This window comes from Lissotriton helveticus, chromosome 7 (assembly GCF_964261635.1).
Source record: "Lissotriton helveticus chromosome 7, aLisHel1.1, whole genome shotgun sequence".
Lineage (NCBI taxonomy): Eukaryota > Metazoa > Chordata > Amphibia > Caudata > Salamandridae > Lissotriton > Lissotriton helveticus.
The window spans coordinates 1802261626-1802405804 of NC_136068.1; the positions used below are offsets into that span (position 1 = coordinate 1802261626).

Consider the following 144179-nt stretch of genomic DNA (forward strand, 5'->3'; position numbering starts at 1 on the left):
CAGGGACAAGCTGTCTGTAGGTGGAGCGCCGGGACACCAGTAGGTATTTTGAATCAAGTTCACAGTAACAGGGGGTGTGGTCAAAAAACGGAGTGAAGCCCCTAAGGAATGCTGGGATCTGTAGTTATGAGAACACTGAAGACTAGCATGTCGGCTGATATTGTACATGGAAGCCTGCCAAAAGCCTCGCAATTTCATAATTCTACAGGCGTGCAGTTTGTAGATGGGGCGCCTGGACACCAGTAGGTAATTTGGATCCGGTTCACAGTAACAGTGATGCCCCTGAGGAATGCTGGGATCTGTAGTTTTGAGGAAACTGAAGACTAGCATTTCGGCTGATATTATGCTTGGAGGCCTGCCAGAAGCATCGCCATTTTGTAATTCAACTGCTTGCTCAACTGATTTACATGACATTCCTCCCCGCACGTGGGCATATTTACAAGGTCAATACAATGAGCCACATTTACACAATAGCACTCTATTTCATCATATCCCTTGTTTTCCCCAACGTGATGCATATACATATACTCATCCAAACGCGACATTCCTCCCCGCGCATGGGCATATTTACAAGGCCACTCTAAAAAAGACATTTTCATCAGTCTAAATGAGCAATATTTACACAATATCACTACACATCCTCATACACGTTGTTTTCACTACAGTAGTACATGCCAATATACCCGTCTAGCACATAAAAATTCTGAATTCATTGTACAGTTCAGAGTTCTGAACAGCAATAATTGCATTGCAACCATAGACACCGCCATGACTCAAAATACAAGGTGGCTCAATACTAGACCTTATGCGACTCAATGGATATTGTTAAAAAAGTGAGTAAGAAATAGAAAATAAGTACACAGCGAAAGTTATGGTAGTGCAGCACAGCCAAACTGGACAACATCAGAGGCGGATTCATAAATTGACAGTTTCAGACATCTCGTTCAATCCAGAATTGGATGTATCGAACTTCAGGATGAGATACGCCTCTTTTTGGGAAAGGCGAAGGTCAGGATCTCCACTGCCACCCCTGATCACCGCCAGGACAGTCCATCTTATATCCTGGCTGGAATGTTTCTGTTGCAAGAAATGAGAGACAAGAGGAGCAGTCAAGATCTTGTTATTGATCCGTGAGCGGTGTTGAATAATTCTTTGGCGGACCTCCTGCGTGGTTTTACCAATGTACAGTTTTTTACACGGACACTGGATGGCATACACAGTGTATTTTGTCTTACAGTTCGTGTGTTCATTGTGTCGCCAGAACTTTTTGCCATCTGTAAACAGGGAACCTTCTATTGTTAGGTTACAGACCGAGCATGTCCCGCACTTCCGATGGCCCAAAACTGGATTGGCTCCAAAAATCGTACCTTGTGAATCCTTTTTTGGAGGAGGGCGGGTCGATGTAATCATTTGGCCAATACTCCTGTTCTTTTTTAAGGCAAAGAGTGGTGTGCCTATATCAGGCATTATTTCCTGCACCAAATGCCAGCTTTTTCTGATTATTTTTTGGAGCTGATTGGTATGGGGACCAAAAGTAGACACACAGACCATCCTTTCCGTCGTCGGTCTCAGTCTCTTCTCAAGAAGATGTTCCCTTGGTGTCCATCTCGCTCTCTTCATAGAGTGTTTTAGGAGCTTGCGAGGGTATCCACGTTCCTGTAATTTCGCAGTCAGTCCTTGTCCATGTAACTCGAACTGTTGAATGGTGGAACAGTTCCGTCTCACCCGGAGATACTGTCCATAGGGGAGATTGTCTCTTAAACTCTTAAACTCCGCGGGTGATGTGAGACTGGCGTGGGAGGTCTCACGAGGACGAGTCTGCCTGCAGTGTTCAGTCTGCAGTCCCTTCGTGATTTGCTTGGTGATTCCTGCATTGTGGGAGTTCCCATAGTCCAGTCTGCTGGTGATGAGGGCTTGGGTGAATATCTTTCTGGTGTTGTCTGGTAGCCATTGGTAGATCGTTCTTAGCATCACAAGAGTGTGGAAGCAGGATGCGGTTAAGGTGCTGACCTGGGCGGCATGTCCAACTTTTTGTCCATGATGATCCTGAGGTTTCTTCCTTCTGGGCTGTGGGTGGGTCAGAGATCTATCAGCCACCAGGTGGAGTCCTAAGGTGAGGCATCCTTTCTGAAGATCATCACTTCTGTCTTGTCACTATTCGGCTTAAGACGGTTGGACTTCATCCATGTGGCCACTTAGGTCATGCATGTGGTGAAATTGTTACGTGTGCTAAGTGATGTGTGTGGTAGGGACAGTATCAATCAATCAATCAATCAATCAATATCAATTGCATGTCATCAATGTATGCATGTCATCAAAGTAGAAGAGGATGTTGATGTGTGCATAGAGGACGTTGGCCATTGGGATCCATGTAGGTGTTATACAGGATGAGGCTGAGAGAGAATCCTTGAGATACACTGCAGATGAGTTCCCGGGCAACTGAGGACTAAGACGTCATGATGACTATTTGTTTTCTTCCGTTTAAGAATGTGCAAAACCCATGGGGAGCTGGTCCTTGATTACCAGTCTTGTGTAATCATTTGATCAGAATGGAGTGGAAGGCCGCTGAGAGTTCCACTAGGTTGAGGGCCATGGTTTCTGCCCTGTCTAGGATAATCTGGATGTCCTGTGTTTCTGCAATGAGGACTGTCTTTGTGCTGTGGTTGAGTTTGAATCCTGATTGTGTGGTGTCAAGGAGTTGGTGGTTGGGAAAGTGGTCCACTGGGCATCTATGATGGCTTTTTCTGGGAATCTGGGAGAGGGATGTTGGTCGCTAGTTCAAAAACTGGGACAGGCCTAATGAAGGTTTTGCCAGAAGGGTGTTGATGGCTGCATGCTTCCAAGCTTGAGGGGAATATGACACAGTTTTTTATTCATTTAGTGATACATGAGAATGTGAATTTACAGCAGCCGGGCTGAGAAGGGGTAAGACTACCCTATATATGGCACCTGCTGAAAAGAACCAGTACTGACACTTCTAAGTGCAGCTGCTCCAGGTATCACTCTAATGAAATTGGGCAAACTGCTGAGACAAGCAAGTGCCGCAACTACTAGCAGCTCCTAGTTGTACCCTTAGTAAATATGGCAACCTGCTGAGAAGGGCTAGTACAGCCACAACTCAGTACAGCAGCTCCATATATGTCCCACTTAATTAAACCAGTCACCTGAGAAGTGCCAGAAATACACTATGTCAGATCAGAAGCCCAAACTGTGCCGTTTTTTTTTTTTCAAAACAGATTTTATTGATTGATCAGGTCAAGGCATAGCACAGCTCTCCACAGTCAGGAGATCACTGCCAAAAAGCAACACATGGTTCAGCATCTTGTAAACCCAATCAAGAAAAAGAGAGACCCCCTCCCAACTTCCCCCCCCACCCACAACCACCCAACGACCCATCTACCCACCCCTTATCCCTCCCTAACCCAGTGCACGTGATCACAATAAGCCTCCAGTAACTGTTGATATCATGCCAAGCGCCATGCGCCTCCCCAGGCCTGTTATTCATTGTCCAAGTCCGGACCATCGTCAGGTACTGCTGGAGGCTCTAAAACCAAATCCCTATAGTCGGCCCACCTTTTCCAAATTTTGTAGTGTTTGCAGGGGCATCCCCTGGCTTCAAACACTGGGCGCTCTAACCCCATGAAATAGTCCAGTCCAGCCTTCCATGCACACAGTGGGGGAGCTCGCTCATCCTTCCATGCACGTGCCAAGTCCCGCTTGGCCACAACCAGGCCCAGCAACAAAAGGTGACGTTTGTAGATATTCCCGCCCACACCCTCCAGCACATGGAGAAGGCCCAGGCGATGGGTGCGGGGGAGATCCCATCCCAGCACCTCCGACAGGCAGTTCCATACACCATTCCAGAACCTCGGTAGGCCAGCGCAAGACCATACTGTATGCAACAGGGTACCCCTCTCAACTCCACACTGCAGGCACTCCGGGGACGCAATCAGACCCGCATTTCACAGCCGCTCCCGTGTATAGTAAGCCCTATGCAAATATTTAAATTGTATCAATCGGAGTCGCACCACGATAGCCGTCCCACGCGGGGTCTCCAAGGCCTCCAGTCATCTTTATCTAGAGGTCCGACATCCTTTTCCCAGGCTTCCCTCAACGGGAGCAGGGAGGAGGAACAATGAGTGACCAGTGTTTGGTAGATGCGGTAGACCTTCTTATCTCCGAGGTCGCCCATGAAAACTTTCGCTTCCACCGGGCTGAATTCCGGCAGCGACTCCAAACCAACCAGACTAGGCGTGAGCACGTGGCGAACCTGCAAGTACCTGAAAAATTGGGTCTTGGGCATATGGAATTCGTCCCTAAGCTCCTGGAACGACTTGAGAGTCACTCCGGACATAACATCTCCAAGCGAAGAGATCCCGATAGAATCCCAGCCGCCAAACCCCACTAGGGATTTTAATTTACAACAAGGGGTGGTGATGGACAGAGTCTCTGAATTAAGCAGAGTACTCTCACCCAGTCAAGAGATCAGGGCTAGATCCAACACCGTTTTTTAGCTCATTGCACCATCCCAGTTTCAGAACCTGGCTGTATGCAAATTAGTCTGTCCCTGGCCCAGTGCATCATGGGAACAGGGCAGACCAGACTACAAAAGCCAATTCTTACACTGGGAAGGAAACAAGCTTCCGGGGACCGGTTTCTGGCATTACAGCCGTCTTCGGCCCGGCTTGCTTGAATCCTGATGGTGCAATGAGCAAGGGACTCACATCTGAGCATACCCTTCCACGCTTAGGGTGGACAAAATAATTTACAACAAGGGGTGGTGATGGACAGAGTCTCTGAATTAAGCAGAGTACTCTCACCCAGTCAAGAGATCAGGGCTAGATCCAACACCGTTTTTTAGCTCATTGCACCATCCCAGTTTCAGAACCTGGCTGTATGCAAATTAGTCTGTCCCTGGCCCAGTGCATCATGGGAACAGGGCAGACCAGACTACAAAAGCCAATTCTTACACTGGGAAGGAAACAAGCTTCCGGGGACCGGTTTCTGGCATTACAGCCGTCTTCGGCTCGGCTTGCTTGAATCCTGATGGTGCAATGAGCAAGGGACTCACATCTGAGCATACCCTTCCACGCTTAGGGTGGACAAAATAATTTACAACAAGGGGTGGTGATGGACAGAGTCTCTGAATTAAGCAGAGTACTCTCACCCAGTCAAGAGATCAGGGCTAGATCCAACACCGTTTTTTAGCTCATTGCACCATCCCAGTTTCAGAACCTGGCTGTATGCAAATTAATCTGTCCCTGGCCCAGTGCATCATGGGAACAGGGCAGACCAGACTACAAAAGCCAATTCTTACACTGGGAAGGAAACAAGCTTCCGGGGACCGGTTTCTGGCATTACAGCCGTCTTCGGCCCGGCTTGCTTGAATCCTGATGGTGCAATGAGCAAGGGACTCACATCTGAGCATACCCTTCCACGCTTAAGGTGGACTAAATAATTTACAACAAGGGGTGGTGATGGACAGAGTCTCTGAATTAAGCAGAGTACTCTCACCCAGTCAAGAGATCAGGGCTAGATCCAACACCGTTTTTTAGCTCATTGCACCATCCCAGTTTCAGAACCTGGCTGTATGCAAATTAGTCTGTCCCTGGCCCAGTGCATCATGGGAACAGGGCAGACCAGACTACAAAAGCCAATTCTTACACTGGGAAGGAAACAAGCTTCCGGGGACCGGTTTCTGGCATTACAGCCGTCTTCGGCCCGGCTTGCTTGAATCCTGATGGTGCAATGAGCAAGGGACTCACATCTGAGCATACCCTTCCACGCTTAGGGTGGACAAAATAATTTACAACAAGGGGTGGTGATGGACAGAGTCTCTGAATTAAGCAGAGTACTCTCACCCAGTCAAGAGATCAGGGCTAGATCCAACACCGTTTTTTAGCTCATTGCACCATCCCAGTTTCAGAACCTGGCTGTATGCAAATTAGTCTGTCCCTGGCCCAGTGCATCATGGGAACAGGGCAGACCAGACTACAAAAGCCAATTCTTACACTGGGAAGGAAACAAGCTTCCGGGGACCGGTTTCTGGCATTACAGCCGTCTTCGGCCCGGCTTGCTTGAATCCTGATGGTGCAATGAGCAAGGGACTCACATCTGAGCATACCCTTCCACGCTTAGGGTGGACAAAATAATTTACAACAAGGGGTGGTGATGGACAGAGTCTCTGAATTAAGCAGAATACTCTCACCCAGTCAAGAGATCAGGGCTAGATCCAACACCGTTTTTTAGCTCATTGCACCATCCCATTTTCAGAACCTGGCTGTATGCAAATTAGTCTGTCCCTGGCCCAGTGCATCATGGGAACAGGGCAGACCAGACTACAAAAGCCAATTCTTACATTGGGAAGGAAACAAGCTTCCGGGGACCGGTTTCTGGCATTACAGCCGTCTTCGGCCCGGCTTGCTTGAATCCTGATGGTGCAATGAGCAAGGGACTCACATCTGAGCATACCCTTCCACGCTTAGGGTGGACAAAATAATTTACAACAAGGGGTGGTGATGGACAGAGTCTCTGAATTAACGCGATCGGGTGCGAATGAGTCTGCAGCTGATATAGAAGGCGCGGAAGTGCGACCATTTTAAATATCGCGGACCTACCATATATGGTAAGAGGCATCCGGGACCATGTTTTAATATCCGTCTGTACCTTCTCCCAAACCGGCATCACGTTGCGCTCCCATGAGATCATCTCTGACTCGGACAGGAACACTCCAAGATACATCAAGCCCCCGGCCGCCACCTGTAAGGCCGACGCCCAAGAGCCTGCAGCTGCCCCGTTACCCAGCACCCAGAGGGTGGACTTACGCGGGTTAAGACAGAGGCCCGACACTTCGCCAAAAATGCGCATGATTTCCAACACTCGGGCCCCCGATCTATTTAAATCAGTGAGGAAGAAGAGGACATCGTCTGCGTAGAGCGCGATCCTGTCGGTGAGTCCTCCATCCCATTCGAAGCCCCGTATCTGCGCGTCAATGCGTACCCAAGAGGCCATGGGCTCCATGGCTAATGCAAATAAATACGGGGACAGCGGGCACCCCTGACGGGTTCCCCGACCGATTGGAAACCTCTCCGACACCGCTCCGGAAACACGCACGGACGCCGTGATATAAGTATATAGCATTTTGATGTACGAGACAAACACCGGGCCGAGATTAAGATGATGCAGGAGCGCAAATAAATAGGTCCAACTCACAGAATCAAAAGCCCTATCTATATCCGCCAACAGCAAGGCCGCCCGCTCCCCGGTGGCCCCCATTGCATCCACAGCCGTCTGCGCCCATCTAATATTGTGCCGCGTTGCTCTACGCGGCATAAAGCCAGCCTGATCCGGGTGGACCAGAGCAGCCACATATGAGAGAAGATGGTTCGCCAACGCCTTGGCCAGCAGTTTAGCTTTGATATTGAGCAGAGAGATAGGGCGGTACGCGTCGTGCCGGTCAGGGGGCCTGCCCGTTTTCTGAAACACCACCACCTCAGCATGGCGCCAGTCAGCTGGCAGTCGACCCAGGTCCCGTGCCGCCTCTTGTGCAGCCCTGTAATGGGACCCCAGTTGGAGTTGGAATTTCTTATAGAATTCACACGGGAAACTGCTCGGTCCGGGTGCCTTCCCGGTGTTGAGCTGCCCCAGCGCATCCCCCAGTTCCTCGGCCGTGAGAGGGAGGTCCAGCGCCGCTCTTGTCTCAGCGGAAACTGCCCTTGGGGGCAGGTCGGCAATAAATTTCAAACTGTGCCATTTTTAATTGCTGTAGTATGCTGAGAGTAGCCATAACTGCCCCATTTAAGCAGAGGAGCTTTGCCAAGAAGATATTTGTACCTATAGCACTGATCGTAATGCATGGTAAAGGAAACAAGAGCTTCTCCAAGACATTGTATATAACATAGGCAGTAAATAAACAATATATATTGAGCCTGGAATCAGACTAGTATTTTTTTTATAGTTTATTCATCTCATACAAAAATATATATATTTTTTTAAATAAATGTATAGTGCAAAGAACCTTTTTTCTTTAAAAGAACTGTATATATATATATATATATATATATATATATATATTCGTTTTTGTATATAAACCAGAACAAAGGTACAAACAATAATGTAGTTGAGAGCACCCACAAGTACGGTTGATCAATACATATTAGAAATAGAATACTGCACAAACAAAGAATTAAAACACACATAATACATCACAAAACACTAATAACAACAATTACAATAATCAGAAAAACAATATGAAACACTGGACAAACAATATTTACATTACAAACAATAGGACACATCACAATTCAAAGAAGTAAATGCTCAATGTGTAGATGTTGATGACATAATGGAATGTTAACCCAAACTAATAGAAAGACGCTGACGTGCGTTTCGGTAGTTGGCCGTAGATGTAAGCAACCTTCATCAGGGCGCTGTCTGTGGAAATAACTCCTGTGACAGACGGCCATCCGAATTGCTTAGGATCATACAATAGTCGAGCACTAAAAAAAGGGGGCATTTGATCACAGAAGCCCCTCTGAGAAGCACCTGTGCTACCCGACAGCAGACTGCTGAGAAGTGCGAGTACAGCAGCCCTTCTAAGGGGTGTTATTTCGGCCATAACAGCACTGTCCTGTTTAAATAGGGTGGTTTTGGACCTGGCCTTTTTTCAGTGTTGCCCTAGACTTGTTTGCCTTCCCTCCGCTAATTTTACTGAATTCCTTTTTGTTGGCATCAGGACTTTAGCCATAACCAGTGGTAAAGTGCTTGTGCTCTTCCTCTTAAACATGGTACAACTGGTATACACCTGGTTGGTACAATTAATGTACTTGTAAGTCCCTAGCATATGGTAATGCGTGTACCCTGGGCATGTAAATCCAGAGGGCTGTAGCACTCATTATGCCATCCACTAAAATAGCCTTGTAAAACATGTCTCAGGTCTCTCATTGCAGCCGGTAATGCAGATTTAAATTGCCATTTTGACCTGACAAAGTAATCCTTTTTCTAGACCTATTCCTTTTCAGTGCTTACAAGTCACCCCTAAGATAGGCCCTAACAGCTCATAGGGCAGGGTGCGTATTATTTAAAATGTGGGACATGTGTACTTATGTTTTACATGTCCTAACAGTGAAAAACTTCTCAAGATGTTTTTCCCTGTAGCAAGGCTATCTGTGAAGTGGTGGTGTGTCCATTAGGGCGCTGATGCGTTGACCCACAATTCCGCGCCCGCATCTACCTCGGCGGCTGTCTGAACTGACAATGCATGTCAGTCAGCATGACGACAGACCGCCCATCCCTTTCAGAGTCTGAAGGGGGAGGGTGTCATGCTGGCTGGCATGCATTGTCAGGCCAAGGGGTGGCGCAGAGCGCACAGCAGGCAGCAGCACAAGTGCGCATGCTGGGTTTAGGTCAGAGAATTTTTCCGACCAGCTCAGTCATGCGCACTAGTGTTTGCGCTCGCTGGCGGCTGCGCATTAGTAGAGCGAGGGTTGATCAACACCGCAACCCTCGGTCTCCTAATGGGCGGGCGGGCGGCGAGTATCCCTGCTAAGCCCATCCTGGCGCTGCTGGAGTAGTGTCAGTATTGGCTGAGAGGCGTTGACCCTCCAGTGACGTGGCTGTTCCCGTTGAGAAGACGTTGAAGGTGCCAACAGCGACCCCAGCCCAGGAGCAGAGGTGGTGCGGACCCGGTCAGGTAAGTTAAGTTTTCTTTTTTTTTAATTGTAATTTTAAACTCCCCAGGCCCCCTTGCGACCCCCACTCCCCCGCGAGTATTGCGAGCCGCGACTGTATCTGTGTCATAGACTAACACTGGGTTACCTTATTACGCATGGTGCAGCAAAGTCATCATTACTAGCTAGATACACACTGGAAGCCATTTGCTTTCAGCACGTCGGGAGGAGGGACCTTTCTGGTAAGTCCTCTCACTTACGAGGTGGAAGGAAGGGATCAGGCGAGAGAGAGACACGGGGGGAAAGAATCTCTCTTCAGTGCATTCCTGCGTGCAATCATGGCCTGAGGTCTCCCTGCAATGGAGCAGCACCACCTGGACCTCCCTGTTGCTGGCCTCTGATGGAGTGCGTCCAATCTCCAAGAGGTACTCCCTAGCTCTTATACCCTTGGCTGGCATCAGAGTGTACCCACCACGCCTCAAATCGACAGAGATCACTCTCCCTGAAAATCCAGTAGTTTGGGGCTCTTCGCAACTATGAGTAGGATTCTTGCGCCAGCATCCGTCACCGAGTCTCCTGTCAACATGAAGTTCTGACACAACCTGCTCTGCGAGCCAAAGAGCGACTACCTGCATAAACTACCAACGTGAAGTTCCAGCGAAGAGCACTCCTCGCGCCAACATTAACCTCCTTGCGGCGCCCACCAAAGTGAAGCTCCAGCTTCGGCTCCTCATTTAGACCTTGAGGAGGGGTCAAACATGGTCCCCACATCCAACCCGTGCTCCATCGCAGTCAGTGTGAACGTGTGAGTTTGACCAAGCCCTCCGTAATGAAATAATTGTGAGCGGCGATTTGTGCTACTTGGTGCTATTTTTTTCTGAAAGGTTAAAAATTCATAAATCTGGTTGTACTGATTGGATTTTTATCATTTTGGTGTCATTTCTTTTGTTACATCGTAGGCTATTATTCTAAAATGATTTAGGATTTTTCTTGTGTTGTGTTTTAACTTTATTTCTGTTTGAGTGCAGCAAAAATACTTTACACAGTGCCTCTAAGAGTTGAGCCTGACAGTTTATGTACCAGACTACCAGAGGGTTATGCACAGGTTTATGTAGTGACTTTTGTGGTTCCGCCTGACAAGGATTGTGTTTATTGATTGAGTGGGGTTATCTCACCCTTAGCTAATACTCCAGTATCTTACAGGCTGCCTTGCCAGTATTGCCGGATTTACGTACAGGTCGCTGCTGTGAAGCGTCACTAATAGTAGCCCTTGGAGTCCAATGGGGGTTGCGCGCCTGTGCCTTATTGTAGTGCTGTGGAGAAATGCCTCTCAGCTAAGAAGCACAGTATTTTTTTTTATTGCAGCCCAGTAAGAAGAGTCACTACTGCTCTCTGGCACTGCTACTTAGCAGTGGCAGTACTGGCCAACATCAGTCTTGCTGAGAAGTGCTTGTACTACTCTACAGCAGTGCTGCTTTTAAGTGTCAGTACTGTCTTGTTGCAGTGATGTGGGGAAATGCCAGTACTGCTCATATATTCCCTGCTGAGAGGGACTGATGCGGCTTTATAGCAGGGCTGCTGTTGGAAAGGACATGTCATGCTCTAAAGTAACGCTGCTGAGAAATCCCGTACTGCCCTATTGCAGTGCTGCTGAGAAGTGTCAGTTGTGTATTGTTGCAGCAGTCCTAGTACTGCACTTTAGCAGCGCTGTAAAGACATTCCAGGGCTGCTCTATACTATCAGTGTAGAGAAGTGCCAGTGCTGCTCTATGCACTGTGGAAGTGCCGGTGCTGCTCTATAGCTGCACTCTAGAAGGGTGCTCTATATAGCTGCACTCTAGTAGTGCCGGTGCTGCTCTATATAGCTGCACTGTAGAAGTGCCAGTGCGCTCTATAGCTGCACTCTAGAAGGGTGCTCTATATAGCTGCACTCTAGTAGTGCCGGTGCTGCTCTATATAGCTGCACTGTAGAAGTGCCAGTGCGCTCTATAGCTGCACTCTATAAGTGCCAGTGCTGCTCTATATAACTGCACTATAGAAGTGCAGGTGCTGCTCTATAGCTGCACTGTAGAAGTGCCGGTGTGCTCCATAGCTGCACTGTAGAAGTGCCAGTGCGCTCTAGAGTTAGAGTGACCAGAATTTTAAAGCCAAAAACTGGGACATTTCACAAAAATAGAAGGAGGACTGCAATTTTACTTCAAGCGATCAGAGCGCTCCTCGGCAGAGAATTACAGAAAAGGCAGAAAGAACATACATAAAATGCAATTTTTAAACCAAGTAGCTTGCCCTTAATTAAATTGCTTTCTTGAAACAACTGCTAACTAACCCTGCTTTGTAAAACATAAAAAAAACACCTCCCACCGTTTTCAGTAGACCCTCTTTAAAAACAGGGACATGAGCCACATTTCTTAAAATTTGCTGGGTCAGCTTGTTAAAAACGGGGACCGTCCTGGCAAAACGGGGACGCCTGCACCCTATCTTGAGTAGATTTGCTGAGAGGGTGCCAGCGCTTCCCCCCAGTGAAATAAAAGAAGTGCATTTTCTCCCCTGTGAACTGGGGGCACGCCCACAGCAAGTGCAGAGGGAAGGGCTGCCCCGCGCGTAAAGGCGGAAGCCCCGCCACGACAAGAGCACGTGACAGGTCGCGAGGGAGGACCGTTAAAGACAACTATGCAAACTCTGTGTTGCAATAGGCGCCGCTGAGCCCAGATCGATTCCTAGAAGGAGGAGGCGCGGGGCGGGAGGGGCAGCGCGGCCGCACCCCTCCAGGCCACCCCTCCACTGGAAACACTGCACCCTCGCCCAGGCAGCGTACACGCCCCTTGAAGCATAAATACACGAGGTGGGAGCCACCGGCACACGGTGCACCTCTGGAAGCCATGCTGCTGCAGGGCACAGTGAGGGCTGCGCCTCTGCTCACCTGGATCCTGGCGGCCATCCTTGTGGAAGGTAAGGACCCTTACCCCCCTGCACCCCACGCCCCGCGAGGCGCGTTATCTCTGATGCCTGAAGGGAGGTTCCCTCTCTCTCTAGAGCCTGTGTCGCCTGGGCCCTACAGGCTTAAGGTGAGGTTCTCTCTCTCTGCAGCCTGTATCCCCCTACACACCTGCTACCTCTAGCATCTATCCGCGCTGCTCTACAGGCCGAGGGCTCTACAGGCTGGAGGTGAGGTTTTCTGTCTCTCTGCAGCCTTTATTCTCTGTTCCTTAGGATGAAAATGCCGCTCCCTAGACTAGTGCCACTTACTCTCTGTCCCCTGTATCCTGTCAGCTTGCCTGGCTGCAGATGAGGTTATCTGTGCTCTAAAAGTTGAAGGGGGGTGGGGTTCGGGTACCCTCTCTGTAGAGCCTGTAATCTCTCTCTTGTCCCCTGGTTGAAAGTGTCCCCCGGCTATTGCCTGTATGCTCGCTGCTCTCCATTCAGAAGGCGAGGTGCTCTCGCTCAGTGTCCTCTCTGCTCCCCCCTCACCCCGTCCCCGGATGAAAGCGACCCCCTAATAACCTGTATATTCTCTGCTCTCCTGGTTTAAGGGTCCCTCTCGCTGTAGCCTGTATCCTCTCTGCTCATAAGGCGGAAGATTAGGTCTCATCATTGTCCACCCTGTATCCTCTGTACTTCCCTGGCTGATGGATGCGTTTCCTCTCTCTGATTCTTGTTGAAGTTGGTGTTCCCATTCCACAGCCTGTATCTTGTCTGCTCTCTTGACTGATGGTGAATCCATCCGCCCCACCTCTCTCCACACAGCTGTCAAGTAGTACCATGCGGGGTGTGACACACCATGTTTTTTTTGTTTTTTCTTCTAGTTATTAACATTGCATGTGCTGGGATTTTTTTAGCCCATTCTTACAATGTTAAAAAAAGCAAAATTACAATGTGATGTTGACTAAAAAGCAAAGGCCGGAATAAGGGAGCCCACATGAAATAGGCTCACAAGACAGTTATGATGGGGGCATTTTGGAGCTCCTGGTGAGGTGCTTTTTTGTAGCCCCCTGCCACTTTTTTTTTTTTTTTTTTTTTTTTGAATCGGCATGAAGAGGTCATCACTCTATCTCATAGCATGGCTTGTAATGTGTAGATCAAAAGCTAGTTAATTCTGTGAATTAATATCTTGGTTTTATGTTGATGAACATTTGATACAACCTTTTAAATCTGATACAGTACATGCACAGGTGATGTGGGCAAGAGTGAGGAAACTCAGGTCGTGGTGGGCACTGTATGAGTAATAATCAGTTTTAGTGCTCAATAATAATTATTATTATGAATATGAAGACTGAGCCTGCAGACATACCTAGACATCCTACTTGCATGTGCCCATAAATCTAACTTTTCACCTCTTTGAAAAGTCTTGGCATGTGACCATCAGTGTACGCCTCACTCAAGGTTATCTGTCCAAATTTCCTAAACACAGGCCAGGCCTTCTTCATTCTGAAAAAGCCTAAGCCAGTCCTGGTCCTGGCTGCCTGATATCCGTGCAGACTGTAGGGCCGCCCTATTGGGGGCTCCATAGAAAACTCTACCTGGCCTTTGTCTTTCGTCAGATTGGTAATATGGAAAGTTGTGTAAGGCCAACACCGCAGGAACGTTCTAAGCCTATGGTCGCTGTAGCACAGACCTTGGCAACTCATTGCCATGTGAAGAATGACATGAAGGTGCCCCTTCTGGCTGTTTTCCAAATTAAACTGAACGGACTGTATGGTCAAGCAGATTCGTGTATCAAGAGAGAGAGAGAGGACCAGAAAGCTAGTCCATATCCCCGGTTTATATGTAGTTAATCAAAAAGAGACTAGCTCGAAATAGGTAAAGATAACAAAAAATTAATTTAATTTTTATCGTTCAAGGACTCAAGTATGTTTTGTCACGGATTAGTGGCACCTGGTAGGTGTGCTCATGAAGCCCTCACCCACCAACCTAGTTGGTGGCATGCTTCATCATCGGGCCCACCCAGTGACACCTAGCGTGTCCCGGGTGTGCTTCGACGCCTGATTACAGCGGAGCAGGTATGTCGCTGTGTGTGCGGTGAAGAATGTTATGGAGAGTGAGTTTAAAACGGCTTGGCGGGGATCCCAGTGTCCGGAGACAAATTACACTTTAATAGCTGGGTCACCGTCAGCGGTTAAAAATAAGGCAGTTGGATGTTAGAGGCGGGTTACGACCTCCCACATCCTGGGGTATGTCAACATGTTTCAGCCAGTGCCTTATGACTAAGCTGGCTTTCTTCAGGACGGATAAAATACGTGGGTGTGATTAAAACTAGTGGGTGTATATTTCAGACTATGTGTATACACGCCCTAAAGTGTTTTTCTATGTGTGAGTGGGGGATTCCCATCTCAAAAACACCTGTACATATAACATATAAAGACAAGGACAAAACATACAAGGAAAAAGTAGAGTCACTTGACTGTATAGCATTGTATACATCTGGTTGCCGACTTTATAGCGTTGTTGGTGCTGGCTATAAGCGGCTATAGTGTAATGGTATTGGTGATACCATTATGGTGGGGTTCGCACTGGGTTTCGAAAGTGGAGTGGCTAAAACACGGTATGTACATAAATAGTGCATAGTGGTAGATAAAGAAAACACAAGAGTTCTGTCTTACGCTAGTTTTAGAAATGTGCTACTTCAAGGTTGAGAAGTGGCAAGGGTTGACCCTGTGGGGTAAAAAACAAGGGTTTTGCCACTTAGTTTAAAAGGAGACCTGTGGGAGAGAAAAGCGCTTACCAGTGATGATGGTCGATCATGATACTCACAGAATTGTTGGTCAGAGCCTGCTTTGGACCTGTAGTGCCTCCTTCGCAGGACCGGTGAGTAATGGCCATGGTGGTGGAGGTTTTAGACTGTTGTTGATTGCATGATTGTAATCACCTACATAGTAGGGGAAAGGGTAGAGAGACTCGATCTGCCGAGTCATCGCGCTCGCGAGCGCTCAGGTGTGCGAGGAGCAGTGGAAGGGCTTCGCGCATGAGTGGTACAATGCGCTAGCAGTGCGCATGCGCGGAAAGTGTTATCTCCGCGCATGTGCGCCTCAAGGAGCGTGCGTGCGCTGTACATTCGCGCATGCGCGATCGCAGTTATCGAATAAGTGCCGCTATTGCGCATATGTTGAGAGGTCTAAGCGTCTAATTGCATATCAAACATTGGTGGCATAGAGTCAGGGCCATGCACTGGCGGTGGTGGCATAGAGTCAGGGCCATAAGTTGAGCTGGGATATTGACAACAGTTATTATAGAGGTATGAGGTTCTCTATTCAGAGGAGCCAAACACGAGGTTTCTAGTGGGGTCAGGAAGTTGGGAACATGGTCTGAAGATCACGTATATGCCAGGGAGTTCCAGGGGATGGCATCGTTAAGGCCATTGGTGGCTGTTGAAAGGCGATATATCCATCGCTGCTCTTTGCCCAGGAGTTTCTTGTCATTCTCAATGGTACTTTCGGGGATTTGCTCAATCACTGTCCAGTTTAAGTCATTGGGTGTGTGGCAGTGGGTGATGAAGTGGTTAGTTAGCTTGCTCACGTTTTTCTTGCATCTTATGGTACTTTGATGCTCAGTGATTCTGGTTTTGATTTTACGTGTGGTCATCCCCACATAACGGAGGCCACACGTGCAGGTCAGAAGGTATATTACATTGCGTGAGTTGCAATTGGTGTGGTTGAGCTGGGTCCAGATTTTATTGGGCTCAAGGTTCAGGGTTTTAGTGTGTGTAGTCAGATGACATACACTGCAGTCATTGCAGGGGTAGTGTCCGATGACTTTGGGCAGTCCCCATGCATTCAAAACGGTGTTCATAGGTTGTTTGGGCGGTGGTCTGGGTCTTGTGCTCACCAGTTGGTCCTTGAGGTTCTTGTTCCTCTTGTAGGCAAATCTTGGTGTGTCCCATTTCCTTTGGCCAGAGTTGATTATCCTCCAATGTTTTTTAATGATTTTTGCTACTTCGTTTGACGCCGTATTGTAGGTGGTAACACAAGTGATTGGTAGTTCCTGATCCTCCTTCACGTGGGTCTCGAGAAGGGCATCACGGTTCTGATTCCTCGCCCTTTTCTGGGTTTTACGGACAATGGTTTTGGGATAGCCACGGTTTTCTAGTTTGGTGGCCAGATCGGCTGATTGTGATTTGTAGTCACTCACGTTGGTGCAGTTTCTCCGGATTCGTAGGAACTGGCCAAACGGTAAGTTTTCCTTCAGAGGACGGGGGTGGAAGCTTGTAAAATGAAGCAAAGCGTTCCTTGCGGTTGGTTTGTAGTATGTCGTCGTGGTTAGAGTCCCATCTTTTGCTCTGATGTCCAAATCCAGGAAGGGCAGTAGTTCATTGCTAGCTGTGCTTGTAAAGTTCAGATATTGATCCCTGGTGTTGAGCCAGATCATGAATCTGTCAAGGTCAGTCTGTGAACCCTGCCAAATAACCAGGATATCATCAATGTATCTGTGCCATTTCAGGATGTGATGGTTGAACGGGTTAGTGGCCGCAGCGATGTTGGTGCTTTCAAAATGGTGTACATACAATCCTGCCACGCTGGGGGCAAAAACGCTGCCCATGGACGGACGTTCCATTTGTTTGCAAATAGAAGTTGCCTTCATATTCGAAATAGTTTCGTTTAAGGGCCAAGGTGGCACAGGCTAGTATGAAATCCCTAGGGGTGTGGTAGGGCCAGGGGGATGCCATTAGGACGTCGTGAAGAACTTTCAGAGTTGCGTCCTGGGGTAGACTGGTGTATAGGCTCTCCAGAATCTAACCCCACCAGGAGTTGTGTGTCAGGATTGAAGTCCATTTTGTCTATGACGTGTAACAGATGTTTAGTGTCCTTTATGTACGTGGGTGTTTTTTGCACCAAGGGGTTTAGGAAAAAGTCACAGTATCGTGACAATGGTTCCAAAAGGGAGTTTATGCCCGACACGATGGGTCTGCCAGGAGGGGGAAGTTTGCCCTTATGTACCTTAGGTACTGTGTAGAAATACGGGGTCCTCGTGTGTTCAGGACACAGGTATTCGGCTTCTTGTTTGGAAATGTGTTCTGCATCCGCTGCCCTCTTGACAAGTTCATGGATAGTTGTCCGTAGTTCTTCGGATGGGTCCTGTTCCAATCTGCGATAGTTCCTATTGTCGCTTAAGAGTCTGCGACACTCGGTGTCATAATCTTTCTTGTCCTGTAGGACAATGCCTCCCCCCTTGTCTGCAGGTTTAATGACAAGTGTGGGGTTGTTTTGTAGGCGCTGTATTGTTTGTCTGTCTTCCCAGGACAGGTTGTTGAAATGGTTGGTTGGGTTCAGATTCTCAATGTCATGGTACACAGCTTGTTCGAACGTTGTGATCTCAGGGGGGATGGTGGAGGGAGGAGGGACAAATGTAGATTTGGTTCTAAGGCCGGTGACGTTGGGGTTTTCGTGAGGTTGTTCGTTTTCTGGGGTTGGTTTTACAAAGAAAGACTTCAATTTGAGCTTTCTGAAAAACTGTGCCAATTCAACATGTAATTGAAATTTGTCGAGTCTAGTGGTCGCCACAAACAACAGTCCTTTCTCTAGGACTGACTGTTCTCTTTGGGACAGTGGGGTGCTGGATAGGTTGAATACCAGCGATGGTTGGTTGGTATGGTTTACGATTTGCTCGGCCCTGGGGTTGCTTCCTTCGCCTTCTGGCGTGTGTTCGAGCTCACTGGGTTCTCTTCCCCGGCCCACTGGACCTGTGTGTGTTGTTGGTTTGGTCTTCGTCGGCCCGAGCTCTTCGGCCCTGTCCTAAAAAAGGAATGTGTGGGCCCTGGTTGCTAGCAAATAGAGGCATTGGTCCCGGGGGGTACATGGGAGGGAAGCCATAGTAGGGATTCGGCATTTGACCCAGGTTTGGTGGGAAGCCATAGAAATTACCCTGTTGTCCTCCTTGCCAATTGTTTGGCCAGTGTTGTCCTCTTCTTCCTCTACCTCCTCCTCCTCGTTTTTGTGAGCCGTTGCTTGAATTGCTGGAAACTGAGCTGTCATCACCAGAAGAGTTTGACATCTTGGTGTTGTTTGTTTGTGGTGTGTAGTCCTCTTCTGAGGAAGGGTACACTTTGGCGTAATTAAATTTTTTCAAATCTTTATCAAATGTTTTGATTTTCGCTTGAGTTAGGTACTCTTTGTACTCATTAATATCCCTGTTTTGGTCATCCAATTTTTTCTTAAACGCAGTGATGGTGGCTTTGAAGTGGCTTTCTGTGGTCTGGATTTTGATCATGATGGCATCAGATAATCGTTTTGAGGTTTTTATGATTAGTATCATCCAGTCCCTGGTGCAATGCCAGGCGATCTGGGCCCAGTCCTTCCTGAAAGTTGGATCATCAAGGAAGATTCTGGGTGCGTGGTTACTAGAAGTCCCCTTGGAGCCGTGTTGGTTCTAAGGTACTGGGCCAGGATTGGCCAGATTTGAAAAAATTTAATTACGTCAAAGTGTACCCTTACTCAGAAGAGGACTACACACCACAAACAAACAACACCAAGATGTCTTCCCACCAAACCTGGGTCAAATGCCGAATCCCTACTATGGCTTCCTTCCCATGTACCCCCAGGGACCAATGCCTCTATTTGCTAGCAACCAGGGCCCACACATTCCTTTTTTAGGACAGGGCCGAAGAGCTCGGGGCCGACGAAGACCAAACCAACAACACACACAGGTCCAGTGGGCCGGGGAAGAGAACCCAGTGAGTTCGAACACACGCCTGAAGGCGAAGGAAGCAACCCCTGGGCCGAGCAAATCGTAAACCATACCAACCAACCATCGCTGGTATTCAACCTATCCAGCACCCCACTGTCCCAAAGAGAACAGTCAGTCCTAGAGAAAGGACTGTCGTTTGTGCCGACCACTAGACTCGACAAATTTCAATTACATGTTGAATTGGCACAGTTTTTCAGAAAGCTCAAATTGAAGTCTTTCTTTGAAAAACCAACCCCAGAAAACGAACAACCTCACGAAAACCCCAACGTCACCGGCCTTAAAACCAAATCTACATTTGTCCCTCCTCCCTCCACCATCCCCCCTGAGATCACAACGTTCGAACAAGCTGTGTACCATGACATTGAGAATCTGAACCCAACCAACCATTTCAACAACCTGTCCTGGGAAGACAGACAAACAATACAGCGCCTACAAAACAACCCCACACTTGTCATTAAACCTGCAGACAAGGGGGGAGGCATTGTCCTACAGGACAAGAAAGATTATGACACCGAGTGTCGCAGACTCTTAAGCGACAATAGGAACTATCGCAGATTGGAACAGGACCCATCCGAAGAACTACGGACAACTATCCATGAACTTGTCAAGAGGGCAGCGGATGCAGAACACATTTCCAAACAAGAAGCCGAATACCTGTGTCCTGAACACACGAGGACCCCGTATTTCTACACAGTACCTAAGGTACATAAGGGCAAACTTCCCCCTCCTGGCAGACCCATTGTGTGGGGCATAAACTCCCTTTTGGAACCATTGTCACGATACTGTGACATTTTCCTAAACCCCTTGGTGCAAAAAACACCCACGTACATAAAGGACACTAAACATCTGTTACACGTCATAGACAAAATGGACTTCAATCCTGACACACAACTCCTGGTGGGGTTAGATGTGGAGAGCCTATACACCAGTCTACCCCAGGACGCAACTCTGAAAGTTCTTCACGACGTCCTAATGGCATCCCCCTGGCCCTACCACACCCCTAGGGATTTCATACTAGCGTGTGCCACCTTGGCCCTTAAACAAAACTATTTCAAATATGAAGGCAACTTCTATTTGCAAACAAATGGAACGTCCATGGGCAGCGTTTTTGCCCCCAGCGTGGCAGGATTGTATGTACACCATTTTGAAAGCACCAACATCGCTGCGGCCACTAACCCGTTCAACCATCACATCCTGAAATGGCACAGATACATTGATGATATCCTGGTTATTTGGCAGGGTTCACAGACTGACCTTGACAAATTCATGATCTGGCTCAACACCAGGGATCAATATCTGAACTTTACAAGCACAGCTAGCAATGAACTACTGCCCTTCCTGGATTTGGACATCAGAGCAAAAGACGGGACTCTAACCACGACGACATACTACAAACCAACCGCAAGGAACGCTTTGCTTCATTTTACAAGCTTCCACCCCCGTCCTCTGAAGGAAAACTTACCGTTTGGCCAGTTCCTACGAATCCGGAGAAACTGCACCAACGTGAGTGACTACAAATCACAATCAGCCGATCTGGCCACCAAACTAGAAAACCGTGGCTATCCCAAAACCATCGTCCGTAAAACCCAGAAAAGGGCGAGGAATCAGAACCGTGATGCCCTTCTCGAGACCCACGTGAAGGAGGATCAGGAACAACCAATCACTTGTGTTACCACCTACAATACGGCGTCAAACGAAGTAGCAAAAATCATTAAAAAACATTGGAGGATAATCAACTCTGGCCAAAGGAAATGGGACACACCAAGATTTGCCTACAAGAGGAACAAGAACCTCAAGGACCAACTGGTGAGCACCAGACCCAGACCACCGCCCAAACAACCTATGAACACCGTTTTGAATGCATGGGGACTGCCCAAAGTCATCGGACACTACCCCTGCAATGACTGCAGTGTATGTCATCTGACTACACACACTAAAACCCTGAACCTTGAGCCCAATAAAATCTGGACCCAGCTCAACCACACCAATTGCAACTCACGCAATGTAATATACCTTCTGACCTGCACGTGTGGCCTCCGTTATGTGGGGATGACGACACGTAAAATCAAAACCAGAATCACTGAGCATCGAAGTACCATAAGATGCAAGAAAAATGTGAGCAAGCTAACTAACCACTTCATCACCCACTGCCACACATCCAATGACTTAAACTGGACAGTGATTGAGCAAATCCCCGAAAGTACCATTGAGAATGACAAGAAACTCCTGGGCAAAGAGCAGCGATGGATATATCGCCTTTCAACAGCCACCAATGGCCTTAACGATGCCATCCCCTGGAACTCCCTGGCATATACGTGATCTTCAGACCATGTTCCCAACTTCCTGACCCCACTAGAAACCTCGTGTTTGGCTCCTCTGAATAGAGAACCTCATACCTCTATAATAACTGTTGTCAATATCCCAGCTCAACTTATGGCCCTGACTCTATGCCACCACCGCCAGTGCATGGCCCTGACTCTATGCCACCAATGTTTGATATGCAATTAGACGCTTAGACCTCTCAACATATGCGCAATAGCGGCACTTATTCGATAACTGCGATCGCGCATGCGCGAATGTACAGCGCACGCACGCTCCTTGAGGCGCACATGCGCGGAGATAACACTTTCCGCGCATGCGCACTGCTAGCGCATTGTACCACTCATGCGCGAAGCCCTTCCACTGCTCCTCGCACACCTGAGCGCTCGCGAGCGCGAAGATTCGGCAGATCGAGTCTCTCTACCCTTTCCCCTACTATGTAGGTGATTACAATCATGCAATCAACAACAGTATAAAACCTCCACCACCATGGCCATTACTCACCGGTCCTGCGAAGGAGGCACTACAGGTCCAAAGCAGGCTCTGACCAACAATTCTGTGAGTATCATGATCGACCATCATCACTGGTAAGCGCTTTTCTCTCCCACAGGTCTCCTTTTAAACTAAGTGGCAAAACCCTTGTTTTTTACCCCACAGGGTCAACCCTTGCCACTTCTCAACCTTGAAGTAGCACATTTCTAAAACTAGCGTAAGACAGAACTCTTGTGTTTTCTTTATCTACCACTATGCACTATTTATGTACATACCGTGTTTTAGCCACTCCACTTTCGAAACCCAGTGCGAACCCCACCATAATGGTATCACCAATACCATTACACTATAGCCGCTTATAGCCAGCACCAACAACGCTATAAAGTCGGCAACCAGATGTATACAATGCTATACAGTCAAGTGACTCTACTTTTTCTTTGTATGTTTTGTCCTTGTCTTTATATGTTATATGTACAGGTGTTTTTGAGATGGGAATCCCCCACTCACACATAGAAAAACACTTTAGGGCGTGTATACACATAGTCTGAAATATACACCCACTAGTTTTAATCACACCCACGTATTTTATCCGTCCTGAAGAAATCCAGCTTAGTCATAAGGCACTGGCTGAAACATGTTGACATACCCCAGGATGTGGGAGGTCGTAACCCGCCTCTAACATCCAACTGCCTTATTTTTAACCGCTGACGGTGACCCAGCTATTAAAGTGTAATTTGTCTCCGGACACTGGGATCCCCGCCAAGCCGTTTTAAACTCACTCTCCATAACATTCTTCACCGCACACACAGCAACATACCTGCTCCGCTGTAATCAGGCGTCGAAGCACACCCGGGACACGCTAGGTGTCACTGGGTGGGCCCGATGATGAAGCATGCCACCAACTAGGTTGGTGGGTGAGGGCTTCATGAGCACACCTACCAGGTGCCACTAATCCGTGACAAAACATACTTGAGTCCTTGAACGATAAAAATTAAATTAATTTTTTGTTATCTTTACCTATTTCGAGCTAGTCTCTTTTTGATTAACTACATATAAACCGGGGGATATGGACTAGCTTTCTGGTCCTCTCTCTCTCTCTCTCTTGATACACGAATATATTGGCAGCGCGCAGCTGTGAGAGTATATATTCAACCATGGCCGAAAACCATGGCCTAACCTTTTCTGAAAGTGACGTGACGGATATACTATCTGACCCGTCCTTCCAAGCGGACTTTAGCATCGCTAACACCATCGCACAGACCACTGACTGGGAGACCTTAACAGAGAGAAAACGCAACAGAATACGGACCATCCTGCATGGGACAATCCTGGCCCAGTACCTTAGAACCAACACCGCTCCAAGGGGACTTCTAGTAACCAACGCACCCAGAATCTTCCTTGATGATCCAACTTTCAGGAAGGACTGGGCCCAGATCGCCTGGCATTGCACCAGGGACTGGATGATACTAATCATAAAAACCTCAAAACGATTATCTGATGCCATCATGATCGAAATCCAGACCACAGAAAGCCACTTCAAAGCCACCATCACTGCGTTTAAGAAAAAATTGGATGACCAAAACAGGGATATTAATGAGTACAAAGAGTACCTAACTCAAGCGAAAATCAAAAAATTTGATAAAGATTTGAAAAAATTTAATTACGCCAAAGTGTACCCTTACTCAGAAGAGGACTACACACCACAAACAAACAACACCAAGATGTCAAACTCTTCTGGTGATGACAGCTCAGTTTCCAGCAATTCAAGCAACGGCTCACAAAAACGAGGAGGAGGAGGTAGAGGAAGAAGAGGACAACACTGGCCAAACAATTGGCAAGGAGGACAACAGGGTAATTTCTATGGCTTCCCACCAAACCTGGGTCAAATGCCGAATCCCTACTATGGCTTCCCTCCCATGTACCCCCCGGGACCAATGCCTCTATTTGCTAGCAACCAGGGCCCACACATTCCTTTTTTAGGACAGGGCCGAAGAGCTCGGGCCGACGAAGACCAAACCAACAACACACACAGGTCCAGTGGGCCGGGGAAGAGAACCCAGTGAGCTCGAACACACGCCAGAAGGCGAAGGAAGCAACCCCAGGGCCGAGCAAATCGTAAACCATACCAACCAACCATCGCTGGTATTCAACCTATCCAGCACCCCACTGTCCCAAAGAGAACAGTCAGTCCTAGAGAAAGGACTGTCGTTTGTGCCGACCACTAGACTCGACAAATTTCAATTACATGTTGAATTGGCACAGTTTTTCAGAAAGCTCAAATTGAAGTCTTTCTTTGAAAAACCAACCCCAGAAAACGAACAACCTCACGAAAACCCCAACGTCACCGGCCTTAGAACCAAATCTACATTTGTCCCTCCTCCCTCCACCATCCCCCCTGAGATCACAACGTTCGAACAAGCTGTGTACCATGACATTGAGAATCTGAACCCAACCAACCATTTCAACAACCTGTCCTGGGAAGACAGACAAACAATACAGCGCCTACAAAACAACCCCACACTTGTCATTAAACCTGCAGACAAGGGGGGAGGCATTGTCCTACAGGACAAGAAAGATTATGACACCGAGTGTCGCAGACTCTTAAGCGACAATAGGAACTATCGCAGATTGGAACAGGACCCATCCGAAGAACTACGGACAACTATCCATGAACTTGTCAAGAGGGCAGCGGATGCAGAACACATTTCCAAACAAGAAGCCGAATACCTGTGTCCTGAACACACGAGGACCCCGTATTTCTACACAGTACATAAGGGCAAACTTCCCCCTCCTGGCAGACCCATCGTATCGGGCATAAACTCCCTTTTGGAACCATTGTCACGATACTGTGACTTTTTCCTAAACCCCTTGGTGCAAAAAACACCCACGTACATAAAGGACACTAAACATCTGTTACACGTCATAGACAAAATGGACTTCAATCCTGACACACAACTCCTGGTGGGGTTAGATGTGGAGAGCCTATACACCAGTCTACCCCAGGACGCAACTCTGAAAGTTCTTCACGACGTCCTAATGGCATCCCCCTGGCCCTACCACACCTCTAGGGATTTCATACTAGCGTGTGCCACCTTGGCCCTTAAACGAAACTATTTCGAATATGAAGGCAACTTCTATTTGCAAACAAATGGAACGTCCATGGGCAGCGTTTTTGCCCCCAGCGTGGCAGGATTGTATGTACACCATTTTGAAAGCACCAACATTGCTGCGGCCACTAACCCGTTCAACCATCACATCCTGAAACGGCACAGATACATTGATGATATCCTGGTTATTTGGCAGGGTTCACAGACTGACCTTGACAGATTCATGATCTGGCTCAACACCAGGGATCAATATCTGAACTTTACAAGCACAGCTAGCAATGAACTACTGCCCTTCCTGGATTTGCACATCAGAGCAAAAGATGGGACTCTAACCACGACGACATACTACAAACCAACCGCAAGGAACGCTTTGCTTCATTTTACAAGCTTCTACCCCCGTCCTCTGAAGGAAAACTTACCGTTTGGCCAGTTCCTACGAATCCGGAGAAACTGCACCAACGTGAGTGACTACAAATCACAATCAGCCGATCTGGCCACCAAACTAGAAAACCGTGGCTATCCCAAAACCATCGTCCGTAAAACCCAGAAAAGGGCGAGGAATCAGAACCGTGATGCCCTTCTCGAGACCCACGTGAAGGAGGATCAGGAACAACCAATCACTTGTGTTACCACCTACAATACGGCGTCAAACGAAGTAGCAAAAATCATTAAAAAACATTGGAGGATAATCAACTCTGGCCAAAGGAAATGGGACACACCAAGATTTGCCTACAAGAGGAACAAGAACCTCAAGGACCAACTGGTGAGCACCAGACCCAGACCACCGCCCAAACAACCTATGAACACCGTTTTGAATGCATGGGGACTGCCCAAAGTCATCGGACACTACCCCTGCAATGACTGCAGTGTATGTCATCTGACTACACACACTAAAACCCTGAACCTTGAGCCCAATAAAATCTGGACCCAGCTCAACCACACCAATTGCAACTCACGCAATGTAATATACCTTCTGACCTGCACGTGTGGCCTCCGTTATGTGGGGATGACCACACGTAAAATCAAAACCAGAATCACTGAGCATCGAAGTACCATAAGATGCAAGAAAAACGTGAGCAAGCTAACTAACCACTTCATCACCCACTGCCACACACCCAATGACTTAAACTGGACAGTGATTGAGCAAATCCCCGAAAGTACCAATGAGAATGACAAGAAACTCCTGGGCAAAGAGCAGCGATGGATATATCGCCTTTCAACAGCCACCAATGGCCTTAACGATGCCATCCCCTGGAACTCCCTGGCATATACGTGATCTTCAGACCATGTTCCCAACTTCCTGACCCCACTAGAAACCTCGTGTTTGGCTCCTCTGAATAGAGAACCTCATACCTCTATAATAACTGTTGTCAATATCCCAGCTCAACTTATGGCCCTGGCTCTATGCCACCACCGCCAGTGCATGGCCCTGACTCTATGCCACCAATGTTTGATATGCAATTAGACGCTTAGACCTCTCAACATATGCGCAATAGCGGCACTTATTCGATAACTGCGATCGCGAATGTACAGCGCACGCACGCTCCTTGAGGCGCACATGCGCGGAGATAACACTTTCCGCGCATGCGCACTGCTAGCGCATTGTACCACTCATGCGCGAAGCCCTTCCACTGCTTCTTGCACACCTGAGCGCTCGCGAGCGCGATGACTCGGCAGATCGAGTCTCTCTACCCTTTCCCCTACTATGTAGGTGATAACAATCATGCAATCAACAACAGTATAAAACCTCCACCACCATGGCCATTACTCACCGGTCCTGCGAAGGAGGCACTACAGGTCCAAAGCAGGCTCTGACCAACAATTCTGTGAGTATCATGATCGACCATCATCACTGGTAAGCGCTTTTCTCTTCCACAGGTCTCCTTTTAAACTAAGTGGCAAAACCCTACTTTTTCCTTGTATGTTTTGTCCTTGTCTTTATATGTTATATGTACAGGTGTTTTTGAGATGGGAATCCCCCACTCACACATAGAAAACACTTTAGGGCGTGTATACACATAGTCTGAAATATACACCCACTAGTTTTAATCACACCCACGTATTTTATCCGTCCTGAAGAAAGCCAGCTTAGTCATAAGGCACTGGCTGAAACATGTTGACATACCCCAGGATGTGGGAGGTCGTAACCCGCCTCTAACATCCAACTGCCTTATTTTTAACCGCTGACGGTGACCCAGCTATTAAAGTGTAATTTGTCTCCGGACACTGGGATCCCCGCCAAGCCGTTTTAAACTCACTCTCCATAACATACTTCACCGCACACACAGCGACATACCTGCTCCGCTGTAATCAGGCGTCGAAGCACACCCGGGACACGCTAGGTGTCACTGGGTGGGCCCGATGATGAAGCATGCCATAAACTAGGTTGGTGGGTGAGGGCTTCATGAGCACACCTACCAGGTGCCACTAATCCGTGACAAAACATACTTGAGTCCTTGAACGATAAAAATTAAATTAATTTTTTGTTATCTTTACCTATTTCGAGCTAGTCTCTTTTTGATTAACTACATATGGTCAAGCAGAACCAGCAGGGGGCGATGGTCCCGCCTCTCCATCCGTGAGCGCGTGCCCTCTGTCTCAGAGCACAGGTCCTTCCCACCCTCTGGCTGCAGCCTGTGTGTGGTCTGCTCACCTTGTGCTTACCTGGAGAGCTTAATCGTCTTCCACGATGGGCTTTCTCGCATGCCAGGCTCTGGCTGTTTCACTGCACCTGCCAGGCTAAATTGCTCTCCATATGCCTCAGCATTTGGCGCGTTTCAGCCTCCAAAGCTGCATAAATGCAATTCATATGAGAGAAAACTAGCAAACAGCGGATTAATCTTAAAGTGAAAATCTAGAAAAACACAAATACTATAAAACGGGAGCCCTCATTAAGACGACAGATGCGTTTTTGCTGCTTTTCTTTTATGTATCTAATGAATATATTTTTATTTTTTCTCAACGGTGTATGTGAGACTTTATATATGGTGAGTGTAATTTATATTTAAAACGTGTTATATGTGAATCTATTTCATTTCTCCTTTTATCTGCCTTTCTCTTTTTCCTTTCTTCTATTACTTTTTTTCCACAGCCTTTTTTTTTCTATTCATGTTATATACTTTTTATACTGATATTTCAATTCTTTTTTTAGAATATTTTGTGAATCTTTTCTGATATAAATATTTAATCTTCATTAATATGTAAATACCGGGTCTGATGAGCTTTTCTCAGGTTGTTATTATTGCGGTCTAATACTTATATGGACTTCTTTCAAGCTGCAGCTTTTGCGAATCGGGCCTTTAACTTTGAATACATTTGTGTTTGCAATCAATTATTTTACTCATAAAAGTGGAGACACGGAGATTATAATGTCTATGAGATTAACACAAAGTTTCTCCATTGTATCTTCCAGGCGAGGCCCTCTCCTGTGTGGAATGTACGAGCAACATAGACTGCACGACCCCTAGCGTTACCTGCCCCAGCCCCTCTGATATTTGTTATACTAAATACACCGAAACTACCTCTGGTAAGTAGGAAGTTTCTAATAACTGGGGTCCCAGGCAGTAGGTACACAATGGCTACTAAAATGTACTATTAAGTCCATATGTTTCAGCTTCAGACTTTTGTAATCTAGTCATTTTTAGGACTAAAACAGATTTTCAAACATTTACAGATTGTCAACTCATTTATCCATCTGGCTAAAGGGATTTATATTTCAGCGAACAGGATATCCATTACCATTGTTACGGAGTAACCAGTCTGCCAAGATCTACATCACGGCCTTTGTAACGTGTAAATCTAGAAACTGACTCATTATAGAAGAGGACTCATATAGGAGCCGTGGCAAATGTTTTAACTTCTTACTTAAGCAGAAAATGCACAAGGATGAGCCTATAAACCTAGTGCATTTCTTGAGATTCACATGGAATTGCATTTTTAAATTATAAACTGTAGAAGAAGCCTTTTAATGGGCACACTCAAAACTAGGGAAAATCAGAGGAGAATGAATAACAGATATGGTTATTACCAGGGTCTAGGGTTCTGGTATATCAAAGACCCTCATTCACATGCGACAAATGGTACAGTATATTTTGGTTCTCCGCCCTGTCGGCTATGTGAGTAGCCTCATCATTAGGTCTTTTATCACTCAAACACTGGGTTCACCAAGTGATCTCCTTTTTTCACCCAGAGTTGGACCGTCTGGTTTTATGACAGCTGTGATAAAAAGTGCAGAAATGTTCTAGCAAAGTGTGAGTTACAAATACCTCCTGTCCTCAGTTTGAAACTTTAATTACTGAGGATGGGGTAAGATTAAGAGTGGGATGTGCTGTGGTGGAAGGGCTACTGTTCCACCGTACCTGGTGATAGATCGTGAAAGGTAGACATGTTTCGGCCCTAGGGAGCCCTCAAGGGTATGTGGGCCTTCTTTAGGACCAGATCGAGGATGGCTATTGTCAGGAATAGCCTGTGACAGGTAAGTACCTTACTCACCAATCTTCATTGAGCTCATTCGCTCGTGTTTGTTTTAGAGTCACGGTTGGCAATTTAGACTATGACTCTTGAGAGATAAAATACAGTACAGATAGAAATATTCAGATGCATTTCATACAATACGATGTAGGTATCATCATGTTCTGTTTTAACAAAATCAATTTAAATAACTTGGTACAGCTGGAACCAAGAAAGTTTTGTGATGGCTATGGTAAGTGTTCCAAAGTAACTGGTTTGGCTTGTGAATAAATTATGAAGTTGTATAGTAGTGCTATAGTGTGAGGAAATTCCTCTATTGGGATGAGGATGGCTGAGCGCTATCAATAATGCCTCTTGGAGTGCATTTTATTCATAGGGATTAAGGTCATAGTTATCTCGCTCACAATACTTTCTGAAGCATTTTTAAGATTAAAGTCAATGTAATGTGATGTGGCATCACTTGGTATGGCTTGTGATGGTCAGCGTGTTACTAGTTACTACAGGGAGATTAGACAAACTAAATATGGATGAAAATATTCTTATGGATACCTGTTACAGTGTGCTAAATGAGCGAATAACTCAAAGTTATGAAAAGGGGTTAAAATATGAGATTATATTTTAAGAAAGGAAGCCTAGTTAGATATTAGACATTGTGCAGGGCGACTGAATTACAAACCATAGCACACAAATGCGTGTACATGCACGTTTTTTATGTCACTTAAATTGTGACTCAATGATAGCTATTAGGTGATATATTATGAAAAAACTAGCATCTTAAAAATCATATAAAACATTATTTTCTCTAGAAAGGAATCTGTGTTGATGATTCCAGATAGCACTTCACAAAAAACGAAAAATTAATTTTCTTTCATATGCGGATTGGCCAAGGTCAAAACCAGGGGGGAAGACACCTGTCTTTATTTTGAAAGTGGTCTCCTTGACCGGTTAGTTCAATGATGGCACCGTATGTTATGGTGTGTTATATGTGCGTCCGCTGACATTCTTCAGAGGTGGTGTAATTCTTATAAGTATAAAGCTTGGTCTAACCTCTGGGGATGACGTGGTTTTATGCTGTGTTATGCATAGTTTTATTATTCTGATTTGTGCTCTTTGTTATGTTGGAACTGGGACTTTCTGTGTATTACAGAGAGCCAGGGTATATTATCATTTATACCATGGTCATAGGTCTTCAGGCGGTACACCCACCGCTGTTCCTTTTAAAAGAGGATGCGCTCTGCATTGTAGTTCTTTGTGGGAAGGGTTTCCAAAATGACCCGTTGTATGTCCTCGGTAATGTTTCATATTGACAAAGTGAATGCTCATCCGGGTGGCGTATTTTCCGCATTTGATGTTACTCCGGTGCTTGCAAATTCTCTGTTTTGCTTTCCTGCAGGTCATACCAATGTACTTAAGACTACAGGGACAGGCAATCATGTAAATAATTTGAGTTGTATTGCAATTGGTGTGGTATTTGATTGTCCATTCAAAATTTTCACTTGGACTCTTGGTAGTTTTAGTGAGTTTGCAAATGGAGCAGGATCTACATGGGTAATGACAAAGGATGGGTGCTAAGTTCCACATTGTAGTACCTTTTTCTCCTTGAGGTCTTTTTGGTGGTGGTCTTGTGTGGACTAGCAGGTCCCGGATATTCCTGGTTCTTTTGCTGGCAAACCTTGGTTTCGGCAGGTAAATGTTCCTGATAAGATACGCCAGTGTTTATTGACTGCTTTCTTCACTAGGTTAGTGACTGAACTGTAGGTTGTGAAACACGTCAGGACATCTGGCTTATTTTCTTTGATATTCGTTTCTAGGAGATTGTCCTTATGTTTGTGTCGTGCTCTTTTCTGGCATTTTTCAAACCCTAAAGTTGAATTGAAAGAAAAATATCTTCCTTTTCTGCGTGGCAGTTTATCACAGTGTTTTAATCGTATTTCCACTGCACTTTTTGTAAATAACCTCACTGGACCCTTCTCCTCGCTTTGCACCTGCAGACCTTGGCGAACAAAGGAGAGAGGAGGGGGAAACGGGTATTTCTACAGATGTCGTGCACTAGACTCTGGTTGTGCCACTGGCAAGGTCGCAGCCTGACACAGGAAGTAGTCCGCTTTCTCTTTCTCTGGCGCTGTGGATGGGCGTGGCGTGCTATTGCCTGGCACTCCTAATGATTCTGATGGGTACCCTCTGGGCGTAATTTCTTTGCCAAGATGCCTGCATGGCATTCATGGGCCCATTTTGAGGTGCCGCTTATCTCATTAAGTGGAGTGAAGAACAGACAATTGATGGACAGAGCATGAGCTGCCGTAGAGTAGCAGCCCGTGCTTGTCCTTGTACTTCGTGAAAAGGCTGTTTTGTAATTGTAAATTGGCAGTCTGCTCATAGCCATGTGGGTGTGTCTGTCGCCATAGTTTGAAACCTTTGTGCTGTATACACACATTTGACCTGTACGCCTGCAATCCACAGTGATAAAGTCTCATTGTTTAGGAAGGGCTTTCACCATGCGGGGGTCGTTGCACAACTTACTCTATTGATACTAGCTCACACCAGTTGTTAGAGAGCTGGACTAGCCCGAGGAGGAAGTTCTTTCTATTTGCAGTACTTTTCTATAAGTAGCCCCATCGTTCCGCATTCCCACCCTTAGAGCGCTTTATCACTCGCAAGGGTATCCTGTCGCTTGGGTACCAGTCTTGGTTGCCGTACAGGAGTGGGCTAAGGCTCACGTCATTGGTGGAAACTGCAGCAGGTCTGTCTGTTAAGTCCTTAGTATCCGAGACCAGTACAATCAATCAATCAATCAATACATTTATAAAGCGCACTACTCACCCGTGAGGGTCTCAAGGCGCTGGGAGAGGGGAGGGTGCTGCTACTGCTGGAAGAGCCAGATCTTGAGGTGTTTCTTGAAGGTGAGATGGTCCTGGGTCAATCATAGGTGGGTGGGAAGGTAGTTCCACGTCTTGGTAGCCAGGTAGGAGAATGATCTTCCTCCGGTGGTGGCTCTGTGTATCCGTGGTACGCTGGCGAGGGCGAGGCTGTCGGAGCGGAGCTGGCGGGTTGGAGTGTGGAACTTGAGGCGGCTGTTTAGGTATTCGGGGCCTGTGTTGTGGAGCTCTTTGTGTGCGTGGGTGAGGAGCCTGATGGTGATCCTTTTGCTGACGGGAAGCCAGTGCAGGTCTCTCAGGTGGGCAGATATGTGGCTGTGGCGAGGGATGTCGAGGACGAGTCTTGCGGATGCATTCTGTATGCGCTGGAGCCTTTTCTGAAGTTTGGCTGTGGTTCCTGTGTAGAGGGCGTTCCCGTAGTCCAGTCTGCTGGTCACTAGGGCCTGGATGACGGTCTTTCTGGTCTCGGTAGGGATCCACCGGAAGATCTTTCGGAGCATGCGCAGGGTGTAGAATCATGAGGATGAGATGGCGTTGACTTTCTTGGTCATCGTGAGGGAGGAGTCCAAGATGAATCCCAGGTTGCGTGCGTGGTCCGTGGGTGTTGGTGCAGTGCCCAGGGCTGCTGGCCACCAGGAGTTGTCCCAGACAGATGGGGATGGTCCGAGGATGAGGACCTCTGTCTTGTCTGAGTTCAGTTTGAGACTGCTGAGTTCCATCCATTCTGCGACGTTTTTCATTCCTTCCTGGAGGTTGGATTTGGCGGTGGCTGGGTCTTTGGTGAGGGAGCGTATCAGCTGGGTATCGTCTGCGTAGGAGATGATGTTGAGGTTGTGCTCGCATGTGATGGCAGCGAGGGGGCTCATGTAGATGTTGAAAAGGGTTGGACTGAGCGAAGAGCCCTGGGGTACGCCGCAGATTATCTCGGTGGCCGCCAAGCGGAAGGGAGGAAGGTGGACTCTCTGGGTTCTGTCGGAGAGGAACGAGGTGATCCAACCTTGGATCCCGGCGTTGTGGAGGAGAGTGATTAAGGTGCGATGGCAGACTGTATCAAAGGCGGCTGAGAGGTCTAGGAGGATGAGAGCGGTTGTTTCTCCGTTGTCAAGCAGGGTCCTGATGTCGTCGGTGGCTGCGATCAGGGCGGTCTCGGAGCTGTGGTTGGCTCCGGACTGGGATGGGTCAAAGGAGCCGCTTGCCTCGAGGAATGCTTTCAGCTGTTTATTGACGGTCTTCTCGATGACTTTTGCAGGGAAGGGAAGAAGGGAGATGGGGCGGAAGTTCTTGAGGTCTTTAGGGTCTGCCGTGGGTTTCTTCAGATTGGCGTTTATCTCCGCGTGCTTCCAGCTCTCTGGGAAGGTAGCTGATGTGAGGGAGTTGTTTATGACATTCCGGAGGTGGGGTGCGATGATGGAGTCGGCTTTGTTGAAGATGTGGTGAGGGCAAGGGTCGGAAGGAGAGCCGGAGTGGATGGTGGTCATAACGTCATAATGTGGGTGGTGTCTTCAGTGCTGATGGGAGTCCAGGCGCTGAGGGTGGTTGTAGGGGGCGTTGGTTCGGTGGCTGGGGGTGGGGTCTGGGTGCCGAAGCTGTCGTGGATGTCGGTGATCTTGCGGTGAAAGAACGTTGCGAGGGAGTTGAAGAGGTCTTGCGATGGCGTGATGTCGTTACTGCTGGCGCTGGGGTTGGAGAGCTCTTTTACGATGCTGAAGAGTTCCTTGCTGTTGTGAGTGTTGTTGTCCAGTCGTTCTTTGAATGATGTCTTTTTGGTTTTGCGGATCAGTTGGTGGTGTTTGCGAATGGCGTTCTTGAGGGCTGTCATGTTTTCTGTCGTCTGTTCGCGGCACCAGGCTTTCTCGAGGGTTCGGCAGGATTTCTTTGATTCTTTGAGGTCGTAGGTGAACCATGTTGTCTTCTGTTGCCGGGGTTGCCTGAGGTTTTTTTCAGTAGTGCAAGGTCGTCTGTGCAGTTGATGATCCACTGTGTGAGGTTGCGGGCTGCGTCTTTGGTGTCGGTAGTGTTGATTGGAGGCTTCTGGCTCAGATGTGGTCAGCTGTTCTGCGGTGACTTTGCTCCAGCATCTACGGAGGATCTGTTGCGGGCGGTGGTGGGATGTGGTCTTCTTAAAGGTTAAGTGGATGCAGCTGTGTTCGGTCCAGTGTAGTCCGGTGGAGTGGCTGAAGGCAACGTGGCTGCTGGCGGAGAAAATGGGGTCGAGTGTCTGGCCGGCGTAGTGGTTGGGGGGTGTTCACCAGTTGCTTGCGTCCGAGGTTGTCGAGCAGGGCGGTGGTGTTGTTGTCACTGTTGTTCTCCAGGTGGAAGTTCAGGTCCCCTAGGAGGATGTAGTCTGATGAGGCGAGCGCATGTGGGCTGATGAAGTCGGCGATGGCTTCACTGAATTGTGTGTGTGGGCCCGGGGGTCAGTAGATGAGGGTCCCTCTGAGGGTGGTCTTGGGGTTGGTGTGGATCTGGAAGTGTAGGTGTTCGGCGGTGGTGAGGGCATCTTCGGAGTTGGTCGTGACGTTGATGGTATTCCTGTAGATTAAGGCGATTCCTTCTTTCGGTTTGGTTGACGCGGTCCTTTCGGGTAATCTTGTAGCCGTCCGGGATGGCTATGGCCATGTCGGGGGCTGAGGAGGTGTTCATCCAGGTTTCTGTGAGGAAGGTGACGTCTGGTGCTGTTGTGTCGTGGAGGTCCCAGAGTTCAACGGCGTGCTTGTGGACTGAGCGGGTGTTGAGCAGGATGCACTTGAGGTGGCTGTTGTTGTTGCCTGGTCCAGGTGGTGGGGTGCAGGTTCGGACGCAGGTGAATTTGCAGGTTTGGCAGGAGAAGGGTCCGTGGGTGTGCTTCGGAGTGGCTAGGTAGCAGGCAGATGGTTGGCCGGTGTTGAGTGCGTGGAGGGTGGTGGGGTCGTACTTTTGTCGGGTTTCTTGGTATCGGCGAGCGGTTCTGGCGCTGGCCGCGGTCCAGGCGCGGACGGGCTCAGACGGGCTTGCCTTTGGCGCGCGTCCGCTGCGCGGCCTCCATATGAGGGGCTGTGGGAGGGTGGAGCAGCTGGGAGGCGGGAGTGGGACGGCCAATGGGATGACAGGGGGTGGGGCCGCAGGCGACGCAGCGGCGGGAAGCGGGTGACACAGAAGGCAGAGGGGGCGGTCGGAGGGCTCGAAGGGCACAAGGGAAATCGAGAACAACAGTGAAAAAAGTAACAATGTGGCAACAGGAATGAGAAAGGTGGAGGGAGCACAGGGGAAAAAAAGTACAAAATGTTAATAGGATGATCAATGCCATTGCACTTGGTCTCACTTCATGTATGAGCACCTTTTCCTACTGCCTCTACTCCCACTTGCTGGACACAGCTCCCCGTGGTCTTACTGTTTAAGCAACCTATCACAAACACCAACATTCTTGGCAGTTTATGAACATTTCTGGATTGCCTTCTATGGCAAAAATAGTGAAAAAGAAGTTCAAACAACTCCCATACTTCGGAGAAACATGGGTTATCCTAGACATGGCACCAGCTGGCCTCCCGGTTTGTCACTGAAGCAAAGTGGCACTTGCATCAGTATTGGATGAATTGCCTATCACACAGGATAAGAGGCGTGCTGCGGCACGGACCCTAGTGGACTTGGTAGCCGCATTGGAAAGCATAGTTCATTCAGTCCTCCTTTCTAGACTTCAGGATGCCTGTGTCTGGAACTAGGCTATGGGTTGGATCAAATCTGTCTTATCTGGAATGCCCTGTAGAGAGCCATCCATCACCTTTTGAACTTGGTTTAACCCATACACCCTTTGCGACCGGGCTTGGTCCGAGGGTATAAATAAAGGAGCCAGGGTTGCACGCGGCCACTGGCTGAATAGAGACTAACGTGTCTTGTGTGAGCTTCTTTTGTGCTCCGTAGCACAAGCCTTCACTGCTGGTCCTTGCCTGCTACACTGGCGGCGAAGGATGACTTACCCCCACCCTCCCGCCGATAGCCTCACTCACCTCATACGCTGAGTAGCGAGCCTGCCACCTACACTGCAAGACTAGTGTGGTGACGTGTGGAGACGTCAGGGCTCACTGCCTTGTATCCCACTGTGGCAGTGCAGCCTGAGCATACTGAAGTCAACTCAGCCTGCGGCGGTGATTAAAAGAGAGCGTGGAGCTCAATCGCACTCCGATGTCTGCAAGCCGGCTAATCCAGTCAGGGAGGCCAGCGAAGAAAAAAAAACTGCGGGCGTGGCTTCCTGCTTTCCTCCTCATCGTGTATAAGCAAGACCTGCAACAAAGGAAGAGGAGTGAGTGCCCTACCCGGCAGAGATACATTGAGGGCAAAAGGTCACACAGGGAGCCTGAAAACAGACATTCCTCCCCTCCCACACACAACGGACTAAAGACTTGCTCTCAGCAGCTGAATAACCAGCAATAGCACCACACAAGCCTGCAATCAGTCACCTGCACATTACTGCCTGGAGCACAATGTGTAGGCGAGCACGCCCATAACCACTAAAAGAGGAAAGGAAAGCCGGTCACAAGCACAAAGAAGGTCCGTTGTAATCTGCAAAAATAATAGTGTCACAACAGCACCTCACCCACCTCCAGCAGCTCTACCTCCAAAACATACAAAGATCTCCATCTACTAACCGTGGTAGATTCACCGCCATCACAACCGCCCACGCAGGCACCAAATGCACCATTCTCACACGCATCAGTGATGCCCAGCTCGCAGCCACGCCCAGGTGGAAGCTCTGGTTGGATCACTTCATATAAGGAGCTTCCTTGGCATGGTGACACTGCAAGAGGTTCGTTTCTGCCCTGGCCATGCTGTCTGAACCCCTTTGCCAACTTACGAAGTCCAGTGTACCGTGGGGGTGGGGCCCCAGAGAAGAGACTGCATTCAACAATATTAAAAAGGCGCTGCTGGACCAGACGACCCTTGTGTATTTCCACCCCAAGAAGAAAACCACTAGCAGTTGACTCTGCCCCAATAGGGCTTGGGGCAGTCCGCCTGCAAGAAAACGACAGAGGAACCTGTCTCCCAGTCGTGTACGCTAGTCTATCGTTGATGCAGACTGAAAACTGCTACGCTCAAATAGAGCTGGAAGCCCTGGCAATCATTTGGGTGTGCAAACATTTCCACCCATACCTCTGCGGCCACCCGTTCCGTGTAGTCACGGACCACAAGCCTCTACTACCTCTGTTCAATGGGTCACCATACCTAGCACCACCAAGGATAGAAAGATGGGCGATACAGCTCCAAGCCTACTCCTTCCAGCTGATGTTCAGACCAGAGGCGGACTACCTGACAGACTTCCTGTCAAGAGTAAGACACCCACCACCTAGCAGTATTGGCGAAAACAATGCGGAGGACGAACATACTGAACCTTTCATAAACTTGGTGGAAGCCAATTCCTGCCCGATTGCCAGAATGCGCTACGATCTCCGGAGTTCCACAGGAGCAGATGAAACACTCAAAGGCAAAGGAGACTCTGTCTAGCGGACGGTGGCATCAATTCCTTGACGGTTCAAAATCACTCCTGCCAGAGGAACAGAATGTCGGACGCCAGCTCCGAAGGGTGAGGCACGAACTAAGCATCAGCCGGATAGGTTGGGTACTACGAGGGCAGCAAATTATCATTCCAAGAAGCCTCCGCTTTCAAATGGTCACACTTGCCCATCAAGGACACCAGGGGGCCGCAAAGACAAAGGCCAGACTCCGCACGAAAGTGTGGTTCCACAACATGGACGAAATGGTGGACGAAGAAGTCAGGCGCTGTCGACGAATCCCCATTGATTTTGGGAGCCTCCCAGATGGGCAGCACACAGTGGTAATCATGGACTCATTCTCAAAGTTTCCCATAGTGGAGCTCTTGCAGACTACTGCATTCATTCACGTCCAGCCAGTACTGGAGCAGACTTTTGTGCTGTTTGGGCTCCCAGAAGAGGTCAATTGAGACAATTGGCCCCCATTCCACGGGCAAGACTTTTACGATTTCCTGGCCCAAAGGGATATCAAACCCCCTTAAGATCACCCTACAATGTCATTGCTACCTATTTCAGCCCAACCCTGCTCCAAGGCAGAGACTAAAAGACATCATGTGCTGATTATGCCTATGTACGTTTGTTTGGTTATTCTTTCACTCTACTCCTTTTCTGTTCTCTCTTCTCTCTATCCATTTTCCTGATATTTCTGAACTAAAATAATGGAGGGATGTAGAAAGCCATCCGTCATTTTTGATACTTGGTTTGACCCCATACACCCCTCGCAATGGGCTCAGTCCAAAGGTATAAATAAAGGAGCCAGGGTTGCACACGACCACTGGCTGAAGAGAGACTAACGTGTCTTGCGTGAGCTTCTTATGTGCTGTGTAGCACAGGCCTTCACTGCTGGGCCTTGCCTGCTACAGGGCCCAGCGGTCGCTATTCCTGCCTTTAGATCAGATTGTCGAGTCTGTTTTATCTGACACTTGTTAATGTTCTCTCTTGTCTGCTGTTGGATACACTTTTCCATGCAGTTGTTGGATGAAGGCTGGACTACTGTAACGGGAGGTTCTCCAGTTACCATGCCGGGAATCGCCGTTCCACACGAAGAATGATACTTGCGCGCCATCGCTAGCCTTGCTATCCCTTCTGTGTACTATCACTAGGAACACACAGGTGCTCCTTCGTCTACACATCGACTTTCAGATATATTCCCAAGACATTTAAGCTCACCTTGTATTTTCCATCTTTATTGCAACAAGTCTTTATTACATTGGTCTCCTATTTTTGGCACTGCGAGGTTGTATACTGATTAGCTATAGGAACATATTTTTGCTTTTCTGACTCCGCTCCTGGGGAGACGTGACTTCACGTGGATTTTATTACTGCCTTGGGGTTATACTTCCCATTGACTGAATAGATCATTATTATTGATTTGACCCTGCGTACTTTGCTCTTCGGAACTTATCATCTGTACTTTTTTGGACTTTCTCATCGCCTATTGGCCTATTTATATATAGAGCCCTGACAAAGTTCCCTCTTGGAACGAAACGCGTTAGCTGTGTGCCGTTCTTGCTAAAGATTACCAGAATAAAGAAAAATTTTATTGGACTAAGTGAGCTTGTGGCTGATTTCAACAAGTGCACTGTTGTAAACGTATCTAGGACCCTATTAAGATATTCCCGATTTATGCCCTCATGTGGTTACAACATATCATATCCTTATAAAGGCATAAGAATCATATCCATATTTAGTCATAGCCAATGCAGTCCAAATACGGCATGGCTACTCCCATAGACTCCTAGAAAGTACAACGTGTTCTTTAAACAAAGCAAGCCTCCAGCAGCCCCGGAATTCCCCCCTGCTTTTGTTTTGATTTGTCCAAGAACTCCTGGAGTCCTGAAAGAACTGTAAGTTCTTAGGGACGTCTTATGTCCAACCTTACGTCAAACTCTGCACCTTCCAGGTATAAATATACCAACAGCTGCCCTAGCAAACACACGGTGGTTTAGGAGCAGATGGACTATCTACTTGCCCGACGCCCTGCTGTGGCAAGTGCCGAAGGAAGCCGACCCTCCCATTGACGCACTGAGAGAGACGCTGTCTTTTCTCCTGCCGAGAAATCCAGCTCCAGTGTTTCCAGTCACCCTTGCGGGTTGCTGGGAGATCGAGCCCTGAGAACGAGATAAAAGACCTCCTTCACTCTATAACCAAGATACAGAGCTGATTAGATCCATAGAGAATTCTTGATTCAGATTCTTGCCAAAACTATCTTAACTTAAACTGCAGCTCATTTACTCCTTCCCACGTACTAGGCTTAGGTTAGTTACACCGGGGTAGGCGTATCTTAGAAGCACCAGTTGAGTACGTTTAGTCACTGTTTTATATATGTATATATTTTATCTATTTTAAAGACGGTATGGATGAGAAACTGTACCATGCATTTACAGTATTATTTCATAATACTCCTTTTACTGTACACACTTTACTTTATAACAAGTACTGCAATTGTAGCAACTCACTTCTCTTGCATGAGAAAGAAGACTGTTCAATAAATAACCACTTTTATTGAAAACGCCCGTCTCTCTATTTCTCTGCGCTTCTGGTGAAACTAAGTATGCACGATTGACTGAATGAAATAGTTATCTATTGTTTCTGCGACTCTGGAGATATACTCCTTATTCTGGAGGGAGCAAAGTTGTCATGTTCATGCGGTTGTCAGAAACGAATCCCTTTTTGTCTATTCAGGAAAGTTAACTCCTTCCTGTTCACTCGAGAAAGTTTCTAGTGACCTCTGAGCTAGCTGGCATTCATAATTAAGTCTAACATATTCAGTAGAGACCTAGTCGACTTCAGTCCTACGTCTAAACTATCGTTTGTTATTCCAATGCACAGAGCCTATTGGGAATATAGGAACTACACTACAGCACCTTCCACCTTCCGATAACATTTTGACCTGATTTGCGTGTCTTGGTTGAGCTGGACCTTGGTCGGTCGTTCTGTTCTTCATTTTCTACAGTAACACTCTCACCCTGGCTCTTCCAAACTCTAGACATATCAGTTCTAACTGATTCAGAACATTGCTGTTAGACTGTTGCTAGGGCTACCTGTTGCTATCGATGCCTCAATGTGTGCTCATCTGTCAACATCTCCGACAACTTCACTGGCTGCCTATCGCCAAGCTTATTCCATAGAAGAGCTACTAGAGCTTTAAGTGGGTCGGGTCTCACTAGTTGTGAGCACCAGCAGTTTTTTAAAGGGGAGGCTCTGTTTTGTGCTCTGGCACAGGCAGTCAGTTTTTTCCCGGACTGTAGTGACAGCAGGCACATTGATGTGCGCTTGTTAACACTGCTCACTCCTCAGTAGAGAAGTTACGGCATGACTTCATGCCAGGTGAGCATTGTAGGGGAATGGAAATCCTTTAAAGATCGTCACTTTCTCTCTGGATTTCCCTTCGATTTTTGAAACCCAGAAGCAGCAATATTGTCGTTGTGTCAACAGGGCTTTAAGTGCAAACTTTTTCAGTAGTACACACAAGCCATAGTTGCGGCTTATTTATCTTATGCAACTAACAACCATTGACCAAGCCAATAGTCCTGACTTGTTGTAGGTATGATGTTACTTGTAGTATCATGTATCTGGATGCAATGACAGAAACAGCAAAATACAAGTCAGGCGGCACACTATTCTAAGCACAGATTTTTTGCTTACGTGTTTAAAGCCACACCCTTAATTACATTTGTTTTTTTCATCCCACTTGAAGCACTGAGAGCTAGTTTATCTGCCATGAAAGTATTTACAGCAGGAGACTTTCCTTCCTTTGCATACCAACCTTCAAGAGTTCTTCGCTTAGCCACACAAAGATTGATGGTCATTAATGGTAATTCTGAAATCAGTGGATGAGAGCAGGCAGTATATCCAAGTCATACTCTGCTGCTAGTGTGTGGAACTCGCTTCCCTGGTCTCTGCAATGAACTTCATTTCTCCTTACATCTAGGAAGCTGCTGAAGATGTACTTATTCTGTAATTGATCTTTATCATTCTGCTGATATTGACTGTGGTGTTAGTGTCAGGATGCCCCTGACCGTGATATCCTGCTTTACAGAACTGTACATTAAATAGATAAATATACAAGATCTCTTAAGCCTGCTTAGATTTAGTCATTGACTATTACTTATTTCTACTCCCTGGTTGGTCCAGCAGCACAATATTCATGCATGATATATAGCAAGTAATACATCTGTATTCTCCCCAAACCATCTGGAATAGCTGGATTAACATATAACTACTGAGAGCACAGCACATACACTCTCCTCATTCCTGCACTGCATCTCACGCGTGCACAGTATTGAGGAATTTTGCTAGATATACATCTCCTTTGTAGGGCTGAGGAGCCACCATTCTTCTTAAGGTAGCCCAGGTAAGCTCTGCTTTGGGGCAGGAGGCAGTCAGCAGGGAGAAGACCTGGAGCTAGTGAGTCTATGTATGGTCTATTTCTTCCTAAGTCACCAACTTGTTTTGATCTCAGCATCAGAAACCTAGTCTGTAACTAGGAGAGGGCTAATTCTCAGGTAGAGCCCAACTCAGAGCCTTCAGTGTTGAGGTTCGACGTTCCTATATCACCCAATGGGGTTAGTATCTATATTTGTGGCTACTCACTGCGGATTTCGCAGTGCCTGAAGGAGTCCTAAGGGGTGGGACTCTGCTCTCGGGCAGCACTCTAGTTTTAGGAGAATACACCAAGTAAGGGCATAAAAGCATGGCAGCAGCGCCCTGGAGTGCCTTCAAACACTGGAGTTTCAAACGAACTGTGTCAGTATCTGCTCCTTGTTTCTTTTATTTTGACAGTTTTGTATAGCGCGAACATGACCCTTGCGGGTATCAGAGCGCTTTCCAAGGCACAAAAAGGTTTTTTGACAAATATGTACTAATGTAATGACTTAAGCAAATACATTCCTGGTAAAAGTTAGCGACTAGCACATATCAACAAGTATACATATCAAAAAGTTCAGGTGAATCTAGCTAAGAGGATTGCTTTCACTTCTTTTTTTTTTTTTTAAGAAAGCAGCGGACGGAATCAGTCTAGATTCTGTGGGTAAGGCGTTTCAAATCCTGGGGGCCATTCCTGAAAAGGTACGATTGTAGTTTTTTTTCCTTGGAGAAACGTTGTGGTTTAAGTAGAAGATTATCAGAACTCCTAGTTGTTCTGCTACCACCTGATAGTACTAGTTTCTCCGCTAGGTATCTTGGTGTTTCTTGGTGCAATGCCTTATGGGTCATACAGGTGATTTTAAGGTGGATTTTGGCCTCAAAAGGTAACCAGTTGAGGGCACGAAGATCGGGAGAAATATGGCAATTTCTTCTGGACCCTGTGATGAGTCTAGCGGCTGTATTGATTGAGGCTCTTAGCGGCGCAGTTGTTGATCTGGGAAGGCTGCAGAGAGCGACACTTCCATAATCCACTCTGGGAATTACTAGAGCTTGGACTGCTAGTTTAAAGTCCTTTGCGGTTATGAATGGTTTCAGTTTTCTCAGGGTGTTCATCTGAAAGTTGGCTCCTTTAGTTGCAGCGCTGATGTGTTTCTGCAGGTTTAGATTATTGTCCAGAGTTATTCCTAAGGATTTCGCAGAATCAATAATGCGGGGTTGTTAGACCTGTCACCTTGGCGTGAGTTTCCCTTCCACTTTTTGCTGTTGTGCCTCAGATGTTTTTGCTGGTGTCCGCGACTCAGGGCACTGCGCCACGGCCAACCCGTGCCGCAGTGCAAGTGCTCCCTACTGTAAAGTGTACATGTGATTGATATACCTGATTGGTTCATTGGATTTACTGTCAGTCCCCAGTAAAGTGCACCAGGAGTGCCAGGGCTTGTGAATGCCAATACTGCTAGTGGGCCTGCAGCGCTGGTTGCGCCACCCACAGAAGCAGCCTTAAAATGTGTCTAGGGTCTGCCATTGCAGAACCTGCGTGCAGTCTGGTACTGTCATGCTGGCTGGGCAAGTGCACACACTTGCCAGCCCCTTAAACCTTCCCTTAACTTCATATTAGTCACCCCTATGGTAGGCCTGAGGGCAGGGTGCATTGTAAGTATAAGGTAGAACATGCCCAGATGTGTGTGGCCTGTTCTAATAGTGAATTACTGCCAAATTCGTTTTTCACTATTGTAAGGCTACCAGTTCCCTTCTAGGCCAGATGGGCTGCTGGAATTATTACACTCTATAATCCCAGCAGGCTCAGGGAACATGGTAGAAATTAATGTTTAGTATGCCTGAACTCAGAATAATAAAATACTTCTTTTAGTAAAGTTTATTTTAATATCCTGTGTTTGCAAATGCTACTTTTAGAAAGTTAGCATCTGCTTGCCTAACCATTTCAGCCCGCCTCTGCTTGGATGTGGATCTGACTGTCTGGTGTGTGTGAGTGACAGGGCTGGGAGTTGACAGGTAGTGAATAGCCAGATGACACCTTAGTGGGTGGTGGGAGTTTCCCCTGAATGATGCATCAGGCTGTGCTCTGCCACCACAATGCTGGCTCCGCCCTCCTGGGGAGCGACTGATGACTCAGCCTGCACCTGGCCCAGGAAAGACCGAAGCTTGTCAACAGAGTGCTCAGGCTGCCCCTGTCTTCACAATGCCGGCTCCGCCCCCCTGGGGAGCGGCTGATGTGCCTGCCCTCACACTGAATGCAGCAGCAGAAGTACCCACCACAAGTGCTCAGGAGCTGAGAGCAGTTATGCAAAGGCCCCCCTGGCCTGTAAGAACAAAAGAAACTGTGTATAAAAGTAGGAGCCCTGCTCCTTGTAAATTAGAATCCTGTTTCACCACGAAGGACCTCTGCCCGACTAGAAGGAGAAGAGACGCTGGGAGAACTGGCCTGCTGCTTGCCTTGCTGAGAAAGGAGAGGAAAAGACTTGATAAGAAAAGACTTTGCTGCTTTGTGCTTAAACATTCTCCAAGGGCTTGACTGAGCTTGCCCCCTGACCTGAGCCACAGGACCATCTGGCTCAACCTGCCTCTGCTCGTCTGCCGGTAATTAACCGGGATATCTACTACTGCCGGAGCTGTGACCTTGGTGCCCCCAGCCCCTTCCTGAGGCCGTGACCGACTGTGTCTCCTCGTCCCCGCCGAGGAAGAGCTCCGCTCCGTTGAGCTGCTCTCCCCCCGCTGAGGAGATCGCTGTGTTGACCGCCTGGAAGGCTCGCTGCTGTGGTGCCCCCCAGCCCCTCCCTGAGGCCGTGACCGACTGTGTCTCCTCGTCCCCGCCGAGGAAGAGCTCCGCTCCGTTGAGCCGCTCTTCCCCCGCTGAGGGGATCGCTGTGTCGACCGCCTAAGAGGGCCCGCTGCTGTGCCTCACCCTCCCGCCAGAAATCCCCACCGGACGCAAACAGACCCAGGGGACAGACCTCCGAACTGGACGGACGCCTCGGGTGCCAGCCTCGCTCTGCCTGAGCCGCTGGGCACCTCGCCTTTGTCCCCGGAGGAAAAGCCGCCACCGAGACCGTCAACGGGCTCGGGGCCCGCAACGTTTGTTTTTGCCCCTTTTTGTTGTGCCAGCCGCCCTGCCTACGAGTGCCCCCGGCCTCCAAATCAGCTGTGGTGCGAGCCGCCTTTCGCAGCTGACTCGCACCGCTCTCTGTGTGCCTGCTCGCGGCGCCGCTCCGCTCTGTGCGAGCGCTCCAGCCCCTCCCGCTGGAATCCGATCCAGGCGGGCGAGGGAAATCACAGACTGCATCCAGCGCCCCGGCCACAGTGACAGGAGCGGCCCCAGGTCCTTTGGCCCTTGCCTTCCGTGGGCCGCTCTGAGGCCAGCACTAACCCCCGCCTGAGTCCCCCAGACCCGTGGGGGCCGTGCGCATCACCAGTCCCGGCAGGGCCGAACGCGTCCCACGCGGGAAGCGTGAGCTTTGGGCGGTCGGGCCCCGATCTCGGCCCGGAACAGGCCAAGAGTATCCCGGAGCCCCTGGGCAGGCTACAACAAGTTGGAAAGGAGCAGTGTGACCCCCAATATTCCCCAGGACTCAAGAGAACCCTCCTGGAAGGTACACTGCAGGGAAACATCCGTTTTAAAGACTGAAAGTACATTTTGAATTACAACAAAGAAAGCTTGCCTATTTACAACCTGTGGGCACCCCAGAAACGTTATTTGATCTTGTGATAAGTCTGACCTAAGAGATATATATATTTTACATAAAGAAGCGTATTTTTATATACTCACAGCCTGGTGTCCATTTGTGGGGGGATTGGTATATGTTACTGTGTGTGTGTCTACAAATGCTTAACTGACTAACGCCTGGAGAATCGCCTTGGCTGCTCACGCCACGCACCTAGAGGGTGAGCAAGGGTAATTCTGAAGGGTCATCCTTTGCCCTGACTTAGAGGAGAGGGTCCCTGCTTGTCACAAGTACCTACTTGCGCCAACCAGAGACCCCCAATTCTAACATTGGACGCAGCGGTGAGGATTTGCGAATTTGCATTTGTAGTTTACATACAGTGAATTACTGATCACCACATAGGGAGAGCAGATCTATAACGCAGCCACAGGTTTCCAGTTCCTTTTTGCTAATTTTGTTGAGACATCTGCCATTACTGAAGCCATGCCTGGCTCACTTCCTGCCGGAAGAGCGCTCTCTACCTTCTCTGGAGCAGATGACATAGATTGGAGAGAGGGAGCCTTGAGGAGCTTAACCAATGACCAGCTGAAAGATCTCTGCACAAAATGCAGAATTGCCAAAGGTGGATTGAGCAACAAGACCCAACTCGTGACGGCGCTGAGAGCCTGGAGGGAGTCAAGAGATCCACAGACCCCGGTGGATATCATTCCACCAGATGGCGCTGGAGAGCCCCCCAGAGGCCTGTCACCAGAGGAGCTGGCAGACAGAGCCGCAGACAGGGCACATGCAATGGAGATGGCAAGATTAGCTGGGCAAATGGAAATGGAAAAACAAAAACTGGAAATGGACAAGCAAAGATTGGCCATGGAGGCACAGCAACGCCAGCTGGACCATGACCTGAGAATGAAGGAGTTGGATCAAAGAGGTTTGGGAACAGCTCCTTCTGGTGGCAGCACAACGCCGGTGCAGGTAGAGTCCAAGGTGTACATCCCCAAAGATATAGTTAAAGAATTCTTTAGGGGGGATGACATAGGACAGTGGTTTAGGGCATATGAGGTAGCCATGTCCTCCCACCGGGTCCCTGAGAAAGATTGGGGAGCGGGGTTGTGGGGAAGGTTCCTTAGCGAAGGGCGGGACACCCTGCTAGATTTGCCCACTGCAGAACAGATTTCTTATCCCCACATGAAAGAGGCCTTAATGACCAGGTATGGGCTTACCCCTGAATTATATAGACAGAGGTTCAGGGGGTGTGCAAAGCGTCCTGGGACTACGTATGTGGAGTATGTGAATTTTTTTTGCAGAGCCCTGGATGGTTGGGTGAAGGGTAACAAGGTGAATGATTTTCAAAGTCTCTTTGATTTAATTGCATGGGAGCACTTGTCTGATAACTGTTTTCCTGAGTTACGCCAGCACCTGATTGATAGCAAGCTGTCCAACCCGAGGAAGCTTGCTGAGGAGGCGGACCGCTGGCTCAGCACCAGGGTCCACAAGGGTCCAGTGGGAGACTCCGCCAAGGGTGGGCAGGGTCCCCAGCAGAAGAGTGGGGGGGACAGGGGTAAACAGAAAGGGTTCCCTAAAGGCCCCCAAAGTAATCCCCAAGGGAACCAGCAGAAGGGTTCTCAGCCTCCCCCACCCCCAAAGCAGAATGGGGCCCCGACAGGTAGACCTGTTCCAAAGGGGCCCTTCAATTGTTACAAATGTGGTGACCCGGGGCACATAGCCAGTGACCCCAAGTGTCGCCTGTTTGGAAAACCAGCACCCACTGGTGCTCCGCCCCGACAAGTGACCAGTGTTCACTTAGGAGAAGAAGTGATGGTCCCGGGGGGTGGAGATCCTGTTCAGATGACCCTAGTCTCACTAGGAGACAGTGAGATGGTCCCTACAAACTACCTGCCCTCTAACACTAAAAAATATGGGCAGGTGGTTACCATCAATGGTAAGAAAGCTGAGGCTCTTAGAGATACAGGAGCCAGTGTGACTGCAGTGAGGCAGCACCTGGTGTCTCAAGAGCAGGTTGTACCCCATGCCTACTGTAGGGTTGTCAACGCTGACAATTCAGAGAGTCAGTGTCCGATGGCTCAAGTTCCCTTCGAGTGGGGGGGGGTCTCTGGTACTCTGCAGGTCTGTGTGAGGAAAACCATGCCTGTTGACTGTTTGCTAGGGAATGACTTGGAGGACTCCCCTTGGGAAAAGGTGGAGAAAACGACTCACCTGAAGATGGTGGGTCTACCTGACTGGGCGTGCGTGACCACCCGGTCCATGGCAGCCAGTAGGGGTGATCAAGAAGTCCTGGGACCTGAAGGAGAGGCCCAGGAACCGGCCTTAGGGAGAAGGCGCAGGGGGCGCGGGAAACCGGCCCCTGCTGTTCCCACGGTCCAGGAGGAAGCAGACCTTGAGGGGGATGCCCTGGAGCCTACAGGGGAACAGATTGCTGAACTGGGGGACCTGCCTGAGCTGACCCATTGGCAGCAAGAAGGAGGCCCCTCCAGGGAGGAATTCTGCAGGGAGCAGAAAGAATGCCCTTCTCTCGTGGGTATGCGGCAGCAGGCTGCAGACCAGGCCAATGGTGTTCAGGCCAAAACACATTATGTGTACTGGGAGAATGACCTCCTGTATTCAGAGCCTAAGACTGCTGAACCTGGGTCAGCCCGTGTGCTGGTGGTACCCCAGAAGTTCAGAGCCTTTCTACTGGGACTGGCTCATGATGTGCCGTTAGCAGGACATTTGGGGATGGACAAGACCTATGACAGGCTTGTCACCCACTTTTACTGGCCCCAAATGCACAAGAGCTCAGATGCTCATTGTAGGACCTGTCCAACTTGCCAGGCAAGTGGGAAGAGTGGAGGGAAGAACAAGGCTCCACTCCAACCATTCCCTGTGGTCAGTACTCCATTCCAACGAGTGGGTATTGACATTGTTGGGCCTCTGGACCCCAAGACAGCCATGGGCAACAGGTTCATCCTGGTCTTGGTGGATCATGCCACCCGGTACCCTGAAGCCATCCCTCTGAGGACAGTGACGGCCCCCGTGGTGGGGCGTGCACTAATGGGAATTTTCTCCAGAGTGGGGTTCCCTCTAGAGGTGGTGAGCGACAGAGGGACCAACTTCATATCCAAGTATATGAAGTCCCTTTGGCAAGAGTGTGGGGTGACCTACAAGTTCACCACACCTTACCATCCACAAGGAAATGGGTTGGTTGAAAGATTCAACCGAACCCTGAATGGCATGATCATGGGCCTGGAAGGTCCAATGAGGCGTAAGTGGGACGTCCTCTTACCATGCCTGCTCTTTGCATACCGCGAGGTGCCACAGAAGTCTCTAGGGTTCAGCCCCTTTGAGCTGCTGTATGGTCACCCCGTGAGAGGACCACTGAGTTTGGTAAAGGAAGGCTGGGAGCAATCTCCCAGGAAACCTCCCCAGAATGTATATAGCTACATGCTGGCCTTCAGAAACCAAACCAGGCGCTTCAGACAACTTGCTGAGGCAAATCTGGAAGCTAGCCAGGAGGAGATGAAGCGGTGGTACGACCAGAATGCCACTCTGGTAGAGCTTCAGCCTGGACAAGAGGTGTATGTCTTGGCCCCAGTGGAACCCTGTGCACTTCAGGATAAGTGGACAGGCCCATTTGAGGTTGTGGAGCGCAAGAGCTCGGTGACATACTTGGTGGACATGAAGACGCCCAGGAATCCTTTAAGGGTCTTACATGTCAACCGCCTCAAGCCCCACTTGAGAAGGTCCGAAGTGGGCATGCTGTTGGCCACTGATGATGGAATGGAAGAGGAGTCTGAGCCTCTTCCTGACCTCTTAGTGGCCTGTGAGAAAGATGGGTCAGTGGATGGAGTTAACCTCTCACCCACCCTGACCCCTGAGCAACAGGAAGACTGCCGCCAGTTGCTGGGGCAGTTTCCAGACCTGTTCTCCCTGGTTCCTAGTGTCACAGATTGGTGCGTCCATGATGTGGACACAGGAGACAGCTTACCTGTGAAGCATAAGGCTTACAGGGTAACTGACAGGGTCCGGGCCTGCATCAAGGAGGAGGTCTCCAAGATGCTTGCTCTTAGGGTGGTTGAGTCTTCCAGCAGTCCTTGGTCCAGCCCCGTGGTCTTGGTCCCAAAGGCTGCTGCGCCGGGAGCCACACCTGAACTCCGGTTCTGTGTGGACTACAGAGGACTCAATTCAGTCACCAAGACTGACGCGCACCCTATCCCCAGAGCTGACGAGCTCATTGATCGGCTAGGGGCTGCCCGGTTCCTCAGCACGTTTGATTTAACGTCTGGGTACTGGCAGATCGCCTTGACCGATGGGGCAAAGGAGAGGTCCGCATTCTCCACACCAGATGGGCATTTCCAGTTCCGGGTTATGCCATTTGGGATGAAGAATGCCCCTGCCACCTTTCAGAGGTTGGTCAACCAGGTGTTGGTTGGGCTGGATGAGTTCAGTGCCGCCTACCTGGATGACATCGCAGTGTTCAGTGGCACCTGGCCAGAACACCTGCGGCACCTCTGGGAAGTGTTGATGGCCCTGCGCAAGGCAGGCCTCACAATCAAGGCGAGCAAGTGCCAGATTGGGCAGGGTTCCGTGGTGTACTTGGGACACCAAGTGGGGAGTGGCAAGGTGGCACCCTTGCAACCCAAAATTGAGACCATCCTGGCTTGGGAACCCCCCAAGACCCAGACTGCAGTGAGAGCCTTCCTGGGGCTCACTGGGTATTACAGGAGGTTTGTCAAGGGCTATGGCACTATTGTGACCCCCTTGACAGAGCTGACTTCTAAGAAGCAGCCCAGGAATGTGATTTGGACTGACACCTGTCAGAAGGCTTTTGACACCCTGAAGACTGCCATGTGCACGGCGCCCGTGCTCCTGGCTCCTGATTTCTCCAAGGAATTCATAGTGCAAACAGACGCTTCAGAGCATGGTGTAGGGGCTGTTCTCTCACAGATGACTGAGGAGGGCTGGGACCACCCTGTAGCCTTCATCAGTAGGAGGTTACTTCCCCGGGAAAGTAGGTGGAGTGCAATAGAGCGTGAAGCATTTGCTGTGGTCTGGGCACTGAAGAAGCTAAGACCCTACTTGTTTGGGTCTCACTTCCGGGTTCAGACAGACCACAGGCCCCTCAGATGGTTGATGCAAATGAGGGGTGAGAACCCAAAACTGTTGAGGTGGTCCATCTCCCTACAGGGTATGGACTTTACGGTGGAACACCGCCCTGGCACAGATCACGCCAACGCTGACGGTCTGTCCAGGTTTTTCCGCCTTAGTGATGTGGAACTCCCTGGGGAAGGGTAGTTCCCCCCACATTTCAGCTGGAGGGGACACGTGTTAGACCTGGCACCTTGGCGTGAGTTTCCCTTCCACTTTTTGCTGTTGTGCCTCAGATGTTTTTGCTGGTGTCCGCGACTCAGGGCACTGCGCCACGGCCAACCCGTGCCGCAGTGCAAGTGCTCCCTACTGTAAAGTGTACATGTGATTGATATACCTGATTGGTTCATTGGATTTACTGTCAGTCCCCAGTAAAGTGCACCAGGAGTGCCAGGGCTTGTGAATGCCAATACTGCTAGTGGGCCTGCAGCGCTGGTTGCGCCACCCACAGAAGCAGCCTTAAAATGTGTCTAGGGTCTGCCATTGCAGAACCTGCGTGCAGTCTGGTACTGTCATGCTGGCTGGGCAAGTGCACACACTTGCCAGCCCCTTAAACCTTCCCTTAACTTCATATTAGTCACCCCTATGGTAGGCCTGAGGGCAGGGTGCATTGTAAGTATAAGGTAGAACATGCCCAGATGTGTGTGGCCTGTTCTAATAGTGAATTACTGCCAAATTCGTTTTTCACTATTGTAAGGCTACCAGTTCCCTTCTAGGCCAGATGGGCTGCTGGAATTATTACACTCTATAATCCCAGCAGGCTCAGGGAACATGGTAGAAATTAATGTTTAGTATGCCTGAACTCAGAATAATAAAATACTTCTTTTAGTAAAGTTTATTTTAATATCCTGTGTTTGCAAATGCTACTTTTAGAAAGTTAGCATCTGCTTGCCTAACCATTTCAGCCCGCCTCTGCTTGGATGTGGATCTGACTGTCTGGTGTGTGTGAGTGACAGGGCTGGGAGTTGACAGGTAGTGAATAGCCAGATGACACCTTAGTGGGTGGTGGGAGTTTCCCCTGAATGATGCATCAGGCTGTGCTCTGCCACCACAATGCTGGCTCCGCCCTCCTGGGGAGCGACTGATGACTCAGCCTGCACCTGGCCCAGGAAAGACCGAAGCTTGTCAACAGAGTGCTCAGGCTGCCCCTGTCTTCACAATGCCGGCTCCGCCCCCCTGGGGAGCGGCTGATGTGCCTGCCCTCACACTGAATGCAGCAGCAGAAGTACCCACCACAAGTGCTCAGGAGCTGAGAGCAGTTATGCAAAGGCCCCCCTGGCCTGTAAGAACAAAAGAAACTGTGTATAAAAGTAGGAGCCCTGCTCCTTGTAAATTAGAATCCTGTTTCACCACGAAGGACCTCTGCCCGACTAGAAGGAGAAGAGACGCTGGGAGAACTGGCCTGCTGCTTGCCTTGCTGAGAAAGGAGAGGAAAAGACTTGATAAGAAAAGACTTTGCTGCTTTGTGCTTAAACATTCTCCAAGGGCTTGACTGAGCTTGCCCCCTGACCTGAGCCACAGGACCATCTGGCTCAACCTGCCTCTGCTCGTCTGCCGGTAATTAACCGGGATATCTACTACTGCCGGAGCTGTGACCTTGGTGCCCCCAGCCCCTTCCTGAGGCCGTGACCGACTGTGTCTCCTCGTCCCCGCCGAGGAAGAGCTCCGCTCCGTTGAGCTGCTCTCCCCCCGCTGAGGAGATCGCTGTGTTGACCGCCTGGAAGGCTCGCTGCTGTGGTGCCCCCCAGCCCCTCCCTGAGGCCGTGACCGACTGTGTCTCCTCGTCCCCGCCGAGGAAGAGCTCCGCTCCGTTGAGCCGCTCTTCCCCCGCTGAGGGGATCGCTGTGTCGACCGCCTAAGAGGGCCCGCTGCTGTGCCTCACCCTCCCGCCAGAAATCCCCACCGGACGCAAACAGACCCAGGGGACAGACCTCCGAACTGGACGGACGCCTCGGGTGCCAGCCTCGCTCTGCCTGAGCCGCTGGGCACCTCGCCTTTGTCCCCGGAGGAAAAGCCGCCACCGAGACCGTCAACGGGCTCGGGGCCCGCAACGTTTGTTTTTGCCCCTTTTTGTTGTGCCAGCCGCCCTGCCTACGAGTGCCCCCGGCCTCCAAATCAGCTGTGGTGCGAGCCGCCTTTCGCAGCTGACTCGCACCGCTCTCTGTGTGCCTGCTCGCGGCGCCGCTCCGCTCTGTGCGAGCGCTCCAGCCCCTCCCGCTGGAATCCGATCCAGGCGGGCGAGGGAAATCACAGACTGCATCCAGCGCCCCGGCCACAGTGACAGGAGCGGCCCCAGGTCCTTTGGCCCTTGCCTTCCGTGGGCCGCTCTGAGGCCAGCACTAACCCCCGCCTGAGTCCCCCAGACCCGTGGGGGCCGTGCGCATCACCAGTCCCGGCAGGGCCGAACGCGTCCCACGCGGGAAGCGTGAGCTTTGGGCGGTCGGGCCCCGATCTCGGCCCGGAACAGGCCAAGAGTATCCCGGAGCCCCTGGGCAGGCTACAACAAGTTGGAAAGGAGCAGTGTGACCCCCAATATTCCCCAGGACTCAAGAGAACCCTCCTGGAAGGTACACTGCAGGGAAACATCCGTTTTAAAGACTGAAAGTACATTTTGAATTACAACAAAGAAAGCTTGCCTATTTACAACCTGTGGGCACCCCAGAAACGTTATTTGATCTTGTGATAAGTCTGACCTAAGAGATATATATATTTTACATAAAGAAGCGTATTTTTATATACTCACAGCCTGGTGTCCATTTGTGGGGGGATTGGTATATGTTACTGTGTGTGTGTCTACAAATGCTTAACTGACTAACGCCTGGAGAATCGCCTTGGCTGCTCACGCCACGCACCTAGAGGGTGAGCAAGGGTAATTCTGAAGGGTCATCCTTTGCCCTGACTTAGAGGAGAGGGTCCCTGCTTGTCACAAGTACCTACTTGCGCCAACCAGAGACCCCCAATTCTAACATTGGACGCAGCGGTGAGGATTTGCGAATTTGCATTTGTAGTTTACATACAGTGAATTACTGATCACCACATAGGGAGAGCAGATCTATAACGCAGCCACAGGTTTCCAGTTCCTTTTTGCTAATTTTGTTGAGACATCTGCCATTACTGAAGCCATGCCTGGCTCACTTCCTGCCGGAAGAGCGCTCTCTACCTTCTCTGGAGCAGATGACATAGATTGGAGAGAGGGAGCCTTGAGGAGCTTAACCAATGACCAGCTGAAAGATCTCTGCACAAAATGCAGAATTGCCAAAGGTGGATTGAGCAACAAGACCCAACTCGTGACGGCGCTGAGAGCCTGGAGGGAGTCAAGAGATCCACAGACCCCGGTGGATATCATTCCACCAGATGGCGCTGGAGAGCCCCCCAGAGGCCTGTCACCAGAGGAGCTGGCAGACAGAGCCGCAGACAGGGCACATGCAATGGAGATGGCAAGATTAGCTGGGCAAATGGAAATGGAAAAACAAAAACTGGAAATGGACAAGCAAAGATTGGCCATGGAGGCACAGCAACGCCAGCTGGACCATGACCTGAGAATGAAGGAGTTGGATCAAAGAGGTTTGGGAACAGCTCCTTCTGGTGGCAGCACAACGCCGGTGCAGGTAGAGTCCAAGGTGTACATCCCCAAAGATATAGTTAAAGAATTCTTTAGGGGGGATGACATAGGACAGTGGTTTAGGGCATATGAGGTAGCCATGTCCTCCCACCGGGTCCCTGAGAAAGATTGGGGAGCGGGGTTGTGGGGAAGGTTCCTTAGCGAAGGGCGGGACACCCTGCTAGATTTGCCCACTGCAGAACAGATTTCTTATCCCCACATGAAAGAGGCCTTAATGACCAGGTATGGGCTTACCCCTGAATTATATAGACAGAGGTTCAGGGGGTGTGCAAAGCGTCCTGGGACTACGTATGTGGAGTATGTGAATTTTTTTTGCAGAGCCCTGGATGGTTGGGTGAAGGGTAACAAGGTGAATGATTTTCAAAGTCTCTTTGATTTAATTGCATGGGAGCACTTGTCTGATAACTGTTTTCCTGAGTTACGCCAGCACCTGATTGATAGCAAGCTGTCCAACCCGAGGAAGCTTGCTGAGGAGGCGGACCGCTGGCTCAGCACCAGGGTCCACAAGGGTCCAGTGGGAGACTCCGCCAAGGGTGGGCAGGGTCCCCAGCAGAAGAGTGGGGGGGACAGGGGTAAACAGAAAGGGTTCCCTAAAGGCCCCCAAAGTAATCCCCAAGGGAACCAGCAGAAGGGTTCTCAGCCTCCCCCACCCCCAAAGCAGAATGGGGCCCCGACAGGTAGACCTGTTCCAAAGGGGCCCTTCAATTGTTACAAATGTGGTGACCCGGGGCACATAGCCAGTGACCCCAAGTGTCGCCTGTTTGGAAAACCAGCACCCACTGGTGCTCCGCCCCGACAAGTGACCAGTGTTCACTTAGGAGAAGAAGTGATGGTCCCGGGGGGTGGAGATCCTGTTCAGATGACCCTAGTCTCACTAGGAGACAGTGAGATGGTCCCTACAAACTACCTGCCCTCTAACACTAAAAAATATGGGCAGGTGGTTACCATCAATGGTAAGAAAGCTGAGGCTCTTAGAGATACAGGAGCCAGTGTGACTGCAGTGAGGCAGCACCTGGTGTCTCAAGAGCAGGTTGTACCCCATGCCTACTGTAGGGTTGTCAACGCTGACAATTCAGAGAGTCAGTGTCCGATGGCTCAAGTTCCCTTCGAGTGGGGGGGGGTCTCTGGTACTCTGCAGGTCTGTGTGAGGAAAACCATGCCTGTTGACTGTTTGCTAGGGAATGACTTGGAGGACTCCCCTTGGGAAAAGGTGGAGAAAACGACTCACCTGAAGATGGTGGGTCTACCTGACTGGGCGTGCGTGACCACCCGGTCCATGGCAGCCAGTAGGGGTGATCAAGAAGTCCTGGGACCTGAAGGAGAGGCCCAGGAACCGGCCTTAGGGAGAAGGCGCAGGGGGCGCGGGAAACCGGCCCCTGCTGTTCCCACGGTCCAGGAGGAAGCAGACCTTGAGGGGGATGCCCTGGAGCCTACAGGGGAACAGATTGCTGAACTGGGGGACCTGCCTGAGCTGACCCATTGGCAGCAAGAAGGAGGCCCCTCCAGGGAGGAATTCTGCAGGGAGCAGAAAGAATGCCCTTCTCTCGTGGGTATGCGGCAGCAGGCTGCAGACCAGGCCAATGGTGTTCAGGCCAAAACACATTATGTGTACTGGGAGAATGACCTCCTGTATTCAGAGCCTAAGACTGCTGAACCTGGGTCAGCCCGTGTGCTGGTGGTACCCCAGAAGTTCAGAGCCTTTCTACTGGGACTGGCTCATGATGTGCCGTTAGCAGGACATTTGGGGATGGACAAGACCTATGACAGGCTTGTCACCCACTTTTACTGGCCCCAAATGCACAAGAGCTCAGATGCTCATTGTAGGACCTGTCCAACTTGCCAGGCAAGTGGGAAGAGTGGAGGGAAGAACAAGGCTCCACTCCAACCATTCCCTGTGGTCAGTACTCCATTCCAACGAGTGGGTATTGACATTGTTGGGCCTCTGGACCCCAAGACAGCCATGGGCAACAGGTTCATCCTGGTCTTGGTGGATCATGCCACCCGGTACCCTGAAGCCATCCCTCTGAGGACAGTGACGGCCCCCGTGGTGGGGCGTGCACTAATGGGAATTTTCTCCAGAGTGGGGTTCCCTCTAGAGGTGGTGAGCGACAGAGGGACCAACTTCATATCCAAGTATATGAAGTCCCTTTGGCAAGAGTGTGGGGTGACCTACAAGTTCACCACACCTTACCATCCACAAGGAAATGGGTTGGTTGAAAGATTCAACCGAACCCTGAATGGCATGATCATGGGCCTGGAAGGTCCAATGAGGCGTAAGTGGGACGTCCTCTTACCATGCCTGCTCTTTGCATACCGCGAGGTGCCACAGAAGTCTCTAGGGTTCAGCCCCTTTGAGCTGCTGTATGGTCACCCCGTGAGAGGACCACTGAGTTTGGTAAAGGAAGGCTGGGAGCAATCTCCCAGGAAACCTCCCCAGAATGTATATAGCTACATGCTGGCCTTCAGAAACCAAACCAGGCGCTTCAGACAACTTGCTGAGGCAAATCTGGAAGCTAGCCAGGAGGAGATGAAGCGGTGGTACGACCAGAATGCCACTCTGGTAGAGCTTCAGCCTGGACAAGAGGTGTATGTCTTGGCCCCAGTGGAACCCTGTGCACTTCAGGATAAGTGGACAGGCCCATTTGAGGTTGTGGAGCGCAAGAGCTCGGTGACATACTTGGTGGACATGAAGACGCCCAGGAATCCTTTAAGGGTCTTACATGTCAACCGCCTCAAGCCCCACTTGAGAAGGTCCGAAGTGGGCATGCTGTTGGCCACTGATGATGGAATGGAAGAGGAGTCTGAGCCTCTTCCTGACCTCTTAGTGGCCTGTGAGAAAGATGGGTCAGTGGATGGAGTTAACCTCTCACCCACCCTGACCCCTGAGCAACAGGAAGACTGCCGCCAGTTGCTGGGGCAGTTTCCAGACCTGTTCTCCCTGGTTCCTAGTGTCACAGATTGGTGCGTCCATGATGTGGACACAGGAGACAGCTTACCTGTGAAGCATAAGGCTTACAGGGTAACTGACAGGGTCCGGGCCTGCATCAAGGAGGAGGTCTCCAAGATGCTTGCTCTTAGGGTGGTTGAGTCTTCCAGCAGTCCTTGGTCCAGCCCCGTGGTCTTGGTCCCAAAGGCTGCTGCGCCGGGAGCCACACCTGAACTCCGGTTCTGTGTGGACTACAGAGGACTCAATTCAGTCACCAAGACTGACGCGCACCCTATCCCCAGAGCTGACGAGCTCATTGATCGGCTAGGGGCTGCCCGGTTCCTCAGCACGTTTGATTTAACGTCTGGGTACTGGCAGATCGCCTTGACCGATGGGGCAAAGGAGAGGTCCGCATTCTCCACACCAGATGGGCATTTCCAGTTCCGGGTTATGCCATTTGGGATGAAGAATGCCCCTGCCACCTTTCAGAGGTTGGTCAACCAGGTGTTGGTTGGGCTGGATGAGTTCAGTGCCGCCTACCTGGATGACATCGCAGTGTTCAGTGGCACCTGGCCAGAACACCTGCGGCACCTCTGGGAAGTGTTGATGGCCCTGCGCAAGGCAGGCCTCACAATCAAGGCGAGCAAGTGCCAGATTGGGCAGGGTTCCGTGGTGTACTTGGGACACCAAGTGGGGAGTGGCAAGGTGGCACCCTTGCAACCCAAAATTGAGACCATCCTGGCTTGGGAACCCCCCAAGACCCAGACTGCAGTGAGAGCCTTCCTGGGGCTCACTGGGTATTACAGGAGGTTTGTCAAGGGCTATGGCACTATTGTGACCCCCTTGACAGAGCTGACTTCTAAGAAGCAGCCCAGGAATGTGATTTGGACTGACACCTGTCAGAAGGCTTTTGACACCCTGAAGACTGCCATGTGCACGGCGCCCGTGCTCCTGGCTCCTGATTTCTCCAAGGAATTCATAGTGCAAACAGACGCTTCAGAGCATGGTGTAGGGGCTGTTCTCTCACAGATGACTGAGGAGGGCTGGGACCACCCTGTAGCCTTCATCAGTAGGAGGTTACTTCCCCGGGAAAGTAGGTGGAGTGCAATAGAGCGTGAAGCATTTGCTGTGGTCTGGGCACTGAAGAAGCTAAGACCCTACTTGTTTGGGTCTCACTTCCGGGTTCAGACAGACCACAGGCCCCTCAGATGGTTGATGCAAATGAGGGGTGAGAACCCAAAACTGTTGAGGTGGTCCATCTCCCTACAGGGTATGGACTTTACGGTGGAACACCGCCCTGGCACAGATCACGCCAACGCTGACGGTCTGTCCAGGTTTTTCCGCCTTAGTGATGTGGAACTCCCTGGGGAAGGGTAGTTCCCCCCACATTTCAGCTGGAGGGGACACGTGTTAGACCTGGCACCTTGGCGTGAGTTTCCCTTCCACTTTTTGCTGTTGTGCCTCAGATGTTTTTGCTGGTGTCCGCGACTCAGGGCACTGCGCCACGGCCAACCCGTGCCGCAGTGCAAGTGCTCCCTACTGTAAAGTGTACATGTGATTGATATACCTGATTGGTTCATTGGATTTACTGTCAGTCCCCAGTAAAGTGCACCAGGAGTGCCAGGGCTTGTGAATGCCAATACTGCTAGTGGGCCTGCAGCGCTGGTTGCGCCACCCACAGAAGCAGCCTTAAAATGTGTCTAGGGTCTGCCATTGCAGAACCTGCGTGCAGTCTGGTACTGTCATGCTGGCTGGGCAAGTGCACACACTTGCCAGCCCCTTAAACCTTCCCTTAACTTCATATTAGTCACCCCTATGGTAGGCCTGAGGGCAGGGTGCATTGTAAGTATAAGGTAGAACATGCCCAGATGTGTGTGGCCTGTTCTAATAGTGAATTACTGCCAAATTCGTTTTTCACTATTGTAAGGCTACCAGTTCCCTTCTAGGCCAGATGGGCTGCTGGAATTATTACACTCTATAATCCCAGCAGGCTCAGGGAACATGGTAGAAATTAATGTTTAGTATGCCTGAACTCAGAATAATAAAATACTTCTTTTAGTAAAGTTTATTTTAATATCCTGTGTTTGCAAATGCTACTTTTAGAAAGTTAGCATCTGCTTGCCTAACCATTTCAGCCCGCCTCTGCTTGGATGTGGATCTGACTGTCTGGTGTGTGTGAGTGACAGGGCTGGGAGTTGACAGGTAGTGAATAGCCAGATGACACCTTAGTGGGTGGTGGGAGTTTCCCCTGAATGATGCATCAGGCTGTGCTCTGCCACCACAATGCTGGCTCCGCCCTCCTGGGGAGCGACTGATGACTCAGCCTGCACCTGGCCCAGGAAAGACCGAAGCTTGTCAACAGAGTGCTCAGGCTGCCCCTGTCTTCACAATGCCGGCTCCGCCCCCCTGGGGAGCGGCTGATGTGCCTGCCCTCACACTGAATGCAGCAGCAGAAGTACCCACCACAAGTGCTCAGGAGCTGAGAGCAGTTATGCAAAGGCCCCCCTGGCCTGTAAGAACAAAAGAAACTGTGTATAAAAGTAGGAGCCCTGCTCCTTGTAAATTAGAATCCTGTTTCACCACGAAGGACCTCTGCCCGACTAGAAGGAGAAGAGACGCTGGGAGAACTGGCCTGCTGCTTGCCTTGCTGAGAAAGGAGAGGAAAAGACTTGATAAGAAAAGACTTTGCTGCTTTGTGCTTAAACATTCTCCAAGGGCTTGACTGAGCTTGCCCCCTGACCTGAGCCACAGGACCATCTGGCTCAACCTGCCTCTGCTCGTCTGCCGGTAATTAACCGGGATATCTACTACTGCCGGAGCTGTGACCTTGGTGCCCCCAGCCCCTTCCTGAGGCCGTGACCGACTGTGTCTCCTCGTCCCCGCCGAGGAAGAGCTCCGCTCCGTTGAGCTGCTCTCCCCCCGCTGAGGAGATCGCTGTGTTGACCGCCTGGAAGGCTCGCTGCTGTGGTGCCCCCCAGCCCCTCCCTGAGGCCGTGACCGACTGTGTCTCCTCGTCCCCGCCGAGGAAGAGCTCCGCTCCGTTGAGCCGCTCTTCCCCCGCTGAGGGGATCGCTGTGTCGACCGCCTAAGAGGGCCCGCTGCTGTGCCTCACCCTCCCGCCAGAAATCCCCACCGGACGCAAACAGACCCAGGGGACAGACCTCCGAACTGGACGGACGCCTCGGGTGCCAGCCTCGCTCTGCCTGAGCCGCTGGGCACCTCGCCTTTGTCCCCGGAGGAAAAGCCGCCACCGAGACCGTCAACGGGCTCGGGGCCCGCAACGTTTGTTTTTGCCCCTTTTTGTTGTGCCAGCCGCCCTGCCTACGAGTGCCCCCGGCCTCCAAATCAGCTGTGGTGCGAGCCGCCTTTCGCAGCTGACTCGCACCGCTCTCTGTGTGCCTGCTCGCGGCGCCGCTCCGCTCTGTGCGAGCGCTCCAGCCCCTCCCGCTGGAATCCGATCCAGGCGGGCGAGGGAAATCACAGACTGCATCCAGCGCCCCGGCCACAGTGACAGGAGCGGCCCCAGGTCCTTTGGCCCTTGCCTTCCGTGGGCCGCTCTGAGGCCAGCACTAACCCCCGCCTGAGTCCCCCAGACCCGTGGGGGCCGTGCGCATCACCAGTCCCGGCAGGGCCGAACGCGTCCCACGCGGGAAGCGTGAGCTTTGGGCGGTCGGGCCCCGATCTCGGCCCGGAACAGGCCAAGAGTATCCCGGAGCCCCTGGGCAGGCTACAACAAGTTGGAAAGGAGCAGTGTGACCCCCAATATTCCCCAGGACTCAAGAGAACCCTCCTGGAAGGTACACTGCAGGGAAACATCCGTTTTAAAGACTGAAAGTACATTTTGAATTACAACAAAGAAAGCTTGCCTATTTACAACCTGTGGGCACCCCAGAAACGTTATTTGATCTTGTGATAAGTCTGACCTAAGAGATATATATATTTTACATAAAGAAGCGTATTTTTATATACTCACAGCCTGGTGTCCATTTGTGGGGGGATTGGTATATGTTACTGTGTGTGTGTCTACAAATGCTTAACTGACTAACGCCTGGAGAATCGCCTTGGCTGCTCACGCCACGCACCTAGAGGGTGAGCAAGGGTAATTCTGAAGGGTCATCCTTTGCCCTGACTTAGAGGAGAGGGTCCCTGCTTGTCACAAGTACCTACTTGCGCCAACCAGAGACCCCCAATTCTAACAGGGGTTTACCATCTAGTGCAAATAGGTGCTGCATCCAAACCCAGCATCGTGTCTGTTTGTTTGGGGGGAGCGATAAGGAAGAATTCTGGTTTTAGTGTGATAAGTTTTGTATGGTTGTTTTCCAACCAAATCTGTGTTTTTTGGACCATTGATAATAAGGGATTTGATGTCTCCAAGAGTCGACCTTAATGTAGAGCTGTGTGTCGCCGGCGTACATGTGATATTGGATGTTTGAGGAGTTGAGAAACGCAGTGCGTGGTTCCATAAACAAATTGAAGCGTGTAAGGGAGAGGGAAGATCCCTGGGGAACTCCCAAAGAGACTGGAGTGAGGTTAAATAAGGATTGGTTGATCTTGAATCTCTGCGTTCTGTCTTGGAGGAAGGAAGCGGACCAGTTTAACACTGTTCCAGATAAGCCCATTCTGTGTTTTAAGAGTTCTAGTAGGTTGCTGTGTTTGACTGCATCAAAGGCTGAGGATAAGTCAAGTAGGATTAGCAAACAGGCTTTATTTTGGTCCAGTATTTGTAGGGCGTCATCTTTGATGCGGGTCATGGCTCATTCGGTACTATGCCCAGATCAAAAGCCTGATTTGGAATTGATCTAGCAGATTCAAGTGGTCGATATGGTTACTGAGCTGCATGTGGATGCATTTTTCGAGCAATTTCGCCAGGGTCGAAATGTTGGATATGGGGTGATAGTTGTTCATGTCTGACGGGTCAGCTGTAACTTTCTTTAGAGCAGGGTTACCTGACCAGCTTTGAGGATGTCGGGGATAGTTCACTGCAAAAGGGAGGCGTTTATAATCCTGGTCCATAGGGGCACTAGCTGTGGCATGAAGGTCTTTAAGTGGGTAGCTGGGAGAGGGTCTGTGAAATGGTTAGAGGAATTCAAAGCCATAAGCGTATTCAAGATAGCTTCTTCGCTGTAGAGGTTGAAGGTAGCCCAGGAAGCATTGTTCTTGAAGTCGAGCTTTGAAGAACAGTTAGGCAGGGTCACAGGTGTGGTCAGCATGATTGTAGAGTGCGTGTGCGTGTGGGATAGTGGGTGGTTGCATAGGTCTATTTTAAAATTCTCAGTCTGTTTTTCATTCTCTTGAATTTGAGTATCTTTTAAGTATACAAAGCAATGTTGCAATGTATCTTATTCTGTAATTAATTGGCACTTGCACTTTTGTCAGGCCATCCAGGCAGGCAACTATCGAGTGGTGGTGACCCCTCTTTATACATGAATTTCTGCTAATACCCCAAAATCCTACCCATAAATTGTACCTTCGTGCCTAGGAGTCCAGGATGTATGCACTTTAAAATAATCCATGCAAATGTTAGTTTTTACTTTGTGATGCACTTTCTCTTGCTATGTGATGTACTCTTTTCTTGTAATGGGATATATTTTTATCTGCTACACTTTTATGGCCATGTTCGTGGTCGAGATAGATATTTTAAACAAGCCATTTAAGAGGAGGTGCTGTTTAGGGGTTAAGTTAAAGCTGCTGTCTGTTAGAACAACTGCTTTTTGTATGGCTACCTTGTTTATCGAGGTTGTTTTCCCTAACAGATGGAGTCCTCAAAAAGGAATATGTTCGAGGTTGTGGACAGTACAGTGCAAAATGTAACAAGGTTCAAAGTATGACTGCTCCCTACATTGAAATCAGAGGAAACTCTACCTGCTGCACCACCGACAACTGCCACCCTGACCAGCCCACAGGTGTGTATGAGTGTTATCACAACTTGTGTGTGTGTTTATGAGCATACACCCCGAACTTGTTTGGTTCCCTTCTCTACCTCTGTTGTTCTGTGTAAATATTTGTGCTAGAAGTTGATTGACTGGGGTGTGAGCCCTGGTCCAGTAGCAGCCACAATTCTAGTAATGGTAAGTCACAAGCAGACTTCAAATTAATCTGTGCTCACTCGCTGGTAGCTTGGCACAGAGCAGTCAGGTTTAACTTAGAGACAATGTGTAAAGTGTTTGTGCAGTACATCAAACAGCAAAACAGTGACAACACCACACAAAAAGATCCCATAAATGGTTAGAATAGTAGAGCAAAATGTAATAAATAATTAAGACCAAACCAACAAATCCAATCAATATAAACGGCGTTTTGTATTTATAAAGAATAAACTGTAATATAGTGCCTCAAAACATAAAGGTCCAACCACAGCTATCTAGTCAGGCTAGACCGGGTCAAGGTCAAACGTTCAGGCCGATCACTATGGAGCACGGGTCGAATACATTCCCAGGTTAGTCACGCAGAAGTTTTAACTTCTCAAATTTTGTGCCAAGAGTCCTGTTCATGTTGGAGAGGTTCGCTGGGAGCAAGGAGATCATTTCGGACAGTGGTTGGCGTGGAATGAAGGGCAGACCGGGCGTCTTAGAGGGGAAGGCTGGAACTTTGCATTTGTGGACCCGCACAGGCTGTCTGCTGCTTGGCGCAGAGATGGTCTGGCGGCTGATTGTGCTGGATTTTAGTGCGAACGGCATACTTCTAGTGCGAACAGTCCCGTTTAAGGTTGCGAGGAGCCCAAAAGTTTGATTTACGAGTCTGGTGAGCCCCACCAACTGTCCAGTACATGAGGGGTACCACTTGGTGGGGGAGTCAGGCACTTGCTGTAAACGGGTGCAGGAGCGGTTGGGGAGCCTTTTATGATACTGAGGCTCAGATCAGGAGGCCAGCAGAGTAGTCCTGTGACTCTCTTTGGGGTCCTGGGTTCAAGATCAAGTTGCAGGTCCAGGTTTTCCTCCCTAGACAAGTCTGCAGGCAGCAGGTCAGCACAGCAGGGCAGTAGTACCTTTAGAACAGCAGTCTGGTAGAGTTGCAGTCCTTGTAACAGCAAAGCAGTTCTTCCTCCTGGCAGTGTATCCACAGGCCAAGAAGTGTACTGAAGAGCTGCAGTTTGACGTCTTTTTTTGTAATACACAGTTGTGCCTTCTAAATGGGGAGAAGCTTCTGGAGGCATGCCTTTGAAGTGCACAGATGCCCTGCCATCCTGGAGCTGACTCCTGACTAACTAGAAAGAGTATGCAGCCCTTTTTGTGGAGGCAGGATACAGCTCCTTCAAATGTAAGTGGGGCTGTACCCAGCTCCTCCCTCATGTTCTGTCAGTTATGGCCCAGCCAGTCACACAGCTCCCATTGTGCGTTGCTGTCTAGAGGGAATACACAAAGCCTAATTGTCACTCACTCCCAGTCATATGCCCAGAGACATCCTACAGGCACCAAATGGCTACGGTGAGAAAATGCCAACTTTCTAAAAGTGTCATTTTCAGAATTAACATCCAACTTCACCATAAGTAAAAATGTTGAATTGTGATTCCAGAGACACCAAACATGAACTAATTATTTCTTTCCACCAGGAACCTAAATTATTATCAAATGTGATAAGGCATCTCCAGTGTTATCCTATTGGAGAGATGGGCCTTGCAGAACTGAAAAGCAAATGTAAGTTTTTCACTACCAGTACATGAAAATCTGAAAGGGACATGTCCTACTTTTTAAATACATTTTACTCTGCCCTCTGGGCTGTCCAGGGCCTACTCGAGAGGTGACTTAGATAAATTAACAAGTAATGATTGAATGAAAGGTGTCCAAACTATCTGCCATGATTACTAATAGGAGGAGAAATGTAGAACACAACATATATTTAGGCTAAGAAATGCATAGAAATGGAATCAAAAGTAGGAACAAACTATGCAGTAACTTTCAAGAAATATAAAATATCAAGCGTGGGTCTCTGAAACCCGAGGTTTTGTTGTTTTCTTACCAGGCAGTGTAGAAGTTCGGTGGGAAGCGCTGCCAGTGCTGTCCCTTTCACAGTGCAGCAGTCCTGCTGACAAGGGAGGGGCAGCCCAACTAAACGCACTGCAGTACTGCATGGCCCCTGTATCTTTACAGAGCACGTCAACTCTGCGCTGCCGCTGTAAATGTACAGACCACGGTTGTGAACCTTGAGAGGTGCACCGCCCACACTTCTGCCGTCACCCTTGTTCTCAAGTAGTAGTGACACATTGAGATACTGCACTGAAATGTTAAGCCGCCGAGTCACTTTTAATTGAGAGAATGGCAGTTCTGCCGAACATAATATCAACCAAAATAAACATATAACAGCACATGTTTGCGCTTGAGGTGTCTAAGGATCGAACAAACATACATCTCTCGGTTATGCATGCACTTTGTACTTAACAAGCAGGAAACAGTGAGCAAAGATTTCCTCTCTGTTTCTGCCTTTTGTCTGACATTCGTGCATTAACTAGCAGTTGCCAGTTATATGTTTGCACTTCATACAACTCAAACGTAAAAAAACTGGTGTTATGCTCTGCGCTGGGCCATCGGGATGGGCACCCTGGTGCTGTCAAGCATCTCAGCTAAGAAGTGCAGCTCTTGAAGTGCCGTATTGCCTACACAAAGTGCATCAACCTGAGAAGACCTTCGGCCTAACAACTGCATGGCACCCTGGCGCTGCCCAACAACTCCACTGCACCCTGGCGCAGCCCGGTTACTGAGCAGCTGGGTTTCGGATCGCTCTTCGGACCAGCACCAGGTGTACTCAGTTTAGGCATCAGCCACTGAACAGGCTGCATCCTGTTTACGCAGCTCCTTATACGCCTCTAAGCGCTGGGGTTACAATGCTGCAGAGGCGCATAGCAAGGGTCATATTAAACCCGAAACGTGGGTATTTAAAATCAGATATATTAACATATTCAGACGTGAACTCCACAGAATACAGGTGATTTGTTTTGAGAGGGAAATGAAACCAGAAAATCATTTTTGATAAATGCAGAGAAAAAATTACATCTAATTTTTACCGCCAATAGTTTCCTCAGTTACCAGCACTGAATCTAAGGGGGTCGTGAGGCAGCGTGTGCCACTGCTCTTAACACACGATCAGGGAGAGAACCCCTGGCGCAGACGGTCCCGGAGTGAACAGATAGGGGGCATGAGGGGGCGCGCAGAGCTGATGCGGCGAGCACGGGGTATCTGCATGGGCACAATGCCTCTGGCTATTTTGCGCCAGGAGAGCGGTGCGACGGGTGTGTGTTGTGTGGTGGGGAGATAGAGGGTGGGAGCATCATCAGGGTCCGTGGAGGGAAAGCTGCCTGAGGAGGAGGGAGATGCGAGGGTAGGGAAGATTGTGCAAAAAAGGGCTGTGTCCTACTGGGAGGTACGGGTGAGAGGAGCAGCAAAAAATCACCGTTGCGGCCTGGAGAGGGGGGTGGAGGGGGGAGGGAAATATAAGCAGTCCCACTAGGGAACAATCGATCCAGTTCGCCTGCTTCCCATGCCAAAGATGCACTTGCGTGCACAGCAGATGTCTGCGTCAGGCGTCGCGGTTACCTGAGGTGAACCTTGCCTCTCGCATTACAAAATGGATTGGACCCATGGGACCGTGATAAAGGAGGCGGGTGCCAATGTGCTGTTTATTGTGGCGTATTTACAGGAACACTGATTCCGAACACACCTGTGTAAACACCACCAGAGCCCAATTTACATATCTGTGAAAGGCGCTTGCTGCAATCCCAATCTTACTCCATTTACCATCACAGCCGGGTGGCTCTGAGTGTCACGCATTTCAGCCACGCCCATTCCCAAGTGAAAAGTAGTTCTGAACAGGCTAAGTCGCTGATGGCTGATTACCACATGCAGCCTTGTGAGTTCAAACGCGGCACCATGATTACACCCACCTACGGCTATTTATAACACCTAAGTCTTAAAACGATGAAGGGACTACAGAGCGAGGGCTGTGTCCTACTGGGAGGTACGGCTGAGAGGAGCAGCAAAAAATCACCATTGCGGCCCGGGGGGCGAAACCAGGAAGTCTGGCATCCTTGCCCGTGACATGGGCGGGGCCTGTGACGTGGCCGGAAGAGGCTGGTGTGCTCATTCTTGCGGGGCTCCCATGAGGAAGGGAGAGCGCTGTGGTAGCGGTTGTAGTTCTCACAAGTCCTGGATCCCAGGAGGGGGCCCGGGTGAAGTGGAGAGGCGAGTTTTGTTCCTGCAGGGGCATCGCCTGTGAACCCCGCGAAGACAGGACAGACAGGAGTCCGCACAGCAGCCCGGTGAGTAGGTCTGCATGCTTGTCCTGAGCGGTCCCGCCGTTGCGGGCCACTCCATCCATGCATATTTTATTATTTTATGCATATTTTATTGTAATCGCCACTGAGCTGCCACTTCTTGGCCATTTGGTGTGTTAGACGTCGTGAGGAAGGGGGACCGGAGATGGGAACATCACGTGACTGTACGTGGTGAACGCGCGCGTGCCCCAGCCCGGCCTGCAGCCTGCGCTTGCCCATCTCCTGTCTCCCTTGAGAGCCCTTGAAAGTCAAGCCGACGACTATAGGTCTTGCTGGCGACAGCGGTTCGCGCTGCGTCGCCAAGTGCGAGACCTAAAAAGAAAGGTTTCAATCTGGCAAAGATTTATCTTGCCAGGTCGAAATGGCAGTTTAAACCACACACGCTGGCTCTGCAGTGGCAGGCCTAAGACCTGTTTAAAGGGCTACTTAAATAGGTGACACCATCAGTGCTGCAGACCCACCAGTAGCCTTTAGTTTACAGGCCTCAGGTACATGTATTACCACTTTACGAGGGACTTATAAGTAAATTAAACATGTTTCAAGAAGAGAGCACAAGCACTCTGTGCTTTTGAGTGCTAGAGGCCTAAAATTAATAAAAACTAATTCAGCAAAAAAGTGGAGGGCAAAGGCGAAAAGTGTTGGACTGACCCTGCAGAAAGGGACCCGTCCAACAATGTGAAATGAGTTTGGTCATCTCAACTTGGCTCCTAGAGAGTCAGCAAGGCCACCAGACTGATAATAGTACATCCCTCGTACAAGTGCCCCCTGTTGCCGAATGGACAATATGTACAGAAAAGGCTTCAGTCTGCAAGGAGAGACCAAAGAATACTGTTGTTGGTTGGAACATACAGCCACTGTACCCCACTTTTCCCTCCCTCTCCTTATAAAGGGGTTTATGCACTATGTTAATATCCATCAGTCAGTAAATGCATATTGCAAAATGTAGGTTATTTGTGATGTCTTCCCTCAAAGTGGAGTAACAGTTACTCAGTTCTCATCATCATGGTCCTTTTTTCAGGACACAAAACTAAGAAAGACAAAATGGTCAAGCTTTGGCAAGTGGTATGAAGGTTATTTGTCTATTTTTTTTTCTATTGCAGGCATATGCCACAAAACCAAAACCTGAGAACTTGCTACTTCCTATACTTGGCGTCCATCCAGTTCCAATAAAAAAATATAAATTGCAGGCAGTTATACTTAGAGAAACCATTTTTAGGTTTAACGAACATCTCAGGAATATATGATTCTTTATCGCACTAAGAATAGGCGCGTAAAACCTTGAATTACTGTCAACTGAAATCATAGTTTAAAAGTACACGGATGACTGAAAAAAGGTAAACTGGATAAAGAATGGAAAAGAAAACAAAGTTAATTACGGTCATACCAGCTGTGGCACTAATGTGCTTTTTAGTTGGTGGAGTTCCACATGTGAGCAGGAAAAATGCTGTCACTCACTGCACTGTGCAAAAGAGCCAGTGGCTGACCTATTGCACCATGTACTGTGCAGCGGTAGGTGGAAGCAAAATGTGAATGACAATTGAACAACTCCATGAATGGGTGAGGTTGCTGACCCAAAAACTCACTAAAAGGCAAATAGTATATAAATGTTAATGCTAAACATTTTAAATTATACATTATTGGAAATTGAAGTATTTTCCAAAACATCAGGCTTACCTCAAACACAGAGAAAGATGCCTGGCTCTTACAGAGCGCGTGCAAACAAGGCCACCACAAGATCCTGGTTTTGAAATCCTGTTTTTTTAAACTAAGATCCTGGTTTGAAAAACATGAACCATGTGACAAAAGCATGAGGAGTGTGTAGGGTGATAAGAATATCAAAACCCAGAATGGACAGGAAGGCTACATGAGAGCTCTCAAGTGGTCCCTTGTCATGCAGGATTAGGTAATTATGACTACTGCTGTGCTGCATGAGATAGGCAAGGTGGCCTGGTAGTCCAATCTTTAAATTAGTGTCTATTGACCACGTTGTGATAGCAGAGAGCTGGTAAAAATGTAAATATGGACACCCCACACTGTGGTGGTGAGCCTCAGCAAGGCCTACCAGTGCCAGAGATTCACCCTCTTCTGCACAGAGTCCTCAGACAAGTAGGAAGACGTTGGCACAGAAACTGGAATAGAAAATAGAGTTTATTAAACCTCATGAGGTGGAACTACATTCACACAACACCCTTCGGTAACGTAGCGCACTGAATGGAAGAAGCTTGGTCCTTTTATACATACACAGGGGCTCAAATGAAGGCGATACGAGTACAAATGCTGGTTTTAGGTACAGATAGGTCATACAGAAAATGCATAGTCAACAAGTGGGAGGAGCTAAACAGTTGCTAATTCTGGTGAACACATCCTGACATTTACAAACAACAGCTGCAAGGACAGCTGCAAGCTCAACTGAGCATGTGCGAAGGTGGATGATGCTAAATATATCCCGTCTCTAGGCAGATTTCAGGAGCAGTTAACAGGAAGGTAGGACAGAGCACATGGCAGCACATGGCAAACAAAATGGCTGACAGAAATACAAAATGGATTCCGTAAAATGGACAAGATGGTCTCTAAAAGCAAGATGGCTTCAGTCAATGCTAACCTAATCGCTGCCAAATTACAGCAGCCAATCCTTTTAGCATTCGCTGAAGACATTCGTTTATCTGGGGGTAATCTAGATATGTATCCTGTACATTGATGCTCATAATCTCAGCTATTTCTTTATTCAACATTTGTTGTTCTTTTACTTCTGCAAAACTTCTTTTGGCGGGTGTACAAGCAGTGATGTACATGGAGCAAAGCATAGGACTACATTGTATACAAGTACAGCATGTAAATAGTATCACCAGTAGTATACATAGGTCAGTAGCTTCCAGCCCCAAGTAATAAAGAGTGTCCATGGCCAGTTAAAAAATGTCCATGTACCAGTCCCTGGGTGAATTTCTGCAGCAATTTTATGCAGTTTAGAGATTGCATCATATACTGAAGGTGAGTGATCTGGTATAAATGCGCAACAACTGCTACCGATGATGCGACCTGCACCACCTCGATCAGCCAAAATCACGTCAAGCACCATCCTATTCTGGAGTGCTACAATCCTTACAATTTTTAGTTTCTCTGTAATGTTCCCAAGTGCCATAGCTGTTTGGTTGGTGACAGCTTCCACAACACGAGTCAATCGCCTGATCTTTCTGCTATTCAATGCAGCACCCACTAAGAAGAATAAACCCAAATTGAAATCAACATATTGTTGCAAAGTGGTATCAGTCTGATCAACCTCATCTGTTCTTATTGTTCGTTTGTATCTATTCTTGGAAATTTCATTATGCAACTTTAAATCGAGGTGATATGACGTAGGTGCCAAAAACATAGATGGTAACAAAAATGATATGTAACATACCCCGGACCACCCAACAGGTAATTGATAGTATCCTTTATTACCACATACAAAATATGTATTATATGAAGACGTAAAACTACTGTTATTAGAACCTTCAATAGTCAATGTTAAAATACATTCACTCCGTCCTACTGGATTTCTTCCAGCACTGCTAATACATACATCTGCTTTAGCTCTGGTCACAGAAATTACAAAGGGTCCAGTGTTCTTGATTGTTTTCATATTTGTGAAGACATATGGTGTTGAAATATTGTCCGGTTGATACTCTTCCCTTTCCCATTTAGTCCCTTTAGCCTGAGGATAACCATCTTCATCTTGATAGCATTCTTTATTGAACCGAAAGATAATTCCACCTCATGAGGGCTTTCCGGAAGCAAACAAAAGTGCATACCAAGCTTGTCATGAACCATTATGGGAAAACGGTAGAGGAATAAAAGGTGTTCCTCCTTTCTTTTGGTGTGCAGGTATCATCCCACACACCCAACAGTTGGTAGTATTCGTGGCGTTATGCGTATGATGCAACATCTGGATGAATGTGTTATTTAGGTAGGATTGTCGATGCTTCTGCTCATGATAGGGAAGCGTGAAGTAATGATGTTCCACTGGAGGTGGAATAGTGGCAACAAAAAGCTGTTGAGCAGGTGCCACTTTCTCAACAAGCCAGGTGATTATTGCCATAACAACCAGAGCAACAACAAACCCTACAGCACAAATTATTCTTTTGTTATTCATTTTAGCAACAGCGATGATTGATCTTTCTAAAACTCGTTGAAAACAATTGTTGGAGCTCTTATCCCTGGGCAGCCGTTTATTTCTTCACCACGGGCCAAGACGGGTGTCACTACACTACGCAGGGCTGATTTCCCCTCCCCCCCCCCCCCCCCCCCACCTCCACCTTGTCACATCGGCTCTCCGTTTCACAAACCCAGGGCGGTAGCTCAACCAGTCTTTTTCAGCAACACAGATTCTCCAGTATTAGGTGTGTCTTTCATAGATTCACATGCTTGAATATTCCCCGTCGTCGAAGTGGGAGTCCCATGGTACATAAAATAGCAATAAAATGCTAAAATATATGTATGTGAGAACATAACATAAAGAAGTAAATACACCACTAAAACCTCTAAAACAATTCCTACATAGGAATGCATGATAGAGAGAGAAAACACTTGCAACATATAACTGTCATTATGTTAGTCCAAACTACAGCCAATCGGGCGCCAGCACCCTCTAGAACCTTCTCCTCAGAAGCTCAAGCCCTTAGATTTTCTACCGCATGTCGTGTGAAGGGAGTCTCCCTGAGCTCTGCTCAGTTTTTATTTCTCAATTACTTCTAGTTTCCAGTCTTCTCATCATGTCAAGTAAGAAGTCTTTATTCAGACCTTGCTCTTCTTGTGGGAAGTTGCGTCTTTTTAAAGAAGACCCCCACAAGAAATGTATTTATTGTCTCTACCCTGAGCATGAAGTTGGCAGCTGCAAGTTTTGTAGAACCTTTTCTACAAAAACTCTTAAGGACAGGGAAGGCGTCTCCTCCTTTGGCTCCAACGTCTTAAGGACAAGGATTCAGCTCTGCCTGATGCTGAGAGTTTTCAGTCTGGACCCTCCACTGCAGCATCTAAGCGTAGTAGTGTGCAGGATGTGCCCTCTCCTTTTCTGAAAAGGAAGAAACTTGCCCTGCCATTGGTCTCTGTGGTGTCCCCACCGGCTCCTCCTACCTCTACACCCACGAGACCTGGCTCTCAGGCGTCTTCTGCTGCCTCACAGCATGTTTCCACACAAAAACATGCTTCGTCATCGACTGGAGCGTCGACGAGTGTTCTGACGACGAGATCATCAGTGTCTACATCGTTGACGACGTCAGCTTCTCCTTCGTCGACGATGGTCTCGTCGACGGCCTCCACATCTACGAGAGTCTCATTGGCCTTTAAGACTGTCTCGCCGACGATCCCATCACCTCATCGTCGACGAAGAAACCAGTATCGTCGACGAAGGCAATTACAAAATCTACATCGTCGGCGAAGGCTCCGTCGACCAAAGCTCCGTCGACGAGGGCTCCGTCGCCAGGGGTGTCTTCTGCGTCGACGACTTCGTCGGCGGCTTTGCCTATGGTGCTTCCGTCGACGACTGCTCCGTCGACGGTTCTTCCGTCGACGATGGATCTATTGAAGTCATCTTCATCGGCGGCCATATCCGCACCATCAACGATACCGTCGACGGTGGCACCATCCTCGTTTGCCTCATTGCCTTTAGTGCCTTTGCCATCTTCAGGTTCTGCATTTGTCGCCACAGAACCTTCACACCATCGCCGTCAAGATCCATGCCACCAGTTGTCTGCTCCAGATCCGCAGCCACCTTCACCTTTGTTTGCCTCTGAGCACGTTACGGACTCTGGTAATGATGTGGATGACACTTTCAGGGCGGCACACAGTCCGTCAGATCTGATCATCAAATGCCAAGATTCTGACAGTGACGACGACGGCGACGACCAGGAGTCTCACGCTGAGGAACAGTTCATTCAAGTTCCAACGGCTACATTGCCTTTGTCTCTTATTTCAAACCGCCAGCATATGCTGGACGACTACAATCGGCGTTTTCCACCTATGCCACAAGGTACTCCTAGACCACCGGCGGCTGCGGCAGCTCCACCCTCTGTTCCGCCACCTTTGCCACCGACGCCTTCACCCCAGGTTCAAACATCGGTCAAGATACACACAACTGTGTATCCACAAGATGCTGATGATGATTGTGAGAAGTTGGCCTGATATATGATGTTCACTAGTTCTAGTGACCACCTTGTATCAGTCCAAGCAACCCTTATGGTGATTGGTTGTAAGTCAACCTTCTAGACCAGCTATCCTAATGGTAGCGTGGACAAAGCAGTCTTAGGCTAAACTCTTTTGGCATGTGAAGCCGGCTGTATTAACATATGTAACCCCTTGAACACCAAGTGAAAGGACACCACACAGGATATATATTCAAAATATATATATTTATTACTACAAATAGTCCCCTGAACTCTTTATGAGCACAAGAGCAAACACGTTAAAACAATTCAATTGATAAGTTTACAAAAGTTGCACAAATATGGATAGGCCCTGGTGGCTCCTAAAACCATATACTAAAGAAGTGGTACAAGTACCATGAGTCGAAAGGAAGTAAGGCCTAGGGCTTTGGGAATCGCTGGGGCTATGTTGTACTAATGCAAGTTAGGAACTAGGAGGCCCAAGGGATCTGGTTTGCAGTGCGCAAAGTTAGGAGCAATTTACATTGAAGTCAATGGATGCGTAAAAGTTAAAAAGGTGAAGGTAGGGAGTCTTCCGGTCAGTCTAGAACTTAACCCTTTGGAATCTGGACACTAGGAGTGTTAAACTACTCGGGGGCACCGGAGTGCCAGCGTTACCTCACCCACAGGAAGCGGGTGCAGTGGTGCCAAAGTGTGTCGGGATTCTGCAGGAGTTCAGATGGAGTCTTGGAGTGTTGATGCTGCAGGCGACCTGAGATGAAGAGTTCCAGTGGATCCAAGGGTGGATCTGAAGTGATGAAGACCTGAAAGCAGAGGGGACAATGTTCACCGTCACTAGCCAGTGACCGGCGTGGAACCAGGAAGGAACCAGGCGTTGTCGGGTGCCAACAGGTGAGGTGGTGAAGCTTGTCTCTTCAGTAGCGTGGACTAGGCGACGATGACGACGACCAGGAGTCACTCACGAGCTGTCCCACGTAGGCTCTAGTTGATGGCGGAGTCGGCTTCTTGATCGGAGCAAACAGGCCTTGGCTAATGCAAGCCACGCAGGAAACAAAGAAGGCTTCTCACTCTAACCAGCAAGGTCAGAGGGGTTGCTGCTTTTGGGAGCAGTAAGGGCCAGTCTGGAGCAACCAGACCAGCGGTGGAAAGTTGGTCGTTTGGTCGCCAAGATGGCCACTAGCCAACGGACTAGTAACCGGATAGGCGTCAGAGTGGCGCAAAACCGGAGGGTGTCCCTGCTGTGCGGGCCCGTGTCCGTGTATTGTAGCCCAAAGCAGGGAAGCCCATCAGTGGAGTGATTGGTCTACCCTGCGTTTTGGCTGGAAGGGGGTTGTGTTGGACCTGGCCCTTTTGGCAGGTTCACCCCGAAACTTTTTGCTTTTTCCTAGCCTGTTTCTGTGACCTGGTGTTGGTGATTTTAGGCCTCTGTGCACTTTTTCACTGTGGTACAGTGTAAAGTGCGTGAGCTCTCTGTGTATGTGTGGTGAGTGACCTGCCCTCCCATAGGAATGCATGGGGAATCTGTGTGACCATGGTAGTTCCTGATGTGTGGGGAGTGCAGGGTCGAGTTTGGTATGTGCGAACTCGTGGATTGAATGCTGCGCAATGGTATATGCGGCATGATTGTGTCTAGTGTAGAAGTGCCACTTTTAGAAGTTGGCATATTTGTGTAATTTGTGTCTGGCATGTGATTGGCTGAGGCTGACTGGTGAGCCTGGCTCCAAGAGTCTGGGAGGGTCTGCCCCGGTGGTGAATGGAGTGTTTAGCATGCTGATGTGAGGGGAGGAGTGAGCCTGGGCCTGCTTGTGGATTGACCGTCTGGTTTGAGGGTCCTGAGAGAGGCTGTGTTTTCCCCACACAATGCTGGCTCCACACCCTGGGGTGCGTCTGATGTCCCTAGCTTGGCCAGTGAAAGGAAATCCCTATAACCAGTTCTAGCTGGTTCTCACACTGCCTGCACCCTGCTAGACAAAGGATTTCTCTGTATAAAAAGGGGCTGTGTCTCCTTCCAAAATGTTCTTGTTTCTGACTTGAATTTGCCAGGGGCGGGCTCTGCCCAGCCCCTGGATGCCTGGAGGATTTCTGGGGGACCCCTCTGCCTTGCCTGGGCTGATAGAGGGACTTTGCTTTGCCCTGGTTACCTGATGGACTTGTCCTGGATACTGAAGGACTTTGCTGGACTTTTCTGGCCTCTAAAGCGCCTGGAAGCGATTTACCTGTGCTTTAAAGCGCCTGGGAGCGCTGTACTTCTTCTATCCCTAGCGCTTGGGAGCGCTTTATTCCGCTGCTAGCGCTTACGAGCGCTTTATTTCACTTATAGCGTTGGGAGTGCTGTAAACATCCCCTCAGCGCGTGGTAGCGCTGTTCTACCCTTCCGCGGCTGCCCACGCCGCGTATTCACTTTTTATTAATTTATCTCGAGGGAGCCCACCCCTCGGATAGTGAGACCCCGCCTGCAAGTGCCTGAAGCGGGCCGCTGCGCTGCCCGCGACGACCGGAAGTGTGTGTGCCCGGCCAGCCAATCCCTGAGGCCCGACCGGGAGAAGGTCCGGAAGTCCCGCCCCACCGCAGCCGCGAGAGGAGGGAAGGAAGCTGCTGCCGGGTCCACCGGGGCTCCCGAGTGAAGGGAGAGCCCCGGGGAGAGAGAGAAGTCCGGCGCGAGGGCAGCGAGGCTCCCAGAATGGAGGGCGAGCTCCGCAGCCGGTGAGAGTGAGCCGCCGCCCGAGATTGAAGCAGCCCGACGGATCTCCGGTGAGTCAGGGCCGGGCCGGGCAGAGTGGGGCATATCTGTTTTCGCTCTCCGTGGGAGCAGAAGAAGCCATGGGTGCCGGCGGGAGGCAGAATCAGGGCGGCCCCGGATGGCAGTGGGCCGCCCACCGTGTCCCAGAGCTGCGAGAAGCCCCAAGTGGCGCACCGGTTTTAGCGAGCCCTGAGAGGCTCGTGGCGCCATTGTGGTTTCGAGTCCCCAGAGAGGGGGACTCCAACGTAGGGGCATATTTTAGTGTGGTGCATTAAGGGCGGCCCCTGTTGGCAGTGGGTCGCCCCAACGTTGTCTAGAGCCCACGAGGCTCCATGGGGCATCTTTGTTTTAGAGCCTGTGTGGCTCCAGCATTTGGCCATGTGTGATGTCCAGAGCCTGTGTGGCTCCAACGTGCGCAGTTCAGAGCCTGTGGGGCTCCAACAGAGGGCGCAAATTCATTCTAGGGGCTAGTGACAGCCCCTGTCGCAGTTTTGTTTCACAGCTGCCCAGCAATTAGTGGGCACCTGCACCGTTTAGGTTTTGCGCCAGTGTCGCACCCCTGACTGGCGCTGCAAGGCAGCGCGCCCTGACATTCTGGACACAGGGCTCTTTAGTCCCTTTATTAGATGGGGGCTGGTATGTGATTTTATTTAGGCTCAATGTGATTATCTATCTGATGGTAATTGCCTAATGTGAGTTTTGTGCAATGTGATGTGGTGCTAGGAAATGTAATGCATTTAATATGATTACGCACCTTGATCTTACACCTCTAAATGTTTTTGGGCATCATGTGTTTTTGCGCTATTGAGTTGTGTTCTGGCACCTCTGAATGTATTTTTATGCATCATGTGTAATGTGTTCTTGCTGATACCCCTAAGTGTATTTTATTCTTAGGTGGTTGTTCTTTCCAGTACAGGTGGTCCTAGTGAGGTCCTGGCCCCCTGCATGACATTCTCCTAAGGTGGTTAGGGTTGCGTAGGTGGTACTTACTTGTTACCAGTAGTTACTGGTTGTGTGCTATTCTTGCTAATTTGTGCTACAGTGATTTTATATTCTTTTATTCTAATTTCTGACAGTATTTCTATTTCTAAAAGTGTTGATTCTGACAGTGGCCCATGTGGCCCTGTCTTGTGAATAATCCCTTGTGAATATTGCCCGTGCCAGTTGGCACAATGTACATGTGTGATTACTATCTGATGTGTTTTGACAATACAGAAGTTATTTTTATATAACCTTGTGTGGAGTTCCTTTTGTGGTGTGCCTAGGATGTTGTTGCTGTTGTGTGCTTGCGCAAATGCTTTACACATTGCCTCCGGGATAAGCCTGTCTGCTCGTGCCAAGCTACCAAGGGGGTGAGCAGGGGTTATCTTGGCGTGTGACTCCCTTGCCCTGACAAGAATGGTGGTTTCTGCCTGGCTTTGGCGTCAGCCTTAGCCTACCAGAAATCCCAGTTCTAACAGGCGCGTCGAGTGGAACAAAGCAGAAGGGCCCCACGCAGCTCTCGTGAGAGTTGGGGGGCTGGTCCTTGGTGCAAATGTAGCTCGGTGGTGGGGCTTCTCAAGACCCCAAGCACTGCGTTCATGGGGCCTCAGGTGTTGCGCTGTCAGCTTCTCGTGGACGTTTCAAGAGGTCCGGTCCCACGTCTCAGGTCGCCTCCACTCGTCTCAGCTTTGCAGGGATTGTGGATCGGGCTGTTAGATGTCTGGGAGTCTGGGTCTTGTCAGGCTCTGGGCTCAGGCTCCGGGCTCAGGCTCCAGCAGGAGGCGGCGGCAAAGCAGTCGTTGAACGCTGGATGGTGCCTGTATTCACAGGGTGGCCACTCCTTGGCCACAAGGGAGATTCTTCAGTCTTCTGAGCAGCAGAACGTCGAAGGTCCGGAGTTTCTTCTCTTTAGTCGAATTTCAGGGTAATCTGCAGTCTTGGGACTCAGCTCCTACTTTTAAACCAATTCTAGGGGCTGGACTACCTACTAGGTCCCTCCTATGGGTGGGACCAGGAAGGGGGGTGGTTACACCCCCTTTCCTTTGTCCAGTTTTGCACCAGAGCTGGGGCTGGAGTGCCCCAGTACCGGTTTGAACTGGCCTATGCACGGGGACACCTTGTGTGCCCCGGGCATGTCTGATTCTATTCCGCCCTACCTAACCAGATACACAAAATCTTGTCTGGGGTTGTGCTAGCACCTCCCAAGGCAGGAAACCCTTTGTCCAAGCCTCCCTCGCTGGAGGCACTCCCAGCAGCAGGAGGTCAGACTTGTGTCTGTGGTGGCAGCATCCATTTTGTGATGCTGAGGCTCCGTTTAACTTTAACCGGGGTTCAGGTTCTGTACATGTCGTGCCCCTCTAAAAGGGTGGAATGCTACCCCCGTCGCCAGAATTGGCGAGGGGGTAGTATTCCAAATCGTATGACACCTTACTCGACATGTTTGGATAATGTCAAACCAGAGTTAGCATTTAATCACGAGGTTCATAATGCACTTAAGAGTATATGGTATGACGCTATCATGAAACAGCAAAAGGACAGGGTTCCAAAAGCTGCAGACACGCTCAGCTCATGCTAGTTCACCATCTCACACATAACCAAGCACTCTGCCTCCAGGATTGTTAAGGCCTACCATAGGAGTGACTTATAGGTCACTGGGTGTCCATATATAGGTTAGATATAGGAATACTAGATCTAAAGCAAAGGGTGAGTACACCACCTTGCCCCAGCTGAGTGATCAGCCAGTTGTGTCAAATAGTAAGGCCAGGCAGGGGTGGCACAATACGTGCTGCAGCCCCTGGTAGGCCTGGGATGCACCTATGCCCTGGGTACCTAGGGTACACTGTACAGGGGCTCACTAGGTGATCCATGTTCCAATTGGTAATGCACCTAAAGTGCATTGGCATACATTTAGAGAGAGAACAGCAGGCTGTGGGTCTGATTGGCAGGCCCACAGCCACATTAAGTCAAAAACCAGTGAAGCAAAAAGCAAAAATTGGGGTGACCATAGGATAGCCAACCCTACTCTCCTACAATGATGTACTTCCAGAACGGGAAGACGGAGAGGTCCACGATGATACGGACAATGATGATGCCGCAACCGGCATGGCAGAGTGGGACTACTACCAAATACAGACACCCTCCCCTCCGCCAGGAGAACCTGGAGATTCCCCTCCAGTAGATATTGCCAGTATGCATCAGCTGATGGATAGAGCGGCTCAGCGCTTCAAATTACCCACAACCCAGCGAAAGTAGGATTGTTTCCTCTACGATTTCAAGCATCAGCCATTCAAGCAAGTCCACACGGTTCTGATCATCGATTTTATTTGGAAGGAGGGAGTGAAGCTCATGCAGGCTCCAAATTCGTTACCTGCCCAAATGCCACGCCTTGAGAAGAAGTATAAGGCCCCAACAGGTTCACCATCATGCCTGGTCTCTCACCCAAAACCTGATTCGGGGGTAACTCAGGCGGCACAGTGTCGGTCCCGTAATCCAGTGTCTCCGATCACAGCACCTCCAGGTAGAGAAGGTCGGCGCCTTGACGGTATTGGACGCAAATTCTCCACCATGGCTTCCACAACAGTAAGGGCGGCTAATGCCTTAGCCATCTTGGGCCGCTACGACCGGCAGATGTGGTCGGACATGTCTGCCTTTGTCAACCTCATCCCTGACACTTCCATAGCTGAAGCTTTGCAAATCCTCCAGGACAGAGCAAGAACATCTGAAGAGATGATTGACTGCGCAGTCGATATTGCGGGCACTGGTTTCCGTCAGCTTGCTAGTGCGGCTGCCTTACGACGCCAAGGTTGGTTGAAGTCCACCTCTTTCCGGCAGGAAGTCCAATCCAGGATCCTTGGTATGCCATATGATGGTGAATCGCTGTTTGGGGCACACATAGACGAGGCTCTAGAGTCCATTAAAAAGGACACTGATACGGCTCGATCATTGGGCACCTTGCAATTTCGGAAACAGCCATTTCGGGGTGCACGCGGCCGCGGCACTTCCACTTTTCGAGGTGGACAATCTCAATATCGTTCCTACAATCAGAGTAACCAACGTTACTCTTCCAACCAACAGCAATCGAACCGACAACAGTCGGCAAAGTCATAAAGGGGAAAGTCTTCATATCGGGGATCCACTCCCAAACGCCAATGACTTTTTTCTTCCCCCAAGTGTTGGAGGTCGAATCTCTCTGTTCTATTCTCAGTGGTCCTCCATCACCTCAGACCGCTGGGTTTTGGACATTGTGATGAAAGGACATACTTTGGAGTTCATCAAGATTCCTCCTCATACTCCACCGTCTGGCCCGCCTCATCCCCCATCTCAAGGAGCTTTTCCATCAAGTCCGTCTTCTTCAAAAGGGGGCAGTCGAAGTGGTTCCAGTGTCTCGGAGAGGAGAGGGGTTTTACACTCGTTTTTTCCTCATACTCAAGAAGACGGGAGATTGGCGACCAATTCTAGATTTGAGGGCTCTCAACAGATGCCTAAAGAGCAATCCTTCCGCATGCTTACACTACTGGAGATCCTGCGTCTTCTTTCCAGCGGCGATTTTATGACCACCATCGACCTTCAGGACGCATACTTTCATGTCCCAATTCTCCAACAGCATCGAAAGTACCTGCATTTCAGAGTAGGACAGACGCATTTCCAGTTCAAAGTGTTGCCTTTCGGTCTCCGATCTGCCCCTTGTGTGTTCACGAAGGTATTGGCTCCAGTGGTGGCTCACCTACGCCTCCAAGGCGTCCAAATATTTCCATACTTGGACGATTGCCTCCTCAAATCTCAATCCCGCCATCAACTGAACCGAGACACTCGTCTTTGTCAAGATGTGTTTCAATCCCTCGGCTTGGCTATCAACGTCGACAAGTCACAGTTTGCACCAGCTCAAACCAGGAGTTTGTTAGGGGCAACCTTAAACACAGTGCTTTCAAAGGCATTCGTTTCTCACGAACGTCAACAGAAGATCCTCCGCTTAGTGGCTCTCATTCGATCAAGACAGTCCGTTTCTGTCCAGACATTAAAATCATTTCTGGGAATGGCATCATCTTGTATTGCACTGATCTCACATTGCAGACTGCGGACCCGTCCCATTCAGGAGGCACTGGATGTACAGTGGCGTCAGGTCTCTGGTTCTTTCAACGACCTGGTGACTGTTACCGCTCGCATGAGGACAGCTCTGTCCTGGTGGGCACAGCCGACCAACCTGGCTTCTTTCCTCGTCAACGCGCCAGACCTCACGCTCACAACGGACGCCACTATGGACGGCTGGGGTGCTCGCCTTCAAGGCCTCTCCATCAAAGGCAAATGGTCTCCGTCCCAACGCTCTTGGCATATCAACAGGCTAGATTTGATGGCAATCTTTCTGGCACTCCAGTCGTTCCTTCCTGTAGTTCAAGGGGAGTCAGTGCTTATTCAGACGGACAATACCACCAGTATGCACTACTTGAACAAACAGGGTGGGACCAAGTCTCAACGCTTGTCTCGACTGGCTCAGTCGATCAGGGATTGGGCTATTCGGCATCAAATAACCCCGACGGCGGTGCATCTGCCGGGCGTGGTCCAACATTCTGGCGGATTCCCTCAGCGGGTCCACATCATCGACACACGAGTGGGAGCTACATCAGCCGACTCTGGAATTCGTGTTTCACCGATGGGGTCGTCCGTCTCTGGACCTCTTTGCGACACCAGAGAACCAGAAATGCCCGTCCTACGCAAGTTGGCATCCCCACCCTGGATTGTGCGGGAATGCCCTTTTGATCGATTGGTGTGATCTATTCGCTTACGCCTTTCCGCCGATCCCGTTAGTGCCACGGGTACTGTGGAAGATGCAGAGGCAGCCCTGCCACATTCTCCTGATCGCCCCTCGATGGCCTCGACAGGTGTGGTTCTCGGAGTTGCTCCTTCTGTCCCAGTGCGATCCCATTCCTCTTCATCCTCGTCCAGACCTCCTTACGATGGACAGAGGCCAGATTTGTCATCCAGATCCATCCACTCTACAATTGTCAGCATGGAACCTGAGCACCTTGAGTGTGCGCATTTAAATATCTCGCAAGACTGCAGAGATCCTCGCTCATGCTATAGCTCCGTCTACCATCAAAACTTACAAACTCAAGTGGAAGAGGTTTTGTCTTTGGTGTGTGGCAGCAAATGCCCATCCAATCCATTCTGCTCTGGAGCAGCTCCTTCCGTTCTTTTTGAGTCTAGCTCAATCTGGGCTCTCGCATGCTACCTTGAGTTTTCCTAGCTGCAATCTCTCGTTTCCGGCAAGATGGCTCCTCCTCCCTCTGCTCGTCCAGAATTATCCGTCAGTTTTTCAAAGGTCTTTCCCGGAAGCTCCCGCCTCTTCGGCGCCCTCCTCCAACGTGGCATCTCAACGTTGTTCTAACACAGCTAATAAACGCCATTTGAGCCCATCCATAGGGCGGACTTAAAGTTCCTCAACTGGAAGGTTGCTCTTCTTCTTGCTCTGACCTCATCTCGTTGCGTGAGTGACCTCCACGCCTTTACTATCAAACCACCATTTCTTCAATTCAAGCCTGACGGCGTGGTGCTTCGCACCAACTCCTCTTTCCTACCAAAGGTGCCTACGGACTTCCATCTAAATGAGCCTGTGTTCTTGAAAACTTTCTTTGCTGAGCCAAAGTCTCCGGCTGAACAGCGATTACATTCCTTGGAAGGTTGCTCTTCTTCTTGCTCTGACCTCATCTCGTTGCGCGAGTGACCTCCACGCCTTTACTATCAAACCACCATTTCTTCAATTCAAGCCTGACGGCGTGGTGCTTCGCACCAACTCATCTTTCCTACCAAAGGTGCCTACGGACTTCCATCTAAATGAGCCTGTGTTCTTGAAAACTTTCTTTGCTGAGCCAAAGTCTCCGGCTGAACAGCGATTACATTCCTTGGACATCAAACGATGCCTTAAATTTTACATAAGCAGAACTGCCCCTTTCCGCAGGTCCGACCAACTGTTCATTGCTTATGGACGTATGCGTAGGGGGCATCCAGTTACCAAGCCAACGATTGCCCATTGGATTTCTTCAGCCATTGTCTTCTGCCATCAACAAGCTGGCAAGCCTTTACAGTCTTCAGTGAGGGCTCATTCTACCAGGGCAATGTCTTCATCCACCGCCCTGTTTGCTGGTGTGCCGCTTCATCAGATCTGCCGTGCAGCCACATGGTCCAGCAGGCACACATTCACCAAGCATTACTGCTTGGACGCCATCAATGAGGCGGATACGGCAGTGGGACAGGCAGTCTTTTCTTCGTCATCTTTTCAAATAAGGTGAGCCTCTGTTCCTTCCTCCCTTATGTTTTTCTGTGATTGCTCTCAATGCTTCCATGACTGTATTATTACTGTCTTTGAGCTTTTACATGCTATGCTTAGCAATCTTAGCTCTTCGGAGGTTACCGCTCTCTACTCTATCCAAGCATGTGAATCTATTTAAGACACACCTAATACTGGAGAAGAACAATTGTTACTTACCTGTAAACAGATGGTTCTCCAGTATTGGTGTTTTTCATAGATTCACATGCGACCCACCCTCCTCCCCTCAGAGGCTCTCTTCTCCTCATGCACTCTGGGTCACGTTGGTGCTACGAAAATCTGAGGGCTTGAGCTTCTGAGAGAAGGTTCTAGAGGGTGCTGGCGGCTTATTGGCTGTAGTTTGGACTAACATAATGACAGTGATATGTTGCAAGTGTTTTCTCTCTCTATCCTGCATTCCTCTGTAGGAATTGTTTTAGAGGTTTTAGTTGTGTATTTACTTCTATTATTTCTTATGTTATGTTCTCACATACATATATTTTAGCATTTTATTGCTATTTTATGTACCGTGGGACTCCCACTTCGACGACGGGGAATATTCAAGCATGTGAATCTATGTAAGACACCAATACTGGAGAACCACCTGTTTACAGGTAAGTAACAATTGTTCTTCTTTCCTCGGTCTCAAGTGATATCGTGATGCTCCAGGAATCATGTGGTCCGGGAAGACTTTCGCAGATTCGTCAGGTGAGATAGCTTGACCTTTCTCAGTCTCCAGAATCTCTTGATGGTCGGTCAGCACAGCAGGTTCCACCAAGGCAGGCGACACGCGTTTATAATGCGTGCTGTGGATCCAGTTCTTTTTGTTCGTCACTCGAACTGCTGTCCTTGTAGCCAGGAGCACCTGCTCCGGACCTCGCCACCTCGGCTCCAAGCTGTTCGATCTGTCGAAGACCTTGACCATCACGTGATCGCCGGGATGGAGTTCATGGGCCTAACCTGTAGATCTGTCAGGAAGAGCTTCTCGAACCTGTTGATGAATAGAGATCAAACTGTCGGCTAACTGTGCCAAATAATCTTTCAACAGAACACAAGGAACATCATGTATGGGGCGTGGCTTTGGAACTCCCCAAATGTTCCTGGACCGGAAACAAGCATCCCGGGACCGGTTTCGGGGTAGCAAAACTCATCAGCCAGGCTAGCTTGAATCCAGTGGCAAAGTGAGCAAGGGACCAACGTCTGGGCATACCATGCCAACTTAGGGCGAACAAAGCAAACACAAGGAGATGACGGACGGAGCGTTGAAACTTTCCAGACACTCACCACCAGTCACAGATCTGGGTTGAATCCATTGTTCTTCTTTAGGTCACTTCTCCGCCCCAGTTCAGATCCAGCCATGTGCAAATCAGTCTTGACTATTTCCCTTATGGAACGTTTAACTCCGAACAGAAAAGCACTATTGAGAAGCTGTGGCCATCAGCGTGACAGGCCTAATGCACAAGCTATGCCTGTCAGCGGGGTGGTACTGCCATCACCCCGTAGCATTCCAGTGGATAAGAAGAGCGTGACCTGCTCAAAACATAAGCTGTGGCGGTGCTACACCTCTGCGCACCTTTAACAGAGATGTGCCTGTCAGCGTGAGAGGCCTCTTGAACTTTGGTTGGGCGCAGCCTCACTGGGATCCGCCAGCACCCAGTGAGATCTCCCTGTAATGCCTCCAGCCCCGCACCGGTCCCACTATGGCCTTACGCTTGACACAGCGGCAGAGAGCACGGGGGTTGCCAGCAGGTGCAAAAGGCGTGAACAAAACCTGCCACGATGATAGGTGAGTGCCTTTCGCTTGGAAATGCCTGCCGGTGAAAATACACTCTTTGTCAAAACTGTGCAGACTCACAGCCGCATCAATGTGAATCCCCTTTAGCAGAAGTGCGTTGGTATTTATTTTAAACCGATATCTTAAGCAGAAAGATTAGTCATACACCCTGGAACCGGCAAATAACGTTGACGAGTTCCCCAAAGTGCCTGACAGCTTGAGAAGCGAGCAGTGAAATTAATCAGTATCACTGGACGATAAGGGGCTTGATAATATGCCCTTGTGAATTCCCATAGTAGCCCAGGTTTGATGTCCTGCACACCAGAACCTGGGCTTCTATGGGAATTCTCTAGGGCATATTATCAAGCCCATTATCGCAGCTTAAGCGGCAGTTTCCTGCCTCTAAAGCGGCGATAATGTTATCGCCATTCTTGATAATATGGCCCAAAGTGTCACCGGTTCATTGCCGCCTCCGCTGTTCCTTCAGCGTCACGCTGCACAACGGACATTCCAACTGCCTTTGCGATGTGGGTCCATACCAAGCCACGGGAAGGGGAAGCGAAGGAAGGAGCGGGGGAATGGAACATGACCAGGGTAGGGCGAAGGTAGCATAGCGTTACTACAGCAGAGAGCCAACCCAGGCAGTGTGTCTCACTTCACTCTGAATGCTGGTAACTTTTCCCACTATAAATATTGGTCTATAAGTTCTTGAAAGCAATGAGGCGCAAGCAAGCCACAGCTCGGTGAACATTTACTACAACTAGTATAGAATTATGGTGCCTTGGCTCGGATGCCTGCTGGCATATCACGTTCTGTTTGCAGCCAGTGCTGGGTAAGGAGGGCTGACACCTTTCTCCTTGTTTTTTAGTGCCAACCACTGGGACTACTCTGAACGGAGTCACGTGCCGAATCTGCCTCTCAGTGACCAGCACCTACTGTTACACGGCAGACAGCATGAAGTGCTCCGGGATACAGACCATGTGTGCCTTCTATGGCATCCGAACCAGAGGTAAGCTGGCAGACCCATCTTGGGGCCTGTGCTTGCCCTGCAGTCCAGGAGCATCTCACAAAAATCCAAAACTGATCTGCTTTATGTTACGTGTATTTGTAGAGCGCACAACTCTTCCAGGGGCTGGCAGACAACATATCACGAGTGGGATGATAACCGGGGCCAGCAGTAGAATCAAATAGTACTGAAAGCAGAATCGCTTGAAATGTAGGTAAAAAGATCACTTGGGGTGTAGATAACATGATATACCTGGATGATTGTATATCAGATCATCGTCTACAGAAATATAGTCTTACATAAAAAGCACACCAAATATTGTTTTACACACATATAATCCCATTGGTTCAATTTTGTATGTACTCCAATGGGGCAATATTTTTGAGAGCGATACTTAGCCCACCGTTTTTAGGTGAGCAAGATTCTGACACTGGTCTGCTGCTCCCATATCAACTGAGGGTCACTCGGGATGAAAGGAATAAGATCATGCCGGGTGTAGGTTACAGGATTGTGTGGAATGCCGGATGGCATTGATAACAGATTTTTTTTATTTTTTTGCAGGTGTTACGAATTCTGACATTGCATTCCGGGGCTGTGCAAGTCCAGACTTTTGTTTCATTGGTACTTTCACCTCCACTGTCAACGGCTCCACCTCGGATGGTGTCATGGGCTGCAGTAATGGTGCCATCCGCCCGGAGCACGGCCTCCTCTTCACAGCCTTCACACTCCTGCTCCTGAAACTACTGCACTAGGTTCCTGAGATGGAACCAGAACTCCCTGGTGCAGCTTATCCTGAGCATAGGAAACTCCTTGAATATACCATCTATAAGGCGCGTCAACTTCATGCACATGGGCGTTCGATTTACAGCAGCGGGGCAAAGACAAGACATCGCCCAGCGTTCATCTTCTGCCTTGGCCCTCATCTTCAGACCTTTCTTTGTACTTTTACTCAGCACCGTAAGGACTCAACACTGTTTCATTGCAATACTGGTCTTCAGCTGGTGTGTTAAAAAAACTCACAAACATATTTTTCATGCGCTCGTACGATTGGATTTGAGGCTTGAGGCACAAAAATCACATTGCCAGAAGATATTTTTTACTTTTAAGAGAATTTACCATCTGGTCCATTTGGCTCTCCCATGGCAATGGCAGAAATTCCCCTCTCATTCCCATCCAGCTCCATTAAGTCCGACAGATTTCAGATGTATTGTGGGATTGAATGACGTTTTACCAATGGACCCAAACCACCCCCTTACTCTTCAGTAGGAAGTCTACCTCACCCTCTAGGGACTATGAAAGTGACAACAACACTGTCTAAGGCAACTTTCTATATCTGGAAAGAGCTGCTACCACAAAATGTGATGTGTGATGTCGGATCATGCCAGAAATGTCAATTATTTAAGTTTTCTTTGAGCATGTCAGGAATAAATAAACCAACTTTGTTCTTCTATTTCGATATGACAAAAAATGCATATAATAAAGTGACTCAAATTAATTAAACTAAATTCCAAGTGTGGACAATAAATCATCGGGCTTTGGTGCGCTCCATATATTCTGCAGTAAACTGCCGATAAAACAGCGATAATGCGCTTGATAATAGGCCCTTGTCAATTCCCATAGAAGCCCATGTTCTTGTGTTAACATGGTCTTCTATGGGAATTAACAAGGGCGTATTATCAAGCCCATTTTCGCAGTTTTATCTGCAGTTTCCTGCCGATAAAACCGCGATAATTTTAACACCGGTCCTTGATAATATGCCCCTTAGATCCAAGTCTGGAACTTGGGTAAACAGTTTCCCGACATTGCTCTGGGTCAGGCTTTTCTTCTATTGAAAATGTTGTCTCAAGCTCTTTGCTCTTTGCTTTGAAAGAGTCAAATACGTCTCCATGCAGTTAAGAGGAGATAGGTAAGGTTCCAGTGTATTTTTTCACGCTACGTTATTAGGCAACATGCAACACAACTTCAGCGTTTGTTCTTCTCCAAATTATTGCTGTTATTGAATATTCCTAGCATTTTAAGTATCCTGTCCCTGTAATCTGTGTAACCCTGTTGAGCCACACCTCATGCGTTATGTTTACATTGATTCTTTTTGGCAAAACAATGCAAAGAATGTAAAGTTAGTGTACAGCAGTAATCATTTCTGTACAATTTCTACTGTTTTACTCATTATTGTAAAAAGCTGTATTTTTGAAGATTTTAATTCTTGTCCAAATACATAATTGAAATCTTTTTTTAACTCAAAATTGAAGAGTTGTGATTCATGGGGAAAAATCGATTTGGGATAAAGCTGGAGGCTGGAGACAACACAGGCTGAATTTCAATCATAGCTTCCTTCCATGAATTGCATGTATGATTTGTTTCTGCAAAAAAGTGAAACTTGATGAAACGAGTACCGGGAGGACCACTGAGTTGTGCATCACCTTTCAGCCCAGGCTCCCTCTGGCGTAAGAGCAGCTCCTGTGTTTTTAAACTTACCCACATGGGTCATCCTTGTGAGTGACTAACATACATCAAGCTACAATGCCTTCCTATTACAAGGATTGCTGTACCTCTTGATCATCACAAGATAAGCAAATTTGGCGGCCCAGTTACAAAGGCATTTGGATTACATAAATTGGGACTACTGTAGTATTCGTTTTTGTATTCGTACATGCTATTTTGAATTTACCCCAAAATGGGGTGGGACATTTTCAAAAACAATGATTCAAATAGAAAGGATTGTGCCCTCATTGCACTTTCACTAGAAGGGAGTTAGACATTTATTGGCCAATTGACAAAGACATTTAAGAGTATGTGGAAGAGTACTACAAAAGAACCACTCTATGTACTCCTAAACAGGTCCTTTTGATATGTGTGCAATTGCATAGTTTCACGCACTTCATGGTTGTGTGACGTCTGACAAGTGCACCACGTCAAATAAAAACATATTTGACACAAAAGAGTTACGAATTGTACACTCAGACTACTAATGGCCGCTGCACGTCTTGTTGTTTCTAGACATATCTTCTCTGTCTATTAACTTCGGGTAATAGACAGATGTCAGATCTCGTGAAAAATATTAGATTTGCCCTCAAGGCATCTCACTAAGACATGCAGGCTAGTTACGCTGTAGTGTTAGATGTAGAGAGTGGCGCTGTTTTAGGTAGATGTGATAGATCCAGGGTCCCTAAAATCTGATCTTCACTTTTGGATTAGTAATCTCAATGCGGATTGCAGCACTGGAGCATCACATGGATTACACTGCTATCGGATCTCAGAGGTACGTGCCCTGGGGTCTGCTCCTCGGACAGGGAAACCCAATAGACCCTCAACCTGAGGCATTAAGGATTGTTTGAGACATGCAATGTGTCCTAGTGCCTGCATAGCCTTCTTTTGGACCTAGATCTTGCTCCTGGTGGGTCAGAGGGGAGAAATAAGAAATCCGAAAAAATGTTTAGTGATCAACAAAAATGGAAACATTAATCCTTTCGCTCTCCTTATGACATAATTTATATGCAGAGTGCAGTATGCGATATGTTACCTTTGTTGAGCACAGCGCAGGCCTTTGACTCGCAAAAGGTTATGCGTAGAGTTTGTCATGCTACTCCTTTCCTTCCTCACCAAAGGGAATAAATAATGTATTACACTTTACCCATCAGCATATGCAGATTGTGGCGTGGCATTTTTTTCTCGCGTGTTTGTGTTTTTTTTACCATCAATACTTTGTTTTTTCAAAAGGGTAAACTTTTAACAGAGGGAAGCTATGTAAACTCATTTATAGTGAGCAAAGCATACACAGGCAGGAAGAAAAAATGAAAAAGGGTATAAGGTAAGAGATTGGCAGTCAACTACCCTTTATCGCTTACCTTATACCGTTTTATTCATAAGTGTTCTCGGAACTATCCATTTGTGAGATCTCAAACAACCAAACAATAGACCTTCACGACTTGAGCCACACTGTGCAAAATAATATACAACATGAGTAAGAAAGAGAGAGAGAACAAGTGATAGAACAATAAGAGTGAAGACTTAAGGTGATTCCAATTATCCAAGGTTTTAGTTCAATTAAGCCTGAAAAGCGCTGCTCACCCCACGTCTATCAGGACAAAAGGGTAGTGTACTTGCTAAAGTTCCACCTGAAGCACAAACCTACTATGCTCAGCTCATAAATTGGGATGGTATAGCAGGGTATCGCTTCTTCACTTGATCTAGAATCGTGTTTGTTATAAAGAGACTATTACTTTTTTTTTAATGATTCTGCTGTAGCCAAATCATGTATCCATTCTGCATGTGTAGGTGAGTTACATTGCCTCCAAAAACACATTTTTGCTACAGGAAGTGATTTATCGTACCATCTCTTCATATAGCGGGTCCTTCAAAATATTTCAGCTGTATCATGCAGAAAGACTAATCCTGGGGAAAGGTTCAGGATTACATTTTTTGGATGAGTTCTTAGTAGTCATTACATTTGGCCAACTTTTTGTAACAATAGACAGAACCAGATTAAGTGTTGTATGCCTCCATCTTGATTGCAATAGCATACAACACTGTCTCAACAGGTAGTATTCTAAAGACAAATTATTACACAGTAAAATAAATTACAAGCAAACGAGGAAAAATGCAACAAATGCCAAGGATGTCTATCGCAGTCTGTATTCAATTATGGGTACAGAAATAAATTTCGGACCGCAATATTACTTATACATAAGTGTAAGCAAAAGAGTGCACACATGGTGCTCGTTAAAAAGTGAAAAGCGCATGTGAGTCACGTGACACGGTGACAGTAAACAGAGCAAAGGTGTGCCTTTTAAAATGGTACATAACATATGAAAGCTGAGGAAACTAATTTACAGGGACATGTTACATGCCAGAAGCCGTAAATATGCTGAGGTTTTTTGTTGACTCTGTTTCGACCTGTGTGATTTCAGGTCATGTTCAGAACCAGGATTACACATATAACTTGTAATTGCTGTTCGAAAGAAGAAAAGAATTTAAGAGAGGCCAAAGAAATTAATCATACAAAAGGCTTATTGGCAGGCGAATAGCTACCTGAACGCGATTTACAAATGTGTATCTACGTGTTTCCAGGAGAGGGAGTGGAACCGCACCAAGAGGTAGGAGATGTGCCAATAAGTAGGGGTGCCACTGAAAGTCACCCAGGTAGTTGCTTCGAAGGACCACTGGAAAAGGGTGGAACTTTCAGGTAAGGGGCCTATACTAAGAATCACTGCTTGTGCTAGTGATTACACAAAAGGTAGTGGCATTGATGGGTGAAAAGGTGAGAGGCTCAATTTAAATTAGCAAAAATAGATCCAATTCCTATTTTACTATGGACCACAGTGGTGAGGAAAAACCAGAATAAAATGGATCACTGTGGGTGGCACAGCAGAAGTCAGTATTTATTTACAGTCACCCAGACATTGTCAACGTAGGGAAAAAACCTACCTGCCTGGCAAGGCAATCCTAGGTAGTAAACCCAGTAGAGATATATACCTGAGTCAATGTAAGCCCAGTTGTAATATAACTAGATATATTACAAGTGGGCTTACTACCTATGCAGGCCTCGTTTGGCATTTTGACTACACTCCATGAGATGACATCAACTGGGTGATTAATCACCAGTATATTATGATACATTTCCTTTCCTCACCTATTTGGCCCACATTTGCACATGACTCAGGTGAATATCGTCCAAATGGGCGATTTATACGCAGATATGTGGTAGTATCGCATTTCCAGTTAGTTTCAAATTAACAGTAATTTTTTTTAATGTAACATTTTATAAATCGTAAACTGTTCACAATGTAACTTGTTAATCATTATATTGATTTAAGGAATGTGTGCACTCCTGAGTTAAGTATTACTCGGTAACATGCCAAGGATTATGATAGTATGAATTCTAAATATATCACACAGGAGGGCCAGAGGAGGTTTAAAGATCTGCAAGGGTTTACTCCTATACTCAACATATGAACCACAAAAACAAAACCTTGGGTCTATGAATGTTGCTGTCATAGCTGGGGACCTAACCGTGGTGGAGTGTCTCTTTTAAAGGACAGTTTCCCTCACCACCCATAGGTCGCATGCTTCATCATTTCGTACCTCCTAGTACTGTGATGCCTAGTCACGGTACGGGCTACAGACCCCTCACTGAGAGGGAGGAGATCGGGGGTGCTTTGATAAAGAGATGAGTGATAAATACCCAATTGATGAGCTATGGGTGGAGAGAGCAGCAGAGCAAGTGAAAGTGGTGATTAAGACTAGCTACAGAGCTCGCAGATACCTTCATTGAGGCGCTTCTAAGCCTGGATTAAAAAAACGGGCACTGCAGGAGTGATTAAACCCGCTTTTAGTGTCAGAGAGAGGTAGACGTTTCGGCCTATAACCCTCAAAAGAGGCGTTGTGGCTTTCTTCAGATATCAGTGCAGCTGCTAAAAAGTAAAAAAACAAGCTATTTTCATGACATATACAAAACAATCCAATGATCTTTTGAGACGTCACTATGTAGAGGAGAGGATTCATTGGCGGTACCCAGTGAAAGATATCTACAAAATGAGTTTTTTTATACATATATGTTGTGCCTGGGAAAACCAGGTTACGGTAAAACAGCTAGGCAGACAATTTTAGAAAAATTAACATATATGATTATTCTATATGTAGAAAAACCCAATAATATGGCATCAAATAGTGTAACATATCGTATATTTCGATTGTGCCCACAACTCCCATTAATCAACTGCAGTGGGTAGAAAATAGACATTGGTAATGTCAATCACACAGTTAGTTCTATATAGGTAATGAGGCTTACCCGCTAATGTCTGGAGTCACGCGCCTCTACTCACCCTGGTATGGGGCTTACGGGACACTCTGCCCTATACAGCATAGATAGGAAAGAGAAATATTCCTTAGATAACATAAAAGGTGGGAGAACTTTAGGCACTTCAAAAAAATACGAACATATGAATGCAAGAAAAACACTATATCCTATATATAAATATATATATGTGTATATAAATACACCTCCAAAATCTGATTAAGGTCAAGATGGATACAATATTAACAGTGGTCCTGATATACATCATCAATAAAGCTAGGCTGAACTTCTGCCTTACCCTATTGATAATGTATATTGGGAAGACTGCTCAGAGTGTACTAATTTAGGCCTTAATCGGGTTTCGGCGGTGTATTTATATATACAGAGGATACATTGTACACATTAATTGTGGATTTAGTATAATGAAACAATGCACGTCCAAATTGATGGTTAATACATAAATATGTGGTAGTATTGCATTTTCTGATGGATACTTCTGCCAGTGGATTCCTCACCTTGTGAATATCCCCTTGCGTCAGCAACATTTGGAAATTCTTTTTGTAGCTTCGCGCCGACGTGGACGATGTCACAGAGGCACGACACCGCGCGCGACTCCGCTGACATCACCGACTCCATAATAGGCCCACGCCAGCGTGAAGACATCAGTTCCGCCCTTTTTTCCGTGCCTTCGAGGCACACGGACGGACCAACATCAGTAGATATACACACAGTATACACAGTACACAAATGTCAAGATAACACACAGTGTAAAACTAATGCAGAAAAGCAATTGAAATAAAACTTTTCCTTCAACAATAAAAACATATTAACATCACAGTTACTCAGGTATAGAAGAGTGGACAACGGGGAGGTGGGTGGGTCAGTGAGGAATCCACAGGCAGATACTGTATCCACCAGAAAAAGCGTTACTTTTCTAATGGGTTCTCCTTTCGAACCTCTACATAATTGTCCCTTGAGGTTGTTGTCTTTTAAGACAGTTTTCCTAGTTGCAATTTCCTCGGCAAGGAGGGTAAGTGAGCTTCAAGCTCTTAGTTCAAAGCCCCCATTCTTGACCATCCATGCTGAACGAATGGTTCTTAGGACCAGGGCTGCTTTTCTGCCTAAGGTGGTAACTCCCTTCCATCTAGGACAGTCTATTACCCTTCCTACCTTCTATTCTCCCCCTCCCCCTCCCCCTTCCAAGGAGGAGGAGCGGCTTCACCGTCTGGACCTTAAGAGGGCGGTGAGCTTTTATCTTGATAGGACTAAGGATTATCGAGTTGATGACCAGCTGTTTGTTGGATTTGCTGGTTGTAGAAACGGAAGAGCTGTGCACAAGCGCACACTTTCGAGATGGATAATTCTATAAATCAAGATCTGCTACGCCCTGGCTGGTAAGGAACCTCCAAAGGGTATTAGAGCTCACTCTACTAAAGCAAAGTCTTCAACATCTGCTTTGTCTAGGGGAGTTCCTGTTGAGGACATTTGTAGAGCGGCAACTTGGGCCTCCCTCCACACTTTCACAAAGCATTACTGCTTGGATACTGAAGTGAGGAGGGAAGGCCACTTTGCGCATTCTGTCCTCCAGGATTTTGTGGTATAGGAGAGTGGACACCCTCCTCCAGGAGTGGGGACTGCTGTGGGAATCTATTCACAAGGTGAGGAATGCACTGGCAGATGTATCCATCAGAAGAACTAGTTACTTACCTTCGGTAACGCTTTTTCTGGTGGATACAGTATCTGCCTGTGGATTCCTCACTGACCCACCCACCTCCCCGTTGTCCACTCTTCTATACCTGAGTAACTGTGATGTTAATATGTTTTTATTGTTGAAGGAAAAGTTTTATTTCAATTGCTTTTCTGCATTAGTTTTACACTGTGTGTTATCTTGACATTTGTGTACTGTGTATACTGTGTGTATATCTACTGATGTTGGTCCGTCCGTGTGCCTCGAAGGCACGGAAAAAAGGGCGGAACTGATGTCATCACGCCGGCGTGGGCCTATTATGGAGTCGGTGACGTCAGCGGAGTCGCGCGCGGTGTCGTGCCTCTGTGACGTCGTCCACATCGGCGCGAAGCTACAAAAAGAATTTCCGAATGTTGCTGACGCAAGGGGATATTCACAAGGTGAGGAATCCACGGGCAGATACTGTATCCACCAGAAAAAGCATTACCGAAGGTAAGTAACTTGTTCTCCAGTTATGTTTAAAATAACTGGTTAACTGATATGTATCATTTTATAAATCTTAAAATGTTTCTGATGTAACTTGATTAAGTATTACTCGGTAACATGCAGAGGATTATGATAGTATGAATTATAACACCATTTTAAGATGACAGACCCTTTTGACTATGACTTTTGTTGTCTGTCTTCTATGTGTATATACTTAAATTTATAATATAATTATAAGGTAGAACCACAACATACACTACTTGACAAAGGCCACTCATTGCTGAAACACGTTGTGTGCAGTGTCACGGTTGGTGCAGCAAATTCATTATTAAACCAAAGGAGCTTGAGTGTGTGTTTTGTGTCTGCGAATATGCAGACAGGCACAACCAGGGAAAAATGATTCTGATTACAATACAGAGTTTGCCAGAAAACAAGCAATGCCCCTGAGAGGACTTTCAAAGATTGAACAGGGCAGACGGAGAAAAGATTACTTGTGTATGTCTACTAGAAACTAAACAAAATTAAAACTGTGAGGGTAAGTTATTTTATTTTTAATATTGTGAAAAAAATAATATATATACATGAGAAAATAAAAGTGAACCTATTTGATAAATAAATACAAATATATGTAAATTGTAAATTGATACTTGTATAGCGCAATACTCGCCCGCAAGGGTCTCAAGGCGCTTGTATGAATACCGCTGTGGAACCCATCCTGGCTTTCCCTGTGAGGTGTCCACTCCTGGGCACCCCCAAGGTGGAGGCCAGGCATCCTTCGCGTTGTGGGGGCCATTGTGGAGATTAAGCAAGCTATTGCCCAGAGTTGCAGAGTGTGACTCCATGATTGGAATAGGCACTGAGGCAAGAATTATCAGGTCCGTGGAATTTTGAGCCCAAGACCCGCCGAGGCGGGGAATTGAACCCTGGTCTCGGGCTAGACTTCTGCATCAGGGTCTGCCGCTCTAACCATTGAACCACACTTCTCCACTTCTCCAATATAATGTGAGAAATGTGAGGAGTTAATATCCTGTAACATTTTATTTTATCACTTCCAGGATAAAATGATTTTTTTGTATTTATATTTTACATTAAAATAATTCAAATATATATTTAAAATGAATATATTTTTATATACTTCCCCATAAGTAGATCTCAACCCCGGTAGTAGGGATCTTCACCAACAGATGGAAAGTTACTTTTAGCATTTTAACACTTGTAAGTCTGTTGTAGAAGGCTCAATCTGTTCATTGGAGGGAGTGGAGACATTCTCGCTCCACGTATTAAGCTGGCTAACCTGTGAACAAAGTCAAACCATGCAGCTCCTATTCCCCTTTATAGGTCAAAGTTTACCAGATAGCACAGCTGTCTGGCTTGCAACGACATCTTGGGGACATTCAGAAAGCTTACCTGAGAACACATTCCCCCCATTGCCTACCATTGGCTTTGTGTTTTGTAACCCACATTTGCTTGCTTTCTATTTGTTTCTAAATGTTTTAGGCTGTATAAAAGTCTCTGTCCCTCCCGTGGAGCATACCCTGTTTACTGCATTCTTCGACTAGTTCTCTCTTTCTGTAAACAGACCTTTACATTTTGTTATCTTGTCACTTTTACTGTGCATTCAAAGACAGGGGTCAATTCAATTCAATTCAAAATATCTTTATTCGATTGTTGTGTGCAATCATAAAAGTACAAATAGATTACAAATATACAATTTAAAAGGAAAATATAAAAAATACAATAATTCATTGGATCCATAAGCAGAACAATTACATTTTAAAGTGCAGTTACAATTATAAATACATTTGTAAAGTGCAGTTATGTAGTCGTACGTTTCCTAATAATCATCACGTTCCTTAGGTACAAAACTGTTGTCGCTACAGATACATGATTATCTAGCGTTTGCATACTAATCATCGCCGCACGGCAATGACGAAATCCTAAAACTCTTAAGAATGGCAATAGGACAATTTTCCTCAATTCATGATACAGTTTACAAAATAAAAATACATGAATGGTACTCTGGGGGTGACATTATCGCAGGGACAACATGGTAGATCATGCGTCCAATTGTTAATCGTAGGAAAGCTAACCAGTCTGTGGAAGATATTGAATCTGAAGCGTGTACCGTATTTTCCGGCGTATAAGACGACCCGGCGTATAAGACGACCCCCTACTTTGCTTGATAAAATTTAGGTTTTGTGCTATACTCGCCGTATAAGACTACCCCCACTTCCAGCACAGTCCAACGCAGTCCTGCATAGCCATTTTGAGAATTTATTTTGGGCTTACTAGTGATTCTAGTCCTCCTCCTCTCTTTCCTTTCACTTTCTCTTTGCGCTTGGTGGGGTAACACAAACTGTTGGGGTGTCCCTGCAGAATGTTATCTGGCCGACACCCCAAAGCTGACAGACATACATTGACATTGAAGCACGCGTGCATTTTGTCTATCTTCCCTTTCTGCCCTATCTCTCCTTCTGCCGTTCCGACCCCATCCTTGTTTCCGTACTCGTGTCTGGTTTTTGAATTTTGCTTGTTTTTTGTAGCGCTACTATGCCTGCCTCATGGTGCTAAATGTACAGTTTACTTTGATAAATGCGCACTTCATAATCTGGTGCTAAGTGAGGGTCTCATAACTGTAGGTGAGTGTTTTGTGGGACCAGGTAGGCGCCGTACAGTGATCAACTCAGCAGGGAGGAAGATGCGCGCCTCCGAGTGCCAAGTGCTTAGTGCTTAGTATGCACTGGTGCCCGAGCTCGCCGCCCGATGAGAAGTACCGGTATTCACTTGTGTGCTTCACTGCGTGCCTCGTGACATGCGCCTTGGGGTGCGAGGAGCTGTTGTCACTGAAGCCTGCTGCCCGAGGAGCAAACTCTATGGGGGCTCCAGAACTACCGGTATTTGATTTCTTTGTCAATTATCCGAAAGGGAGGTGTAAGCTGGTTTGTGGAGCTAATTTTAACTATAGAGTATCAGGGATTGAGGTTCTTATTTCATAGCTAGAATTGCACTTTAGCCGTTTTTTAACATACTTAAAGATGTTATGAACAAAGCTAACCAAAACCTCACTTTTAATTTTTCAGAGAAAAAAATATATGCTCACGCACGCGCAACACTTATTTGATCCTGTTCACAGAAACTGTAAACTTATGGTTATACTAACAAGCCATTGAAAATATGATTTATTCCTTGCGTATAACTTTAGCACTGTGTGACTATTCTACATGCAACTTTCATGTCAGATAGCTTTAGATGCTCAGTTTGAGCAGGTCAAGAGGCCTCTGGATGGTGGAGAAAATAAATCCGGGTAAAAAAAAAAAAAAAAAAACACATGAAAACAGACGGTCTCATTTGGCATCCGGCGTATAAGACGACCCCCGACTTTCCAAAACATTTTCAGGGGTTCAAAAGTCGTCTTATACGCCGGAAAATACGGTAAGTAAAAAACGCTCGTAATTGTTATTTACATGAATTAAATAGGGCTGAATCTTAAAAGTTGCTAAAACCAATTGGTGCTGCTGAACAGAAGGTTTTAAGACCTCCACAGCAACCCGGTGAGATTCTAAGAGGGCTAAACATTCCTTTTTTAAATCTTTTCGTGAGATTTCTGAAATATGCAACGGGTTCGAGAAATATTCCTCTCTCCCAATATCTTTCAAAAAGTTAAAAACATACTTCACCCAAGGTATTTTAATAGCACCCTCCAGCTTCAAAATGTCTGTTAGAACAGCTCTATTTAGGTGTGTTTCCTCTTGAGTCCAGAGTCTGTGCCATAACAGCACTGGCTCTACTTTGATCAGATCTGAGATGTAACAGAGGCCCAGTTCAGAGTGACAGTTAAAGTTAAAGGAGCTTTTGGGAAGTGCCAATATAAATTTTAAAAAGGTATTTTCAGGAACCTGAATGGGTAATGAGTTTGCAAAACCCCAGACCCCGCTACCGTAGGTAGCACCTGCTACACATTTAGCTTTGTATATTTTTATCAATTCTACAGGGGGTCTGGTCCCTAATTTTCTAGAAAAGATTGTAAGGGCAGCGGTTGATCTAGTAAGCTCAAGTTTTTTCGCAGAGACAGCTTGGGACCATGTCTCAATTTGGGCAAGTAAGAAAAATGTTTAGCGAATTCAAGCTACTGTCCCGCTATAAAAATTGGCCTCTTAGATTTAATTTGTCTGCCGCAATACATAGTGAAAGTCTTTAAAGTATTGACTTTCAGGCCTAACTCATTCATAAAGCGGGAAAAGCTGTCAAACACCCCCTGTAGACCCACTTGAGTACGTGACATGAGTAGAGCGTTGTCAGCATACAAAAGTGCTGGTATTGGGCGACCACCTACAAATGGGGGATCTGAACTGTCTTTGCACAAGGCGTCTTCCAATCCATTTATGTACAAATTAAAAAGGAAGGGGGCCAGGACGCAACCCTGTCTGACCCCACTCCTGATTGGTATTTGGTCTGTGCACTCTCCCTTAAGGCCATAACGAACGCGTGCCGACGCGTTGCTGTAAAAACGTTTAAGATAATAAATAATGTTTAAATCAACCCCTCATTTTTCCAATATCATCCACAGTTTAGAGTGCACCACGCAATCAAACGCGGCCGTGAGATCCACGAAGGCCAAAAACAAGTTACCTTGTTTAGCCCTCGTGTATTTCCCGACCAGCATCATCAGATTCAGTCCCTGTTCTACGGTCCCCAAACCGGAACGAAAACCATACTGAAGGTCGGATAGAACGGAGTTTGCCTCCGCCCAGTCCAAAAGTCGGTCCAAAATGACTCTGCCCGCTATTTTAGTAAAGGAGTCCAGTAGAGAAATGGGCCTATAACAGGCTGGGTCCTGTCTATTTCCTTTTTTATAAATCGGAACAATGACAGATTCCACTAACCCTGGGCGTAGTGGGGCTCCGCGGAGCTACGCGGAGAGGGCGAGAAGCTACGCCCACTCCCGCACTCCGCGTAGCCCCACTACGCACCTCCCTCCCGCCCTCCACTAGATACTTTATCTAAGCAATTACACTGATTAAAACAATTTTAAACCACTTACCTTGTCCGGGGCTCCCTCTTTGAATAGCGTCCTTTTCCTGGATACCTATGCGCATGCGCGGGCGGCCGCGCATGCGCATTTCTCCCGAGAAATGCGCATGCGCGGCCGCCCGCGCATGCGCATTTGTTTCCAGGAAAAGGACGCTATTCAAAGAGGGAGCCCCGGACGAGCCCCGGACAAGGTAAGTGGTTTAAAATTGTTTTAATCAGTGTAATTGCTTAGATAAAGTATCTAGTGGAGGGCGGGAGGGAGGCGGGTGGCGGCCGACTCGGCTACGCTCACGGAGTGGGCGTAGTGTTGCCGGCTACGCTGTCTACGCAAAATGCGTAGAAGGCAACACTACGCCTACTCCGTTGGCGTAGCCGAATCGGACGCCCACCCTTAGATTCCACCCAGGTGGGGAGGAAGTCAGTAGCGCAAATGGGATTGAGCACCTGGACCAGGAGGGGCGCCCACAGAGATGGAATGCTTTTAAATAGATCTATGGGAACCACGTCTGGGCCAGGCGCCTTAGCGCCCTAGCGCCCTTACTTCTACTCAGGGCCTTTTCAACTTCCTCGAGAGTAAAGAAAAGGTCACTACTCGGGGGATAGTCAGGAGAAGGGGTCAAAGACCCCATGTATTCTTCACCTTCATGCTCGCCTCCCTGGTATACTCTCGAGAAGTGACTAACCCAGTCTGCTTCAGGTATTGCTATATCTATTTTTGTCCCCACCTCCTCACTAAGAAAAGGGGTTCTCACTGTTTTCCAAAAGCTCGCGCTGTCATTTCTTTTGGAGGCTGAATAAAGAGCCTCCCAAGCTTCTGACCTCAGGGTATTTTTCCTGTCTCTAATGGCCATTTTATAATCTTTCCTGAGTCTGCGGATGTCCTTTGCAGATTTAGGTTTTTTATGCAGCGCCTTTTTTAGGGCTGTATAGGCCCTAGTGCATCTGGAATCAAACCAACCTCTCTCCTTCTTCTGGTTCTTCAATTGCCTAGTGAAGGAGTTTTTAATTTCGTTCGAAATAACTAAAAAGGATGCAAGATAAGTTTCATATGGTAAGTCTGTCTCTAAACATATAGCTATTTCTGAGAAACATTTTTCAAACACCTTTTTTATTGTCTCTGCCTCGTTTATCATAGCCCATTTCAGAGTATAACCATTAGACTTACCGATAATTAAATCGGCGACTAAGCTGTTACCGACCCCAGCACTAAACAATAGTGATGGGGTGGGCAACAGGACAGACACACAAAGTGGAAAATGGTCACTCAGTGCTATATCATGAACATTAAAGGAAAGTATTCTGTTCCCATAAGTATTGGAAACTGTGATATAGTCTATAGTTGAGGAGCGACCTCTACCATTGAATGTTGGGGCTAATGTGGGGGCAGAGTTGCACATTTCATTTGCAAATCCTAAATCGAAATTAGCTAGCAAAATATTAAATTGTTCCCCTAAGAGATTATGTTTAAAATGGAAACGTCCCACACCATCATCTCGTGCTACACCGCACCTGTTGTCCTTAATCAGTTCACACAGTTTGCAATTAAAATCTCCCAATATAATCAACATCAGTTTGTGATTAAAAAGTTTCCCCTGGGTAAACAACACTTTAGTCAATTTCCTTAAAACATTTGTGACATCCTCACAAGGAATGTTATTATATATATTAACAACGACAATTGGGATGTCTCTGGTCTGATGGAGAACCAACATTTGAAAGTAAGTGTCTTTGACAGGTTCAGTAATTTTCTCAAAGACCAATCTATTTGATAGATAAACACTCAGACCACCTTTCGGCCTCCCATGAGGAACAGCTACAGCCGGGGAATAGAAAGTTCTGTAGCCTATCAAAAGCACAGGTTCAACACTCCATGTTTCTTGAAAGCAAAGCAAGTCCTGAGAGTGAACAAAGTCCATAAAAATAGAATGATCCACTTTGGATCTAATACCGGCTATATTCCAGGAAGAAATTTTAAGCTCCGTTAAGCTCTTCGATGGAATAGGCTGGGCTGCAGGGGATATCAGGGTGGAGTTGACACACAGGAGAGGGGCCAGGTAATTACCCCCTGCTCCAAGTTATCTTCTGCTGCCCAAGCATCCCCACCGAGCTCCACAACATCACACGTGGTTAACATAGCTGGGAAGTGTTCCCCCCAAGTTCATCTGTATATTCATCCATGCAGGGATCAGATTGTGTTACCTCGTTTAAACCTGACACTATGGGAGTTGTTGAAATAGACCACAGTCAGTCAATATTTTCGAGCCCACTAAGAGTGTCATATTAATTAAAGGTAGGAATTCCATATCTTCTGTCCCATGGTTGTTCACAGTTCATAATAGGGTAACGATCATGGGGTATACGCCTAATAGGTGGAAGAGAAGGGTAAAAGTAACCAAGGGGAAAGATGTTAACAGAATGTGAATCGTAAGGCCCCATGGCAGCTCTTTCCAGTATTGTATGAACCAGTTCAGGGGATCGAAAAGACAGAACTACACAATCACCCCTCAATATTTTGGTCGAGGTACCCACCCATCTAGCTCGTCTGGCCATTTTGAACTCTGAGAAAAGGTGGCTTTTTAGTCCTACCCTAGATGACAAGAAATGGAGGGATTTATTTCTCAGGGTTGACCAGTTTTCAGTGGTGTTAAAGGGGATTGGGGGTACATTTGTTAAGACCACAGTGTAGGGTGTAGCTTCTGGAGGAAGATTTAAATTAAAGAGATTCGGTGTTTCTCCTTCCCCATGTTGAAGCTCTACAGATCTATTTTGTAGTGGTGGTATAGGCGAAGACACATTCGGTGTTGCCGCAATTGAATCGACAAACCCTTTATCCTGAGTTAAAGTGTCCCCCCTTGTACCATTTTGGTCAAGCCGGTCAATAGACTTTAAAGTCAGATGTTTAGACTTTGCTAATGCTTTGGTTGGAGCTGGTGTTTTAGCTGATATTTTAGCTAAAACTGGCACTTTAACAGAAGCCAAAGGGGCAGTTTTGGAACTTGATGCATTTGGTTGAGGTAAAGATTTAACCTCACTTGGGGTCAATTGTTTATCAAGTTTACCCTCGATATTAATTAGCCTAGATTCTATGTTCTTAACTTTTAAGTTTATAGGATCGAAGAGGGTCATTAATAGAGTCTCCATTCTCTCCCAAAAAGATTCATCATTTAAGTCCCTGTAAGTAGTATGAAGAGGGGTTGTCGCTGGGTGATCATTCCTCTCACTCTCTATACTCCTATTTAAATGTTCTATACTTTTAATTCTTTTAAGTTTAGTATTCCTTTTGTTATATTTATTTAACTTGCTAGATTGCCTTTCTCTGGCAATATGTTTTTGTTTAGATCTAGCCTTATGCCCTCTAGTTCTAATACAGGGGCTGTCACTAATATTTAAAGTAGGGATTGGGCTTCCTAAAGTATCTTGACTCTCATTGTCTGGGGCATTCTCGTTTCGGGGAGTGGAATCACCAATCTCATTACTAGGAGATAGGAAGGGAGACACGGATAGCCTTACGGTTAAAGGTAATAAATCATTAACATCCGTGGAATCCCTGCAAGACCTCTCTATTATTGGGGTTATGCTAGTTCTTCTAGGCAAAGCTGCGAAGGAGGGAGCTAATAAGGAGTCCTGGGAATTAATAGTCATCGTTGTCATATTTGAATTGGCTAAGGGGGGAAGAGAACCTGATGGCAGGGAAAGACGCCTTTCAGTGCTTTCAATAGCTGAAGCAACCACCCCAATCGTCTGCTGCAGCATTCGATCTATAGCTGTCAAAGTAGGTAGGGGAGGGTTAGCAGCAGTTTTATCCTTAACGTTTTTTACCATATTTACTGAGCAGTTGATCCAATGAGTTTAAAAAATAGCACACAACCAGAGTGCACTATATTAACACAGTAAAAACATATATATTACACAGATTGCAATAATGGAATAAAGATAGAACAATGAAACTAGTAAAGTTAATATTGCTTACGGACCTCAGGCTACAAAAATGAAAAGGGGGTGGCCCAGCCCAGCCTTGACCGTCCCCGGACGGCCACAGACGGCCCGCCCTCTGCCCGGGCTCAGCCCGGCGACCGCCGGCGCGTCGCGGTAAGTAGGGCGTTGTTTTTATGCACCTCCGGGCGCCGACTAGAGGTGTGCGGGGTCGGCCGCAAAGGCTCCTGGGTATTGTAGTCCCCCCCACCTGGCGGCCATGACGCTAGGTGTAATGGCATCACTGGCGGCGGAGGGGGACCGGGGCCGATGTCAGGAGCCCGCTACGGAAGACCAGGGAGCCGTCGGTGTCACGAAGCAAGAAGTTGCTGCCAGGTAAGTTCTGCCAGGAAAAGGAAAGTGTCCCACCCTGCCGCTACAAGGGCGCTGTTTTTATGCGCCTCCGGGCGCTGACTAGAGGTGTGCGGCGTTGGCCGCAAAGGCTCCTGGGTATTGTAGTCCCCCCCCACTCGGCGGCCGTGACGCTAGGTGTAATGGCGTCACTGGCGGCGGAGGGGGACTGGGGCCGATGTCAGGAGCCCGCTGCGGAAGACCAGGGAGCCGTCGGTGTCACGAAGCAAGAAGTTGCTGCCAGGTAAGTTCTGCCAGGAAAAGGAAAGTGTCCCACCCTGCCGCTACAAGGGCACTGTTTTTATGCGCCTCCGGGCGCCGACTAGAGGTGTGCGGCGTCGGCCGCAAAGGCTCCTGGGTATTGTAGTCCCCCCCACTCGGCGGCCGTGACGCTAGGTGTAATGATGTCACTGGCGGCGGAGGGGGACCAGGGCCGATGTCAGGAGCCCGCTGCGGAAGACCAGGGAGACCAGGGAGCCGTCGGTGTCACGAAGCAAGAAGTTGCTGCCAGGTAAGTTCTGCCAGGAAAAGGAAAGGGGGTCAAATGTCAGGCTCCCTCTTGAGAGGGAGCTTGGTGTTTACTTTTCTGTCTCCAACTTCAAAGTGAGAGGATTTATGTGACAATCCTGCTGCTTACTCATGTGAGAGGAAAGACTGTAGGTGTTATTTTTTTTCTAGCACACAACACACTTTAAATGTCTGTCTGTAAATTAACTGCAAATATTGCAGAATATATCAGAATTGGGAAAGCACAAATGAAGTATATGTTTGTGTACTTCTGAGGTGTGATGGGAATAAATATTTGAATACGGTCAAAATAAATCAATACTTTGGTGATGCTGTTTCCATACGTAATTTCTGTGCTGTTTAGTTTAATTATTAAAACTGTGTCTGTGCAAATGTAATAATCATTTTAACTGAAAATGTATTGACTGTAATGGCACTATGCTACCACACCATGCATACTCCTCTCTACTTCACTCTACACCAGTCCACTCTGCAACACTCTACTCCATGGCACACTGCAATGCACTACCCTCTACACCATGGGTACTCACAAACATTTGCCCAGAGGCCACAAAGCACGGTCTGTGATGTGTCTGAGGGCTGCACTGATGCCAGCAGGGTGGCAGTAGGGGGTCAGGGTTGATCAGGGATTGTGTAAAGAGGTCTAAATAAATGTTAAATAAACGGAAAGCATTTATTTTGCAGGTGAATAAAGGCATACCAGTGTATTTAACTTTTTTTCAGCTTGTTAGTGTTCAGCAGCTAAACAGTATCTCGTGCGGCTGTTCACCAAGGGGGCGCATGTAAAGATCAAGAGGGCCGCAAGCGGCCCGTGGGTCGTACTTTGAGTATTACTGCTCTACACTAAGCCACTCCACTCTTCTGTATGATACTCCATTCTATTACACAGTACTCCACGTTATGACACTCTCCCTTACTGTATACCATCTACACTACTCCACTGCATTCTACTCTATGCTACGCCCCTACACTCGGTGCCCCTTAACTCTATGACATGACACTTTCCTCAATTCCACTCCACTGTAACATAACATGTATCTGTAAAGCGCACGTTCACCCGGACTCATCTCGGCTCTGAATAACAGATGTTCATTGTTACCCAACTCAATGGTACTGATTTTATCAACCTCAGATGGATGAAAGGCTGAGTGGACCTGCTGGAACTTGAACCTGTGACCATGAGGTTGAACACATGCCCGTGCAGTAGACACATTAGTCCACTGAGGGACCAGACCCACTATATGACCCTCAACTCCACGACCCTCTAAGACACTCCACAAGACTCTATGACAGTCCACTCCACTCTATCCCATTTCACTCAATGCCACTCCACAACACTCTACTACAATCTTTGGGACTTTATTCCACTTTACAACACTTTTCTCGTCCCTATGGTACATCACTCTATGCCCCTCCACTCTCTGCTCCTCCACTCTATGACTCTCTACTCCATTCTATGCCACAACACTCTATGCACCTCTATTACACTCTACACCCCTACAACCTGCACCACTCTACGCAGCGCCTCTCGATGCCACTCAACATTACTCCACTATACTCCGTCCACTCTATGCCTCAAACCTTTAGTTATGCAGAACAGCAGCCATGCTGGTGTACAACATGGCTAAAACACATTGGAAAAGCTAATAGCTCTTGTAGAGGTGAGACCAATTGGTTTTGCCAATACTTGCCATCTCACCAGTCCACATGCCTTATTGTATGGTTCCTTAAACACTTTTTAACACTGGCATTTATATATATATATATATATATATATATATATATATATATATATATATATATATATATATATATATATATATATATATACATTGCTGGCAGCATGTGAAATGGATGCAGAATGTTACGAGCGCAGGATTGGGAAAAACAAACAAAGGAATAAGAAGGAGATAAAGAAAGAGAAAGACGGAAGAATCGACAAAAAGGGAGATTGCAGGAAATTGCAAGAGCAAAATAAAGGGGCAGGGAGTGTTACGTAGTTTATTAAAGAGGCATGATGTGGATCCAAGACTATGGGGGTATATTTACAAGAGAATTGTGAAGTGCGGCGTTAAGCTAAAATTGCTAACACCGCTATTCTAAAAACCCAGTAAAGCACTGTATTTATAAGAATGTGGTGCACCCCTGCGTTTCCCCTGCCACTGGCGCTCAATTAAGCTTCCTAGTGCCAGACGCAAGCTCCGTGCAAGGGTCCCAGCGTTGTGGGGAAATGATTGTTCATGTGTAGGAAGGTGTTCCTTCCTGCACGTAAAAAATCAGTAAAGGTGATTTGTAACTTCTATGTGTGCTGCATTGTGCTGCATTATGCTGCTCACATAGAAAAAGTATGATGTTTGCTTATGTGCAGGAAGGGACACCTATCCTGCACATGAACAATCACTAGTGGTGATTTGCAGTTTCTATGTGTGCTGCAGAATGCAGCACACATACAAACAAAAAAAACGAGAAGAAATAAATAATTTCTCCTCTTTTCGCCAGCTTAAGACCTGGTCTTATTTTTGGCACTGCCTTCTAGTAATGGCACCCTGTAAATAGAGGTCTTCGTCAAAGAGCAATGGGTGCTGAGGTAGAATGCCCACTCTATAAAGCATTGCCCATCCCTTTCATACTAAGTGTTGGGTGATAGGGGGTCTTATTCACAAGGTCGCGTTAAGCCACGTCAAGTAGCCTAAAGCTGCCTTGTAAATAAGGCAAAGGGCGTATCGCCATCAGAACAACACAAAAAGGGACGTTCTGGTGGTGATAATCTCTTGTAAACATGCCCCTAGCTATCCTTGATATTCTGCGCAGGACATTTAATTACACTGGCTGCGTTGTTCTGAGCAGAGCTTTGGGCAGCGGTACAAATTAAGCACTGGTAAAGCCCTGAGCATGTCCTTCAACTCAGGACTGCAAGAATAGAAAGAAATTACCTCTATTGCTTGTAGTCGCTATTAACATTCATGGTGTCTGCTAGGCTACTGACTAGATGTAGAAAATGTTCACAACAGTCAGAACTCACAATTAATCATTATTTTGTAATATTAATACATGCGCCGCCTATGTGGGGGGCGTGTCTCTGTCTTAAAGGGGCCCGTGCCTGCACTCATTGGAGGCATGAGGCTGACCTGGGGCAGCTAATATTTTTTAACTGATACCGCTTTCCACTGAGTAAGTCTCTCAAGTGAAGAAGTGAGCCACAACACCACACTGGACAGCCACGCCTTCTGGCCTCACTATGCTTTTTACATTAGATCTCATCTCTTAGCAGGGTCCCTTGACTTCATAGAACGTTTTACATCAGGCAGGCGCCCTCTCTGTTATTCTTCCTTCTTCTATCGTGCAGTCTTATAGAGCCTAATCTAATCTGCATTTCACTCGTGAAAAATATGCATTAGCAAGAAGTCAAATTATCTCTTTGCCCCCTTCCTTGTTCCTCTCATTACGTGTGAGGCGTTCTACCTCCGGAGACAATTTTAGCAAGCTCAACAATGCACAACATGCCCCTGCCCCATCAGCTGGATAGAATCACGTCCTCTTTCTGAAGTTGAAGTGAGTTTCTGATTAGAATCATACGTGCATAATCACATGAACCTGTTCCAGTTGAACCTAAAACAATAAGAGGTTTAGAAATGCATTTTTCTAGCCTATAAATAACTGCCCCAACTGGGCCACGTCTCCATCTTGAAGAAGATGGTTGTTCCTGTCTCATAATGATTAGCAGGGGCTTGATTCAAAAAGGGCACACTTATACATTTGTGTAAGTCTAAGATTGTTTGCAATTCACCAAGGAATTTTACGAGTGGTATCTTTCTTAACTACGGAGCCTACGCATATAAAAAATATAGGCAGTCGTGAAGATACTGCTAGTAAATTGCTTTGTGAATTGCAAAATGTCGTAAACGTACATAGAAGTGTAAGTTTATCTTTGTGAATCAGGACCTATTGGAGCTTATTTATGAGCCCGTACGAAAGTTTTTTGTGACGCTGCAGTGGCGTAAAACATGCACCATGTTGCAACATATTTACAAGATGACGCACCTAGTCAGATGCGTCACCTTGTAAAACCCTGCGCTACATTAACCTGCGTCAGATATAATATATACAGGGTAGGCGTTCTGTCGCAACAAAGCCCTGTAGAAGTGGTGCAGTGAATCTATGAGATGTCACTGCAACACTTCTATGCCCCCACTGCGTCAAAACGTTACAGCTGCCTCTGGGCAGGCGTAAGGGTGATGCAGGCCCTTTCACATGGGCCATGTGAAAGGAACGTTGCTGGAGTTGAGTCACGCTTCCGACACAACTCCAGCAATGCGGCACTTTTGCACCGACAGCTTCGTCAGTAATACTGATGTATCTGTCATTCCTTGCATCATGATGCGTCATACTGTAAATATGACGTATCATTGGTGTTGCAAGGGGGGCGCACTGAGAAGTGTTGCATCGCTGCTTTCACGCAGCGATGCGCCACTTCTAATCAATAAGGCCCTGTGTGTTTATTTCTCATTTTAACACTGATTGCTGAAAAATGTGCACTATTTGTTTTGTAATGATGTGCTATTCTTGAACAACAGCGGGAAAGCCTTTACTACTTCTAAGGCTCTTTCTGTTTGCACAATATAGACAGAATATCAATGAGCCTTTCCATTATTTCTTGTAACGCATTTCCTTTGTCACCTCCAATGACATTAGGTGAGAAAGAGTTTAACATATTCATATCTGGGGAAAGTATTAGCATTTTGTAATAATGGACTGTGATTTGTCAATACATAGATACATCTGCTCATATTCATTGCTTTCTATGCTAGAAAATACTATAAAAGCCCTCTAATTTGCGGGTGAGCAGGACACTGGAGTTTCTAGCAGTGATGTTGTCCGTTTCTTTGATTTGCTCTGTGTTTATGACTTACCCCCAGATGCATCAAGAACCCATTTTGCGGAGGAGGAGCTTCGCGGGCATCCAAGATGGTCGCGTGAGTGAGGAGCTCCCGAGACCTGCGCCACCCTTCGCATCTATCCTTTCTAAATCCTGATTTTACTGATGGGCTTTTGAAGACAGACTCTGGCTGACTTCAACATTCTTCGAAAAATCGTAATCGGACGCTTGGGTCCATTTATACATCGTCTGGAACTTTCTCGGCCCGCCCCGAGGCGACACCGGGGGCTCAGTTGATTTGCTGGCCGGGGAGTAGTTGAACAACATCGGCCGAAGGGGTTTCTCCCCCTGGACGGCCTCTGTCTAACTTTCGGTTTCACTTCCTACTCCCGGCGCGGATTGACTGGACTGCGGCTCAGATTGACTCCTGCTCCAGCCTGGTTTCGCAGCACTGTTTCCAGCCATCCCATTTGACCACCGTGTCCTCAACGTTGTTGACATTTGCGACCATTTGGTCCAGTTTCGTGGCTTTTTGGCCTCATCACGTTCGGCCATTTTCATCAGGTCGCGCGGGCCCCTCTGGGGTCCCTAGTCCAATATGGCCGCTAGACACGAGCCGGAGAAACGTAAGACCAAGGCACCGCTTCGTGGGGGCCCATCCCAGACGAATATTATGGATCATTATTCTCAACTAAAGGGATCCCCCGGCAGTGCTAGCCGTTCGCCTGACGATCCTAAGGCTGTATCTGCCGCGACGGAAGTATCGTTGCAGGATGTCATGGGCGCCATCACCGGCCTTAAGACCTCCATGGGACAGCAATATGAGGCGCTTGCCTCCAAGATAGACACGGTAGCTGTGGATGTTACGTTAATCAGAGCTGACTTGGCGAAGACCAATGAGAGAGTTAAGGAGTTAAATTTGAAGACTTCCAGTCTGACCACTGATGTTACAGAAATCCAAACGGAGATCAGGAACCTGCGTTCCTCTCGTGACATGATGGCACGTCGTCTGGAGGATTACAAAAATCGGTCCCGTCGCAATAACGTGCGCATTATTGGCATTCCTGAGACTTCCGAGCCCTCTGCTACTGACCTCCTAGTGGAAGATCTGGTCTCGAACCATCTTGCTCCCCCTGGGCTTACCAAATTCTTTGCGGTTGAGCGAGCTCACAGGGTTCCGGGAGGGAAGGCTCAGCCCGGGGCTCCCCCGAGACCCATTGTTGCCAGATTGTTCCACTTCAGGGACAGGGACGCTATCCTGCAAGCTTCCCGGGACAAAGGCCCGGTGAAGTTCGAAAATTCTACTGTGAACTTCTATCCCGACTTTACTCCATTTGTTCAACGGCAGAGGATGGGGTTTCAGGGAGTCAAGAGACGGTTGCGGGACCTGGGATTCAAGTATGCCATGCTGTTTCCGGCCAGACTTCGTGTGGAACATGGTGAACGAACGTTTAACTTTGATCGCCCGGACAGTGTCAGTAACTGGCTTGACTCTTTGCCCAAAAGGGATGATCGAACTGAGCGCCCCGGCGGTGCTGAAGGTGGCTTGTCGGAGCAGGAATGATGCTGTGGATCCTGGCGTCTGAACTTCTTTACTTTCTCGGCTGAGTCTGGACTTTGGTTCTTTTGTTTTTATTTTATTGCTTGGGCCTGAGGGTGGCGGGGGTTACTGGGGACTCTTTCTCCTCCTGGGTTCTTTGTGTAGAGTAGTTTCACTATGGGGCGACAGGCACACTGCAAGTTGGGGTGGCTTCTGAGTCGTACGCAGGGGTGCAGGGTGGGGGGCGTTGAAACGGGTTTCCGTTGGGGGGTGGTGGGGGGACTGTGTGTGTTTTTTTCTTGTCACAAGGCTTCATATTGATTTTTCTTTCTGCTCTTGTCATTTGGGTTCGTGTGGGGGGTGCCCTGCTTCATTCTCGGGGATGGGGGGTGGTGAGTTGAGACTGTTGTCCTGGAATGTTAATGGGTTGGGGGACAGAATAAAGCGGGGGGTGTTCTTGCAGTTCCTCCGACGCCATTCTCCCGATGTTGTTCTCCTACAGGAGACACATCTGATTGGTAACGTCTGTCAAGCCTTGAATAGGCGTGGGTATCGCTTAGTCGCTCACTCTGGTTTCACTTTTGGCTCCCGGGGGGTGGGCATTCTCATCCGGTCATCTCTCCCTTTCGAGATCGATGAGGTGATACTTGATGATAGAGGGCGCTATGCTGCCCTCACGGGTAGATGCGAGGGGAAGACTCTCTCCATTCTCTCGATCTATGTCCCTCCGGGCCTACAGGCCCCTACTTATGCTGATCTGGGTAAGGTTATGCTAGGGTTACCCGAGGGTCTTCTTATCCTTGGTGGGGACTTTAACTCTGTTGTCTCTGGTACTGCTGACCGTTTCCCCCCCCCGGGAGTTGGTCAGATCTCAGATGTGGCTTAGTGATCTGCTGGAGACTTTTGGGTTCATTGAGACTGCTGCATCCCACACAGCTTCAGTACACCTTCCACTCCGGGGCGCATGGTAGTCTCTCCAGGCTAGATTATTTCCTGATGCCATCAGCCCAATCTTCCCTCATTGATGAGGTTATTCATCATCCCAGGGGTATATCGGACCATTCTCCTTTGTGGCTTCGGTTTCGGGTTGGAGTTGGCAGTGCGGGTAGGATGGCCCCCATCAACCCTTGGTATTTCCGTATTCCTAGGACCCGTTCTGAACTTGTGAAAGCTATTGACCACTACTTCAATGACAATGTGGGGTCTGTTTCTTCTTCTGTTTCGCTGTGGGAGGCTTTCAAGACGGTTATCCGTGGGCAGTCACTGTCACTTATTGCTGCTGCAAAGAAGGCTAAAAATGTGGAAATTGTGCGAATTGAAACTGATATCACTGCACTTGAGAATGATCTCGGTTCTGGAGTGACACGTTTGGCATCGCATTCCCTCAGTTTGAAGCAGGCTGATTACAAAGCCCTCGTTACCGATGCGGCTAAGGTGATGTACAGTGAGCAACAGGGCCGGCTGTATGACGTGGGGGACAAGGCTGGTAAATTGATTGCGTGGCTGGATAAGAAAGAGAGAGAGAATCGTGCTGTCCCTGTGATTGAGAGGCTGGATGGTGAGCGTGTTACTGAGCCTGTTGGGATCGTTGATTGCTTTGTTGACCACTTTCAAACTGTGTATGCCTCGGTCTCTGTCAGAGGCGAGGATGATTCCCGGTTACTTCTTCGGGACATTGCGTTGCCCTGTCTTTCAGAGGACGACAGAGACCTCATGGACGCGCCCATTACGGTAGACGAGACCGCGGGTGCTATCCGTTCCCTCCGCTCTGGCAAAGCAATGGGCCCCAATGGCTTACCCATCGAATTGTATAAGCTACGACCCGACACCGTGGTACCCTATTTAAAGGGGATGTTCCTGGAGGCTTTGGACTCTGGTTCCTTGCCCGCGGATCAGCTGCTTGCTACCATTGTGGTTCTCCACAAGGAGGGTAAGCCTCGTGATCGCTGTGCCTCGTATAGACCCATTACTTAACGCCGAACCCGAAATTCTTGCCAAACTGTTGGCTAATCGCTTGGTTACGGTGATCGGGGACTTGGTCCATCCGGATCAGTCCGGTTTCATTCCTCATCGTAACACCGCCCTTAATCTGCAGAGACTCCATGGAGTTCTCGCGAGGGCTGCGACTCTCACTGAGTCGGCCATTTTAGTTTCCCTTGACGCTACGATGGCTTTCGATACCATTGAGTGGCCCTACCCTTGGGCTGCCCTCTCGAAGTTTGGGTTCGGCCCGGGGTTCATCGCCTGGGTTAAACTTCTTTATGAGAATCCCCTGGCTCAGGTGGTGGTTAATGGTAAGGTGTCCGGGGCCTTTACGCTCGGGCGGGGTACCCGGCAGGGCTGCCCGCTGTCTCCGTTACTCTTCGCCCTCGCTTTGGAACCGCTGGCTGAGTGGCTCCGTTGGGAGCCTTCCATGAGGGGCATTCGGTGGACTCCCGACTTTGAGGATCGTATCTCGCTTTACGCGGATGACATCCTCCTGTACCTTACCTCCCCTCGGAAATCTCTTAATGTGCTTTTCGATGTTCTGACTTCCTTCGGGAAGAACTCGGGTCTCGTTATTAATTGGACTAAATCTTGTGTCTACGTTTTGGCTGGAGGACTCCCCCCATTGCCTCGTAGATGTCCAATTCAAGTGACTGAGACCGGCTTTAAATACCTGGGGATCTACATCTCCTTGGATGCCGCCGTTCGTTATGAACGTAACTTGCTACCTCCTCTTCAAAGGCTGAAGTTGGATGTCGCTCGCTGGCGTCAGTTGCCGTTGTCCCCGCTGGGTCGTGCGGCTCTTTTTAAAATGATGTCGCTGCCCAGATTTCTGTACGCTCTCCAGAACTCGTTTGATCTTGTTCCCTCTCGGTACTTTCGTGAGGTGGAGGGTCTACAAAGGCGACTTGTCTGGGATGGGCGTGTGCACATTGCTCTGTCTAAACTCACATTACCGTGGTACGACGGAGGTATCGCCCTCCCTGACATTAGGCGCTACTATTGGGCTTCCCAGCTGAGTGCGGTTAACCACGTGACGTATGCCCCCGGTCCGGCCCCGGCCTTTGCAATGGGTAAACACCTTCTGCCGGGGGGAAATTTCAACAGGGCGCTTTATTCCCGGAGGCTCTGTAAATCGCTGACAGGACCCACTAAGATTGCGGTACGAGTGTGGCATGATGCGACTGCGGCTCTTGGATGGAATGACAGACTCACCCGTGCGACCCCCCTGTATGATTCTGAATGTTTGGGTAATCTGTGGCGAACGAAAGGATTTGATAAATGGGACATGATTGGTATCAGCAAGGTGGGGGATCTCTGGTCCAAAGGGGACGTTAAGTCCTTTGTGGTGCTACAGGCTGAGTACGAACTCGGGGATAGAGAATATTTCCGATATGCCCAGGTCCGACATGCCCTATTGTCGGTTTTCACCGTGGGTACGGATCTTCCTGAATCCTCTCCCCTCGAGGATCGTATCCTTGATGGACATGTACCCGATAGCACAATTTCTCTGATTTATAAGAAGCTCATAAATAATAGGGCTGATCTGCTTGTGCGCCTCAGGGCCTCGTGGACCGCTAATGTTCTGGAATTGGACGATGAGGACTGGCAATCCGCCTTGTCCTCGCCTAAGGAGGTCGCCATACCAGCTCGCCTTCGATTCATTCAACTCAAGATCCTCCATCGTGTGTACGTCACTGGTCCGAGTCTAGTTCGCATGGGTTATTCTATGGATGATCAGTGTAAGCGTGGATGCGGCATGACTGGCACCTTCCTCCATATTCTGTGGGAATGCCCGGTGGTGTGTGAATTTTGGTCCCGTGTACATGCTGTAATGGAAAGGGTGACTGGTGTTGCATTACTTCCTGAAGCCAGGCGTTGTCTCCTTAATGTCTGGGAACCCAATGACTACAATACGGCTCAGATCACCTGGGCGACCCTGGGCAACATGATTGCGAAAAGAGACATTGCACAGCTGTGGGGATCCAATAGGCCGTCTACTGTATCGTCCTGGAAGGAAAACATGGACTGGTGCATGTTTAGGGAGAAAACTGTTTATCTGTCACGGGGTCGACCCAAGAAATGGAGTAGAATTTGGTCGCAGTGGAACTCCTATAGTGGGGATGTTTGAACCCCCCCACATGCTTTGCTTCCCGACGTCGCTTTGTCCCCATGATTGACATTCCACTTATTGACTTTTCATGTATTATTGCTTGTCTCCTCGCTGCCCCCCTGCCCCCTTCTTATGGATACTGACTGTATGATATATGCTGTTGCGCCGGAGCACCTTCTGCACGGACCCATGATCAACTGATCAATTGTCACTACTGCCTTGTGATGTTTGTTGTGTTTCTTGTTATTATTTCAATAAAAAATTATAAAAAACAAAAAAAACCAAAAAACATTTTGCTATTCCTTAATAGCGAAAAATAACGATTCGCTATTAAGGAATAGCAAAATGCAATGCATGAAGAAATCACAAAAAACGGCGATTTCTTACAATTCTTTAATTGCGACTCGCAAATTGCGAGTCGCAATTAAGGAATACCTCCCCATTCATTCGCAAATTGAGAATGCAATTTCAAGGGTGCATGGGTGTCCAAAGGACACCCTGTTGCACCCCTGAAATTGATCTGTGCACATATGTTGCGCACACACATGCCCTTAGGGCATGTGTGTGCGTAACATGAAACTTTGAAAAATGCACTTTAGTGCATTTTTCAAAGTTTTTGCAAATTACCATGAAGTTCAACTTCATGGTAATTTGCGATCCCTATTAGCGAAATGGCTATTTTTTAAACTTTAATGCATTGCATTTAAGGAATCTCAATCTGAGATTCCTTAAATGCAAGTGATCGCAATTTTCTTAATTTGCTATTTTTGCATTTGGGATGATGCATCCCAAATGCAAAAATACTGGTCGCAAAGGGGCAGATTCTGAGAATCTGCCCCTTTGCGAGCGGATTTTACCTTGATGCATCTATGCGTAAGTCTGTTTTTCTGATTCTTCTCGTCATTACCTTTGCTGCTATTACTGACAGCCTTCATGGCAATGAATTTTAAATGTCCTATGATTGATTTATCGAACAGAACTATATTTTTGCTTTTTGTATTCTACTTTAATATTTTAATATTCCGTCATTTTGTTTCTAAAATTATTGCTCTCCAACTCCCTTTTTGAGTCAGTCCTTGCTTTTTATTACTGTATTTTTACAATGCTGTTTTGAATTTGAGTCTTTAGTTAAACATTACATAATCTATTCTTGATGTTAAAATCGCCAGACCCCGCAACTTGGGTGCCACCATCAAGCAGATTATCTAAGGGCCATGTGTATCATTCAAAATTGCGATAGCAAACGCCAAATTCCGCAGAATTTCAGCATTTGTGATTGCAATTAGGCTTAATGGTATGCATAAAGGATAAACTGCCTCGCAAAATAAGGAATTTCAAAATTTGCGATTCCTTATTTTGCGAATGTATTTAATGAATCGCAATTTGCGATTCCTTCAATGGAATGTATGAGGCACCCACGTTGTGCGAATATGGCATAAGGAATTGCAAATTACCACCAACTATAGGTTGGTGGTAATTTGAGATTACTTTAAAAAATGCAAATTTTTGCATTTTTCAAAGTGGCATGTGGCGCACACACATGCGCTTAGGGCATGTATGTGCCTCACATGTGCACCCATGCTCACTTCGGGGTTGCAACATGGTGTCCTTTTGACACCCTGGCATACTTGAAATTGCATTCTCAATTTGCGATTCTCTAATTGACAATCGCAAATTGAGAATGTCTTTCCATTCATAGGCCCATAGGAATGAATGGCGAGGTATTCCTTAATTGCGAATTGCAATTTGCGATTCGCAATTAAGGAATATGTAGAATTCGCAACATTTATTGCAAATCCTACATACATACAGCCTTATTCATCAACGGGCCGTTTTGCGAGCCCCTAATAGCGAATCATAGCGAATCGCTATTAAGGACTCGCAAAACGGTATTCATGTAGGAATTGCTAAATAAATAGCGATTCCTACACATTCCTTATTTGCGAGTAGCAATTTGCTAATCGTAAATAAGATAGCGATTGAAAGGGTGTCAGGGGTGTCCAAAGGACACCCTGTAGCACCCCTGAAATGCAAATTGAAACAGGTGTTGCGCACACACATGTCCAAGGGACATGTGTGTGTGCAACATGCAACTTAGAAAAATGCTTTTAAAAGCATTTTTCTAAGTTTTTGCTATTTACCGAGAGGTCTGACCTCTCGGTAAATAGCGGCCCAAAATTGCATTTTCGCAATTTTAAAATGCTTCATGAATTGCATTTAAGGAATCTCAAATAGAGATTCCTTAAATGTAATTCCTCGCAATTTAGCGAATTAGCAATTACCGATTTTTGCATTTGGGATGATGAATCCCAAATGCATAAATTGCGCTCGCAAAGGGCCAGATTCTCAGAATCTGGCCCTTTGCGAGCGCTATTCGGCTTGATGAATCAGGCTGATAGAGTTTTGAGATTCTCAAATAGCGATTCTCAAAAATTCACTATTTGAGAATCGCAAAACCTAACATTGATACATATGGCCCTAAGTTATCGCGCCAGTACGCCCACACTGTATAAAACAATCTTAGAAGACTGTTTGTTCAACCTCCACCAGAACAAGTTACATTGTATGGGGAGATGTAATGATCAGAACAAGGAAGTATGTACTCGGAGTAATTGAATTCCCAGAAAGTAATTTAAGCATTACCTATTTGTGCCTTTCCTTGGTTTTTTTTTTACACCCAAGTTATAATTTAAATAATATATAATTTTTCCAAATTATATAAATACAATATTTGTTCCAAATTATAAAAATATAATTTGCAACAAATATGAAACTTTTCCAGACTATTCTGCCACAAAGAAAAATGTTCATCCACCATTCATAGCAAAATAAAACCTTATAATGATTTACTAAAGTTGACAGGCTTGCCAAAGTGCTGCTCTGCAGATTTGACACAGTAAAGTCCCTTGATATTCTCCCCATGGTGAAGCCACTAGCTGGCCTCCCCTGAATTCCTAAAGGAGAAGGAAACTCACTGAATCTGGCAGGCTAAACAGTTATAGATTTCAACCACCTGCTCAAAGTCTGGGGATGGTTTACCTTTCTGTTTGCTGGACCAAATTTAACAATGTGTCTATCTGTCTAAATGATGCAACTTTATCAATGTAGATAGAAATTACTCTCTTAATATTCGATTTGTGCAATTCTACTTCTTCCTGACAAGAAGTGTCTAGAAAAATGTCTAGCAATATAACTTCCTGATCTAAGTGAAACTTTGAAGAAACCTTGGGAATAAAAGCAGAATCCAATCTGAGTAATAAACTAGTGGAAAATATTGTAAATAAAGATGCTTACAGCAAAAAGATATTAGCACTCTTAAAAGTTTCAATATTAAGCAGTTTAAGCTCTTTCTAAATATAGGCTTGTGTCAAAACACATGGGTGATGCACTGGAACGCCCACGGACCACCCATGGAACACATAGCAACGCAAAGTAACAAACTGTAGTGTTTTGTACTGTTTAGCATGACTTTTTTTTTTATAAAGCCGCATAAATCAGGATTCGTGTGGCTTTGTCAATCCCAAAATGGATTCTTTTTTACTCCAGCCAATGTTTCTCAATGAGCCTGGGCCCGCTATGATGTCATCAATATATAGTAAATTTTTAGGAGCCCTAAATCTAAAGGGGGGAGGGCAACTAAGTAATATGTAGCCAATGTCTAAGAGAATTGGTCATAGATTTTACAAAGAGGAAATCATGACAACTTACAGCACACCAGAATATTTTCACAAAAATTAAAGTAAATTTTAACTGGTCTCAAAATCAAAGTTCCAGTGTCCTTTAAATGAGACCACCAGAACGAAAGCAGAGCACAGAATCCTCCACTAGTCTCGAAAGGGGAGGCAAAACGCCAGGATATCATCGTCAAATCCGCATAAAGGACTTGAAACCACACACTGCCCTCCCACTGTCATGTCGTTTAGGTTAGTCCCATCATGTACATACTGTTTACATACATTTTGTCCCATCCACACGACATAACGGTCTTACACAGGCGACCTTTTACCTAGTAGCTTACTAATGTTTCTTCGACAACCAGGCTCTTGGTAGCATAACTTAATCCCTGGACCTGACGTACATAAACATGTCTCCAGGCACAGTAGGTTTATTCTGTACAAGGGTCACCACTTTTTTTCATCCATGGCCAACAGCCAGCAGTGCATGATCATATTTGGTTAGAAAAGGATTAGCAGGGGATGTTTTTAAAACATATAGATTCAGGAAAAACGCTGTAGTGACCACTTTAGTATAAGAGACCCTCCCTCCCACTTAGAAAGACAGAGGAGTGAGAAAAACTTCCTACCGGGCTGAAAAGAGACTCTGCAGGCTGGGCTTTGACAGGCAGAGTCCTGACATCCCTTACGGGGTGCCATCCTTGACGCAGAGACAGGGTCCTTCATTCAGAACCATCAGGGGAGGGGTTACTACTTCCCCGGGGAATTCTTGGCTCCATTAGGTCCCATTAGGATATATCCTGACATTTACATACACATAATTCACCTACATATCTAGGTTAGGTACACTTAGGTAGGCTACGCATCGTTGGAGTACGCCAATGCTATTGTTTTATATAATACTAGCAGCCCGTCCCGACGTTGTCCGGGTATGAATTGCTGCAGGCCAGTAGTATATTGTTTTGTAGGATTTCGTTTTGTTAGCATTTCTTATCTGTGACAGGCCTGTGAAATGCTCCGATTCACAGTGCACTGCTGATGCACTTAAGAGTGTGTGTTCAGTAGTGTGTGAACTCGAGTTTCCCTACTTTATTTTTCCTTGCAATATTATGTAGCGCAAACTCGACAACATGGCATGAGCACAATTTACATTACAGAAGAACACATTCATTTGTGGTAGGCACGGGGAGACAAAGCGATTTGCCTGGAATCACAGGATGTTGAGCTGATGCCGAGATTCGAACGTAGCTCCCCAGCTCTAAAGTTCCCAATTCTAGAACTTGTGGCGGGAGGTGTGTCTAATAGTGTATGTCGGTGCTGGCCATCAATGAGAGAGACCTGGGCATTTTTCAAATCGGTGGTGAAAAAATATGAGTATGTTGCTGGAGATGTGGGCCGCCGTGCCTCCAATGTACTTACCGGGGAGGGTAAACACCCATTATTCCACAACTTTCTTTCCGCATACCATCACTCCGCATACTTTCATTACGAAAGCACCATGACTCAGCAATGCCATTATAACGCATGGCATTACATTTTATATGCTTTACCACGCATACATTTACAACGAAATTCGTTGTAAATGCATGAATGGTAAAAGCATGTTTTTTTAAATGTTTGGATAAGGTAAGTATGGGTATAGGGGTATATGTTTTGGGGGTTCTGAGGTATATGTTTTGGGGTGTTTGGGTATTTTAAGGGTTCAGATATAGTTTTGGGTTAAGGGGTACAGGGGTAGTTTTAGGGTTTAGGGATAGGTATGGGTTTTGGGGTACAGGGGTATTTTTAGGGTTCAGAGCTAGGTTTGAGTTTTGGGGTATAGGGGTATTTTTAGGGTTCAGGGGTAGGTTTGGGTTTTGGGGTACAGTGGTATTTTTAGGGTTCAGGGCTAGGTTTGGGTTTTGTGGTACAGGGGTATTTTAGGGTTCAGGGGTAGGTTTGGGTTTTGGGGTACAGGGTTATTTTTATGGATCAGGGCTAGGTTTGGGTTTTGTGGTACATCGGTATTTTTAGGGTCCAGGGGTAGGTTTGGGTTTTGGGGTACAGGGGTATTTTAAGGGTTCAGGGCTAGGTTTGGGTTTTGGGGGACAGGGGTATTTTTGAGGGTTCAGGGGTAGGTTTGGATTTTGGGGTACAGGGGTATTTTTAGGGTTCAGGGCTAGGTTTGGGTTTTGGAGTACAGTGGTATTTTTAGGGTCCAGGAGTAGGTTTGGGGTTTGAGGTACAGGGGTATTTATAGGGTTCAGGGCTAGGTTTGGGTTTTGGGATACAGGGGTATTTTTAGGGTTTAGGGATAGGTTTGGGTTTTGGGGTACAGGGTATATTTATAGGGTTAAGATGGGTTAGTATTTAAGGGTGTTGGGGTATTTTAAGGAGTAAGGGTGGGTTATGATTATGGGGTGCAGGGGTGTTTAAAGGGAGCAGGGTGGACACCCAGAGCTGGAATGTACAGAACCTGGGAAGAAAAAACAATGAAATATTGGGCACAATGCTTGCTTTTTTCCCCCGTAATCCCGCGCCCCGCACACACCCACGCCCCCAGCACACGCCCACAGCACACGATATGAGACATGGCATGAAGGGCGGAACGTACCACACGCCCCCAGCGTTTGTCACGCCCCCAGCACACGCCCACAGCACAACGCAGACATGCCCACAAGGGACTATTTTGCTGGCACGGTTCTTTTACCTTTTAAATGTATATGGTGGGCGTCTGCATAGCCTATGTCCTTCTGCTGCAACTGCCCTTTCCAACGCTGTATTGGGTGTTATGATTGGTGCTGTGGTTCCTGAGATTACCCACCTCAAATGTTTGGGCTCTCTCTTTATTATATTAGTATAGATGCTTTCATTCATCTTATTAGCACTATGGTAGAAATGTATCTGCTATTTACGATATTGGTACTAGCGATCACATTTGTCTGCTCCTGTTTTTTGATTGTTGCAGCTAACATGTTTCATACTAGACTGACGCTTGACCAATAAACCATTATTGAAACCGTTCCAATCGACATTCTATGTATTCTGAGAAAAGCAAGCACGAGTGCCTGAGCAAAAGATACCGTATTGTTTCCACAATACCTGAGGAATCAGGGTTGTCATGAGCAGTGGTTGCCAGAAACTACACACACCACTGTTGAATATATGGGGTTATAGTGGCACAGTAGAGCTAGCTGATCTAATGCTGACTCATCCTGTGGGGGTGTCCAGAGTCTGTCTGCACACCAATCCTTCAGTTTAGGTCACCCTAAACACGCAGGTCCTGAGAGTCCTAGGAACTACACAATGCCACTTGTGCAATGCTTCAGTCTCTTTTAAACTGTGTTGAGGCACTTAAAAAAAGATGCATAATGGGCAGAGGTGGAAGGAGGTGGGTACTATTGAGATCAGTGTTCCCACACTTTTTTCATTATTTGAGATCTGTTTCCCCACTTTATGCAAATGGAAGACTCTGCAGTTGCAGCTCGTGATTTCCTTCCAAAGGCTGTGCTCGGTCGGGAAAAGAGGTTTCAACATAATGGTGAAGACATTATCATGGAGGGGTTTATTCCAGGATCCCCTGGGGCTCTCATTGTGCAGGACAATCTGGCTTTTCAACAAGACTCTGCTCCAGATAAATGTAAACCTTTGAGCATTGGCATTTTGCTGCTAATGTCTGCCCTTGAAATGGCATCTCTGCTATATTCTTACTTTCCTGAATCACCCTCTAGTGAGTGGCGGCTGCTGCCATATAAAGTTGGGGGGCTAGTGGGGAAACAATACAAAATAAATAAAAAATACTTAACTGACTCTGTCGGCCGCCTCGGTACTCCTCTGCCACGAAGCACAGCAAACAGGATCCCAGACTCCCCAACCCAATCCTGACACTGCTCTTGTGCTATACGAAGCATGAGTGAAGCACCGGGATTGGCCTGAGTGGTCTGGTGTGACGCTCGCTCAGGCACAGGGAGTCTGTGCCGTATCTCCACCCGGCTGTGGGACAGAGCTGGTTTTGGGAAACCTAAGTGCGTATGCCAGTTTTGTGGTAATTTAGCAATGATTAGGTTAAGCATTAGCAGAAGATATCTTGTATTTAGAGACTATCTTGTACGTTTTACGGAATCCATTTTGTATTTCTGTCGGCCATTTTGTTTGCCATGTGCTCTGTCCTACCTTCCTGTTAACTGCTCTTGAAATCTGCCTAGAGACAAGATATATTTATCCTCTTCTGCTTTGCACATGCTCAGTTGAGCATGCAGCTGTCTCCAATTTGTAACTGTCAAGATGTGTCCACCAGAATTAGCTGTCAGCCCTTCCCACTTGTTGCTAGCACACTCTGTATGACCTTATATGTATTTGAAACCAACACTCTGTGCCTTGTACCGCCTTCATTTGAGCCCCTGTGTCAGTATAACAGGACCAAGCTCCTTCCAGTCAGTCTGCTACCTCATACTATACCAAAGGGTGTTGTGTGAATGTAGTTCCACCTCATGAGGTTTAATAAACTCTGTCTTTTCTATTCCAGTTTCTGTGCCAACTTCTTATTATTGGTCTGAGGACTCTAAGCAGAGAAGGGTGAATCCCTTGCACTAGTAGGCTTGGCTGAGGCTTGCTACCACAAATTGGCGCTTCCAACGGGGGGCTCATCGGTGACTCGGATGTCCGAAGGACTGGTCGAGACGAAGGATTGGAATCCCGCCTTGGACGTGATCACTGCCGGAGGAGACCCGAGTCTTGGCATCCACGGCGTTTTCCCTTTCTTTCTGATCTGACCATCCAGGTGGCGCCGGTCCTCGACTGAGATCTCTTCTGTTGATTTGCCGTGCAGTGACCGTTTGGTCGATTTGAGAACTTGGCTGTAGGAACCTGGACACCATTTGATTGGTAATAGCTGTTTTTCGGCACTTGCTGTAAGTTTGACGCCTTGGATTGGTAAGGTAGTTTAGAAACACTTACTGTGGTATTTGTATATGGAATCGGCCAAATATTGGACTCGTCCTATGAATATGTATATATATGTGTTGCAATACATATAGGCAGGTAATGAGGAGATTTTTCTCTACTTCTAAGAATATTTGAACGGCGCAACGTACGAAGAGTACTTTAAGCGCTACTTTTGATTATAATACTTCATAGTTTTCACTATTTTTGGCATGCCTGTTTCCAGCACACTTCGTACGATGTGTTGCATTTGTAGAGGTACCAATTTGAGAATCGATGAAGCACAACTGCCCCCCCGGAGGGGACACTTAATAGGGACATGTATATTAAATATGGTATTTCGTCCATAATGTACAGCACATTGTGGAATAAATGCACCTGCAAGGATCCTGAGTTGCGTTGGCCTATGCATGGGTCATTTGATTTGCGAAAAATTCAGTATGTGGAGCAACAGATGTTCAAGCGAAAGGCTAGGCAAGACATGTTTGACTGTGTGCGAAAGTGGAAGAAAGAAGTGTGTGAGTGAATGAAGCGTGAACAGGCCTTGATTGAGAAAAACAGTGTAAAAGTGTGCATGCGAAAGCATTAGAAATGAAAAATAAAGAGATTAAAGAAAGGGAAGATAGGGAGCGTGAGTTACAGGTAAATGGCTAATACGCTATTCGTAGGGCTCTTTATCCTATTCTTAATAAACCCCAAGATGATTCTCTCTTATTAGAGCGTTGTCCACCTCTGTATACTCTTCCCTCTGCTCCTGATGAGTCAGATGAGGACTCTCCTACGGAGCAGGATAAAGCCCGAGACACTCGCTCAATGTTAAATACCGAACGTTCCTCTTAGATTAGATCAGCGGTGCGCAAAGCCGACCGTAGTACTAATACTGCTTCTGAAATCTTAGATACTATTCAGAATTGGTCGGAAAGGGAACAAAAATATTTCACCGAGATATTTGCTGGAGAGGTTCTTGAGCGATTTAGGAAATATTTGGTGGAAGTAGAGCCAGATGATATAGCAGCTGATTGTAAGCAATTACGTAAAGGTTCTTTTGTCTTCTCCCAGGTGACTGACACGATCAGACGCTTGGTTAAACTACGTGATGAACCAGTCCGTTTGCGGGAGCAGAAAAAGGCAGCAGACGCAGCTGCACAAACATCTCGAATCAACATGGCACGAGCTTCAATAGCCGAAACAGATAAGAATGTTGTAATTACTGTGAAACCCATGCGGGAAGCAGCGCCTTTATATGTTCCTCCTAAAGGAGCAGGTACAAGTGATGATAAGACTTCTACTGACGCAAAAGTGTACTTTATTTATAACTGGGTTTACACTCCTTGGAACAGAGTAGATGTTATGACCCTTAAAAATGCATTTCCTGATCCGTGAAAGAATCCAACAGCTTTTTATGAAGAAATTGAGGGTGCCATTAGCTCTTGTACTATGAATTTGTTTTTTGGATTAATATTACCGCCTGATATGTGGAGAACTGTGCGTAAAGTTGATGATCATGCGGTATTTGGGGCATTGTGGACAGATATAGAACAATTAGATAAAGATAGAGAACCTGCACAGAAACCGTGTCAGCTAATTTTAGATCTTCCATCAGCTATCTTGATTAAATTAAAGACGATTATCCCCCCTAAAAAGATAGATTGGACTATGTTAGCGTCTTGTAAGCAAAAGATAGATCAATCAGTTTCAGACTTCTTCACATGCTTTGAAGAAGCATTCCACGATTTTAGTGGTCAGTCATTGACAGATGACATGAGTAGGCATCAGTTTGTCGATAAATATGTCACAAACCTTTTGCCAGAAATAGCTAGTCGCCTAAAGGCGAGTGAAAGTTCATGGACTACCTCCTCTCCGGTTTCTCTCCTAATTATGGCTCAGTATTATGAACAACAAGAATTAGAAGCGAAAAGTAAGGAGGATAAAAAATCTAAAGAGTTAAAAACAAAGGTTATGATGGCTCAAGCCTATGGCCCACCTTCTAGAGGTAATAATAGAGGTGGACGTGGATCTTATGGTTCGTCTTTTCCTCCCTATCCTCGTGTAGATTTGTCTGTTGATCAGTGTGCGTATTGCAGACAATTCGGACATTGGATTTCTAATTGTCCAGTGCTACGTGCTCAGCAGGGTTCACGTGTTCGGGGACAAATGAGAAATCGTTCAGGATATTCAGGGCCTAGAGGAAATACAAATGATTGTGCTAGGTTTGATGCTAATACACGAGGACAAGAGGGGGCTAATACTTTTGACAGACGGAATCAATATCAAATGTCTAACTATGAGCCGTCTAATTTGCAAGATTCCGCTTATGCATAGGATTGCCTAGGATGGGGTAAGGAATCAGTTGAAGTTCCAGTAGATCAGAAGGGTCCCTATGTTAATGTTTTGGGTTCTACTGATCAGTTTCTGGTTGATACAGGAGCTACTCGTAGCGCCTTGTCTAAACACTTGATTCCAAGGGCTCCCCTGTCTGGCTTAACTATTACATCGATAGGTTTCAATGGAACATCCACCCTTGGCCCATTGTCACAACCACTTGCACTCCATGTTGATAAGTTTACTGCTCCATGTCCATTTTTGCTTTCTCCAAATACACCAGACAACATTGTGGGTATTGACATGCTCAAATATTTCAGGGCCACGATACGATGTTCTCCGGAAGGAGTACGGGTTATTTTAAATGACAACCACCCCATGATTGAGAGATCCTGTATTGTTAAAGAGGATATTGCACTAGCTTCACTCCCTAGTACATTGTGGGCTACTTCAGACACCGATGTAGGACAAATGATTATTCCACCAGTGTATATTAGTGTCAAGGAGGGTGCTATATTCCGAGATTGCCTCAGTATAAAATTTCTCGAGAAGGAGAATAAGCACTTACACGTATTGTACAAGATTTGATTAAGGTGGGAGTGGTGGAAGAAGTTCCTTATAATGTCTGCAATAGTCCAATTCTTCCCATTTTGAAAAAAAATACTGACACTAAGATTTATAGATTCATCATTGATTTGAGAGAAGTTAACAAGATTGTAGTACCACAGTACCCTTTAGTGTCTGACATAACGACACTACTTACCCTGGTCCCTCCAACAGCAACTACATTTTCAGTAGTGGATTTGAAGAACGCTTTCTTCTCGATTCCTATTCATCCTGATAGCCGATATTTGTTCGGTTTCACTTTAAATAACAGATCATACAGATTTTGTAGAGTTACTCAAGGGTACACTGAGAGTCCGAGAATCTATAGTCAAGCCTTAAAAAGACAACTCAATTCCTTTATTTTGCCTGAAGGAGTGGCTCTCATACAATATGTCGATGACATCTTGTTGGCAGTTGATACACCTGAACAGTGTGAAAATGTACTTTGTCCTTATTTTCTTTTCTTGCGACATATCACCATAAAGTATCACAGAAGAAATTGCAATATTGTAGACCGAAGGTGACCTATTTAGGACACCTTCTGTCTAAGGAGGGCCGTGCACTGACATCAGATCGTATTCAAGCAATTCTAGACTCTCCAGTACCTTCCACACAGAAAGATGTCCGTGCATCTATTGATTTAACTTCATTTTGTAGGCAATGGATAGTGGGTTTTTCACACATTGTTAAACCATTGCTAGCACTTTTGACTAAGAACACTCCGATTCCTCTTCCTTGGACAGATGAAGTGTGGGGAGAGCTCACCGTTACCTTGCCAGGCGACCACAGAGGTCCTGCTACTGTCCTGTCTCCCTCCCGCCGCCGCAACTACCACCGCGGCTGCCGAGCGGAGGGAGACTACGTTTCCCAGGTGCCCCAGGTCCAGGAAGTGAAGGAGGAGCGCCCGGAGGCGCGTTGAAAAGTCACCGGCTGTATCCGCGTCGCGGGAGCGCGCGGGGCAGCGCCGGGCTAAGCCCGGGCAAAGGGCGGGCCCTCTGTGGCCCTCAGAGGACCTGAGGAGGACGGGGCGGGCCACCCCCTTTGGTATTCACACCTGACACTACATCACGAGGGTAAAGACTATTTCTCATGCATCTGTTGGTATTCTCTTATTATCATGACTTCACAAGTGGATCACCCAGCTAGCGTTGCAGGAACTGGGCAAAAGTTTTCATGGTTAGACGAGCTAAACCTCTTATGTCAAACCACCTATGCACCATCAGAAACCCCCCTTTCGCCCAAAAGCGACATCATACTATCAGTTAATTCCACTCTTTCGGAGCAGCCCACATTACTCAATAAAACTTGTAGTCCTCATATTGCACCCCCCCAGGTTTCATCGGTGAAAAGGACTCATACACCACCTCCAGGCTCACGCATTGTTAATTCTCCAACGATTCCATCGACTGCTGAGGCCCAAGATCCCCTAAGCCCTCTTATACACCCGCATATATTACCGCTCATTGAAAAATTGCTTAGCTCTCTGATAGCCCCGTTGTTGGAAAAAATTAACATGTTAGGGGATAGGCTTACTGGATTAGAGTCAGAAATCAAGTCAAATTTGTCGGCTGACAAACACTGTGACACATTTAACCGTCCAAAGTCACCTCCTACTCATGAAGGCATTAAACGGGATAAAAGCTGTCAAATACAATTAACTGGCCCTAGTACAGTGGGGCAAAAAGTAACCAAACACTCTCCAAGTGTCTCCTTTCCCCAGTTGACCGCACCTAGAGCAGTTCATGATAAGATTAAATCAATCCATCTACCACCAGAAGCAGCCCCATTCGTGTGCATACTTGCTGGCGTCCCTGCTCTTCCCCCTGGAAAAATGGAGAGTCAACATGACTTACTTAACAAAACCAAATTCTGGCTGTCAAAAAATAGGCCACTGCCTCGTCACCTATATGGAGCAATAAGGAGCGTCAGGAGGGTGGACTGGCTGGGTTCCCTTCATAAGGATCTTCCTGGGGACCTGGTACTCGTGAGATTCAGAGACACAAACATTGTCCCTTACTTGAAAACCTGGCCGCCACAAGAGACAGACGGCCCAATATCTATATGGGACTTATATGACTTCTATCCCTCAATCCCTGGTGTTCCCCTTTTTTCGAAATCATACCCTACATGATCGGTCTACATCATGATCTTTTTGGGAAATACTGGGAGTGGTAATAACTAATTCTAACCCCCATTTTCACCATCTTAACCCGGGGGTGGAAGGGAACTAATTATGTTTGGGACCTTGTCCTACTGTTTTTGGATTACATTATATTGGACTTGGCAATCACGGAGTGTTGTTGAACTTTGCAAGGACCTAAACTTACTCCTCTTTTTAGACTTTTTAACCTTTTTTCTTTTATTTAAGTTGACACTGGTTCTTTTGATTTTTCTTTTTAAATGATGATCATCTTTTTCTTTATCCTTTTATTTGAATGAAATTGTCTAAATGTACTGTATTATTGTTTCTGTTACTGTATGCTTATATGATATTCTTTGGTAATATCGAATAAAGCTTATTTTGATTTGATTTGATTTTGATTTGATTTGAATGTCAACATGCCTTTCGCCAGTTGAAATACGCTCTTTGCTCTGCACCAGTGTTTGGCACACCAGATTATACGAAGGCCTTTATACTCTATGTACACGAGAAAGATGGATGTGCATTGTCAGTTTTAGTACAGACACACGGTGACAAGCAGCGTCCCTGTGCATATTTTTCTGCAGTTCTTGATCCTGTTGCTCGTGTGTTGCCTGGATGTTTTCGTTCAGTTGCAGCGACAGCTGTGTCCATACGTCAGAGTGAATGGATAGTTTTGTTACACAAACTGTTGGTGCTAGTACCGCATGCAGTAGATGCCCTTTTGAATCAGACCAAGACTCAACACTTAACTAGTGCTCGCTTAACAGGATACGAATTGACACTGTTAGCACCTCATATTACATTGAAGAGGTGTGCTACACTAAACCCAGCTACTTTGTTGCCATATCCTGCGACTCAGTCTCAATCAAAGGAGCCTCATGATTGTATATTCCTTACTGAGGAACAGACAAAGGGTCGCATTGATTTGAAGATACGCCCCTTTCAGATGTTGATGGGGAGCTGTGGGTTGATGGTTCCTGTTTAAAGTTACCGGATGGCACAACCTAAGCCGCATATGCAATCACCACACTTGAGACAGTAGGGGAAACACCTCCACTCCCTCTCGGATGCTGGTGTAGAGGTACCGACGGACAGAGCGGGGCCTCCCTATTCCCGAGTGGGTGACCGGGTGAGGTGAGGCACATTCCCACATAACGCTGGGACAGACGGTATGATTGGATTATCACCAGTACACATCTGGGCTCAGAGTAACTGGTAGGATTTATCCATTATTAGTGTACAAATTCACTTTCCATTGTAAATTCACTTACTCTAATTTGCAGTCGCAGTATTCACCAGGTCCTGAAGAAAGCTAGGACCAGTTGTCCATCTAGCTGAAACATGTCGACCGAAACACACCATGCCTTGGCATAGGTATTATTTAAAACTATAGAGGCATTGTTTTTAGTTTTGACCCTAGTACCATACCTAATAAACTGATTTTTGGTTCCTTGAGTCAATTTTATCTCTCACTTTCACTCTTCACGCGCACTGCACTCCATTAGCATCACTAGTGAGTCACTGTGGTCTATAATTATATCTACAAAATCCATCTTTGCATCAATTCCAGGTGCCTTGATTAAGAATTGGATTTATGATACATTTCCCACGTGACGATACTCCACCAGATGGGTGGGCTGATGGGAATTTTTCTTAGCCCAGTGCTATCACTATAGTGTCATTAATGGATTCATGGTTTCAGACTCAACATGGCGTACTTACAGTAACTTTGACCAGGTTTCTTCTGTTTGTTTTGCTATTGTAGGGGCATAAGTTGCCTTGGTCGTTAAAATTGCCCTTTTTGACCCTCCCCCACCCTATTTTTTCAGAAACAGCTCGTATACCACAGAAGTCGTCTCAAGCAGCAGAACTAATAGCTTTGACACGAGAGTGTGAGCTTAGTACTGACTTATGTGTGAACATTTATATGGATAGCCGCTATGCTTCTGGAGTGGTTCATAATTTTGGCCTACTCTGGAAGGAAAGAGGCTTTCTTACATCCCACGGGATGCAGATAATGCACGGAGAATTAGTACATAATCGGAGGCGCTAGGGGGCGCACAGCGGATGGCTGCCTGAACCGACAGCTTTGCTGGGCAGACTACAGCCTGGTGTGTTTTAAGCTCACAAACGGAACTAAAAGTGTATACTGAGCGCGGAATACGAGATGGGAAACATTCAGGACTAAGAAAGGGGGTTTAAACAGCTTCGTTAGCAGTAAATACTGGTAAATCACGCGTCGTAGCACCCTGAGTTGGAAGAGGGGCAAGATGGCTGATAACGGAGCTACTTTCATGGAACGGACCAGCTGCACTGAAAACGCGGCACACCTGCCCCCTTCAGACGCTCCAAAGCAGTGACTTCGGGCAATACCCCTTTATCAGGTAAACTCTGGCGTCCAAGTAAGTGGCAAAGGTCATGAAAAACACCCGATATTGCTAACGAGTGCTGGCGGGCTGGGACGCGCAAAATGGCAGCGCCCATGTCCCGGACCTGCTACTGAGACACTGAGCGTATGGCACGAAAGATCCTTTCCTCCCGAGATAACACCACTAATGCGGGAACAGACCGTCCCGTTTGCAGCGAAGACTAACGGCGCTGAGGCAGAAGCGAAGGTATGGGGAAGCGAACATAGAGGACACTGCCGGAATATCTGACAAGGCGGCCAGTGCATACTGAGCGTAAGATGGCGGACAGTGGCGGTGCTGAGAGCTGAAGCGGTAATTGGAGGTGAGAAGAAAGAGCACGAAGCTGGCGTTTCTAGAGCACACATTAATGCCTCCTTAAACAAAATGGGAAGTACCAGCGACTAATCTATATCCCGCTGCGGACATTGGCGCACTGACAGGGCAGGAGCAATATCCATAAGGACATCTGCCGGTTGTTATTCAGCCAATAGGCCCCAGAGGGAACTGAGAACACAGCGCCCAACTATCAGGGGGGTGTGGAGGTCGGCGGAGAAACAGCGCTGGAGAAGTCGCGAACATTGCTACCATTTGCTAAGGAGGTGCGGTACATTTAAAGCTACATGGGGGAAGTGAGCAGAAAAGAGAGCGCAACTGCATGCCACGGCGAGCCAGCGAGGGTAATGTTGACAGAACAAGGCGCCTAGTACGTACTATTCTGAGGTGGGATTGGCACACGCAACCGACAATCATCAGCTGCAATATTATCGAGTAAACATTGAGGACGGGAGGGTCAGGCCATTAGATACAGTAGAGGCATCATACTGTGGACCTCGCCTGTGATCTGGGGTTGTGGTAACTCACACATGATTGTGGGTACTTGTAACTTCGGTGCAGAGAAGAGGATACTACTGAACTGTTCATCATAGTGTTTTACACAACACCACATTATGGGTAAGCCAGACAGGCAGAAACCGAAGCTTACATTTGAAGCTCGGAGAGCGCCAAAAGGCCAGGATGAGCCCGTAGAGGACGAATCGGAGACAGAAACCACGGCGGAGAGCAGTATGGAAAGTATCCTCAAAGCAATACAGACCAACCTACAAGATATAAATGGAAAACTCGACCAACTAACAGGACGAATGGACACCATGGCTGCAAAAATGGATAAACAAGGGGAAAGATTGGAAACAGCTGAAAATTGCATCTCGGCGGTGGAAGATGAAGCACATTCAACAACCAAATGTAAGGGCATGGAAAAAGTCCTTGAGGTCATCAAAGCAAAGGCGGAGGAGTTGGAAGCCCGTTCCCGACGGAACAACGTACGAATAGCGGGACTTCCTGAATCAACAAACACAGGCCGTATGGAATCGTAGAGTGAGCAGCTATGCAGGTACATTTTTGGTGAAGAAGCGATGTCACTGATTTTCATAATCCAGAGGGCACATCGATCCCTTGCACCGAAACCTCCACCGGGTGCGGCGCCGAGACCCATAGTGGCCCGTGTCTTGAACTATAAGGATCGTGACAACATCCTTCGACTTGCACATGAAAAAGGAGTGATCCATTATCAAGGGAATAAACTAGAATTTTATCCGGACTATACTATGACAGTACAGCAGGCAAGATGAGAATTCACTACAGTAAAAGCTAAATTGCGGGAATTGCAAATACCCTACGCCATGCTCTATCCAGCCCGCCTAAAGGTGACCTGGGAAGAAAAAACGGTCATTCTTGCCACTCCTAAAGCAGCACTGGATTTCACTAAAAAAGTGGCAGGTAAAGGAAAGAAAGTGAACAGACAGGAACGGTAGCAGGACTCTGATTGACGGTAAGGTGCTGGAACATTGACTGAATGAGACAGCCACGAAGGTCCGCGGCTGTGTTGTGGTAAATAAATAATTAAATACCTGTTCTATTTTTCGGAATAATTAATTAACAGATAGCTCAATAAATAAGAGTCAGGATTTGAGGTATCTTGAGTTTTGCAGGTTTTAATACAGCATAAAGGACAGCAACAGGACAACCTGCACGGGAATAGGATGGCAGCTGCCGGGGGCAGGATCTGGGAGCATAAGGACAACTTTTAATAACAGTGCACAATATTTATAGTTAAACAATTGCATTAGAGTTCATACAGTAGGCGTAGCAGTGGGCGGAGTTCGTAGCAGTCGCGAAAGATAAGGCTGAAGTGGGTGTAACAAGAGGCGTGTACATAGACATGTGATGTAAACGTAACAGAATATGTCATAAAAGGGGCGGAAACATGGCGGGGGCTACCTAAGGAGCCGGGACCTCTGACCTAGTGGTGCGCGCAAGCTGGCAATGACGTGTTACTAGGAGGAACTGGGGCTATGACTTCTGTGCTAGAAGGGGAGACTACAGTCTGGAGAGTCACAGCGACATGTACCTAAACACTATCTAGTATCTGATGTTTAGAGAACATGTTGATAGAATCCAAAAGTTATCAGGGTAAAGGCTAACAGACTCTAAGACTGGTGCATACATAATTTTACATGTAGTGCGTGTTGAGGAATATTAAATGACCATTAATACAGTATTTCTCTTACATGGAGACGTAAAGGCTAGACCATGACGGAAACTATTGATGCGATTCAGTAGCTTAGGAATGCAGAGAAGGAGAGCTGGACTGATAACTGGAATCATAACATACTCTTGGCAGACTGGCAGGCAGAGCCAGGCCGAGCCGGGCACTGTGAGGCAGGAAGTAAGTGAAGGGTCAGGGATACAGGTGGGGGCTGTATCGCTTCTCAGCGAGGGTTCAGGAGACAGGAGCTGAATCTGGTGTCCGGGCCCTTTTGAGGCCTAGAAACGGGGACCTTTACTGAATTAACGTGTACACTGTGAAACGTGGCAACATAGCTTTACATAGGCTTAATACTCGTAGCTTTCACGAGAACTGGAAACTGGCATACTAGAGTTGGACACAACTGTAATTGCGTCTTTAATCGATCATAAGGGAATACATATGCATATTAGTCATGCACATATAGCATAAGATGGGGAACACGTAGGGACACAGAACATGGCAAAATTTACTTTTCCACATTCCCTCCTTGTCACTACGTTTCCATCAGGAAACATCAATATTCATGATACCATCTATCATTTCATACAGTACCATTTGCTCGTCTCGAATTGACTTGGAACGGGACTTAGGACTAGGACTTGGAATACAGGATGTAGCACAAATGCCGCAAATCGCAGGGCCACATTGTATACAGAGGCAGCAACTGAAAATGATCATTACTGCTATACCTAGGAATGACAATACCTTCCATCCCCAGGCAGAAATTATACTCCAGAGCCAACCGGACCATGTCCAGGTGCCTGGATTTTGGTGTAACTGATGGGCAATCTTATGTAGTCTGGTTATAGCTGAATAAACAGACGGCGCGTTATTAGGAATGAAAATGCAGCAACTAGATCCGATGACTCTACATGCTCCTCCTCTATCGGCCAGTATGACGTCAAGAACGAGACGATTTTGGAGCACGACAAATCTCATAGCAGATTGTTCTTCGGTTAAGTTACCTAGAGCGGAGGCAGTCTCATTCACAACTGCTTCAAGGGTTCTGGTTAACCTACGTATTAGTTTACTATTCTGGATAGGGCCTATAAAGAAGAAGAAACCTTTATTGAAGTCTGTATACTGTTCTAGAGCAGTTTCAGTTTGATCGACAATTGGGGACTCAATCTCTCGTCTATGTCTAACGTGTACTAGATGTGTGTTTCTATGATAATCGGATGGGGCTAGGAAAACTGGTGGCAGTAGGAAGGCAATGTAACATGTTCCATCCCAATCGAGGGGCAGACGAACATATGCGGTCTGACCACAAATAAAATAAGAATGACGTGAAGCTTTAAAAATAGATTTCCCACTGTCACTATACTCGACAATAGTAGTACAATCACTATGTCCTACATGTGTGGAACCATTCTTTCGGACACATAATTCACCTTTGACTGGTAGTACTGAAATAGCAGGTAAATCTGGAGTAGTATCAGACTGAACATTCAGGACCATAAAATTCGAAGAATAATTACCTAAATTATAAACTTCATTTTCTAGATCTAACCCTGTTCTATGGGTGAGACCTTGCTTGTCTGGAAAACATGTACTATTCAGAAGGGACATATCAGTTGAGGATGACGTTAACGTGGACCATGCTCCACACGAACCATTATGTGAAAACGGATAAGGAAACAGTGGTAGAACTCCCTTCGGTGTCTGGAAAGGGGGGAGTCGACCACACACCCAACAATTAGTGGCATTGCTGGTCTGGTGTGAATAGTGTAACATTCTTATAAATGTATTATTTCTCATAGCAAGACGATAGGATAGCTCGTAAGGAGGCAGATCACTAAATGTGTGCTCTACTGTAGTATTAGGAAACTTATTTACAGGAGAAATTGGAAAACATAAATGCAATGCATAACTTGTGCAGGTAACCATCAAACTCAAAAATAGAAGAAAACATAGAATAACGATACATCTGATAGAGTTTTGACTAACTCTCTCACTATGGGGGTCTATCTCATACATGTCAGAAACCTGTCTAACCGTTTCACCCGAGGGGGACTTAGACAATTAAACTGGCTGACTTATTTTACTAGACCGGAGCTTCTTTTTATACTCCTGCTGCGGAGTTTCCTCTAACAGGGGAGGCTTGGAATCAAAGTTTGTAGCGGAACAGTCCTTGAGAATAGGGCAGTTTTTAGAATTCTGGCAGTCCTTGAAAATGGAACAGTCCAATGTTTTTATTCGATATCCATGGAATTTCTTGACGTGGGACAGGTGCACCCAGCCTTTGCGGCCTTCCAATTTCACGGCCGTACGGGTGGTCAGAAGGACCAACTTCGGCTCCTTCCAGCGAGGCTCCAGCGGACTTGAACGATCAAAATTCCGGACCAACACGAGGTTTCCTGGAACGATTTCATGCGGTTTCACCTCGGTATTGTCTGGAAATGCAGCGGCAACCTGTGAACGACAAGAGTGTAGGGCAGACATCAAGGAAGCTAGGTAATCTGTCAGCATATTACTGGAAACATCTGTAATACTTCGGGGTCTAGGTGTACCCCACATGTTTGGAGGGCGGCCGAATACGACCTCATAAGGGGACAGACCTGATCTGGAATGTGCGACCATGCGCATATAGAATAGGGCGACTGGCAGAGCTACTAGCCAGTCTACACCTTTCTCTTTACAAACTTTGGCGATGCGGATTTTTAGAGTCTGATTATGTCTCTCTACGAGACCGGCTGCTTCTGGATGGCGCACACAATGGAACTTCCACTGGTACCCTAACAAAAGGGAAACATGCTTCATTAACTCAGATGAGAATGGCTGGCCGTTATCAGAATACACGACCCTAGGGAGTCCATAACGGGGGAAGAATTCACGAACCAGCTGCTTGGCAGTGGTCGCGGCTGTGTAATCTGGAACTGGATATGCTTCTGTCCACCTGGACAAAGCGCATACAACTACAAGGACATACTTGAAACCTCGACATCGCTCCATCTGAATATAATCCATCTGGAGGACTTCAAAAGGGTGGTCAGGAGGTTGGAATCCACCTTGTTCCACCGGGACACTTTTACCTGGATTGAACTGGCAACATATCATACAGGTACGGACTTTCTGCTTGGCTGCAGCTCGTAAGTGCTTGTTGAACCAAAGGTTCTGTATACTATCTAACATGGCTTTTTCTCCTAGATGTGCTGGACTATGTGCGGTATTAATAATGACTTGGACCATAGAGTCGGGGAGAAACCATGTGGCTTTTCCCTTCGTCACCCATCCCTGATCTGTCTGGACCCCTCCTTGTTCGGACCATTTCTTGATTTCTTCAGGAGTAGCATGTAACTGTATGTCTATGACATCTTGTGTAGGGTCCTTAACTGTCATACATGTAGTCGGATCTGGAGTGGATATCTGTGTTTTGTTAACTGAAATGTCTGGAGTCTGAGCTGTGAGCTTGGCTGTTTGATCTGCTAGATCATTACCTTGGGAAATAATGTCAGTGACTTTCGTATGTGCCTTGCACTTCATGATAGCGATAGCCGTCGGTAAATGTATTGCTTCTAACAGAGATTGAATGAGGAGACCATGCTGAATCTTGGTTCCATGTGAAGTCATAAAACCTCTTTCTTGCCAGAGCACTCCAAAGTCGTGTACAACTCCGAATGCGTAACGTGAATCTGTATATATATTTACTTTCAGGTTCTTGGCACGTATGCAGGCTTGAGTCAGAGCAACTAGCTCTGCTGCTTGAGCAGACAGGGTGTCAATACGGTGTGTTTCTATAACTTCGGTTTCAGTAGTCACTGCATACGCGGCTACTAGTTCTCCTGTACTAGTTCTCATACATGAACCATCCACATAAAGTGTAAGGTCGGGATTAGGTAATGCAATGTCTGTCAGGTCTTGTCTTGGCTTAGTCATGGTGTTAACAACTTCCACACAGTCATGTGTGACAGGATTTGAAGTAACTGACGGTAACAGAGTAGCAGGATTTAAAACGTTGCAGCGTCTGATTTCTATGTGTGGCTGGAACAGTGTCAGTTCATAACCTGTTAAACGTGCAATGGTCAAGTGCTGAGTCTGTGTTCGGTTTAAAAGAACTTCCACGGAGTGTGGAACTTGTACTGTCAGGGAATGTCCTAACACTATGGAATCACTTTGTCTGATAGCTAGTGCTGTGGCTGCAACTGACTTGAGGCACGCAGGCAGAGCCTGGGCTACTGGATCTAGTGTGCTCGAAAAATAAGCACAAGGCTTGTATTGTCCTGCTTGATCTTGTGTGAGAACAGATAATGCTGTACCTTCACGTTCTGTGACAAAAAGTGTAAAAGGCTTACTGTAGTTCGGTGTTGCTAGAACAGGAGCTTGGCATAAGGCTTTCTTTAATTCATTAAAACTAAGTGTATGTTCAGATGTCCAAGGGAGGACAGTCGATACGGCTGCCTCCTGTGTCGTTAACTGTATCAGTGGCTTTGCTAGAAATGCATACTGAGGAATCCATTGTCTGCAATAAGAAGTGAGGCCAATAAAAGCACGTACCTCCTTCTGTGTCTTGGGCTGTGGAAGACTCGCTATTAACTGGATACGGTCTGGTGTCAACTGCCTACCCCACTTGGACAGTAAGTGGCCTAAGTAGATCACTTGCTGGACACAGAATTGAAGCTTCGAAGGGGACACCTTGTGCCCCATCTCGGCCAGGAAATACAGAACTGTAAGTGACGCACGCTCGCAGTCACGTTCAGAACGGGCTGTGATCAGTAGATCATCGACATACTGGAGCAGGGCAGTGTCAGTTGGCATGTGAATGTCGTCTAGTTGTCTTTTAAGTGCTTGACTGTAAATACTAGGACTTTCTGTGAAACCTTGAGGAGCTCGTGTGAATTTATAGCTCCTTCCATTTAAACAAAAACCAAAAAGGTACTGGCTGTCTGGATGAATGGGAACACTGAAAAATGCATTCTTGAGGTCTATTACAGTAAAAAAATATGGCTTCAGAATCAATAGCTGTCAACAGAGATGAAATATCTGGGACTACTGGATACTGGGGTATAATACATTTATTAAGTTCTCGAAGGTCAATCACTAATCGATATACTGGAGGTGCATTTGGATCAGTACGTTTCATGACTGGAATGATAGGAGAATTACATACATTGGAGTCAGTTTCTACAACCACTCCTTGAGCAATGAGCTCGTCAATAATTTTGGATAAGGCTGCTACAGCCTCAGGTGGCAATCTGTACTGTCGGATTCGTGGTAACACTACACCTGGTTTGAGAGTCACACGATGGGGTGTGATTTGCATAAAACCAACATCAGTTGGACCTTGCGCCCATAGATGCTGGGGAACATTCAGTAATCTTGGATCAAAATCACGTAATACATAGTGACCCTTAAAGTCACGTAAAAACAAACGTATTCCTTCTGGGGAGCAGCAAATAACTGCACCTAATTCTTTCAGTGTCTTAATGCCTAAAACATTTTCTGGACATGATTTCGTAAGTAATAAATCAGTAGTTCGGGACAATGGACCTACTTCTAGAGTAACTGGTTTGGAAATCTCGTTAACTATTGGCTTTCCTGAAAATCCAAGGGAAACATTTCTAGAGCCTGAGAGCGGAGCCCCTGGAACCTCGTCATGACTGATAGTAGTCCTACTTGCCCCTGTATCAATCAAAAACTTTCTGTCTTTCCCTAATACTTGACTATGTACATAAGGACCCTCTTGATCTACAGGAATCTCGATGAGAGGCAAGCCTACCTCCCTCTCTAGGCTGTTTCATGAGTACGCTTGATACTCTGGATACTCTGACTGAGCATACTGGTACATCTGCTGTGTAACATGCTGTGTTGCAGCTATAGGCTGCGGTACTGGAGCTGTCTGTGGTGCATTCTGTGGCTGAGAAGTCTGTGAAACTTGTTCTTGTCTAGGCGGACGTGGTCTTTCTTTAGTCTTACCGGTAGCTATGTTGTGTTTCAGAACTGCACACTCGTTTATAAAATGACCCGGCTGTTTACAATAATTGCAGGTCCCTTTAACAGGAACTGCAGGATGACTGGCTTGATTCGTACCCCTCTTCTGACTGTCTTGAGGAACAGATTGTGCAACTAATACTTTCATTTTTGTGTCTTTCATACGTTTTCTCTCGTGTTCTTGCTCTTCTCTGATTCTATTCTGGTGATACTGGAGCATCTGGAGCATTTGTGACGGGGTACTAGCTTGCCAAGTACTTTCGACTTTCAAAACTCGATTTTTAACTTGTGGACTTGAATTCTCGACTAGTTTAGTAACAAAAAGATGAGGGTATGACTCGCTACTCGTCTTCAAACCACTGTTAATACTAAAACATTTCTCGAATCTAGAATAAAAATCACTAGTATCTTCATCCTGTTTCTGTTTGCATGCTGAGATTGCATCCCAGTCTTCCTTTTTCGTGGCTAATAACCTAGGCAAAACCTGAATCAATAACTCTGGTAATTCTTTACATTTATCTCCAAGACCGGTACCTGGTACTCGTATCTTATCTTCAGCTTCTAGAACTGCCCAATCGATCTTTTTCTCTCCCACCTCCCATTCTTTTTCCTTGAGTTTCTCATATACCCCTGCGGGCAACAGGACCTTTAACATTTTAATTATATCTGGATACGTGTATTCTCCCATACGGAGCATGTCTTTTAATTCACGGTGGAACCCTGCTGGATCTTTATCGTGACAGGGAATTAATTTCTTCATCTCTAAGAGTTCCATCTTTGTAATCGGGGTGTAAACAAATACTCGTTGCATTTCACCATCTGGTGTCCTAACTGGGTGTACTTCTCGTAACGGATGCTGTCTATCTATGTAAAACGGTTTACTTTCTGGAGGTGAGACGTGAACAAAATGCGGGTTCAAAAACGTTCGGTATTTGTGGCGCTGTTCTAGAATGACACTAATTAAATTGGTACCTAAACCTTTCCATTTATACTGGAGTAACTCGTTCAGGACATCATGTAACGGACCTGGATCAGAATGTTGACCCTCATACAGTGTAATGAGGTGCTGGATCATATACATACCCACCAGTCGCTGCTCGGCTGGGGGCAGTTTCAGAAACATTTGTGCCACTATTTCGTCTGGAAAAGTGGTAGAATCAGTAATCCATCGGACTGCTGATCGGGCTAGTTCTTGTTCATGCATGGTACTGAGTTCACTATAACCGATTCGTGATTTCAGAATGTGATCGGTAGCTTGAAATACTTGCTCTAGAGAACCTTGTTCTGGTGCTGGAGGAGGAACAGTTTTTTTGTAGTCTAGACGTGAATGTCGGTCGGAAAGTCTAGTTCTACCTACATACGCTATTCTGGAAGGATTCTCGTCGTCTACCTCTTCAGTAGAAGAGTCGTCTTCTTTCTCGCTTACTTGTGCTGTTTTGCGTTGTTCGTGAAACCTTATTATTTCTTTACGAATTTTCTTGTACATACTTTCTATACTACTGATTGTCCTGTGTTTACCCTCGGCTATATTATCACTCCACCTTGTCAGAATTCTCATTTCGGTTGGATCTTTAGTCGGGGAATCTTGTTCCCTTATTAAACAATTGATCAGAAACTTTAATAACATAAGCTGGGTTTCAGATTTCCTGAGAGACATGACTTCACCGATACTTTCTGGATCTTCTCCTGTACGGATGAAACGATACATTCTGTCTAGATCTTCTTTCATATTCGGTAGGGTGGCCAAATACTCGGTCACCCGTCTTACACGCAAGGAATATATAACCATATTATTCTCGCCTGGAACTGGATCATAACAGCATTCAGTAAGAGCTCGTCTGATATCTGCAACGGACTGATATTTGGGCGTACGCTGTAACGCACGTTCATGTAACTCGACTAATGTTACACGTTTGTGTGGCGGCGGGGTACCAGGAGGACCTCCTCCCGCGGCCCCTAAACTGGAATCGTCGACTGATACTCTTCGTGCTGGCAGAGTGACTGATGTGGCGGGAACTTGTACTATGGGCTGGACCGGGGGTACCGTAACAGGTGCTGTAACAGGTGCCCCGGTGGCTGGAAGAACAGGAATTACATTATTTACAGGAGCTGGCGGAGCAGGATTCGCATATTCTGGGACTGTGTCGTCCAAATAGGACGAGAGAAAAATATCAGCTGCGGTCGGTTTGTGACGTAGCTTAATCGGAACTAATGGCGGCGGAAAATTACATGGTGCTTCCGGGGTTGCTTTTGGCAAGCCCTCGGCAAGAAGAGGATACATACCCTTAATCAGGGCATTTCTCTGTCTGTCTGACTGTTCGGCTTTAACTCGTTCACCTATTTCGATTAATTCCCTTTCTTGGGCTCTTTCTGAGGATTCTCTACTTAACTCAGACTTTCTGATTTCTTTTTCTGTTCTTTTATGAGATTCTTTGCGCCATAACTCGATGGCGTCTTTCTGGGACTGTCTGGCTTTCTTTTTCCATAATACTTCTTCTACTCGCATGATGCACTCGGCATCCCATGTACCCGATACGGGCCATCTATACTTTTCCTCTAATTCCTTGGTGTACTCCACCCATAAGTCTAGATATAATATGGCACTTATGCCATGCTTATGATACATAAAATGACCTGGACTGTCCCTAGGCGGGACAGGAACTGCTTCTTCAAGCAGACCTTTTCTAGTTCTTAGCTGACGTAACTTAGAGAACAGAGGCATGACTAGACTGGAGTCTAGTCACAATACACAATAAACACAATAATTAAAAACAAATCATTCATACCACGACATTGAAAACACATGGAATAACATTTAAAATAACAGTTCGGACAAAATACTACCTGGAATACTGAGAACAGAACACATGAATTTCTCGAGAACAGAACTTACTAGAATAGACTAGATGCACTGCTAAAACAGTACGAAACTTACCGGTCCCATAAAGAGACACGTCAGGACCCGCATCCACCTAGGTGGACACTTCGTGTTGGATCTGTGTACCCAAACCCACGGACCAGAGACAAATTACTTGACCCTGTCTAGATACTACCCCAGCAACGGTACTCACCGGGCAGCAAGAACGGAAGGCCTCGGACTGGACTGGACTGCTACGACGACGGACGGACGAACTTCGGACTTCAGTTACAGGTGGGCCTCCG

The 144179-nt window shown here is 47.3% G+C and overlaps 1 protein-coding gene across 1 annotated transcript; it reads left to right on the forward strand.

Annotated features, from left to right (window-relative positions):
• Positions 1-12348: 12348 nt before the first annotated feature.
• Positions 12349-89309, forward strand: LOC144770782 (phospholipase A2 inhibitor gamma subunit B-like). Its single transcript, XM_078655536.1, has 5 exons — positions 12349-12616; positions 28673-28786; positions 63614-63763; positions 86929-87069; positions 87628-89309. Exons 1-5 carry the CDS (start codon positions 12547-12549, stop codon positions 87816-87818), a joined length of 666 nt encoding a protein of 221 aa, XP_078511662.1. The 5' UTR covers positions 12349-12546; the 3' UTR covers positions 87819-89309.
• The last annotated feature ends 54870 nt before the right edge of the window (positions 89310-144179 follow it).

Excerpts from the sequence above, each read along its gene's own strand:
- LOC144770782 (XM_078655536.1), top strand. The coding sequence starts at position 12,547 with ATGCTGCTGCAGGGCACAGTGAGGGCTGCGCCTCTGCTCACCTGGATC. Across the intron at positions 12,617-28,672 it reads GGCGGCCATCCTTGTGGAAG|GCGAGGCCCTCTCCTGTGTG; the intron begins GTAAGGACCCTT and ends TGTATCTTCCAG. Across the intron at positions 87,070-87,627 it reads CTATGGCATCCGAACCAGAG|GTGTTACGAATTCTGACATT; the intron begins GTAAGCTGGCAG and ends ATTTTTTTGCAG.